This window comes from Peromyscus maniculatus, chromosome 4, assembly GCF_049852395.1.
Source record: "Peromyscus maniculatus bairdii isolate BWxNUB_F1_BW_parent chromosome 4, HU_Pman_BW_mat_3.1, whole genome shotgun sequence".
Classification (NCBI taxonomy): domain Eukaryota; kingdom Metazoa; phylum Chordata; class Mammalia; order Rodentia; family Cricetidae; genus Peromyscus; species Peromyscus maniculatus.
The window spans coordinates 110,886,449-111,014,691 of record NC_134855.1 but is presented as its reverse complement, the minus strand read 5'-3'; the positions used below and the strand labels follow the sequence as shown (position 1 = coordinate 111,014,691).

The following is a 128,243-nucleotide window of genomic DNA, read 5'->3' as shown; positions in this document are numbered from 1 at the left end:
AAAAGTTTTGCATTTTTTTTTTCCAATTTGGGTTTAGAGTCCTAAAAAGTACAGAAATAAATCTTTTCATTTGAAAGTTAGTCCTTTAGTCAGTGGCCTTAGGATCCAAGGTGTCTTGCAATAGTTATTTCCTGAAGCAAAAATCTTTTAACTTGCCCTGAGGATGTATCTCTGTTGATAAGCTTCATGCCTAGCAAGCATGAAGCATAAGTACAAAGTTCATCCATATAATCATAAACCTAAGTGTATATGGTAACTTCTCAGACACCTTTGCAGAGGAAACGCTCTTGCTGAATGAAGACTAGGACCCTAATAATTAAGCCATCCCTGAGCCCAGAGTCACATGGAACCCCGTCTTAAGGCCACCAGATTAGCAGGTATAGAAAAGCCTCTAGGAGGGCCCCCCAACGTTTGCGATCCCATGACATGAAAAAGTGGGCCCCGAGGAGGAGGCAGAGCCCTTTGTGGGGAAGCAGAGGACTTTTGGGAAAGGCTCCAAAGCCTGTGTGGTATGATCCAAACAATGCACCATCAGGAAAGGCCTTGGTGACCCTCCATAGAGACTGTAACAGGGCAGGCACTGCTGGAAGTGGGGCGGCCAGTTTGAGAGCAGTGCCTGGCTGGATCCCAAGGGTGCCATGTGGCTATAGGAGAGAGCAAGGACATGCTCCTGGCAGCACAGCATTGTAACAGTGGGTATTCTGGGAACCGAAGAGGGCTGAGGTCTTTACAAAAGGGACCAGGTCCCTATGGTGTCACTCAATTCTGGCTGTCCTCAAGGAACCTGGACTGGAAGTCAGACCAACCTCTGGCAACCACTGCTACTTTTTTTAAAAAGTAAAACCAGTGTGTCTTTTCCCGAAGGCATACACTTCCAACATGGATTTCCTCATTGCTATTAAAGGCCTGGTACCAAGTATTAAACCTGCAGAGATTTCAAGTTGAGGCCTTGCTACTTAATGGGTAGTCCTCAACCAGCACATCTGTCAGAGACACAAGACCCACACCAGGATCAGCCAGCACATCTGTCAGAGACACAAGACCCGCACCAGGGTGGAGTCAGCACATCTGTCAGAGACACAAGACCCACACCAGGATGGAGTCAGCAAGGCACTCTAAGGCACAGGGAAGGAGGCCTGTGCAAATGCCAAGCCAGCCTTGTCACCGGGGCCAGCTCCTCTGGCTGTGTGATTTACATCTCATGCTAGGAAGACAGGCTGCACTGTTGCCCCCCCCCACCCCCCCACCCCCACCCCCCGTGCCCTGGAGCAGGAGAGATACCAGGAGGTTAAGTAAGCTATGCAACGCTATGCGGCAGTGGATGAAACCAGCTTCTGCCTCCCCAAAGAGCAGTCTCAACCATAGAACTCGTAGGTCATGACAGAGAGAGACTGATTCTGAGAGAGAGGTGGGGTGATGCTGATGTCGTTAGGGCTGTCCCTTGTGCTTCATGCCTCCCACAAACTGTCTCCATTCATCCCCTCAGCCAAGTATGCATGATAAGCACCACTGCACACATTTAGAAATGGTATGCTGGGAGATATTTAGAAATTCCGTGGTCATGGGGTTAGACACTCTGTGGCCATGGGGAATGCTGGGTGGCTAATTCCTATGATGTAAAGACGCATGGCACAACTAATGTGACAGTAGTGGACACACACTCGGAAGGAGATGTGAACATCCGGTGACCCAGCTAAGATAATCCAGCTCTAGCACACAGTGGGATTGTGCACGGAGGTCGGGCAGCTTGTCAAGGTCACAAGCTCTATACAGGAAAAAGGTTTTGAGTCTACATCTTCTGAAGTGTACTCTTCAGCACTGCTCTTGATTTTCGGTGTGAATTTGAGGCTCCTATGCCAGGAATTCCAGGTTGTGTTTATTCATGATAGCATCTTTGTGCGGCAGGGAAAAGGAGAGAATGGGTCAGTTATCTGCCACTCTACTTTTTTGGCAATACACAGAAAGTGAGCGAGAGACAGAGAGAGAGAGAGAGACAGAGACAGAGAGAGAAACAGAGACAGAGATAGAGAAAGGAGGGAGGGAGAGAGAGGGGGGAGGGAGAGGGAGGGGCAGACCTTTTCCAGTAATGCCCTTGGAAGCCTGTTAGCAACCTACAGCCCCAAATCCGTATTGAGCTGCATGCACGGCCTTCTCCACAAAAGCTTCTCCTCCCCTATTGACCAAGTTCTAATCAAATACGCTCCCAGTTATGGCTGGGTGCAGGAGGCAGGGTTCATCCCAGGCTGAACTACTTAGGGGTACATGAGCAGTAAGCAAAACTATGTCCCCAAGTGAATTTTTAAGGAGAATCCCCTTTTTACAATCTTATGCCTAAGTATAGTTGGAGGCATATGATTTATAGCAGATGCATTATGGAAAGAAGAATGCCCAGCATGCAAAGACTTACATAATCCAAATCCATTCATTAAAACAGAACTGCCCACTCTGTGCCCCTTAGTAACCAATTCCTTCTCCTCTTGAACTCCATAAGAGGAAGCCCCAAACAATAGTCAGGGAGCTTTAGTATCTTCACTCATTATGTCTTGCTGTCAACACTGACAGTGGGTTCCTTTCTGCCCTGTCTTCCCTTCATGATGGACCACAACTGTAAGATGAAATAAACTCTTTCCTCCCGAGTTGCTTACAATCATTGTGTTGGCTAGTTTTATGTCCCCTTGACACAAGCTAGAATCATCGGAGAGGAGGGAATCTCAGTTGAGAAAATGCTTCCATAAGACCTGACTGCGGAGCATTTTCTTAATTAGTGATTGATGGGGAAGGTCCCAGTCCACTGTGGGTGGTGCCATCCCTGGGCTGGTGCTCCTGTGTGCTCTAAGAAAGCAGGCTGAGCAAGCCATGAATAACAAGCCAGTAAACAGCACTCCTCCATGGCCTCTGCATCAGCTCCTGCCTCAAGGTTCCTGCCCTGTTTGAGCTCCTGTCCTGATTTCCTTCAGTGATGAACAATGATGTGGATGTATAAGTCAAATAAACCCTTTCTTCTCCAAGTTGCTTTTGGTCATGGTGTTTCATGACATCAGTAGTAACTGTAAGGAAGTCGTGGTCTTTATCACAGCAATAGAAACCCCTAAGTCACCTGAAAACACCTAACTCAGATCCCGACCACCGGTAGGTAATACCTGAGTTGATTTTTTTTTTTTTTCAGAACATATCGAGATGAAATCCATAAAATCCTGGAATTTTCCCCTCCAATTACTTTATATTAGATCTCAAATACCAAGTTTTCTACTAAACAACTCTTCAGATGCCAAGTATCACTGTACTTGTCCAGCATGGCACTCACTTGCAAGTCTGACTCAGGGGTGGGCCCGAGAGGGAAGGAAAGGATACCAAATGCCAGCCAGAGACCTGCAATGAACACTTGGCCCAAACCTTGCTGTTGCTCGTTAATGGTCGATGCCAAATCACACCAGAGAGCAACGACTGTCCCTTGGGAACCAAGCCCCTTTGGAGGAGCAGCGTGAGATGTTGTACTGACCTTTTTCTCCCTTTGTAGCTGACTTTGGAAATCAAGTGCTCACCAGGAGAGCAAACGACCAGCAGATGCTTGGGAAACGGGGCTGCTAAATAACCCCCTCCTGTAACCTGTGAAATAGAGAGTGGACAAACCTAAAATTACTGGGAGGCATGAAGTGGACAGGCATGTGGTCAGTCAGATAGGAGGCCATTTGTGAGCCATATCCTGCCTACTATGGACAGAGGAGACGGGGGCTGGGGGGACACATTTGCATTCTGTCTTAAAGATGCTCTTGTACTACATATCATAAAAAAGAATTGGCTTGCATTACTGTAGCTTAGCACATGCCCACTGTTGATGGTGCACATGTTTGGAGTTGACTGCCACCCCTAGCCCAGATGACTCTGGAAGAGCACAAAGTTGACACCACAGACAATGAATTAACTGGACTCAGCATTTTGAGAAGTGCCCAAATGTCCACGGAAGGAAGGAAGAGGGCAAGGGACAGTAATGAGAGCCAGACATCCTAACTCTCAACAACAGGCCTGACCACCTGACCAGAGGGGCAAGCCTGAGCTCCACGATGACTGACTGCCCTTGTCCCCTTCCCAATCCCTACATATAATCTGCCTTCTGGCACTGAGATGCAGGACAGGTCTGTAGATCTTAATCCACTGTTCTCTCAGATGGCCAGCTCTCTGAGCAAAATTTACCTTTAAAGACTCCATTCCTGGCTCTGTCGTTGGTACCTGCAAGGGACACATAGCAGTGGGTGCTGCTGTTCTTATCTCAATGTTCCCACGTGACACAGCTGGACAGGTGGCTCAGTGGTGAAGGGTGCATATTGCTCTTGCCGAGGACCCAAGTTCTGTTCCCAGCACCTACTCAGGTGTTTGTAACTCACAGCTGTTTGTAACTCCAGCTCCAGGGTAATCGATGCCTCTCACCTCCACGGGCATCTGGGCACACATGCACATACCCTCACAGAGAGACACACATATCCATAATTAAAATTTTTTTTGATTTTTTTAATACCACATGACAAATATATGTCAGAACCTGTAGTTGATATCTGTCCTACCCATGACCTTGAAGTACAGCCCCCTAGAGATGTAACAGGTAACTGTTCTACCTATGACCTTGAAGTATCAGCCCCTGGGGCATGGCCTCGGGGCTACCTTAAGACGGGAGAGGCACATAGAGCACTCTCTTCTCTCCCTGGTGGGCTTGGATGGTGCAGACTGACTCAGGCGGCAGAACAGCATGGGACAGTACCCCAGCTTTCCAGGACCCTGCAACAATTCTCCTGTTCCGTTTAGTGAATTTTCTTTCCTAATAAATTCCTTTTACCCTTTAAGCAGACTCCCATGAATTTCTCGTTAAAAGAACCTAATGTATCCAGCAAGCAATCATTTTCAGCCTGTGGCAGGGCTCAGCTATTGTAATTCAACCAGATCAATTCTTTCCCCTTACGGTGCTGGAGATAGAATCCAGGCTTCGCATGTGGAGGCAAGTTATCACTGAGCTGTATCCCCCATCCTCAGCCTCCCTGCCCTTTTTTGTTTTCAGACTCTTACTATTCAACCCAAGCTGGCCTCAAACTCAAGATCCTCCTGCCTTAGCCTCCCGAGTGCCGGGGTAACGGGCATGCAACACCATGCCTGGTCTAAATCAATTTATTTTAAAGCATACATATATATTTTGTGCTATCAGAAAATTCTCTGTGTTGAATCACTGTAAGGTGGTTTTTGTTTGTTTGTTTGTTTGTTTGTTTGTTTGTTTCTCTTTGGGGGGCCTGCCACCCAGCTCCCAAATAAATACATGGAGACGGAGCCATATTCTTACTTATGAATGCCTGGTCTTAGCTTGGCTTGTTTCTAGCCAACTTTTCTAACTTAAATTTTCCTGTTTCTCTTTAACTACATTTTGTTTCTGGGTTTTTTAACCTCTCCTTATTCTATATATCTTCCTTCTCTTCTTACTCTGTGACTAGCTGTCTGGCTGGGTGGCTGGCCCCTGGAGTCTTCCTCTCCTCCTTTCTTACTCCTTCCTTTTCCTCTCTCAAGCCTAGATTTCTCATCCTATTTATTCTGTCTGGCAGCCCCACCTATCCTTTCTCCAGTCAGGTGTTTTAGGCAGACAAATTAACACAGCTTTACAGAGTTAAATAAATGCAACATAAAAGAATGCAACACATCTTTGCATCATTAAACAAATATTCTACTGCAAACACAAATGTAACACATCTTAAACTAACATTCCACAACAAATCCCCACTTGGGGAAACTTTCTTCCTTTCTCAACCTCCTTAGGTAGGCAAGGCTGGACTACAAATCACTATACAAGCCAGGAGTCCACATACTTGCATCTTTTTACTCCATCATGTCCAGCTTGTAGTCCCAGAGTCATCGCTCGGTCCAGCAAGGCAGCTATGGCTCCAGGCATGTCACATGGCTTTAGCTCTCTTCAAGGGAGCTTGAAGTATTTGCTCTTTATTCAAAGTCGTGGCAGACTCAACTAGAAGTCAAGGTTATTTTACTGATAAAAATGGTGAGAGTGGATATTGGGAGACAAGCAACTGTCTCTTCCACAGGCGTTTACGATGCCCAGGAACTGTGCTAGCTGCTCAGGTTACACACAGTGCAGGAACAAATCAGAGAGAGAGCTGGCAGGGCCAAGCGGCGACGCAGTCTTATCCGCACCAACACAACAAATAAAAAGCACGGGAACCCAAAAAGTAGGGGATAGTTTGGGACAGTAGAGTCAAGGGCCTGTCAGGAAAGTTTCTCAGGGGGAATGTTTAGACTCGGCCTTGAAGGTCAACAAAAGATTTGCCCAGTAGAGAGAGGGGCAGGAATTCAGTCGAGCTTGACAGACATTATCAGTGGAGAAAATCGGACAATGCTCTTCTCCACGATGGCCCATGGTCAGCTTGGCATGCAGAAATGCAAGTGTGGCCACTGACGGTGGAGCCATGGAAGGCAGACCACACTGGAAGGTGTGGGGGCGAGCCAGAGCTAAGCCAGTAGGCGGGGCAGGAGGACACTAACAAGTCATCTCGGAGCCAAACAGACCTTGCATTTGTGGCCAAGACTATTATCTCTGAGCAAAAGCCATTTTCCTTTCTTCCTCTGTAACAGAACTTGCGTTTTGATGGAGTCAGTGTGTCCAGTCCCAGTGGTGGATCTTCACTGCTCTGCACCAACCATGACGACCCTGTTTCCCAACCTCTCATCTGCCTTGGCCGATAAGGGTGGGTGTTCCTATGACCTAGTTCTGACCAGTGAAGCCTGAGTATGCTGTGGAGATCCCGGTGACCTTGATGAAAAGACTGTTTGTACTTCACCTTTCTAGTTCATCCTGTCCAAAATGTGGAAGCAACACTTGGAGGCCCTGCGGCCATCCTGCTCCCGGAAGGCAATAGCACAAAAATGAGCCGAACACACTGAGATAACACACACCTCTCACACAGAAAGCTTCTGTGGCAGCATGGAGCAGCTGAAGGGAAAATGGTAGCTTGCACCTGCTACATCTGTGACACTATTCGTTTCTGTCAGTTTTGACTGACAAGGGACAGAGGATGTTTCTAAGTGTTTCATTATACAGTGATGAATTTCCCCCATTATTAAGTAGTTTTCTTGAACCTACACCTGAACACATTCCTGATCGTTCTAACACTGAACTAGTGAATCTGTACAATGAGGGGAACAGAGTGAAGCTTGAACCCACATTTCTAGCTGAGTAGATGGAAATGCAGTGTCCAGCCGTGAAGTATACCATATACAGTTAGCGGGGCCCCAATGTGTTGCTGGTGTGGAGATAAGAGACCAGACGTGCCAAATGGGATGCAATTCTATGAACCCTGTGAACTTTCACACTGGTCCTGCCCAAAACATTCCTGGAATTCTCTCTTGGAAATCCTCAGCAAGGTCTTATCTACATTAGAATATCCTCACCATCAACAAAACCCCATTATTCTCATGACGACCCTGTCTTTGGAAATATCCAAGACAAAAGTGAGTAATAAGATTATGATAAAGTAATTTTAATGAGTGATTTAAAAAAAAACCTCTGATGATTGTTGTGTATGTGTGTGTGTGTAATTCCAGTTCCAAGAGATCTGACACCCTCTTCTAACCTCCATACACACCAGCCACCCATGTATGGCTGTGGTACGCATACCTACATACAGGCAAAATTCCCATACATATAAAATAAATATAAACAATGTTTAATGATTTTTAATTTTTTAAAATTTTATGCATAGGTGTGTGTGTTTTTGTGTGTGTATGCCACAGGCCAGCCAGTCTGGTGGAGTCAGTTCCTTGGTTTAGGGTCCCTCTTCCCAGGTGACTCTGTGTCACGCTGACAAGCACTAACCAGCACAGCCAGCAGCTCCAGTGATATGGACTCTCTCTCACAGGTTCCATAAAGATTTTAGAAAACTAATAATTAGCAATAAAGTTACAAGATTACTAACACGTTATTGGGGATAAGAAACCACATATTTTCTAATTGATGTTATTTTCAGTAGTGACAGAATGCCAGCCCTATTAAAATCTGCAACAAAAACAAAAACAAAAACAAAAAAAAAACCACCTGCTGCCCCAGCTCTGAAGCTTCCCTGCTGTGCCGCCTTTTCCTCTCAGTTCTCATCAGTCGACCTCACCAGGACGCTGGTGAGCAGTGTTGTATCATCCTGGCGCTGTGTCTGCCCTCTCTGTGACTTTCTTCCTTCCTGTCTCAGTGAGAAGAGTATCCCATCTCCAGCCTTTTGAGCATTCCCTTAAGGACTGTGAAGGATTTCACTCCTGCAATCTCCTCTCCCTTGAGTATGACTGATTTTTCCCAGCTTCCTGGCACATGTCCGGTCCAGCCTGTAAATGTACTCTGCCTTGATAGTGGTGTCAACCATCACTACAAATTATTGAACAGTGTTCTGATGACCTGAGTCTGATTCCCTAAAAGTTGTCCTCTTCTTGAAGAGGTGGGAGCTATATCGTCTCCTACTAGATCTGGGTGGGTCTGTGGTGGGACTGACCGACCATAGAACACAGCAGAAGTCACACTGTGCAACTTCCAGGCATAGGTGACCACAGACCATGTGCCGTGTCCAATTGGCTGAACGTTCTGCTAAGCAGCCCTAGCCAGGTGAACTGGCCCAAAAGAACAGACCTAGCCGTCCTCAGAACAGCACCAGCCATTGAGTGAAATCACCTGAGTTCCGAGCCCATCCCAGTCAAAGCTGATTCTTACCTACGACTTCAGCCAACGCCACCTGAAGCAAATGGGCCACATAGCCAAGCTCTGACCAAATTCTTAACCAGAAAATTGTGGAACAGACTACAAGGACTTGTTTACAGCTACTAAGGTCTGGGGTCTTGTTAGCCAGAACTATCCATAGTAACTTCTATCTCAAATGGTTTCAAAACTGTATGTTGTCCCATCTTCTTTTGTATCTCACAGCAGAACTTGCCCCAGTGGGGTTGGGGAATTGGCTCAGTGGTTAAGAGGACTGGCTGTTCTTTTAAAGGACCTGGGTTCAATTCCAAGCACCCACACTGTAGTTCACAACCATCTATAACTCGAGTCCCAGGGGATCCAACACCCTCTTCTGGCCTTCGGTTTGCTCAAAACCTGACTAGCCTTGCTCTTCTAGGTAAAGTGGTTCTCAGTTTCCGAGGCCAAGTTTCCCTGAGTTTCCTGCCACTTCTCTCCTGGCCCCTTCCCAGCTGCTCTGCTCTGGCTTACTCTGCCTCACCCTTCGATGCTGGCTTGACTTTTCCTCTTCTCTTTGTACACACATTCCTTGGGTGAGCACAACCCATTAATTTTCCTTATGAGTCTTCTATCTGCTGATGCCTCCCAAATGCAACTCCCCAGCACTAGGGAGAATTCCAGAGTTACACAGCCAATTGCCTCCTCAGCATGTCCTTTGAAGGCAGATCAGCCATTTCAAATTTGACATGGCCCAGAATGGAGCCTGCCCCTAATCTGCTGTGTTTATAAATTCCGTTCTAGGTCCATCTAACTCTCAGCCAAACACCAAGGAGTCACCTTGACATCTTCTTTTCCCTCATCATATCAATTAGTTTCCCATGGCAACTGTAACAAATTATACAAATTTGGTTGCTTAAAATAACAAGCAATGCTATCCACTCACAAAAGGGAATGAAATTTTCATGCACAATATAATGTGGGTGGGCCTTGAAAATGTGTGTTTAATGAAATAATTCAGGAACAAAGGACGAGTGTATATGATTCCATTTACATGAGGTACTTTAAATAAGCAAATGAAGAAAGACAATACAGTGGATGTTACCAGGAGCTGGGGAGAAGGGGAAAGGGGGCTATCATTTAATGGATACAGAGTTTGTTGCAATTGATGAAAGTGCTTTAGGTGTTTGTGTGGTTAGTTTTACGTCAACTTAACACAATCTGGAGTCATTTGGGAAGAGGGACTCAGCTAAGAAAATGCCTCTGTAAGATTTGCCAGTAGGTAAGTCTACAGAGCACTTTCTTGATTAGTGATTGACAGGGTGGGCCCCGCTAACTGGGGGTGGTGCCATTCCTGGGCTGGTTGTGCCATGTTCTCTTTGCTAAATAAGGTAACATTTACCCCTTCTGGAAACTAAGCAATGAACATCTCTCAGACTATTTATTATTCAGGCCACCACACTCACTACCAACTTATTAGCAAATCTTGTTAATTCTAATTGCCAAACACTTCAAGATTGTGTTCATCTTTGCTATCATCCCTCTTGGGCCAGCAGCAGCATGTTTACCTAGGACATTCACAGCATGTTTTCAACATAACTTAATTCTACTTTTGCTCTTTCCTTCAATCACCATGGCAACCCTTGGCCTTTGAACACCTGATATGTGTCTTGTCCATCTTACTCACACGTTAGCATCCCTGCCTACTTCTCTCCTTACTCATTATCTGCTAGCCACAAAGACCTGCTCCTGTGACTCAGACGCAGAAGGAGCTTTCTTATCATCCCATAGAACACAATGCTTGTGACCCTGTACATGACGCAGCTCTGTCTCCCCAGGGCTTCGTTCCAAAGAAGCAGTGCCTCCTGATGGCATCTGCACTCTCTTTCCCAATGCCTTTACATCAAATCCCCCTAGTTATTCCCTTCATAATGTTCACAGTAATTGGTAACCACCTTGTTCATTCACTTACTGTCAGTAGAGAAGGGACTGTGTCAGCTCCAGCATTCAGAACAGCTACTGAGTATAGAACAGATATTCAATGTCTTGAATGAATGAGCCCAACACCATGCCTAAGGCCTGCAACTGTCTAAATAATCAGGTTCGTGGTAATTCACTCATTTCTCACACTACATACAGGTGTTCAGTCCATAGGGAGTTCCTAAACATCTGGACAGATGGAGCAGCCAGCATCACAGATAAGGCAGAAGATAGATAGATAGATAGATAGATAGATAGATAGATAGATAGATAGATAGATAGATAGACAGACAGATGACAGATCCACAGTTATACCAAAGGGGAGAAAAACAACCCCCTCCACCACCATGGGTCACACAGCAACAATTGAATATAATATCTGGAAGTGCCACGTGCCATGTTCTACAATTATTGATGAAGCAAAGCTTGGAAACATGTCCTTACCCAATTATGAGGGTTTGGAGATACCATCCTACCACACAGCCAGAAAAAGGAGAATGTGAGATGTGAAAGTGCACCAAAGACTAATACAAAGCCTTTCATAAAATGACTGCATATAACCTTTCCAGACTCTTCTCCCTACACTCCTCCAGCCTCTGCTGTCTCCCGGCCACACTGAATTCCCTTCACACACCATGCCTATCATACATTCAGTCCTCTGCACATACTGGATCCTCTACCACAGAAGCTTTTCAGAGCTAACTACCACTCTAATCATCAATAACTTTTTTTTTTTTTTGATACAGATCCTCACTATGTAACCCTAGCTTACCTGGAGCTCACTTTATAGGCCAGGCTGGCATTGGACTTGGAGACCCACCTGTCTTTGCCTCTAAGTGCTGGGATTAAAGATGTGAACCACTACACACAGCCATCATTATTTTAAACTTCATATATATGGGAACATATATGTACTCTGTGTGCCTAACTTCTGTCAATCAAAGCAATGCCATGGAGGTTTATCTGTGGTTTTGAGTGCAGCATTTTTTTTCTCTTTTGTGGCTCTGCACTAGCTCATTGTATATCTACACTATATTTTACGACTCCATTTTTTTATTTAAAAGCCTTCTGGGTTGTTTCCAGTTGTGGGCATTTATAAATGAAGTTGTTATAAACATCCTTCTCTTGAATATAAAACTAGGGGTATAATTTCTGAATGATAGGGTACATGTATGATATCATATGACATTCCCATGAGCAATTCATAAGGATTCTTTTTGCTCCATATCCTTGTCAATACTTAGTATTAATTTTTATGGGTTTTGCTTCCTTGTTTTCATTTTTGGCCATTGTGGTGGTACATAGTTGTGTCTCATTATGGCATAAATGTGCATTTCCGTGGTGAGTAATGATTTTAAGCATATATTTACCTGCTTACTTGGTAACATGCACTTCCTTATTGTTGGGGGGTAGATGAAGTCCTGAGTGAATGTATATTATTGACATGGGCACAGCCATGTCAAGGACCCCAATGCCCAAGACCCATGGTCATGGCAAAGCCTTCCCCCATCCCAGTACAAATGTTGATGAACAACCTTTAGCCCAAACCAATGTGTGCAAAGAGTATCAACTGCAGCATCCTCATCCTTCTGGAATGTTGACACTGTGTACAGAATCTACCAACCACAGCAGCTTCCTCCTCCTAGATGACTCCAACCTGAGACTGCTCTCCTACAGAGGCCTCCTAAGGAGGCCTTCTACCAGGATTAATTACACCCCCCCCCCACACACACAAGGTTGGTGCTAAACTTGCTGAGTTTCTGAACTGCTGCTGGTGCACCTCCATCAGAGCACACAACCCACCCCATCGCAACTTTTCTGTATGTGTGTCCTTTCATTTCCTGTCACCCCGGTTAGGTCAATCCTTAAATGGTGGGTGTCGCTGAACCTTATTCAACAAAACCCTGCTTAACATGTACACTGCACACGTAAGTTGCTGTAGACAATGGTGACAGACCATATCCACAATCCTTAGGATTACAAATCATCGTCTGGTTTGTGTAACTTGAGCACTTTTATTTTGAAAGGATTTTCCTAAATATATTAGAAATCTAAATATACTCAAACCTGATTGCTCTTCTCTAAAACATTCCAAATAAAGAAATGTAACTAATAAGAAGTAGAAGAGGACGGAATAAAAAACAAACATATTCAGCAAATATCATTTAAGCAAGTGTGCTGTTGAGCTTTCTGTTATTGTAACAAAGCCTGAGATAATCAACCATCTTACAAGGAGGAAAAACTTGCTTTAGCACACAGTTTCAGAGGTTTCAGTCCATGGTAGATTGCCCATTATTTGAGGGGAGCTCTATATGAGGCAGTACATTACGAGGTAGCAGGTAGTGGGACAAACCTTCTCACTTCCAGGTGGCTAGGAAGCAAAGGAAGAGGAAAAGCAAGGTTCCAATATCTCCTTCAAGAGTACATTTATGATAAGACAACTTCCTACCAGTAATCCCTACCCATTAAAGTTTCCAAACACCTCCCAGAAGTGCCAGGGACAAGGGACCAAGCCTTTCGGGTCTTTGGGACCTTTCATGTCCAACCCACAGCACATGTATAATGCATGAGTCCTGCCAGATACAGGAATGAGCAGTAAACAAGCTGTAAACAGTGCATGGCTCAGCTCCTTTGTGATCTGGTAGTGTGCTCACACTGTGTGCGGTGGCTTCTGTCTTCTGCTGGAGGGAAGGTCCAAGTCTTACTCACCTCTGGGACCTCGTTTTATGTGTGAGCACCCAGTACAGATGTTGGCATGTGCATTGAGTTGCTAAGCCAGCTGATCTCTTTGACAACCCCATATGGAATAGGTAGAGTAGAATTTGCATTGTCCTTGGTAAGGCTGGAGGGAGCAGCTTGAAGATGGCAACCCACATCCTCCATCCCACTTCAAGGTTCTTTGCTTTCTAGTGCATCCCTAGCTGTGGAGAACTCCAGAATCAGTTTATAAGATAGCCTATGCCTTTTTCATCTCACTTCCTACGTCTACACACAAAGGAAAGTGATAAATTTGTGCCTGGCTCCTCCGTTCAGTCTGAATCTTTTCAATGATGGATTTTTTTTTAAAGTGGTATGTTTTTACATCCCAAGCAACCCACATATCCCTATGTTGAAGTCTTACTGACACTGAGAGGTAAAAGGCTTTACATCTCAACAGTCACCATCTTATTCCTAAAGACCACTTCCTCTTTGGCAGGTTGTCTGTGAGTCCACACAGATGCCATGAGCTCTGGAAGCCCCTGTGGTACGTACCGTTCTGTGGGAGCAGGCCCTTTCCGGAGACTCGACAACCTGGTACCACGTCCTCCCACAGACACCCTCCCATCCCAGCAGCTCGTTTATCTCAGGTGTCAGAGAAGAATGAAGCTGTACTCGTGCACATTCCAACTCCGGCACCTGGAGGGGAATTCTGCAACAGAGTCCACTGGTATCTGGGAAGCCAGGCTGACTCATTGACTGGCCAGTCACCTAGCCAGGCCCTATCAACCCCCAGGCTGCTAGAGCTGTGAACACAGCCAGATGAGAGGCCCTTGGAAGATCTCTGGGGCAACCTGTATCTGAAGTATATATTTGACACTCCTGGGAATGGGACAGAACAGCACAGGTCAAAAGTCCTAGAGTTCTCCTCAACGCTTGGCATTCAGGAGGTGAGAGCAGGTCAGCCCCCCACTCCTCCACCAGAGCAGGAGAGACCTAGTGAACTGTGAAGAAATGGCCTGGAAGGATTTATGAGAGTGGGGTCACCCTTTTCCTCACTAACCAGAAACCCACAACTCTGTGACCTCAGCCAAACCTTTGCCCTCTCTGGAACTCAGTTTTCTACCTTCAGAATGGACAGGGTCAGGGTAGGGCCAGACAAAATGGTCAAGACCTTTCTAAAAGCGATGATCTTTGGCCCTGATTTTTACACACAACCAGAGAAGACGTATAATTACTGGTTGTTTGTTTCCCTGGGGCCATGTGTTTCTAACACTCCAACCATGTGATCTTTCAGGAGAAATTCCCTACCAAGCCCTAAAATATGTTGGAAACCTGGGATTGCAAAAGCCTTGATGATTTAAATTTCATTAAAAACATTAAATCTATGTGTATGCGTGTGTGCCTGAGTGTATGTATGTGCATCCTGTGCATGTAGAAACCCAAAAAGCTCAGAAGGCGGCACTGGCTCCCTTGGAAGTGGAGTTAGAGTTTTGAGTCATCATATGGGTGCTAGCAGCCAAAACCAGGTCCTCTGCAGGAGCAGTAAGTGCTCTTAACCACTGAGCAAGCTATCCAGCCCCATGGTGACTCAGTTTCCTATTTCTGCTTCAACTCCCTCCCCAGGCTCTACCCTCTCCTTAACAACCTCAGCCCTGGGGCCCACCATGATCCTGCCATGCCTTTCCCCGTTCATTTGTCAAGCATTTCCCCCGAGTGCCAGATTCTGCCCTGTGCTCTGGAGCTAGCAAAACTGCCAATGTGGCTAGTTCTCAGGACATTCATTCTTACAGATGGAGGGACTCTATCAGTCATCTGTGGCACACAGCCCGCACCCCCTGTGGAAGAGCACCCAGGAAGGATATCTAACACAGCTTAGAGCAAGGAGCTAGGGCGGGTGCTCTCAGCACTAACCCACAGCAAGGGGGCCTCCTTGGAGAGGCTCCGTCCATGCTCAGGGAAAGTCAGGTATGTCTGGGAGCTGCAGCAGCAGTGAGAAGACTCCTGGGACCAGCAGGATACAGAAGCTGGGGGTAAATGCTGCACTTCCTCAACAATTGACAGACACATCTCTCGGAGAGTCTCGCAGCTGGAGAGTCTCGCAGCTCGTTACTCAGACTCTCTGGGCTTCCTCAGATCGTCTCTCCAATAAATTCCTTGCCCCTGAGTCCTGAGTTAAAGATCTCCTTCTTTAAGGGATAGAGGAGGTTGTTAAGAGACTGAGTTGATCAAAGGGGAGATACCCCAGGCGGGGGATAGTTCAGGAGGTACCACATGGAGGGAAGGACATGGCAGGGGTTTGAAAAACATATACTTCTTGGTTCCAGGAATTTGTCACGGGACTCTAGCATCCTTCTCTGGTAGAGGAAAACATTTATGCCATCTTTTCCTAGGCTCCCAAAAGTGCTAGAAGAGAAAGGACTGCAAAAGAGTTCTTCGGTGTCCCTGAGAGATGCCCACAGGTGCCATACAGTGGCCGTCTTTGAGCCCACTATACCCAAGAAGTCCACTCGTTGACAAAAGGACATTTTCAACATGGTTTAGCATCTTAAGTGATATGGATTGATCTAAATATCAAAGAAAGGTTGTCTTAAAAAGGAAGATAACAACAGCATCAAATACTGAAATCGACTGAAGGGATCGAAACACAGTGATACACAGACAGCACGCCCATAAGCTGCTCCAGAGCCCAGTCAACCTTGGGAACCACAGTTTCCTTACCACGGGATAGTAGTCAGTGCCTTGGGAAGATTCAATGAGAGCATGCTTGCGGACCTGGGGTCTCGCCATAGAAAGTACTTAACTGTAAAGCAGGGGTTTGGGGGTGGGGTGGGGGTGATGATGGAAAGCAGACAGCACCATACAAGGGCAAGGCTAACCCAATCTATAAAAAATCCTAAACAAACCCATACAGGGACTGACGTCAGTTTCCCCAGCATGGGGACCCAATTGGATAGCCCCAGGAACCTATCTGCTGAAGCAATAGAGCAACCCAGAGTAAATAGCACACCAGCCTAGGCAGGTCAGCTCCGGCAGGCACTGACACAGGGGCAGCAAGCAACACAGCAGGCTAGGTTAGGGTGGTTAAGAGGATCTGAGCTCCAGGAGAGTACCAGGTGATGACTTCAGGGCCAGGGGCTCTCCCTACCCCTCCCCACTATGGCCCAGAGGAGTGTCCCCAACAGGGTTTCTTAACATAGTTTACAGCCCTTGCAGGTATACAAGGTCCTTCCTTCTTGCGGTCTATTTGTACTTACATCTCAGTGGGCTCTGCTCCTTCCCATCTGGTGTCTCCCGCAGAACTCCCCCTGCTGACTTCAAGGGAGCTAACGACTTGACCAGGGTGGACAGAGCATGTTTAATTTTGAGAGAAATCGGAGGCTTTGATTCTTGGGTATACAGCTCTGTGCCAAGCAGAGGTTAAGGAGCTCATGGCTGGGCCGCAGGAGTCAACCTCCAGCCACTTCTCTTTCCCATCTCTCTCTGCTTCCACTTCTTCCCACGGTGCAGTGGTCCCATCACCACCGAGGCCAGGACCCAGACTCCTGGATAGTTCCCCAGAGGCGAGCACAGAGCAGACCTCCCCTGACCTCGCTTAGGCACAGGAGGAATGTTTTGAACAGCAAGGCCCCGCAACACACATCTTTGAAGACGACCTCAAAGGAAACCGCCAGGGACCAGTAATCCCATCAGACCAGTTTGCAAGGTTCCTGGGACTGCTCGGAGCTGTCCAGATAAGCAGTGACAGGAGGAAAAACAGGAAGCTCTGGTCCCAGCATCTGTATACAAAGAATTGGGGATGACGGCCCAGCCTGTTCTCCTGGCCTGGGAGAAGAGGGGAAGGGGTAGGAGCTCTATGGGAGAACAGCACTGTCTGCTCCAAGCAGGTGCTGAAAAAAAAAAAAAAAAAAAAACCTGTGTCACCGTGTCCTCTGGGGGACCTGCAGGTTTTTATAACTGGGATCCATCATGGGGCAGGAGTGTCCTTTCTGCATTTCTGGTCTCTATATTTGTTCTCACTGCTCAGAATTAAACACAGGTTGTCACTGAACGGGGTCTCAGAGCAATCACTTGTCTTGGGGGCTTTTGCACATGGCTTGAGCTAGATCCAGTGTGAAGACTCCTTTGTGCAGGTCTGCGGTCACTTCCCTGTGAATCTCTGCAAGCCACTCTGGGAAAGCAACCCCTCCCTCAGGTTCTTTCTCTCCCGGCTCACCATTCGGTCTCCAATTATCCCAGGAGATTAGGAATCACCTAGAAGAGAGATTAAGATTCCTGGGAGGTGACAGGGCTGCCTCACTGGGCACCAGCCCTTGCTGCTGGCTCCTTTTCTCAAGCTTGGGAAAGTGAAGTAAGGAAAGACAAGGACGGGAAGGATCGGAGGAGGCCTGCAGGTGAGGGTGGGGCGCCAGGTCTGTGCAGGGAAAGGCCTGAGGGTCGGAGGAGGATTGCAGGTGGGGGTGCCAGGTCTACTCAGGGAAAGGCCCGGGGCGGGAAGAAGTGAGATGGAAACAAGCAAAGTCTTGGTGGAGAAGGCGGGACTTCAGGGCCGGAGTGTCTCAGGCTCCTCCTGGACGGGGCTGGAGGAGGGGCTGCGGGGAACAGCAGCCTCCCCTCTGACATTCAGAGTCACATTCAGAAGTCACAGGTTCCTGCAATAGTCAAAAGTTTGAGGGCCGTGAAGGGGTGCCACACACCACAGGGACAGCTTCCAGGTAAGTATGACATACTGCAGATACCTTCACCCCCTGGCCTTAAGTCCCAGCAACTTTCTCATCACTTTATCTTCCTACCAAGAGGGAGGCCTTTCTCTTGGAGCCTTCATGGTGACTCAGAGATGGGTGTTCAGTGGGGAGCCATAGCAGGAAATCTGCAGTAACATGGGCTATCAGGCAGTGACTTCATGCCCAGGGCCGGCTTAGAAGCCACTTTGCCATTCCCAAGTCAGCCCACAGCCACCAGTGCGGGTGGAAGCGCAGCTAGCTAGGCTAGCTCCAGTGCAGGCTTTTGTTAGAACCCATATGGGACCAGGGAATGCTTGATCCAAGAGTCCCGAGTCTTGGAGCTGTCTAGGGGCTCCTGTCTTCTTCTAAAGGCAGCCCTGAGCTCCCTTCCAAGAGAAGGACCCCAGAACTTATTTTACTCAAACTAAGAAGTGGCTGGGCACTTTCAATGAGAAAAAAATTGGCCCAGTCTAGGTATGACTACATTTCTCTTGACTCCCATTTAATCTCAGCTGAAGTTTAACCCGGGAGCATTCACAATTAGGACGCCGCTGCTTAAACGGGGTGGGAAGGGTTACAGACAAAAAGAGATCAAACAGCCTTCTCTCAAAAACTCATAGAAGAGAAAGTATGGGGGACCCTGGAAGAGTCAGGTCAGGCGTGGAAAGATGAGGGAAGCCTCCGGGAGGCTGGAAAAGCGAAGGCATTGCTAGGACAAGCAAGTGTGCATGGGTCCTGCACCAGAGAGGAGGGAAAAGCTGGTCTCCACCTGCTCACGGACAAGTATGAGGTGGAGATGGGGGTGGGGTGGGCCTCTCCTCTCTCTCTTTCTCTCTCTCTCTCTTTCTCTCTCTCTCTCTCTCTCTCTCTCTCTCTCTCTCTCTCTCTCTCTCTCTCTCTCACACACACACACACACACACACACACACACACACACACACACACACACACACTCACACACTACAGGAACATCCAGGGGGACACACTTTTGCCTTCCGTTCAGGGGCTTCTTCTGAAGTCATGGGCGGTCTTTCCCTAGAGACTCGACATGGGTTGGACGCTGCTTCTGCCGCAGCTGCTACTGCTGATGGTGCGGAGCCAGGGTCTGGTGGGACTTTCCCAGGAGACGATCCCCCTCTTCCGACTCACTCGTCAGGGACCCCAGGACATGCACGACAGCCAAGCCACCGACTCGCCCTGCCAGGGGCTCCCCGCTGCAGGAGCCACGACCCTGACCCTGGCAAACCGCAGCCTGGAGCGCTTGCCCAGCTGCCTGCCGCACACGCTGCGCAGCCTCGACGGCAGCCACAACCTGCTGCGCGCCTTCGGGGGCCCTGAGTTCGGTCGCCTGCCCGAGCTACGCGTGCTCACTCTGCACCATAACCGCATCTCCACGCTGCACTGGGGCCGCGGCACGCCGGCCGGGCTGCGCGAGCTCGATCTCAGCCACAACCTGCTGACCGCGCTGCCCGCCTACGCCGGGCCCCCGGAGCACAACCTGCGCTCGCTGGCGCTGGCCGGGAACCCACTGCAGGCGCTGCAGCCGCGGACCTTCGCACGCTTCCCGGCGCTGCAGCTTCTCAACCTCTCCTGCAGTGAGCTGGACCACATCGCCCAGGAGGCGTTCGCCGGGGAGGACGGCGGGCCCCTGGCGGCTCTGGAGGTCTTGGACCTGAGCGGCACGCGCCTGGAGCGAGGTGAGAGCGGGGTAAGGGCTACACATGCGCCTCTGGGGGTGTGGGGGTGGAGATAAGGGCTGCGTTCTTCAAGAGGTGGCCCCAGAAACCAGACGCGTGGACCCAAGTGCCCGAAGTGCCACACAGTCGCAGAACTGCTGACAATCGCCGGATTACATAAGAGGAAACTAAAGCACAGAAGGGTGGAATGACGTTAGACCTAATCTCATAGATCTAGCGCCTAATGCCCCCAAATCACAGCCCAAGCATTCCACCGGCAGTGCTCAACACTTCTGGCTGGATGAAAGCTGTGGGATGGCGAGGTGAAGTTGGCATTGGAGCTCATGAACATATACATGAGCTTTGCCCCAAGCGTGCCAAAGAGGAATTCATTGATTTCCCCTGCAACACGCAATTGTTTCTACAGATGTCGAATTCTTCCAACAAGATGCAGGAGGGAGGTGCCTCTGATTCACGAGCATGGTTCTATTGTTCTTTAAAAACACTTTATGTGTCCATGACCTCTTGTTTACCACGGTGGTGTGAGGAAGGGCGGCAAGGGGCTAGAGAGAACAAGAAATTCAGAAAGGGGAATGTTCTCCATATTTTGGGAGACGACAAAATTGAGTTCCTGGGGCCTCCTCCAGCCATGTGCCCCTCTCCTCCTTTCTTATGTTCCTCGAAAGCTCTCCACTCTTGGAAGGCATCCAAGCCAAGTCTGGCTATTTTGTGTGTGGAGTTTAACCCGAGGCTGTGACAGCAGCAGGCTTGGAGATAATAGTTCCTAGTAAGAGCTTCCAGCTGTGGCCTTGGGTCAGCCATGCTTCTCTATGTCTTTTGTCAACTTGTAAAAAAAAAAAAAAAAAAAAAAAAAAAAACATTAGCATAGCTGATGAAGGGCCTTTCCAGCTGCTGTAGCTGTGACCTCTCCTGTCACTCACTTCTGTGTGGCTCTTCTGGGCCCCTGGGTTGTTGTGCCTTGCTGTAATGGACAATTCCCTTTGATTTCAGTTGAGTCTGGGTGGATCAGAAACCTGCCACAGCTCAAGTCCCTCTACCTGAGAAAGATGCCCAGGCTGAAGACGCTGGAGGGAGACATTTTCAAGATGACTCCCAATCTGCAGCAGCTGGATTGTCAAGAATCCCCGGCACTCAGTTTTGTCCACACAGAGATCTTTCAAGACACACCTTGTCTACAAGTCCTTCTGTTCCAGAAGTAAGTGGTTCTAAGCCCAGCTCAGTCAGGACTGATTTTTGCCCGTTATACTCTATTGAATTTTATATGACATACCAGTCCTTACTGTTTCTACCACTGCCCTTCCAAATCCTGACTGGGCCTCTGTTCTCCCCCATCTTCCCTGTGGTGTCTTCAGCAGGTCCCAGACAGTATCCCCAACTTAATAACTAGCAATGAGGAGACAAGGACACTGACTGGGCCTTCTCTCCACTGGAACCCCCTCCTTTCCCCAGTGATGCCATCGCAGGGTATGAGCGGGCTGGGGGGAAAGAGATGGGGTAGGAAGGTTTACCATGCCCTAGGATCTGGAGATGTCCCTCTTATTCTAGTAGCAGCCATTGGCTTGACTTCTCAGAGTAGTGGAACACTTAAGATGACCCCAGGCCACCTCTTGTCAGTGGGTCCTACACCAGGGACTCGTCTTTTGACATAGAAGCATCCTCTTTTCTCCCTCGTGTTTTGGTAGGGATGGGGATTAGAGGAGCTTCCAAAGCGCTGTCCAGTCTCTTCTCCCCTCTTGATCAAGGCTACAGCTGGGTAATGAGTTAGTAAACTCCTTGTCTTCCCTGGTCTTGAACAGGGTGTGGAGCGATTCTCTTTGGGATCTGGGCGCCTCAGCCAGCCCCTTACTCAGTGCTCTCAGCCTTTATGGTTTCTGTTGAACCTAAGCCCTGTTTGAAATACCCAGTTATTTAACAGTCTATTCTGTGTCATTGGCCATTTGTGAAAGATTTAAAGTAGCAGCATTGAACCTTAGTTCTGCGGTGAGGTTCTGTGTTCCCTGACCCACTGGGGCCTAGCACTTTTCAGAGGATGAATACCTGCCTCTCAGAGTCCAGGAAGATGGTGTCTTAGAGGGGCTACAGGGCTTACCACATCATGGATAAAGATGGTGTTGTGGCTTACAACTCCAGGGGAACCTAAGAGTGGATTTTCTTAATTCTCTTTTGCCCAAAGCAGGTGCCAAAGATGGAGCTATTTTCCCTTGGGAATGAATGCTTCTCCTTCGTTTGGTAACCAGATACTAAGCACACATGGTGTGGAGGGAAAACACTTTGTGGTTCTGACTCCTTTAGGCTTGATAAAAATACAAAAATTCAAAGTAAAAAGAACGAAACACTGGAAAATGATACAGAGTGAAACAGGAATACAACAATGGTTCTCCCTTTGGGGCTTTTCACTTGAGAAAAGCAAATGGGAGCCCTTAAGTCTGTTTCTGGAGTATAAGAGGTATCTATAGAACTGGAGAAGGTGGGGCTAGAGGGGTGGCTCAGGGAGAAAGGTGCTTGCGATGATAGCAAGCATGAACACCTGATTTCCAATCTCCAGCACTCCAGGCATGGTGCTGCACATCTGTAACACCAGCATAGTGATGCAGAGGCAGGTAAAGCCCTGCGGTGTGCTGGTCAGCCAGCCTCAGCTAAACGGCAAGCTTCAGGCTCAGTGCAGAGACCCTGTCTCAAAAATAATAAGGTGGAAGGCCATTGAGGAGGACATCCTGATGTCAATCTCTGACACCCACAAACACATACATGGATACACATTCCCACATGCGCATCAATACGCATATCCTCCCCCACTCACTCTCTCTCACACACAAATGGTAATACTGACTGGTGATGGTAATGATGGTGGTAGTGATGATGACCGTATGTATGATGATAGTGGTGGTGGTGAAGCTGCTGATGCTGAAGTTGGTAGTCATGACCATAATGATGATGCTATGGTCCCACCTTTCAACAAGACCACAGTTTAGTTTAGGAAACAGATGACTGACGGCCAGCACAAGCCATCATGAGCCACAGCTGAGGCACACACTCTATGCTGTGTGATAAAGCAGGTCGTGGTAGTGATCCATCAGGCTGGGTCAGGGAGGCTTCTGTAGGAAGGGCGTGAGTGAGCCGTAGCTCTGTGCAGCTCATGTTGCCCATGATGAATTTGCTAACTGTGAGGGGCAGGGAAGTAAAACCTAAGAGTCAAGGAGCTCAGGAAGTGTGAAGAGTCCAGGTCAAACATTCTGTCAGACTCCAAGGAAGAGACAGGAGAGAGCCAAGAGTGGATCTGCCATTGTTAGGTGTGAGAAACTATAAATATGCCTAGAATAATTCTCCGCTGCCCCATTCCCGTCCCCCATCCCTGTCTATGACTGCTCATCTTCACCCATCAAAAGCTCTAAGCTTGGTGACTTGAAATCGGTGCTGTTTTAGCAAATGTAGACAGGAAGGAGAAAGCTTTGAGAGTTGGAGTTTGTTTTCTCTTGTTCTTGGAGCCCCGACTACCATGTGATGCTCTAGGCTGGCCTCCCAGGTGGTAAAAGGTGCATGGAGAAAGGTCCACACCTAGTTGAGGCTCTCTATAGATGATGTAGTCCTACATCATCTGGCCCAGGTGAGCCTGCCCAGACCAGGAACTGCCAAGCCACCCCAAGAATCATGTGAATGAAAACAAGGCACTTGTAAGCTTCTACGTTTTGGTGCCACCCTCCACTTAACAAGGGCTAACTGGTGCACTGAGCGAGGCATTGTACAAGTACTGGCATTGTGCCAACAGCTGTGGTCCAGTTCTGGCACTCAACTGCTTTTTCATTTCTGGCTACATCCAATTTGCTAATATCCTCCTGGCCTAAGTAAGTCACCAAGTTTGAAAGGGTAGAGAAGTACAGACTCGCTTCGGATGGGGAGAGATGCAATCACTTTGCAAAGGTGTGAGCCTGCAGAGATGAGAAGACCTGTGGCCATTTTTACAAACACTCCATATAGCTGAAGTTTTTCTGGTCCTGCCTGGCCCATGGTCAGGACAAATCTCTCCCACTCGTATTCCCCAAGTAAACACACAGAGACTTATATTACTTACAAACTGTATGGCTGTGGCAGGCTGCTTGCTATCTGTTCTTATATCTTAAATTAACCCATTGTATAAATCTATACCTTGCCACGTGGCTCGTGGCTTACCGGTATCTTACATCATGTTTCTCCTCATGGCGGCTGGCAGCATCTCCTGACTCAGCCTTCTTCCACATAGCATTCTCCTCTCTCCTTGTCCTGCCTACACTACCCTTCCTGCCTGGCTACTGGCCAATCAGTGTTTTATTTATCCATCAATCCTAGCAACATATATTCACAGCATACAGGACATCCCACAGCAACTCCACCATACTCGGCAATGGCAAACTCACTCCAGGCTCCTCCTCTTACTTCCCTGGAGTTCAACATAATCTTTGTCCTAGACTCACTCCACTCTCGGGGTCTCTTGGCTTATCCAGTGGTGAGATAAGAGCTTCACTGAGAGTTTTGGATTAAGGGTAGTAAAACACTTACCTAGCATGTGTGAGGCCCTGGTTTCAATCCCCAGCACTGGTCTATAACAATAGTATTTACTATCCGTTTTTTTGTGTGTGTAGAGATTTGTATTTACTAACACGTTCCTTATCACAGACTTTTAATAAAAACACTTGGCATGGGGGTATTTTCTCTATCCAATATGAGTTAATAATGACTGAGTTTGGTTGGCAAAATAGGAGGTCTAAATTCATTTTGGTTCTACTCAAAGTTCTAACACTAGCAGAATTGTTTTCTCACAATACCACTGTGCCTCTTAGCAACATTTTTTTTTCTTTAAGATTTAATTATCGGGGGCTGGAGAGATGGCTCAGCACTTAAAAGCACTGGCTGCTCTTCCACAAGTCTTGATCTCAGTAACCACACAGTGGCTCACAACCATCTATAGTGGGAACTGATGGCCTCTTCCAATGTAAAGGCGAACATGCAGATAGAGCACTCATATGCATAAAATAATTATTTTATGTGTGTGTTTGCTTTGCTTGTGTGTCTGTCTGTGCACCGTGTGTGCAGTACCCATGGAAGCCAGAAGACGTAAGATCCTCTGGAACTGGAGTCACAGACGGTGCTGAGAACTGAACCCAGATCCTTTAGAAGAGCAACCAATGCTCTTAACCTCTGGGCTATCTCTCCAGCCCTTGTGGGAACATTGTGAACCTAATTGTTCAAATTGAACCTAAAATCACGAGTTAACTGGTGTGTGTGTGTGTGTGTGTGTGTGTGTGTGTGTGTGTACATGTGTGTGTCATTTCAGCTGCAACTTGAGTTCCTTTGGACCTTGGATTGTGAATTCCTCCCAGGTCTTATCTGTCAACCTCTTTGGCAACCCTCTCACTTGCAGCTGTGAGCTGGCTTGGCTTCTCGTGGATGCAAATAAAACTGTCGTACACAGGTAACACATTTACTGAACAGATGGCTGTGGGGTGGGATCAACCTTCCAGAGCTGGAGGCATCCCAGCTTATGTCTTGCCCATATGACCATGTGGGCATTCACCCCAGTGTAGTCAGATGGGGGGGGGCGGGGAGGATGAAGGCTTTGCTTCTATTCTATTCTAGCCAGCCAGAAAGGGTAAAGAATATAGAAAAACTGACTTGGGAGCTTTTAAATGGATGAGGCTGCCAGATGGTGCTCACCATTTCTACTCGTATTCATTGGCCAACAGTTAGTGGACAGACCACATACACCTAACTGCAAGGGAGGCTGGGAAATGTAGTCTGCATGCCCTGTAGGAAAAGCAAGATCAGCCGTGCCATTTCTCCCATTTTATAGACAAGGGAATAGAGTCAAAAGAAGTGAGGGACTTGATAAATTCACGCAGCTGTTGGATGAAGGAGGCAGTATTCATCTTCATCTACATCTGTGCTCTTAACCACTAGGCCCCTTGATCCCTCAGGACAGCCTAGCTTCCTGCTCGTAGCCATTCAGCCTAAGCCCAGCATGCTTACAGAGCCTTCTCATGGGGCAGGAAACAAATTCTGATGATATCTCTTGGCAAGAAGAGCTTGGCTTAGAAGATGCACTAAATCCCTCGACAGTCAGGGTCTCACTATGCTGTTGAAAAAGATGTTGTTGAGAGCACACGCTAAAGCAGAAAGGCTGGCTTCATTCCACTTCCTACTGTAGACATGACTGCGTTACCCTCTCTGGGGCTAATAGTTCCTACCGCACAGGTTTCCCAGGTTTATGCTCCACCATTTGCTAGCTTTGACATCTTGGGCAGTTGGCATCTCTTTCCTGTTTCCTTCTCTGCCCAGAAGGGATGACAGGGACTTCCTTCAAAGGGTTTCCTGGGTCCATAAAGTGATGATGTCACTAGGCGATACTTGGTAGAGATGTGTTAGCAGAGCGGACCCCTACATTGAGGATTTAAAACCCTGAAACCAAGGCTCTCCTAATGATTGGTTTTCCCTCCAGGGCGGCAGATACCATGTGCGAGCCTGCTTTAGGGTCCAAGGACCCCTTCTCTGGCCCCCTCTCCCTCTTCCAGCTGTCTGACGTGTGCAGACCAGACCAAAGCACCACCCTCCAGGCTTCAAATCCGCCTCACTTTGATCATCCGGTTTCTGCGCCACGGACACAGGGGCCTTCCATTGGCCAGAACACAGTCCTGTCTACTCAGCCTGGAGGAGGCCAACAAAGTATCACCAAGGTCCCCTCCCACACTGTGGCTTCTCTTACACAAGGGTCATGGGGGCATGGTGATACTTCAGAGGAAACTGCCCAGTCCGCTCCTGGCTCTCTGACCGCTTACAGTCCCTCCAGGGCTCTGCCTGGTGCAGCCGGCACAGGGGCAGAGCAGATTGCCACACATACCGTCGAGCCCAGTGTCTCCCTTGCCTCCGGCACACTGCTCGGCAAACACCTTGGACCCATGTCTACTTCGCCAACCCCCCGGAGCATATCTCGGACTAGCCAGAGGACACCAGCCACCACCCAGGCTCCCCACACCCATCCTCCACAGGATGAGATTCCAGTCCTGCTGTTGGATGACGACAGCGAGGAGGATGAGACTCAGAATCAGGTGGCAGCACCTCGCGAGGCTGTCTCTTGCGATTACCACCCCTGTCGGCATCTGCAGAGCCCGTGCGCAGAGCTGCAGAGGCGCTTCAGATGCCGCTGCCCTGGTCTTAGCGGGGAAGATACCATCCCAGACGCTCCCAAGCTGCAGGGGGTTTCCGAGCTAACTGACACGTCGATGCTCATCCACTGGTGTGCCCCCAACTCAGTGGTGCGCTGGTACCAGATCAACTACTTGGCGGAAGGAGGATCCGGGAACCAGTCCGTAGCGGACATCTATGCTACAGCCCGACAGCACCCGCTGTATAAGCTGTCTCCAAGCACCACCTACCACGTGTGTGTACTGGCAGCCAACAGGGCCGGCCTGAGCCAGCAGCAGACCTCAGGCTGGAAGAGGTCATGTGCCACCTTCACAACCAAGCCCAGCTCTGTAGTCATCTTCTGGGGACTGTGTATGTCCAGTGCCCTGTTACTGGCCAGCACCCTGGTGCTGTCTGTGTGTCTCTGGAGGCAGCGCTGGAAGCCACACAGGCAGTTCTATGACACAAACCTGGTGGCCTTCAAAAACCCGGCCAGGGCTGAGGAAGTAACTCAGTGGTAGTGACTTCCCCATACGCAAGGCCTTGGGTTTATCCCCAGTATCAAAATCAGATGCATTTGAGGCCTTGGATTGCTCTCTAGCAGCCAATTAAACAACAGACCAGTCTTTGACCATCTGCTGAGGCTCCAGACTTTCAATTATCCCAGCTTCTTTCCTCCAATCAAACTACATCTGCATGCAGAAATTATGATCTAGTGCCTATAAACAATCTTGAATTCCACATTCCCCAAAGCCGGCGTGTGCTGTGGGATGTTCTGTAGGTCCTGTGGGAGCCCATTCTCAGGTTCTTTGTGGCGTTACCCAGCAGGTCCGTATAGAGGATGATTAGGACCATGGGCCTGAGTGCAGGTGTTTGAGATGGTCTGCACTTGGCTGTGCTGGGGGATGGTCTGTATGTCAAGTTGCTCTGATTGGTTAATAAATAAAACCTGATCGGCCGTGGCTAGGCAGGAAAGATAGGTGGGACTAACAGAGAGGAGATATAAAAGGACAGAAAGGCAGAAGGAGACGCTGCAGCCGCCGCAATGACCAGAGACGCTGCAGCCGCCGCCATGACCAGCAGCATGTGAAGACGCTGATAAGCTACCAGCCACGTGGCGAGGTATAGATTTGTAGAAATGGATTACTTTAAGGAATAGATTTATGGAAATGGTTAATTTAAGATAAAAGGAAATGGTTAATTTAAGATAAAGGAATAATTAGCAGGAAGCCTGCCACGGCCATACGGTTTGAAAGCAATATAAGTGTCTGTGTTTACTTGGTTGGGTCTGAGCGGCTGTGGGACTGGCGGGTGACAGAGATTTGTCCTGACTGTGGGCAAGGCGAAAAAATCAAGCTACAAATGGCGCCCAACGTGGGGCTAAAGAAAAAAAGGGCTAAAGAAAAAAAGGGCTAAAGAAAAAAAGGGCTAAAGAAAAAAAAAGGGATTAAAGAAAAAGGACAAATGAACAGGGATAAAGGCCGGTGTTATGAAAAAAAAATACTAAAGACAAAGTCCCTTAACCAAGAGGCACTCCAATAAAGTGTGATCTGAGAAGAATCCTCGAGTGGTGGTAAAGAGGATTCAGAACTCAACACACGGAGCGGTGACGTCGTTAAGTTCTCCAGGAACGGTGACGTTGGTATTAAAGAGAAAGTAAAAGTAATATAAAAAATAAGCCATGTAAAGATGGATATCACACAAAGAGTTTGGATTATATTGTCTTTGGGATTTTTAACTGCAGAAAAACATTTGATCGTAAAAGATGTTGAGTTAAACCAATATGTATATATTAAAGATATCTTGACTTTAAAATTTGGATATAAGGATGTGTTACTTTGGAAAGGAGACTCTGCTTTTATCTCTACAGAAAGCCAGAGGCTATGGATTTTTTCCAGATTGAGATACATCAGGTTTGATCAGCCAAGACCACCTGAAAGGTCTCCGATGACACCATGGCCCAGATGATCCAACATCCAGAATCGTTTCAAGGCAACTGGCTCAGACGATACGGTCTCACGGACTACTCCATGATCCTAAAATTTTCTTTGCATCCCCATAAGATACAGCGCCCCCCTCCAGCAGGAAGTAGTTAAGAGAAGCTACGCCCAAATTCCCAAATATACCAAGCTGGCTTTGGAGATGTGTAAAAGTTAAAACCTTCCTTTTTAAAAAAAAAAAAAAAAGAAAGGGGAAGTGCTGTGGGATGTTCTGTAGGTCCTGTGGGAGCCCATTCTCAGGTTCTTTGTGGCGTTACCCAGCAGGTCCGTATAGAGGATGATTAGGACCATGGGCCTGAGTGCAGGTGTTTGAGATGGTCTGCACTTGGCTGTGCTGGGGGATGGTCTGTATGTCAAGTTGCTCTGATTGGTTAATAAATAAAACCTGATCGGCCGTGGCTAGGCAGGAAAGATAGGTGGGACTAACAGAGAGGAGATATAAAAGGACAGAAAGGCAGAAGGAGACGCTGCAGCCGCCGCAATGACCAGAGACGCTGTAGCCGCTGCCATGACCAGAGACGCTGCAGCCGCCGCCATGACCAGCAGCATGTGAAGACGCTGATAAGCTACCAGCCACGTGGCGAGGTATAGATTTGTAGAAATGGATTACTTTAAGGAATAGATTTATGGAAATGGTTAATTTAAGATAAAAGGAAATGGTTAATTTAAGATAAAGGAACAATTAGCAGGAAGCCTGCCACGGCCATACGGTTTGAAAGCAATATAAGTGTCTGTGTTGACTTGGTTGGGTCTGAGCGGCTGTGGGACTGGCGGGTGACAGAGATTTGTCCTGACTGTGGGCAAGGCAGGAAAACTCTAGCTAAAGGCGTGCCTCAGGCACACACAGCACTCTGCCGTTTCCTTCTCTGTTCCTTCTGTGACTGTTGTCAGTAGCCTGATGGTCACACCCGACAGTCCTGTGGCACCTGTCATTCTGTGTTGTCCCGTTGGGGTTTTCAGCAGTCAGTGTCTCCCTCAGTATCCACTGGGACTGCATGGGAGGAGATGGGAGAAAAGAAAACAATTGTAACAAGGAACACAACTTTTGGAAATGCCTTCCTTAAGTTTCTTGTGTGCAAGTTGCCTTGTGGCCCCTGATTTTCGAGTGAGTTCTGTTAGCCAAGAGTGGGTGGCCAAGGAAGAGGTACGGGTGGTTTCCTAAGGCCTTTTGAAATTTATCAGTTGCATTTCAGGGTGTGTCAAAACATGTATTTCCAGCTTTATAGCTAAAACTGGCCTTCTGGTAACATCTGTGAAACACAAGAAAGGACTATTTCTTCCAGGGCTTCTAACATTTCACTCAACACTCAATAGACAAAAGTAATATGTACTTTAGTGCTCAGACAAGGTCTTACTGTGCAGCACGTACTGACCTCAAACTTGGGACCCTTCTGCCTCTCTCTCCAAATGTTGCGATTACAAGAGTTTGGAGAGGAGGGAACGTTGAACCCCACAAACAACGCTTATTTCTATTGTAAGAAAAAAATTGTTTGAATCCATCTCTCGTCTCCAGAACAGGCTGTAGCACAAATGCCACACTGCAGAAAGAAGGAGGATCCTAGCTGGGCCCCAATATGAATTATACTATACACTTCCGAGGGGCTAAGTATTCAAGCATGTTTTCAACATCCTAAAATATATCCCTAGTTGCATCATATATATCTTTAAAAAGTTACAAAAGCCAAAAATGTGAGTTAGTGTTGTCCTAAGACAAGTAATTAAATGGCCCCAATGTTTTTAGCCTATTCTCAAGAATGAGTCAATTTGCCAATCTGTATACACAAATGCATACTCTAATATTCTCATGCAAATACAACTCCAGTATATTTTAAAAATGAACACAATGCTGGGCAGTGGTGGCGCATGCCTTTAATCCCAGCACTCGGGAGGCAGAGGCAGGTGGATCTCCATGCCAGCCTGGTCTATAGAGTTAATTCTAGGGCAGCCAAGCCTACACAAAGAAACCATGTCTCAAAATACCAGGAAAACAAACAAACCAAGGACAGAATGTATTTTTTTTTTTAAGATTTATTTATTTATTATGTATACATAGGAGGGCACCAGATCTCATTACAGATGGTTGTGAGCCACCATGTGGTTGCTGGGAATTGAACTCAGGACCTCTGGAAGAGCAGTCGGTGCTCTTAACCTCTGAGCCATCTCTGCAGCCCCAGAATGTATTTTTTGACAATTCAGTATACAAAAAAAAAAAAATGTGAGGACATTTGAACTATTTTTAAGAGTAGATATGGAAAAGGTGTTGACCAGAGCTAGATCAAAACCCCTCATACTAAGGATATTATGGTCAACAATAACCACAATTAAGCAAATGTAATAAAGCAGATAAATGTCTAATGTCCTCCATAAGCACTTTTCCACCTTTTTATTTGACATTTCTGAGGGCTCACCATCCTGGGTGCTCCAGTAGTCCCTGTCTCCAGGCTCAGCAGCTCCGTTAGAAACTGTATGGGAGAGTTGAGGCGGGGGCAACCGCCAGCCTTGTCCCACCCTTCTCTTCCCTGTGATGCAGTGGTAGAGTTTAGTATGTGCCAAACCCACGGTGGCAACATTCGCTACTTTTCTATTACTGTGACAAAACTCCATGACCAAGGCAACTTACAGCAGGAAGGATTTATTTAGTGTGTGGTTCCGGAGGGGTCAAGAAGTTGACAGCAGGTAGGCATGGTGGATGGAGCTAGAAGCTGAGAACTTTTTTTCTTTTCTTTCTTTTTTTTTTTTTTTCCGGTCTTAGTAAACTTTTTTTTTTAAACCTTTATTCTTTACAGATTTCACATCATGCATCCCGATTCCACCCACCTCCCCGTCCCTGTCCCCATTCCCCTCCCCACATCCACCCTTGCAACCTCCCTCCCGAAACAAAACAAAATTTAAAAGAAAAACCAAAAACCAAAGCAAGCAAGCAAACAAAAGCAAAACCAACAAAACAAGACAAAAACAAAAACAAACAAAAAACCCAGAAGAACAAAGCATCTGGTTGTGGAAGCGGTAGTGTGTGGCCCACTGAGTCACACAGTCCCCCTGTCCTTTCACCTTCACTTGCAAGCCTTCATTGCCACGAGCCATTGCTCTGGTTCAAGGAGGCCTCTGGCTATTGATCATGGGCTCTCACCGGGGCTCCTCTTGTATATCCTGTTGTCCTCTGTCCTGGGGATCCTACAGTTTTGGATCCATAGGTTCGTCCCCTTCACATGCTCCAACCGTTCATAGATATGGTGGATGTTCTGGTGGGCCAACTCATGGCCCTGGTTCTGGGCCTGGGGGTAACTGGGCTGGTCTCTCCACTGTCCCTCCACTGTCATCACCCAGGTGAGCTCTCCAGCCCTGCCTTGACCAGCCCACCCAACACAGCCTTGTAGCAAGGAGAGGGGCCAGTTTTGTTCTCAAGCCCTTGGGTCCGGCTCACCCATAATCACACCACCAGGGCCAGCTCCACTGTCTTGCCCAGGCAAAAGGTGCAGGGCCCTCTCTTCTGATTGCTGTGGGGGGGGGGACGGGGGGGGGGGGGGGAGGGTGTCATCTCTCCTGCTCTCAGGTCCGGCTCACCTGCACCACCACCAACAGGGTCAGCTCTAGTGCACTGCCCAGGCCGGGTGCAGGGCCTGCTCTCCCCCGTGTGCTGCAGTCAGTGAGGGACAAGGCTAGTTCTCCATCTTTCGTGATCCAGCCCCTCACTGACCACAGGCAGCAAGGGGTGGGGGGGCAAGGGCATCTTTCCCTCCCCCGTGCCACCACATGGCAGACGAGGGGGTGTCAGGGCCAGCTCTGCTGTTCTCACTCTCAGGACTGGTTCACCTGCTTCCTGACAACAGGGTCAGCCCTAGTGTGCTGCCCAGGTGAGGTGCATGCACATGGTGAGGGGTGGGGCCATCTTTCCTGATTGCAGGGGCTAGATCTCCTGTGGCAGTATCCAGTGAGGGACAGGGCCAGCTCAGCACAACCTTCAGATTTCAACACTCTTGGTTCCTACGAACCCCCATGGCGACACAGGCCACGGACATCAACAGAACCCAGCCACAGCAGGACCATGGACCCAGATGTGACCCTCGGCAGCAGCCCTGGCACAACAACAGTCTCATTTGGCTGACCAGACCCCCAGGCATCTCTGTGGCCTTTGGTGATAACATGGGCCATGGACATTAACTCAGACCCTGGCTGCTGTAGAGCCATGGACCCAAACATGGACCTCAGCAGCAGCCCGGGCCCAATGTCACCATGGCCCCAGGTGGCCGCACACACCACTCACATTTACATGGCCCCATGGCAGCACGGCTCTCAGACACCAATCTGGCCCCAAATAGCGGCCTCTGCACTGCCCTCAGTGGCGACAAGAGGCACAGACATCAGCTCAGTTGCTTCTCAGGGCTTTGGACCAAGAATGGCCCTTGGCAATAGCACATGTCCAGACATCACCTTGGACACAGGTGGCAACCAGGCCTTTCACATCAGCCAGTTCCTCACCACCCTCACCTCTTCAGAACTGCCTCTCCCCAGCCCATAAATCGCTCCACCCCTCTTCCAACTCCCCACACTGTATTCGTTCACCATAAAAGCATCTTACTGCCCCTGCCAGCCACATGGCATGGCTTGGATCTGTTGCTGTGGCTATGTCCCAGCCTGACGCTAGAGTCCTTGGGTGGCTCCTGGTTGAGTCCTGCCCCACCAGCCGCATGGAATGACAGGAAGCTGTTGCTGTGTTGCGGGCAGGGGCGAGGGCCCTCAGGCAGCACTTGAGTGAGGCCTACCTGGCATGGCCTGGAGCTGCTGCTTTGCGGTATCTCTGCCAGGGGCTAGAATCCCCAGGTGGCTCCTGCTAGAGTGGAGCTAGTGTGCCACAGGCCTGGGGCTGAGAGTTCGAATGTTGAACCACAGGTAAAAAACAGAAAGTGAACTGGGAATAGCACATGGCTTTGAAACCCCTGTGACATACTTCTTCCAGCAAGGCCACACTCCCTAGATCTCTCCCAAATGGTAATATTCAAACATCTGAGATTTGGGGCATTCTCATTCAAACTACCACAGTGGATAAGCTGGTGCTTGAGAATGTGAGAAGTCAGGACCAGCAACAGAGGGTTGCACCAATGCAAAATGCAAGGAAGCTTGAGTTATCTTGAACGTCTTTTTTTTTTTTTTTTTTTTTTTTTTTTTTACAGAAGTAAGACTAGCTACCTATGGGAGGAGCCAATACAATGGCTAGTCTTTATTAGAGAGAAATTTTCTATCACATTCTGAAAAGTTAACGCAGGGGCTCAGTGGGTCAGCTGGTGAGGCACCAGCTTATAATGGGCTCCACAGCTTGGGCATCGCTGAGCGTCGCCTTTGTGCAGCCCAAACCAGATAACAGTACAGTTGTCCTCTTCACAGATGCAGCCCACTATTCACTTGTTGGTGATGGACGGGACTAAATAAGGGTCTTCCTTGGTGCCTGAAGCTGCCTTTGGAGGTAGCATTTTGTATGGATCCAGTCCCTTCTCAGATGCGATCATGATCTCCCTCTCCAGGTCTGTGGCCTGCTCCTCATCAGTAGGAACACCACCTGCAGAAGCCATGGAGCGTGTTGCAACAGCGCCACCGGGCCCGCGGGCCCTCAGGGCCTGCGCCACCAGAGTGCCCACTCCGCGAAGTAACCTTGAAGCCACCTCGCCCGAGACAAGCAGATGCACTTCCGGGTTAACTTTTTTTTTTTCCCATCACAGGCAATTTATTTTGTTCTATTCATTCACAGTTAATACAGAAAATACTTGGAAACATTTCCATATAATGTTTGACACAGAAATCATCAAATAGAAATATACAATGTTGACAGGAGACAGTACATTTATAATTTATAACTCCAAATGTATTTATAAATTAGAAATGGAAAGATCTACAAATGAAATTATGAAGGTTCACCAAAGTCATTTAATCTGTCACTTTCTCATTCATTTTTGTCTTAATAATATTCTATTGTATGAATAAGCCACATTTTATTTCTCTCCAGTATTTGATAGCTATTTGAGTTGTCTTAACTTTTTTACTATTAGCAACACACTGCTGTAAACCTTCATGTACATGTTTCATAGGTGCACATTTTCAGTAGTTTGAGGATATATTCCTAAGGGTAGAATTGTTGAGTAACAGAGTAACAATGCTTTGCATTTTGACCAACCACCAAACTGTTTTGCCAAAGTGGCATACCATTTTACAATCTCACCAAATCCTTGTTTTTAAGGCTCTGATTTTTGTACAAAAGCATTCAATCATTCTGTCAGACCAAACCAGGAAAAGTAAGCTATAGTTCAGATCTGTTCTAGTCCATTTACTATGCAAAGCCATTCTTGGCGTTTGCAACTCTCAGCCCTTTTGAGTATTCTTGCAGTGTTCACCTTTTCCTCCACTTTTTTTTTCTTCTTTTTTTCTGGTTTATTTCTATCTATTACAAATGTATAAAAAATCCTCCATCAACGCTGCTGATAGCAGCAGAACCTTGAGAAATATACCTTTGGTTTGCCTCAGAAAAGGAACACATATAGAACTGTAAAGTTTATAAAACTGGCACAAAACATTGTGATGTTACAATACCAGTTTTAAGAGTTCAGTGACTAATGGGGAGCCGATGGGATACAAGCAGAACTGTGAAAGCGATCTCACTTAGCCAGCTGTACACGTAGACTGTAAATCTACATTCAGATCATTTCTGAACTAAGACTATCATCTCAGTTTATCTGTTGAGGTCAACCAGAAAACCCTAGAATATACCTTGATTTTTGCAAAAAACAAAATAGGGGGAGGGGTTTCTTCAGCATTTCAGTCCACGAGTTACAGTATCCTAACAGGCAAAGTGTTCTCTCACTGTCAACATAGAATGAACTGCTGCTGGAGGTCAACTTGGGCTTTAATTTGCATTAGCACTTACATGCATAGTAGTCCAAGTTGTTGACCTCATGACTTTAAAAAGTAACTCTAAAAAAGTAAAAATGGCCCTTCTTGGAAGACTAAAGAAAGACATCCAGCCACAGTTGTAAAAAGTCTCATCAAAACAATATACCCTTTTATGAATTATGCCTCAATTTAAAAAAAAAAAAAGTAGCCCCAAATAAGAAGCAGCTCTGAAAAAGAAAATATAACTTAAGATATTTGAAAAAAACAAGGTGAATACAGGTTCAAAAATAATTAAAATACATTTTCTTAAGGCTACCTAGAATTAGGCTTTAAAGAATTCTACCATTTCAAGTTTACCACTAGTTACTAGATACCTATTTACAAACAAGATGTTCACTTTTTTTGTTCCTTTATCAAGAGAAAAATCTACCTTCAGACTATGAGGGTGGTGATGGGGAGGGACTAGAAAACAAGATTCAAACAATCCCATGCAAATACCACATTTTTCAAATGGAAGAACTCCAAACTGCACTAGAAGTTCCAATCACTAAGACACTTTCCATTGAAATGATTTAAGTACAACTACATGGCACCAAGGTTTAGGCCTAATATAGGCCTGACAACCAAGTCCTTGTTTTCTGGAAGAAAGGCCTCAAAAGTCCCACTCAATTCCACATAACAATACTTCAAAGATCAATTAGGTTTTCCTTTCCTTAATATTTTTGTTTTTGACTTCTAATCTTAAATACTAGATTAAAACTTAGCTCATTTCCCAGAAGGCATTGCTTCCCTTTGCTCTATGAAAGAGTCCACCAAGACCTCTTCCTCAAAACCATCTAGCCCCAAGCCTCCAGCCTGTGCTTGTGATGCATCTTTCTCAACATCCTGAAAAGGTAATGTAGGTAAAATATGCTCATAAACATTAAAACTAGTTGTTAGAAAGACGTAACTAGCTTTATAATTTAAGTTTTAAAACATAAATACTTGCAGCTTGATCTGCACTGACAATGATTGTCGGAGCCTAGAATTCAACATTTACAAATTCTCATTCACACACACAAAACACACTATTATCACACAACTTGTGTCTTGAGAGAATCTTCTGCTTTTTAAATCTTTGGCCTCCCAGTCAATCCCAAGTTCAACCAACTTTAACTAAAAGTTCACTCAGAATTTCACCAAGCTTTTCACCCACACATTAATGCTTGTCATATCTTTCATCAGCTGTCAAAATCTGAAGCCTGCTCAGAGATCGCCAGGTAAAAGAAAATAAATGAAATACACAGAGGTTATTTCAAAACAGAACATGACCATCATCAAAAAAAAAATGTCACGATTCCCGATTGGGATCATCCTTTGTTTACTACTAGTAAGAAAAATCCCACGTTGGACTATTTCACACTCCGGCATTGGCCAAAGGACACGAGAGCTGGTTCTGGAGCATACAGTTTCTCACACAGTTGTCCCCAGAGGAACACCAGGGACAAAGTCACGTGAGGCCTCTCCAGTACAGAGGCTGTCTCACAGGGGCAGCGAGGACACCCACTAGTTTGTGGAGATCCCTGAGAGACCGGGTTAACTTCTATTTTTTAACACAGCTCAACAAACTGACTGGAGAGTGTTGTTTGAATCTTAGGTGGTCTTTTAATAAAAAACCCAGAGCCAAATATCAGGGTGAAGCTGAAAGATCAGAGAAACAGAACAGCCAGCCACTAGTTCTTGCCTCTTTGAAATCCTCAGCCTAAAGAAAGTGAGTTCCTATTTCCTCACACCTTATATACCTCTCTCTGCCCTGCCATATTCCTGGGATTAAAGGCACGTGTCCTTCCCAAGCAAAGATATGAGATTTCAAGTGCTGGGATATTAGGTGTGTGCCACCACTGCCTGACCTCTATGTCTCTGATCCTCAGGCAAGTTTATTAGGGTACTCAGTATATCCCCGACAGGAGAGTCTTAATTATGGTTCCACATTACACGTAGGTTAAAGCTAAGGAGAAAGGGCCACCAAAGGCCTCCAGTATGTGAAGGAACCCCAGCTTCCTGACCCTAGCTGCACCCTAAACACAGGGTGTGGCGGGTCTTTAAAGTCAGATGGTCCTGACCAGTTATGTTCACCATGTGAGAGGGAAGTGCTGCATGTAAGTGTACTGCAGAGATTGGGAAACTATGCAGCTGCAAAGACAAACCACGGAACAACCCAAGTGGAAAGAAGGCACGTTTTTCCAAGCTCTTTTATTTTTTTATTGAGTTAACAATAGAAGACTCCCCAAAGCTTTAAAAAAAAAAAAAAGAGACTCTGAAAAATATAAAGTTTTGTATTATTTACATGACATATGAGTACAGGCTGCAATATCATACAAACATCACATTAGAAGTAGTGGGGAGGCATGACGTAATTCTTGGCCTTTTAGATGCAAAGCCTATTACGTATTCTCCTAGTCTGACTCCCATGTTACCTGTTTTCCTAATACATAAACTATTTGGTACCTGAGAGGCTGGAAGACTACTGATAAACTTCAATACCGTCTATTTTATTTGATCTTTTTTATTTTCAAAACTTATGGCATTTTAAGGCTCTTTACACCTTTACCCTACCCCGCAGCTAAGTTTATTCTCACCTTTTCAAACTGTCAGGTATTCACCACATGAAATGTTAATGTGTATATAGATTTAAAATTCAAACATAAAAACTCATAGCCACGCTGTGTAGGGTATATATCTAATCTCAGGAAATCCCTCCTGCTTTCCTGTTTCAATACTATCAACTATGTTTTTTAAAAACATTAAAAAAAAAAAAAAAAGACAATAACTAGAATAATTCATCTCACAAATTAATCAAAAACCTAAGATTAAAAATTCTACATTATAGTTTTATTTGTATTTAAAAATACACTGGAAATTCTGCGTAGGCCCATGATAGAGCTTATCTTCGACGTCCGTTCCTTCGGTTTGAGACATGGTTTGCCTGACAAGTCCTTTCACACGCTGAACACCAAGATGGGGAAAGTCCTGTAGCTTTCGCTGGTGCTGCTGCTGCTGCTGATGCAAGTCGCTTCCTTGCCGCTGGAGCTGGATGCCTCTCATTTGCCCTTTATCACCTGAACAGTTTTCCGACCATAGTGATAATAACTGTATGCTGACGCAGCTGTAGTGAAGGCTGTACAACACCTTGGAGAGAAATGGGACTCAGCTGTCAACTCTAAAAACACTAACAGCAGAAATCATAAAGCACACACGTCAAAGATGGACTAAGAAAACAGAACTGTGTGACAGAACTGTCTAACTACAGAAATCTAAATCCATGACTTCCTTTAATAAAAACTTCATCTGAATTGGTGATGCCAAATGAAAGTCATCTAATTGCCACGGCCTACAGACTAGCAGTGCTAGCAACTGTTTTTCTGACCACAACTCTATGTTCTCATTTTTCTCCACAAAACCAAATTTGTACAGACAACTATAAAAAGACCGGAGAAACACGGCACAAATCTATAGAGCTCTTACTTAGACTGCTTGGGACAGATCTAAAGTCATGCACTACCTTGAAACAAAAACAGGAGAATCTGGTTACATATGGATGCAATTTGAAAGAAAGAAAACTTCCATTGAAGAACCAAAACACCAAGGGGGGAGGACCTTCATTTTATGCAAGAAAATAAAGTTCAAACTGTATCATTTTTAAAAGTCTTTAGTATAATTCACTTTGATTTACCAACCACATTTGTTCAGACTGCTAAAGCATGTTTTAATTATAATTAAAAGTTTATCAAAATGCAAATCAACATGGCAGCCTATTTGGAATGCTTATAAGTTTGATTTTGACACATTTTAAGACATTTACAAATGAGTAATTTGTATGAAGCTTTTTCATAGGACTTTCTTTAGACCACCAGCCCACAAATGATGACAGACTAACTTATTAATTATGAAAGCTTGACCTTAGCTTAGGCTTGATCTCCAACTAGTTCTTATAACTTAAATTAACCCATTTCTATTAATCTACGTTCTGCCATTCTGTATGTCCAACTGTAGCAGTATTGTGTTCCCTGAAATATTGTGCACTCTAATAAACTTATTTGGGGTCAGAGAACAGAACATAACAATATTAAACATAGAGGTTAGGCAGTGGTAGCACACGCCTTTAATCCTAGCATTCCAGAGGCAGAAATCCATGTGTTCAAGGATATAGCCAGGCATGGTGACTCACGCCTTTAACCCCAGAAAGTGAGCCTTTAATCCCAGGGAGTGATGGTAGAAGGCAGAAAGATATATAAGGTGTGAAGACCAGAAACTAGAAACATTTGGCTGGTTAAGTTTTCAGGCTTTTGAGCAGCAGTTCAGCTGAAATTCATTCTGGATGAGGACTCAGGGGCTTCCAGTCTGAGGAAACAGGATCAGCTGAGGAATTGGCGAGGTGAGGTAGCTGTGGCTTGTTCTGCTTCTCTAGTCTTCCAGCTTCACCCCAATACTTAGCGCTAGGTTTGATTTTATTAATAAAACCTGTTAAGATTCCTGCTACATCCAACTCCATGTCAGGCTGGTAAATCCCCCCTCTTTTTCCCAGAGTTCCTCTCTCCTCAGAAGTCCCGCCTATCCTCTCCTAGCTATTGGCCATTCAGCTCTTTATTAAACCAATAACAATGACACATCTTTAGAGTGTGCAAAAAGATTACCCCACAACAGTAATTAGCTCAAGATTCAAAGTGCTAGCTGGGTGGTGGTGGCGCATGCCTTGAATCCCAGCACTCGGGAGGCAGAGGCAGGCGGATCTCTGTGAGTTCGAAGCCAGCCTGGTCTCCAAAGCGAGTTCCAGGAAAGGCACAAAAGCTACACAGCGAAACGCTGTCTCGAAAAACCAAAAAAAAAAAAAAAAAAAAAAGATTCAAAGTGCTTTCACTGTGTGTCCCCCCCACTAGCCTGGATCCTCAACATCACTGTTCAGAATGTCTGCTGAGGGCCCCGTTCACCTGTAGTTATGGCTCAAATGCTACTTCTTATTACTTTTTCTTCCTCTAAAACTCTTAACACATTGGCAATACTTCTCATTCTTCCAAGTTGTGACTGCTAACTTCTATGCTCCAGGCCTGAGAGTAAGGTTAAGAATGACAGCGCACTCTGGCCAGTTATGTTAATTCCCCTCTACTATAAAAAGAGGCTTCTCTGGTGAGGAGCGGGAGATGCACTAACATATGGGTATAAAAATAGGAACCTAGAGGCAACTCATTACTATCTCCGTTTAGCAAAATGATAGTATTAAGTTCTCTCCTAGGATCTATGACTTAGCCAGCCACTGGTTTGGGGTCCTGTTAATGGAAGCAGGCTTTAGTTCTATCTTGTGGAGTAGGTTTTAAATCCAATCAGAAAGTGATTGGTTATTCCCATAACTATTTGTGCCACTACTGCAAACACTTGCTATTGTAGCTTTCAGGGTTCAAGCTGGGCAAAACTTGCTTCTGAGAGACTGTTGAGTGCCCAGCTGCAAATAGAAGAGCTATATCACACTTCCTAACACCATGGCTCAGGGACCATCATGCAAAAAGCAGGGGAAAATTTTAGGAGCCAGAGGTAGTGGGCATTTGCAACAAAATAGTATTTATTGGACATGATGGTGACACTACACACATGAACTTACAGTGGCTATGACTGTACACATGCATAAGACCAGCGCAAGCCAGCTAAAATCTCTGCATGAATACGGTTGGGACTCATGAAGTTCTACCCCTTTTTGAGAAGCTATTGGCAACTAATGGCTGTTGGGGGAAGGAGAATTGGTTTTCTTCAGAGACTTGGCTCCTTAGGGGTTACCCATACCCTAGTACATACAAGCAGCACTAAGTGGACTCATGAGTATTTACAAAGAAAAAAGACAGCAAATAAAATCAGGAGAAGTAGTAGAAGAATAGAAAGAAGGGAACAGGGGATGGTCAGAGCTTTGTCTACCTACTGTTCATTAAACACTTTAAGAACAAAGTCATTCTAGGATTGTCACAGTACAAAGCCACTGTACTGATATTCTCAAAGTAATTCTAAATATAGCTTACCACAGTATCTGAAGATAAATGCTGTCAGCGTAATTGAAAACTGGAGCTGCCAAGGAAGCTGCCACCAAAATTAACTGGACTGCTGTATTTACCTTAAAAATAAAGGCATTATGAATGAACAGTGTCAAATGGGTTCTGTTTTAAGCTTTTGAGGCAAAGGTATACTCATTGTGACACACTCTAAGCATTCTGGATTGAACAGCATTATCCATGCCAAAGTTGGCATTCCTAGGTGAGAATACCTAACAGGTCAGAGTCACCAACTGACCTATCTGCCTACACAGCTTTCTTTACGAGGGTAGTGACAACCATCAGGAAGTACCACATCTTGAATCCCACAGCAGTTCAATGATGCTATACAATTCTTACTAAATTCTTTGCCGTAGTTCCTAGCTATCCATTCAAACAGCTCTGTAAACATGAAACAATGAAGTGGCTTCTCCCTGGGTGAGAGGATCACAGTAAGCACAAGAGCCAAACCCAGAACCCAGACTTCCAAGGCCACTTTACATGCTGCCTGCCACACCCTGTGAGGTCAGAAAACCAAAATGCATTCACTGCCACGATCTCATGATTCCTCTGGGAAATAAGTACTACCTATCCTCAACATCACAAGACAGACCAGAAACAGTCTAAGATGACAGTCTATGAAATAATCTGGGTATGATGCAGTTAAGGAAGGTGTACAGAGACGCAGCTTGGTCCTATTATTCATTCTGCAGTCAAATGACAGTGATCACAGTGTGATTTTTAAAATAAACAACACATTCCATCTGAGAAACTTCCTATAAGAACAAGCGTTTATTGGTGTGTTTGTCCCAGCGCTCCAAGTGATTTTCTATGAAGTTCTATATTCAAATTGTTGCCCTTCACACAAATAAAGTCACATGAAGCTAAAAGCTCCCTGTATGTTGTAATAGTCTGTGCCTGTACAAAGACAATGGTCCCTCTGTCCCAAGGATATCTAATCTGTTACATCTGTCACAAGAAATAGAATGGAAGGATGACTTAAGTGAAGTTATCAATACATTAATATCTTTTTTTCTGTGCAAAGGGTGATGTATATTTATGATCCTGAAAAAGACTTAACAAAACACATTGACAATTTAGAGTAAACTTTTTAGTCCCTTTTCATCTAACACTTAAAAATAAAAGGATTGGGGCTAGAGAAATAGCTCAGCAGGGTAAAGAGACAGGAGATCCCTAGAGCTAAGGCAAGCTCCAGGTTCAGCTGAGAGCTGCCTCAATCATTAATTGTAAAGAGTGAGAGGAAGACTACCTATGCCAGCCTACACATACATACACACACACACACACACACACACACACACACACACACACACACACACATACACACTCACACTCACATACTACATATAGGCACCTGCAATTAAAATGAATGAATGAATGAATGAATGAACAAATGAAAAGGTCTTAGATATGATGTTCTGACTACAGGAAGACAGGAAAAGCACGAGACTCTTCATTGAAATCTTACATCTCAAGAAGCACTTACATCTCACTTTTTACCTACCCTATGATCTCATTCAAGGTTTAATTCTTAGCACATCAACAAAGACAAACTGCATACACTACAGATCTAAGACAATTTAGATGACAGAAGAATTAACTTGAAATTGTCTGTCTGACAATTCTAGCCCTTCTAACCAACACATTTAAATTCGTCTCATTCAAGTTGGTTAAGATGACTAGCAATCAAAAGTGCCTGTAACCAAGCCTGACAACCTGAGTTCAATTCCCAAGACCAACAAGATGGAAAGAGAGAACTGACCCCCACAAGATGCCTCTACCTTCCACACATGTGCGCGTACACACTCCCACACGCATGGTTAAGAATGCTTTCGTTCTAAGCTGATCCTGAGACTTTTACATTCTCTCCAGTCTAATAAAGTTCAGGAAGGACCGACTTCTTTGAAAGGCTGCTGGGAGTCTCTTACCTTGCTGATGAATGTGGGTTTTAACCTAGCGGTAGCATAGCAGGGATTGAAGTACTTAGCTAGAGTTCTCTGCCAAAAGAAAAAAAAGTTTCAATTCATCGTCAGGTTTCAAACAAAAGTTACCAGCGCTTACCCTATGACTATCCCCAATGTATAGGCATCTTCCTTATCATGTTAAATAAGCACTATTTACACACCTTGCTAATCATTCTAGGCTACGGAAAATAAGATTCTTTAAAATATAGATCTGTCAAGTTCTACAACATTGTATACAATTGCTCTAACAAAGTTTGCTCCATCACATATTTTCCCCAAAGAAACTTATGTTATTCTGTTTTACAGGTTAAAACAAAAAATAAATAAAATATATATCTATTTTTCTGAGACAATGCTATACTTATATACTCAAATATTTATAGAACCAGTGAACTAGTATGTAGCAAGTCATTCCATTCTTCTATGACTAATTTAAAAAATAACTTCTAAATCATCCATGGTGAGGCTAAATGAAAATACATAGCTCGAAGCTAGAAACGGCTCTAAGAGTGAGGTGCTTGGGGCCTGGTTAGCTATCCCAGGTTTCATATACCATCAACTGAAAAGCTGAACTTAATAGAAATCACTTTTTGGTTTTTTTTGTTTGTTTGGTTTTGTTTTTTGTTTTTTTTTTTTTTTGAGATTAGGAATCTGATTGTAGTCCTGTAGACCCCAGACTAGTCTCAACCTCATGGAGATCTACTTGCTTCTGCCTCTGGAATAATGAGATAAAAAGCATGTGTCACCATGCCCAGGCAGAAATCCAGCTTTTAAAACACACTACTAGTGTGTTCAAATTAGTCTCAGAAAGTGAGGTTGCACTCAACAGAATATATTTGTAAGTAATGTGAAGGACTGTTTTCTGAAACTTACCGGTGTTGGCAGAGTTCGGTATCTGACATAAAAGACTGCAGCGATCAACATTACATCTCTTGAAATTATCATGTAAGTGAGTGGGACTGAAAATCAAATATAAAGATCAGTAATGAGGAGTCTGAAGATTACAAACAGATACTGTGACTGCAGAAAAGCCCACTCAGCCTCACACTAACTGATGCTTTCCATAAGTAAAAACTTTGTGATAAATACTTATTGATGATTCAGGCCCTACAGTGAAGCCCTGGTCTTTTTATTCCTTCTTGTAAGCAGAATGACCTGCAGACTGTGGCTCTGTGACTAATCTGCCTCCAGAATTCTGATCCACTCACCACTTTTGTTCTCTCGTGTGTCTGCCTATAAACTGCAAGTCTGTACATACTAGTGTGAGCTACACCCAGCCTCTCCACACCCCACTCTTCTCAGCTTTGTCCTGGGAAAATGATATCATGCTCACTGGAATCCAGTGAAAAGTAATGATAAGGAGGTTAAACGGGGGTGTAAGAGAAGTTAAAATATCTTCAAGTCTCAGGATTCCTTGTATCTGAATTTTAGTTTGTTTTCTAAAGAGCATTTACACACACAGTTTACATACAGAAATACAAAAATATTTTTACTCTTGTGCTAGTTCCTACCCACATAACTATTATTCTTCTCTCTGCCCAGCCTGGCAATCAATTCTTATCACAGGCTGAGTCTCCCTTATCCAATGTGCTTGGTCAAGAGATGTTTCAGATTTCAGTTTCTTGGATTTTGGAATATTAGCACATTGCCAGCTGAGCATTACTAATCACCAAACAATCCAATACCCCAAGCTGTTTGTCACTGGGGATACTCAACTCATATTCTTCAGGTTTTCCAGCATGGTCCCAGGGCCATAGCCAACAAGAGGATATTTTAGATGGGAGGACAGGGAACTTACTTCACTTTACAGCCTTCTGTACCATATAAAGTTTAAACCACAATTCTGTATCTTCTACAAAATAAACTTAATGGAAAAAATCCTGAATTCAAATCATATTTCAGATATCCTTTTTGTGGTATTTTCAAACAGCTCAAAGGTAATCTGAGGCTGTGTTTAGGGCCCTCTCCAGTTCTGACATTCTATTGGCTCTGCACCTGCAACTATAAATCAAACTGAATTTGCCTTGCTCTCACCCTCCACGACAGTGCTGTTCAAAGAGAAAATGTGTCTAGCAGAGCATGTGACTCTAGTAGCCAGTCTACTATTAACCACATGAACCATATTTTTAGATGCACTTTCTTAATGATTAAACAAATACTTCTACAGTAAGCATTAGCTGATAAATTAACAATAACCACACTTTAAAATACAGCTAACCTCTGCAAATCAAAATCAGTAACTGTGAAGGAACCGGAGCAGGGATGAGGTCTGTGGAATGCAGACTGGGCAGTGCTCTGGAGTCATTCCAGCACCAGGCCCTGGCAGTACTCTGGAGTCATTTTACTGCCTGCAACCACCTGGTGGGCCACTTCCAAGTAAAATAATACTCTATCTGTCATAAATATACAATTCCACTTATGTGCTCTTAACAGCATGATTTAAAAAAAGAAAAGCAGCAAAATTAGAAGTGGAGGGGAGATGAGTAAACAAGACACAGAAACTTTAACCTCCTCTCTCAGTCACTGACAAGAGGACCAAAGGGAGGGGAGCAGGGAGTGAAGATGTGAACCTTTCAACAAGACTCAAAACTACACTTACTGAGCTTCCACAGAGGACATCACAACACAGGACGGCAGCACATCCATTCACTGAAGAACGTGTTTATAAAATCTGACTGATACAGGTTGGAAGACTAAAGTCACAGAGCATAGTCTCTGAACACGCAGTAAAGCTTTCAACCATTAACAAAAGACACCTACAGAATCCATACAAACTGACAACTAAAACACATTGCTATCTTGGTTGTAGTGGGGATTGAACACAGGGCCTTGTGCACACTAGAGAAATGTTTTGACCCTGAGCCACACCCCAACCTAAGAAATAGTTATTAGACAGACAAGACAGACAAAGAACTATCAGGAAAATATTCTGTCTCGGACAGTGACAAACCCCTAACAAACACAGAAACTGCTGTGAAAGTGATACATGCGGAAAGTGCAGTCGCATGGGAACTTCACAAGAGCCAGGAAGCAATGAGCAATGTGCCCATCTCCAGGCTGTGCTGCGCTGTCCACACAGCCAGGAGCACTATCAAGAACCTAAGGGTGACTTATCAAATAGAAAGGTACAGCAAATGGAGAGAAACACTCGATTTTGAAGCTTTATACTTTGATTTGGTCATTTCTTATTGATTATATGCTAGAATCATTCTCTGAATTTCATTGAAAAGACTTATCTAGTGTGTGAGCACGTGGGTGGGGGACACACGTGCTGGCAGAGGAGGTCAGAGAGCTGACTGTGGGGTCCAGAGGATGGAACTCAGGTCCCTTCCTCAGCACCTTACTCGCAGAGCCATCTCACTGGCCCAGCAGAACGGCATTAATCTACTGGGTTAAATAAAGGATCTCATCAAAATTTTAATCTACTTATGTTTTAATATAGCTACTAAAAATGTTTCATTACATATGGCACCTTTTTTATTTCTACTAGAAGAACTGATAAATAAAAAGGGGTCAAGGAAAGCCCAGAGAGGCAGAGAGAGAAAAAGGGAGGAGATGACATATTTAATGACATAAATAATCAGTGAGTCTTTTCAAACCCAGATTTGGTTCATTAGGAGTCACAGAACTGGCAACACGTGACTAATCAAGAGAAAAACAGAAGGAAGTACGACTCGAGATGAAAATGAGGACGTTACTGTGTACCACATATCTACAGTACCAACAAAAAGGTGCTACGAAAGAAGTCACTTCTTTTTGAGTTTTCTTTTGGGGGGGTGGGCGGTTCAAGGCAGGGTTTCTCTGTGTAGTTTTGGTGCCTGTCCTGGATCTCTCTCTGTAGACCAGGCTGGCCTCGAACTCACAGAGATCTGCCTGGCTCTGCCTCCCAAGTGCTGGGATTAAAGGCCTGTGCCACCGCTGCCTGGTGCAACTTCTTTTTTTTTTTTTATTCTTCAGAGCTGAGGACCGAACCCAGGGCAAGCGCTCTACCACTGAGCTAAATCCCCAATCCCAAACTTCTTAATAATATAAATAAAATAGATAAGTTCCTAGGTAAAAAAAAAAAAAATCACAACTTGCAAAAATGCACAAAAGATAAATTATTAAACTGAATTACCCTAGAACAATTAAAGAAACAATTAAAAAATTAATCACTTTTCAAAACTCTCAACAGCTTCAACAAATTCTATCAAACACTCAAGATGAAAAACTGTAATGTCACATGAATACCACTCAAGCACTGAAGAAAAAAAGTCAGTGACCTGTTTGATAAGGCAAGTTACAACACTGGTATTAAAAAGAGGGACCCAGTGAGAATGCTGACACCAAGAAAAAAGGACAGCAAATGCTGATGAGAGTGTGGGGAAGAGGAACGAATCCTTATTCACGGATGATGGGCATGCAACCACTACAGAGACCTGTATGGAGCTTCCTCAAGAGACAAAACAGCTACCATATAAGCCAGCTACGGCACTAGAGTACACGGCAGAAGGACTCCAGGAACTGCCTGTTTACTGCTGCACTATTCAAAACGTCAGGAAACTCAAACAGCCTCGATGCTCATAAGTGAATGGATGAAAAAATTTCACACAGTTAAAAGAAAAAGGAAGTCAGGACATTTGCAGCAAATGGGTTGGAAATCGTTATTCGGCTAAAAAGTCAGACTCAAAAACACACATTTTCTCTCATGTAGAACTTAAATTTAGAAATGTACATGTATGAATGTACACGTGTGTGCATGTATGCGAGTACTTATGTTTTTGTAGGTCATAAAGCTGGAAAGAGGATCCTTAAGAATAAGATCTTAAACAAGGTGGGTGCCGAGCAGGTCATGGCATACATGTCTAACAGGAAGCAGAGGGAACTAGAGGATGAAAAGGGTCCACTGGAGGCAAAGAGGGGAATGACTGAGAACAATGTGTATGACACCTATGTATGAAGATGCCATGATGAAACCCATTACTTTATATTATAACTTGTAAAGCTAATTTAAAAACCAACAAAGATTTTTCAAGAAACAAATTCCAGGCTATAGCTTGGGGATTTAGCTCAGTGGTATAATAATGCCTAGCAAGTATAAGGCCAGTGGTGGGGGCAAAAATCACAAAGAACACCCCCCACAAAAAAAGTAGGCCAAGCTAATCTCATGAATCTGAGTGAGAAATATTCAACAAAATACTATCAAACCAAGCCCAACAACATCTCCAGAATGTATCCTGGCCAAGCTGGATTTTCACCAGGACTACAGGTTGTTTTAACACTAGAAAAACAGTAATGCAACTCACCTCGTAATAGCAGCTTAAAGGGGGAAAAATGCTAGACCAGTAATATGGCAAGAAAGAGTTCTCAGTGCTCCATCAAAATAAACACTTGGAAGAAATTTCCAAGAAAAACTACTTAACTTGTAAAGAGGATCTACAAATCCCTACAGGAATCACCCCACAAAGTGGTTGTAAAAGCTTTGTCTGAGCTGGGGTGAGTCAGGCTTGCTCCTGCTCAGCATGAGACACACAGTACGGTGAGGAAGTCAGAGAGATAAAAGAAATAGTCATTAACCAGAGACCGTGCATACTGGGCCTGAAGATGAGCCAGCAGAACTGAACAGAGTCAGAGGGAGAAAGCTTTATTAGACAGGTAGGTTAACATCGGGAAAAAAACAATTGTCGTCACATCAATAACAGCGATCATCACACAACACTTCAACCTTCCACTGGTAAGAACATTAAGAACTATCAAATACCTGAGAATAAATCTGTCAAAAATTTATCACTGTCTTGGAGAAAATTAAAAACTCTGAAAGACATCAGACAAGGCCTAAATACATAGATACATGGCATTTGTGACCAATAAAAAATGTCAAATTTTCCAAAGAGATCTATACATTCCATGTACCCAAATCAATTAAATCCCCAACAGATTTTTATTTTCCCTTTGGAAAAAGCTAATTCTAATATCATACACACTGGAAACAGCTAAGAATATCTAATAACCAACAATGTGTTATTACTTATTAATAGAAATAACTAATGTCTTGAGCATTTAGAAAACCGGCATCAAGCTGGATGAGCATCATACTTCATCTACCAGACACCAACAATGGACACTAATGGAAAACAATACAAGACCAGAATGAGACACCACTACACTTCCACCAGACACCAACAATGGACCAGCTTCCATTCTCAAATCCCACTTCTAACTCTCAGGGGGATGAGGAAGAAAAACTACTTGAGAAATACAGCCTAAGCACAAAATGAAGAACCAGAGTGGCATGACAACACATAACGAAAGAGACCATGAAGTTTCAGAGTATTCAGATAATGCATATGTGTATATGATCTGAAACTGAACAATAATGAATAATGTGGGGGCTGGAGAGATGGCTCAGTAGTTAAGATCACTGGTTGTTCTTCCAGAGGTCCTCAGTTCAATTTCCAGCAACCATATGGTGGCTCATAACCATCTATAATGGGATCTGATGCTCTCTTCTATCATGTAGGCACACATGCAAATTGAGCACTCACATAAATAAATAAATCTTTTTAAAAAAATGAATGAAGCAAAATTTACAGATATCTTCATAGTATCAGAGTTCCCATTATGAATAAACTGTACTTAATAAAGATAACCCTGGGGGCTGGAGAGATGGCTAAGCGGTTAAGAGCACCGGCTACTCTTCCAGAAGACCTGAGTTTGATTCCAGGACCCACACTGATGGCTCACAACTGTCTCTATCTTCAGTCCCAGAGGATCTGACACCCTCTTCTGCCTTCCGTGGGCACCAGGCACCAAGTGGTGTACAGATATACATGCAGGCAAAATATACATACCATATACATAAAATAAAAATTGAAAAAAAATCAGCAACTTATGAAGATTTTAAATTACTTCTAAATATCTGTGTGCTAAAAACACATAATGTATCACCAAAAAATTCTGGGGTATTATGAATAGGTACTGAACTATTACCTCAATTAATTTTAGACAAAGTCATAAACAAACTGTTTCTCCTAGTGTAACAAGGACACAAATTCTACAATAAACAGTGTGACAAGCAAAACAGTTTATTTGAAATTGAGGAAACAGTTTAAAGTTGAAAATATATTTTGGAAAAAAAACTATTTCTCTTAAGAGAAGGCCTGAGCTCACTACCATTGTTCTTCCCTATTATTGAAAGTACACATGAGTGTTCTTACCTGGAATAAGATCTGCATAGGTCAAGCTAACATATAAGATGCTGATAAGAACTTTATCAGCAAGTGGATCAAGAGCACTTCCCAAAGCTGATTTTTGATTGGCCCAGTTTCGAGCAATAAATCCATCCAACTGAAAATAGAAGTGTTTTTTAAATAAACATCATAATAGGAACAGAATAGATAATTTGAAGCTTAAGAAACACCAGAAAAACAACTATGCTTTCAGATAATGCCAGCCAAATCTCATTTCTTATCCCCAAACATTCTTTCTCACTCCTTTTAGCTTTTAAAACAGTAATTACCTAAATGATAGATCTCCTTCTCCTCCAAGGGGTCCTACTGACTTCTCACTATTTTCACAACATGCCCATGTGGGATGAACCCAAACATAAATGTAGAAATATAGAGCCCCACAAAACTCACAGAAGGCATGACTGACAGAGCTGGGAGTAGGAGCCTACTGTTTTGAGCCGTAACGGCTGCTATTGCATCTAAGAACTACTTTTTAATTGTGAGACACTCAGCTTTTACATCCCTATCTATTTTACTGTATTACCTGACTCTTGTGGTTTTTGTTTTTAAATTTATGTGTATGTGTAACTGTAAGCCATGTATCTGTGTGTGTATGTGTGTGTCTGCAGAGGCCAGAGGAGACTGTCAGATCCTCTGGAACTGGAGTTACAAGCAGCTGGGAGCTGTCTGATGTGGGTACTGAGATTCAAACTCAGGTCCTATAGTAGAGCAGGAAGCACTCTATAGCTGAGCCATCTCTCTTTAACTTTAAAATGTATTTTGTTCAGAGAGCTAGAGTGTATTTAGTGAAAAGAGCACTTGACTAGCTTCTGTGAGGCCCTGGGTTTGATGACCTGCATATTTCTTTCTCTTTCTCTCTCTCTCTCTCTCTCTCTCTCTCTCTCTCTCTCTCTCTCTCTCTCTCTCTCTCTCTCTCTCTCACACACACACACACACACACACTATTAATTCAATGTTCTATGTATTACCTATATTTGAAAGAAAAACATAATCCTCTGTACCTACCCTAACTAAAATGCTAATACTTAAACTACTTTTTTTTTTTTTTCATTTTTCAAGACAGAGTTTCACTATGTAGCCCTGGCTGACCCGAACCCACAGAGGTCTGCCTGCCTCTGACTCATGAATGCTGGGATTAAAGGAGTGCACCAACATACCCAGCACATTACTTCTTTAATTACTTACTTTGATTAGAAACAATATTTTAACCTAGATCACACTCGATTGCCAAGCTTTTTACCATAAAAACTGAATCTCTAGCCTAACTCAAGAAGGGCCAGACTCGCATCATCAGGGACACAAAAAGGGTTAAAAGAGATGCTGTGACATGACACAAGGCAGAAATATCTGCCTTGTTCATCCTAGGCTCAATGTATAGCACTTATTTTATTTAACTCTATACTTCAACAAATGTTTGAAATCTCCACTTTTATTTCTAAGAAAACAATAAAACTAACTTATGTGCAATGAGGCATGATGCCTTTTAAAGATACTAAGTCCTCCATGTTGCAAGTATTCCAATAAGTTAACGGAGAAACACATACCCAGAAGTGGCTGAGGAGTTGGTCTAAGCCTGACACACAGAAGGCCAGAGGATGAACCCAGGCACAACAAAACAAAACCCACAGCAACAACACAGACACAGCAGCAGAACAGACTGCAATGCCGGCTCTGTACTCCCTTCCTGCATGACTTTGAACAAGGCATTTGACCTGGCTTTCTTTCTGCTTGAAACAGGCAACACCATCTACCTCAAAGCCTTGGCTGCCTTCAGCACAGTATGATTAATACTTGTTCAGTCTCTTAGCAAGTCCTCAAAAAAGCAGTTACTAGGGGCTGGGGATTTAGCTCAGTGGTAGAGCGTTTGCCTAGCAAGCACAAGGCCCTGGGTTCAGTCCTCAGCTCCGACAAAAAATAAAAAAAATAAAATAAAAAAAAAAATAAAAAAGGCAGTTACTAACTACTCCAGTCACAACTAGAACAATCAGCTGTCTTCTTCCCTGCCCCCTTCCCCTGTAATTTTTAGTTATTTATTGTTTATTTTGAGACAGGTTCTCTTAACTCTGAAGCCTGGAACCTACCATGTAGACCTGATTGGTCCAGAACCTGCAGCTATCAGCCTGCCTTTGGTGCTGGGATTAGAGATCTGCACCACCATGCCCAGCTACTTTCTTAAGTGGTTAGAGGTAATGCTGATTAACCAAGTGTCTATAATGGGGAGTTACGGCCTTGAAGAGCCACTTTTGGTACTGTTTCTGTTCTTCACTTCCCGCTGTGGCCATTATTACTCTCCTGTCCTCACTGTTCCTCTAGCCCACCTCACTCCTTGGCAAACAAGAACAACTCCTTTCACTGCACTTCATCCCTCCCACAATACCACTACCATGCACTTCAGGCCTGCATGCAAGTGGCTAAACACCGCTCCAAAAAATACATAGATGGGCTGACGATCTCATGAATTCAGGACATAAGCCTTCTGCGGACACTCAACGCCTAGCTATATCTATTGACAGTATTATCTTCTCTTCTGCTTTTACCCCTGACCTACTTCGTTCCCACTAAATGCTCTCATTCTGGCCACGGCTATGTCTGCACTTTCCCAGAAGAAAAGGGTTAAAAAGACAACTGGTACTTCCCTATGTTGCACCTAGTACACTGCTCAGCTACACTCATCCTGTGTTCCCTACTCAAATCCCACCCTTCACTTTACTACTCAGCTAACGGAAAATATTCCTCAGCACACCTGTCTTTAAAACAACCCTCTCGCCGGGCGTTTGTGGCGCACGCCTTTAATCCCAGCACTCGGGAGGCAGAACCAGGCGGATCTCTGTGAGTTTGAGGCCAGCCTGGGCTACCAAGTGAGCTCCAGGAAAGGCGCAAAGCTACACAGAGAAACCCTGTCTCGAAAAACCAAAAAAAAAAAAAAAACCCTCCCATGGCCCTCTTCCTCTATTCTCCTACAAAGCAAAATCTTCTTAAAAGCAGTGCCAGCCATTACCATTCCTCATGTGCTTATCAACTTAGGCCCATCATCCTCACACCTCTAGAAAGTTCTCATGCAGACCACCAATGTGTTCTGCATTTCCAGATCATGTGACCTGCACACAAAAGCAGCACTTCTGTCACTTACTCCCTGGGACATGCACTGCCCAATCTTCCTTTCTCACTATCCCTAACACCCTCGCCAGGCTTCTGGTCCTTTACTAATTGTCCACTTCTCCCTTTCACTTACTGGACTGACCTCACTTAGATCTGATTAGTCAGCTCCCAATCTGTCCTCTTCTGCTCTACACTGCCACATTCAACCTGAAGCAAGAGGTATCAGGAGCTCAGTTGTTTTCCCCTAAACCCTGTCCTGTCTCAAGGGTTCTCCATCCCCCAGTGTTACCACCAAGTATCTGATTTTGAAGATGGGGGTGGTTTGTGGGAAGGGGTGCCTTGGTGATACTATTTTACTCCCATTCAACCTGTCCAGTATATTGACTTATCAATACTTTATTCAGAACATTATCCAAACCCATCCACTTCTAACTCCAAACTCCAACTCAGTCTAAGCTACTTCCTCCTCACCAGCTGCTTGGCTTCCAACTCTTGCTGGCCTAGAGCCTACTTCCCACACCATCAGATCTTGCCATTCCCCTGCTTAAAACCAGTGAGTGCGGAGGCATCCAAATCTCCATGGAAAAAGTGCACAATATGGTACCAGTTAATTCTGATTCCCATACACGTCATACTTATTAACGGGGTGTCTCACTTATGAAAGCCATTTCATGTGACAGTTGATCCCCTACCCCACAAATTAACAAATATAAAAGGTGATTCCAATGTCTGGGGGGGGGGGGGAGAAAACAAAAACAAAGCCAACTTTACTATCTAAACTATTTCATTATCAGTCTAATGTTCTAGGACAGACTTTCAGACCACACCAGTAACTAATGGAGAGACCTTAGGCTTCAGGGGGACGAAGAGGCACCGCAGAAAGGGGGAGAGACGAGGAGAATGGGGACAGATGGGGACAAAGGAGAACTGCCATCTGTGAAGGAAAGGCAGGAGCTCATGGGAAAGGCTGTATCTGATGCACAGTCAGAAACCGTAAGACAATGCAAATGCTCCCCATCCACCTTCAAGACCTCCAGTTGGTTCTCCACTGATCACTAGCACTACAGTTACTAGGCAAGTATTGTGGCTATGAACCACAGAAGAAAAACAAACATTTTTAAAATGCTGTACAACCTTTACTTTGGGGAAATCAGTTTTCTACTCTCATTAAATAATTATTGAGCAAAAATATTAAAAGCAAATAGGGTTGAAGACATAAATTTATCTCCTATCCAGGTACAAACACATCTCCCAGCATTCCCCTGAGAAAAAATTGCTTCCATTTTCACATGCTCAAAAGCTCTGATCTCAGGTTTTTCCTCTGTCCTTCTCCCCACTGTGTTTGTGGGCATGGAATTTTATAAGCCATTTCAAATCCTCTGTGAAAAGGTCATACACGATGGCAGTGGCTACTCAGCAAACGCAGTAGCGTCTTCTATCATAAAATTGTTTCCCCGATTCTAACTTGGTAGCACACTCCCTAAACTGACAGTGTGCTGTCAAAGAGCCCCCTCCTTGTCCATGTGCTGAGGAAGTTGCTGAGGAAGGAGGAAAAAGGACGGATGCCCATCTCAGACCAAGGCCTAAATGCACAGCAGACCTAGGTATTCCTGAATGACAGCCAGCCTCTAAGCAAACCCGGCCTTCGCCAGCTCCCGGCCACATCCTCTTCCACCTCCCTGCAGACCAGACTATTTCCTTCAGAGTAGACACAAAAGAGTCCCAGACCTTCTCTTTATTCTACCACTACAGCAAGCACTCGGCTCTGGAACATTCCTATGGGTGTTTCTTTCTTGAAGAAGTTAAAAACAAAGGGTAAAGACTGCCCTCTCCTGGGGCTCTCCACGACCTTTACACTTTAGATCTTTATAATCTTTTCTAGATCTTCTGGATCTTATAAAAGCAGCTCCACATGAACGCTAAAGACAAGTCCTTACACAAAGTACTAGATCACTCATGCTGAGGACGCCCTTCCAGGAAAGCTGAGTCTGTGCTCCAGGGGAGTTATAGAAAATGTAGGATTTGGAAGGGAGCAAAAAGCAAACAAATTCATAACTTACCAAATCCGTTAGCCCAGCTAGAGCAAAAACACCTAGTGCAACATTAAAATCTTCTTCAAGGATCAGATAGCCCAACACGGGGGCCAAGCCAATTCTTGTCATTGACAGCATATTTGGGATTGTCCATGGATTTTCATACTGAAAGACAAAGACGGCACAATTGGAATAAAATGCTACAAACTCATACTTTAACATACATGGAAATGGAGAGTTCTGTACATCTTTCCATGGAGATGTTGAGACACTTTCTCCTCCCTCGAGTAAAGAACTGGGGGTGTTCACAGCTCCCACTTGGGAGTTTTGGTTCCTTGAAACTTCACTTGGAGCCCAGCTGTTAGAAACTGGCACTGACAAGAGGCTCCTTGGCAGCTGCCCTGAAGGACAACCCTTCTTTGCCAAACAGAAAATCATGAGGGCACTTCAACTTTCAAACTCTTCAGCCCAGCAAAGCTGAAAACACCAAGAAGATGTCTTTCCCTGGAGCCTGAACTGCTTCTCAGTAGTCCAGACAGCTGATTCCACCCCACTGGACTTTGTCTTCAAAGAACCATTTTAACATCTTTTTAAATCAGTAACCAATTCGCCTGAACCTTAACCTTTTTAGAAAAAAAAAAAAAGGAGGCAGGCTGGTGAGCTCAGTAGGTGTGGATACTTGCCGCCAACTCTGACAACCTGAGAGCAGACACTCCATGTGTCCACTTGCATGTGTTTTAGCAAGTATGCATACTCGCACCAAAGGGAAAAGGGGGCAATGTTCATTTCTCAAGATATCTTAAAATCTCATGAGCCACCCAGCTCCTAAGAAAAGGTATTTATTTTATAAATAGAACCCAACAGAAAGCATACCAGTATAGGGGGATAATGGGATGGTTGTTGGAGTCAGGTGAGAATACGGTCACTGAAAATTACAGAACTTCAAATTCTACTACACCAAATCAGAAGCAATACAGCCCTCTGCTCTGGAATCTTCTATTCAAAGGAGGACCACATTATAAAGTTGTAAGAAAACAGGCTCATTTACACGCAGGTTCAAAAGATTAGAACGTTTCTGAAACTTAAGAAAAGTGTCAGGCTGGTGAAACAGATCGGGGACGCCGTCCCGACCTTTGTGCATGTAAGGAGGACAAGCCTGTTGACCACACTGTGGTACAAAGTCAAACACTGATCCAATACCACAGCAACTCACAAAGGCTGGGAAGGGGGAAAGGCAGCCGGTGGCTGAGGGGATGAGATACAAAGCAAAAGCCAGGAATGGAGAACTTCAAAGTCAGTCTGATGTGCCCACCGGGGCAAGACTAAGCCGAGAGCTGCAAGCACCGTCACGTGGCAAACACACAATTACAACTGGATAGTAAGTTACTGGGCCAGTGAAGGGGGCCGGAGCCCTACACAAAAGTTCACTCATATCTAGTTATTACATCTGTAAAAGTCAACACTGGGAACTTAATCTCAGATTACCCAACCAGATAACCTGTGGCATACTCGGCCAACTGTGCTGGGAAGGGCTTCAGCCAGGTTGAGGGCAACTTCAAAGTATCCAGCGTTCAAGCTCCAACAGGCTTTAAAGCTATTCCTGAAGTTGAGACCCCTGCCGGGGTGTGGCCACCTCAGCCCATGCTGGGTAACTGAGGAAAGCAGAGCAGTTCAGGGGGCCTCTGAAGACCTAACAATTGAAGATGTAATAATTGCATGAGCTTTGCCAACATGACATCAAAAGCTGTGCCACACTCATGCTCTGGCGTCTCCTGCCTGGGAAGTCATTTTAGCAGCTAAGGTGGACAAATACCTCCTCTGTTACCTCGAGAGTAGTCTTAAGTTTCTATAATACAAAGTTGAAAGATCTTCTCATTACAACCTAAGCTAAATAACTGTCCTCCGTGTTATTGTAAACGATGACCAGAGGCCAAAGGATGACGAACCACATCTGCACAAGCGAACAGACGGACCGCTCTTCAGATGCCTCCGAACTCACCCTATACACTGAAGATTCACTTCGAAAACTTAAAAACAGATTTATAACTAGACGAGCGACAGCTATTTTGACCAATGCAACGTGCAGACAGACACCCCTTCCAACAACGGATGTGGACGGAAGAGAATTAGAGTGGATTCTAATTTGGCCAGAGACCGTACCCGGCTGGGGCTCCCCGAACTTCACGGCGACCGAACGCCCCGCCTGCCCGTAACTTCCCAGAACACCGGCTGAGTGTCGCGACAGAGCGCCGGGCCCGTCCCCTGCCTCCCGGCGCCCCGCCGACCCTCGTACGTACCGGGCTGGCGGCGCTCGCCGGGACCCACCGGGCGCCCGGGGCCTGCGCGGTGGCGCCTCCTCCGGCCGCGGACTCCGGGGCCGCCTTCCCCGCGCCCGAGCAGTGGTTCCGCGGGCCGGCGCCGCCGGGCAGCCGCAGGGCGAACGCGGCCGGGCGCAGCCGCCAGCGCTCGGCCAGGCAGCCCAGGCAGCAGGCCGCGGGCGGCAGCAGGGCCCTGCGGGAGCCGCCCCTGCCGAGCCGCGCCCCCGGCGGCCGGCCGGCCACGCGGAGGGGCCCCCACGCGCCGCGCGCCACGCGCCACGCCAGCATGGCCTTGCGGCCGCCGCGGACTCCGAGTGTCGAGAGCTCAGCACCCGGCCGCCGGCTTCTCCGCAGATGTCCGGCAACGCCGAGGCCGCAAGGATGTCTCCATACTGATTTCCACACTCCGGCACGTCCCCCTTATACGGGTGGCCCGGAACCGTCAAGGAAGGCCGCTCTCACGACACTTTCACGACACCCAGCAGCTCGGCTCTCCAGCGCCCTCGGGCGGCAGCGGCAAACACGGGTGGCCAAGGCCGGCGGGCTCCTGCCCGGTGCAGCTCGTTCGCCCCGCAGGCTAAGCAGAAATGACAGGCAGGGTAGACCGTGAGAGAGTGCCACGTGGCCGCAGGAATCCAGTCATCTCAGGCTCCCGCCCGAGACCGTCTGCTGACAAGTGGCTCGCCAGGTGTGCGTGTCACTCTGTGTCCACCGGAGGAGATTTAAAGCACTAGTGATGGAATGAAAGTATTAACTACCCACCCTGGTTTTTGAGCACTAAGTGCATTATGAATAGGTCCAAAGAAGCAATGAAGAATGTCAATACCAATCACTCTTTACTTGGAAAAAGTGTTTACTGTATAAGCTATTGTGCATTTAATCCTATCAACAACGCTAACAAAGGTTTTCTTATTGCCTTTACTTTTATAGGTATGGAAATGGATGCACAGAAGGAATTTTATTCTTTTTTATAAAGTTTTTAAAAATTTATTTTTATTTTATGTACATTGGTGTTTTGCCTGCATGTATGTCTGCTCATATATGTCGGATCCCCTGGAACTGGAGTTACAGGATGTTTGAGGTGCCATGTGGGTGCTGGGAATTGAACCTGAGTCCTCTGGAAGAGCAGTCAGTGCTATTAACCACTGAACCATCTCTCCAGCCCGCAGAAACTTGTTTATTCTTAAGAAATCCAAACTAGGAACAAATCTAACAATGAACCTGTTGTTTAAGTTACACATTAGTGGTACATTGGCTTTCTAACCTAACAAACATGTGCCTACCTTTTGTTACAGTGTTGGGCTTGAACCCAGGGCCTTCCCAGGCAAGGTACCAGTGGAAGGCACCAAGTCCTGTTAAACTGGGGGACGGACTGTGTGCAGTCTTTCCACTATCCTCCTTAAGTCCAGTCTGTGAAAGCATATAATCACCTGAGGATGTTCTTAAGGCTCAAATTAAATTTGACGATTATAGACTTGAGGAGCATTTTATCAAGATCACTTTTAATTAATTTTATTTTATTTTTTATTTATTTAAACAGCATCTCTTTGTGTGACCCTGAATGGCCTGGAACTTGCTTTGTAGACCAGGTTGGGCTTGCACTCAGAGATCTGCCTGGCTCTGGTATTAAAGTGCTGGGATTAACGGCCTGCACTACCTTGCCCAGCTATCTTTAATAATTTCTTGTACACCCACTGGAACACTGCCATTAAGAGAAAAATCTAGCCGGGCGGTGGTGGCGCACGCCTTTAATCCCAGCACTCGGGAGGCAGAGCCAGGCGGATCGCTGTGAGTTCGAGGCCAGCCTGGGCTACCAAGTGAGCTCCAGGAAAGGCGCAAAGCTACACAGAGAAACCCTGTCTCGAAAAACAAAACAAAACAAAACAAAACAAAACAAAAAAAAAAAAAAAGAGAAAAATCTAGGGATCACAGAAATGGCTCAGTGGTTAAGAGCACTGGCTGCTCTTCAGAAGATCCAGGTTAGATTCCTAGCACTCACATGGTGGTTCTCAACCTAACTCTAGTTCCAGGGCATCTGATTCCCTCTTTGTCCTTCGTGGGAACCAGGCACACACATAGTGCAGACATATATTCAGACAAAACATTAAACATTAAGAAAATCTTTAAAAATCCATACATGTTAAGAAGAAACAAGTCCATTCAAAGAAAAATCTTTTTTTTTTTTTTTTTTTTTTAAGATTTATTTATTTATTATGTATACAGAAGAGGGCGCCAGATCTCATTACAGATGGTTGTGAGCCACCATGTGGTTGCTGGGAATTGAACTCAGGACCTCTGGAAGAGCAGTCAGTGCTCTTAACCTCTGAGCCATCTCTCCAGCCCCTCATCATTCAAAGAAAAATCTAAAAGTATTATTTTAACAACGTTGACTTTATTTTTTAAACCACCATTAGAACCACTCATCTGTTTGTCAGGAACTTTGGGTAACACGGGTGAGAAGTGGGCAGAAGGTAGAAAAAGCAGAGACCAGAGCCTCTGCAGCGAGGCGCTGATAGGTGGCCAGCAGATGAAACACATGGGGTTTGGGCTGGGAGGGCTTGGAATTATTTCTTTGGAGTTACAAAAGCTGGCCGGCCAGAAGATGTAAACAGCTTTAGCTATTTGTTCATTTATTCAGTTTTTCGAGACAGGATTTCTCTGTGTGGCCCAGGCTGTCCTGGAACTCACTACATAAACCTGGCTAGCCTCAAACTCTGCCTCCTAAGTGCTGGGATTAAAGGTGTGCACCACACCCACCTGACTTTTAGCTGTTAGTTTGGTCCTGTGACAACAGGTACCAAAACCATACAGAATATAAGAAAACATTCAGCAGCTTCTCATAATTAGGCTTACAACCCTTATTTAATAGTCTTAACCTTAGATATAATGGTCTGATGGCCCATCTTCTTTGATTACGCATTTCATCTTTCTTTCATGAAAAGCTACTATGCACTGACTTTTCTGAAACAGACTTGTAGCTCTAGTAACAGATTATCAGCTCTTCTTGCCCTTGAACTCTCTAGGCTGGGCAAGGTGTAGTACATGCCTTTAATCCCAGCACTTGGGAGGCTGAGGCAGGCAGCTCTCTGAGTTCCAGGACAGCCAGGGCTGTTACACACAAAAATCCTGTCTTGAAAGACAGACACACAAACAGAGCAGCAACTGATGAGATGGCTCCACGGATGAAGGTGTTTGCAACTAAATCCCATCAACTGACTTCAATTCCCAGGACTACACAAGAACACTGTGGCCACCCACTGACGCCCTCCCCCAATAAACAGAAAAATCCTTTAAAGGCAGACATCACCGTATTGAGCTGCAGATACAATTCAGTGTCCCAGGTTCAATTCACTACCTTATTATATTTATACTAACAGCTACCATTTGCTTCCTTCAAGTCAGGCTTTAATATTTTTATTATCCCACATTTCTTTTCCATTTTGGATGTACTATTGGTTAAATGGCCATTGTAAAATATGAATGTTCTATTTTGGCTACTCAATATACACTGCCATTTTTGTGTATGTATGTAGGTGTTCGGGGGTGGGGGAGAAGCTGATGCTGAGTGACCTCACCTTACTTTTTTGAGACGGGCTGTATTTATGAACTGGAGCTCCCCAGTTCAGGCTGGCTGGTGGGCTTCAGGGATCTGCCTCCGTCCTACCCCACCGGTGTCAGGGTTACCAATCCTCTTGGTTTACAAGAGGATCGGCTCTCAGGCTTGCACGTCACGCTTCACCAACTAAGCCATTCCTCCAAGCCGATTCCTGGGAATGTTTGGTTGCTGTGGGATATCCCTTTACACTGGGTGAAGATATTAACTGTGATTGGTTTCATACAAAGCTGAACAGGCAATAGCTAGGCAGGATGTTCAGGGCAGAGAGAACACTGGGAAGAAGGCGGGAGTCATGAGGAGATGTAGAGCAAGCAGGATGGGTACTACAGAGATGAGGTAATAAACCCATGAGGCAGAAAGTAAATGAATAGAAATGGGTTAATTTAAGTTATAAGAGCTAGTTAGAAGCAAGACTAAACTACTGGTCGAGCTTTCATAATTAATAAGAAGTCTCCATGTCGTCTATTTGGGGACAGGCTGGCAGGACAGAAAGATCTACCTACATTTTGTTTTTCAATTTTTCATCCATCCAGTTTCCCGGAAGTTGAGTTTATTTCCAATCAGTGGCTCACAATGCCTGAGTGCTTATATGCTAAAGTGTTTGTTGGTTATAGAAATAAAGGATGTTTTAGCTAGAGGTCCAGTTCCACTTGAAGCCTCTCACAAAATATGGTGAATTCTGACTTTATGGGCCCTGCCCCCTTGAAGCAGACCTCAGGAAACTCCCCAGAATGGAATCCAGCTTTTCAAACCAACCTTTCTTGCTGTGCTTTCTCTTAGGAGGCCGGAGGAAGAGCCTCCTTTGCCGCTGACACCTTCTGCAGAAGCAGTTCTCAGCGCAGGAAGGGCAGCCATGAGGCGCAGAGGCAGGAGCGCTGTAGACACTGTGGCAGCAGGCTAGTTTTACAAACTACTCCTGGAAGATCTTCTTCTTTGTTTTAGTCATCAGCCTTCATACGATTCTGTAAATAAGTGTTTTCCAGAAAGGACTTCTGCTTAAGTCAACAAATTTCTACTACTTCCAATGAGAAGTCAAGTCAGACCCACTACCCATAACCATAAAGTTAGAAGCAAATAGTTTTTATTTGTGACTTAAACATTTCAAAGTTTAATGTAAATAAACTTTCACCAGAACACATACTCATTTGTTTATGTATTACCTGAATGTCTGATAGACACCTGATATACAAAACTATGAAATAGTAATAAAAATATAACAAGAAAAAGTATAAATAATGTTTATGTTATTTAGATAAAATAATATAACTAAATTACTTTTAGCCTTCTGGATAAATTGTGGATTATTAATGGACAACTTCACCACTTCTTAGCTGATCATAACTAACACTTTCTTCTGTTACAAGAGTTGTGTGTCATTTTTCAGACCTTTCATTTTCAGTTTTTGTAATTAAGATCATTTTGAGCTATTAATAAACCACAGGTGGCTCTGACTTGGTAAGTCTGTTACATAGTTTGAAGTTGGTAAATCTTTGGACCTTTTTTTAAGAGGTAACCCTGGTCATTCAGTGATCCAATGAAGTTTTCAAAATCGGCAACCTAGAAGCAAACATCCAGAGTCAGTCCATTCAGTAACACGCCAAATATGACTTTTACATCAATCTCTAAACAGACATACACCCAACAAGTTTCCTAAACACTCGAAAGAGTAAAGAATCCTTCGTCTTAACCAAAACCCAACTTAGACTAGCTTTTGAAATTGCATGACCTTACATCTAAGCTTCCATTAGAACTCTGAAGTAGGAGCAGGTGGGATCACAATAATTCAACAGATGAGAAATCAGAGTCAACCCTCTGACTAGCACAGGACAGTCAGGGAAAGACAGAGCCCAAGTCTTCCTAGAAAAGTCCCTCTATCAAAAGGCCAAAAACCTTTGAGAAGTAACAACAACAACAACAAATCTTAAAATTAAAAAGTGGTTTTGTTTGCTGGGTATGGTTCCGCTGACCATTAATCCCAGCACTTGGGAGGCAGAGGCAGGTGGATCTCTTGAGTTCAAGGCCAGCCTGGTCTACAGAGTTCCATAGAACTCCAGTTTCCAAGAGAAACTGTCTTGAAAAACAGGTTTTGTTCTATTAATAAGGGCCCTCTGAAATTATTACAAAAAACTAGTAAGTATTTAGGTTATCGTACCTGAATGTTTAGTTCTTTGGAAATCTGACGAAGCTGATGAAATTGAAATATATTATTGTAAGTTCTCTCAGCAATGCTGTTGAGAGCAGAAATAAATCTTTTTGCTGTTGACCTGTTGCTCATTCCAGAGCCGTGCTGGGATCGCTCAAAATCCAGGTTCCCAAACTCATCTGAGTAAGTTCCTAGCATGCTTAAGGATGGAGAAGAAAGGATTATCTCATGTGGCATGGCCACAGATATTTTTGGAATGGGTTCCAAGTCATAATAGAAGTTTGGGAATAACTGTGAGATTTACTTAGCTACTTTGAAATTCAATATTATATACATTGACATAAATATATTTTGAACACAATTATTGCCTTAAAAAAACAAAACTTTGAGGTAGGAGTGGCGGTACATTCTGGCAATCGCAGTGCTCGGGAGCTAAGGCACAAAACTTCTTTGAGTTTAAAAACCGCCTGAAATACATAACAAGTATCAGCCCAGGTAGGGCAAAGGAAGGAGATCATCTCTCAAAACACCAAAACAAATTTGCAAACAAGAAATGCAAAAACGTAGAGTTGAAAAACAATGTTACCAATATCAAAAACATTCTTACTGATTAATAAAACTAAAATTTCTGAACAGAATATTTTTTGCTTTCCCAGGTAAACATGTATTATTAACTACCACAGCATCTACAAAGAAAAGATGTTTAAAAATACTCTAGGAGAGCTAGAGAAATGGTTAAGATCCCAAGCTGCTCTTGCAGAGGACCCAGGTTTAAGAGCACCCACATGGCAGTTCACAAGCACCTGTAACTCCATGGGATTCCATTCTCTCCTCTGGCCTCTGAAGGCACTGTATTCATGGTACAGAGATATGTGCAGGTAAATCTTTGTACACTGCAAATATGTATTACTCTCATTGGATAATTGTATAACTCTCTTTGGCTGACTGGCCAATAGCTGGACAGGTAGAGGACAGGTGGGACTTACAGACGAAAACAGAGCACAAAGAAGAAAAAGAGAGGAGTCTCAGGAGTTGCAAGTAGACACAGAGAGAAACAAGATGAAACTGTCATGTTGAAAAAAGGTACTGTCGCCAGGTGGTGGTGGCACATGCCTTTAATCCCAGCACTCGGGAGGCAAAGCCAGGTGAATCTTTATGAGTTTGAGTCCAGCCTGGTCTACAAAGTAAGATCCAGGACAGCCTCCAAAGCTATACAGAGAAACCCTATCTAAAAAAAAAAAAAAAAAAAAAAGGTAGTCATGTGGCAGAGCATAGATAAAAAATATGGTTTAATTTAAGTTTTAAGAACTAGTTAGTAACAAGCCTGAGCTATCAGCTGAGCATTTAATAATAAGTCTCTGTGTGGTTACTTGGGAACTGACCGGTAGGACAGAAAAGTCTGTCTACATATACCTATAAAAAAAATCTTAAAAATAAATACTCTAGGAATGAACTCAGCTCAGTTGACTTGCAGGGATGGCAGTCAGACACTAGTCCCACTTCTCTTCTGTTTTCTCTTATTTTTACAGTATCATCAAAAGAGGGAAATAGGCCGGGCGATGGTGGCGTACGCCTTTAATCCCAGCACTCAGGAGGCTGAGCCAGGTGAATCTCTGTGAGTTTGAGGCCAGCCTGGGCTACCAAGTGAGTTCCAGGAAAGGTGCAAAGCTATACAGAGAAACCCTGTCTCAAAAAACCAAAAAGATGGAAATAGGCATCTGACCTGAGTTTGGCTAGAGTCTGCAAACACCCATTACAAATGGAATCAACCACCCTATAATCCAGCTCTACTGCTGATTCCATCTGTACAATAGGACACATAAAATCCCATAGCCAGTTTAACAGGTGAAGTTTTTTACTCAGCAATTATCAGATAAGTATTGGTGACCTGTGGAAGTGGGCTGCTCAGGGAGGCAAACAAATCTAACTAATCACTCTTCATTCTTAAGGAGTCCTTAGGAATGATCTTGAAAGGTCACAATCTGTTCCTTAAATAGGTAAGAAACTGTGCAAACAGAAATGTGCATCACTTAAGTAAGACAGGAGCACATGACAGAATAGTGCACATTATTTACTACCTTCAAGCTTAATCCACCTGAATGGTATAGTAAATTAATGTTCCTTTATTGTCAGAAATGCCTTGAGTTACTGACATGGTAATTATACTTATTTAACACAGGCATCCTCCTAGTAACCCAAGCCTTGGGAATTATCCTTATTCCATTTTACAGATGACGGTTTTAGCAAGTAAGGATAAATGACTTTCCAAATGTTATACTACTAATGAATGATACCTGAATTTTAATCCATGCTTCCTTGCTTCCATTTGAAAAAGAGATAGGTAAAATATGTGACATACTCCCCTGAAGTGGAAAAATCTCACAGCAACCTAGTCTCTCTACTCTTTGTAGAATATTTTTAATTGTGTAAGACTACTCACATAAATTGTTTACTAAATAAAAACATTTACTTTTCAAAAAATGTCCAACTATGTACTATGCTAACTTAGATGAATTATGTCATGGTTCAGATTTTTCTTGCTCAGGTTTCTGCTTCCCAGTTAAAAATGTAATTTCACAGGATAACACATTAATGGTGGTTTCAATGAAGCAGAACAGATAGGAACTATAAAAGGGCAAACTTTTTTAAAGAGTGTACTTTAATTAATGAATTAATAAAGTATGTTTAATATCACATGCTAGCCATGATTGTGGGCCCTGGAAAGATGCTGGTAAACACGATAAGGTCCTTGCTCTCATAGACCAAGAAAGCATGTTAGTCTAACAGATCTGAACTTGATGTGTCTAGCCAGCTCTCAATCTCTGATAATGCTAGGTAATCCTAACCACTTGATCAAACTATTCTCTCTCATTGTTGCTGACACACTGAATTAAAGAGAAGGTTCTCTTCCACAGACTGCCTATAAAAGCAGGTAACAAGCTGCAGGTTATTGCTCAACTTTAGGGGGCAGCAGGGTGCCCTTCTACCCATAAGCAGAGGGAAGAAACCACAGGTAGAGCAGAACCATAGCGAACATAAGCAAAACAAGGTGAAGCCTCCCTACTGGGACAGAGAGAGTAATCATTGGCACCACACTCCTGAACAATTAATTACAAGAACAGTATAACTGCTAGACCCTAAAACGTCTTTGTGACTTCTGTTCTGTGTAGTAGTATTTCTCATCGGGACCACCAGCTCACAAATATCAACATGGAGACTTCTTATTATGAAAGCTTAGCCATTAGCTTAGGCTTCTCCCACTAGCTCATATAACTTAAATTAAGCTACTTTTATTAATCTATGTTCTTCCCTGTGACTCGGTTACCTCTACTCTGTACCGTATGTCTGACCTCCTCAGTGTCTCCCTGGTGTCTCTCTAGCATCATCTGTGTGCATAGATTTCTCCTCCCCTTCCTCTCTCTTCCCAGAAATGCTGCCCATCCTTCCCTGCCTAGCTATTGGCCATTCAGCTCTTTATTACACCAATCACAGCAATACATCTTCACGCAGTGTACAAATATCCCACAACAGATCTGATCTCAGTTTATGGCATGAGTCAGAGAAAGAGCAGCCTTTAACATCATCAAATCTGGCAGACAGTAGTGTCCACCAACATGCACTAAATTAGCACTAACAGAACACTATTATTGTGTGTACACATGCCACAGCACAAGTGTGGAAGTCAACTCTGTGGAGTTGGTTCTCCTTCCACATTTATATTGTCTCCAGGAGTCAAATCATCCGATTTGCATGCCAAGTACTTTCACGGCACTGAGCCACCTTGCGGCCTGTGGTATAACTTGTCGGGCAGCCTGAAGTTGGACTATAAAACCCTTGTTCTTCAACTGTATAGAACTGTTATTCAGGGTCAGAGAGGAACTGGCAAAGCACCCTGATTCTAACATGAAGCAAATTCAATAGCTATATAATTTACCCTGAAGAAATAGAAATTACCTATCAAAAACACCAAAAGGAAGGAAGGAAAGACAGAGAGGGGAGGGGATAGGGAGAAAGGAGAAGGGAAGGAGGGAGTGAGGATGGGAGTAGAGAGGTGAGAAAGAAAAAGAGAAAGGGAAGAGACAGCTCCTACAAAAATTAAGGGGCCAGCAAGATGACTGAGCAGGTGAAGGCGTTTGCCAGGGCTGACAAGGTCGGTTCAATCCCTGGGACACACACGGAGGAAGGAAAACACTGACTTCGGCTGTCCTCTGATGTCCACACGTGTGTGCGTGTGTGCACTGCCCCCCATATATGTAAAATCAGTGTCAATCTTACCTATGTTTCATAATTTCAATTATATCTTCAGCATCTTCTTTAGTTGCTTCCTCTCTCAACTCTAACCTTGCTCGTGCCTATGAAAGAAAACAACTATTTTACAATAAATGATAAACACTGTCACCATTATCTGTGTAAGTGTGTTGTATCTAAGCTTAATTATTCACTGCATGGGGAGGGCTGGGAGTGAATATGATCAAAATACGTTGTATGCATGTGTGCAATTCTCAAAGAATAAAAATGTCTTTAAAAATTATAGAAGTGAGCCGGGCGGTGGTGGCGCACGCCTTTAATCCCAGCACTTGGAAGGCAGAGCCAGGCGGATCTCTGTGAGTTCGAGGCCAGCCTGGTCTCCAAAGCGAGTTCCAGGAAAGGCGCAAAGCTACACAGAGAAACCCTGTCTCGAAAAAGCAAAAAAAAAAAAAAAAAAAAAAAAATTATAGAAGTGTACAAATAGCTTAAAATACAGCCAAAATTCATTTTTACCTATTAACACTTTTTCCTGAGTGTTCATTTCATGAGGTTTGGCTATGAAAATGTGTTTCTGTCCTTGCCTTTTATTTTCAGGAAATCAGTTTATTTGAATTAAAATACCGGAGGAGTCAATCATATTTCAGGATCAAAAGAACCTTAGCATTCGTTGCGGCTAATTTTAACTGCAGCAGTACTGGGAGCACCACACACTGTGACAAACAGTGCTGCTCTTAGAAAGGCTGCCTACGCCTCCAGACCTGTCACACAATCAAATCACAGAGTCAAAACACTCAACATAGTCCATGTTCCCATATGCTCAACTTGGAAGCCCAGGATTCTAGGTAATCCAACCATTTTTCAGACACTCCAGGAATCTACGGTGTCATTAAAAAAATTGACATTGTTTGGCATAACTGGTCCTATACTTAGAAAGAAATCTGTAGCTTTGATATGTTACAAAAGTGACTTAACCTTCCAAAAACCCTTTTATTTTATTTTTTTTTTTTGAGACAGGGTTTCTCTTGTGTAGCTTTGCGCCTTTCCTGGAACTCACTTGGTAGCCCAGGCTGGCCTCGAACTCACAGAGATCCGCCTGGCTCTGCCTCCTGAATGCTGGGAATAAAGGCATGCGCCACCACCGCCCGGCCTTTTTTTTTTTTTTTTTTTTTTTCCAAAAACCCTTTTATTCATCCTTTTTTAAAAAAAATTTTAATGTCTCCTAGACAAAACTGATCGAAGGAGATCATAACACGCACGCACGCACTCACTCACACACAAAACCTCTTTTACAGTACTGGAGACTGAACCTAGGGCTTGCACATGCTAAGCAAGCACTCAAGACCACTGAACTCCTCTGTTGATTTTTGAGACATGTCTCATATTAAGTAACCTAGTCTGGCCTTGGACTCACTCTGTAGTCCAGGCAGGCCTTCAATTTGCAATCCTCCTGCCTCAGCATCCTGAGTAACTGAGCTTACAGGTTTGTGTCATCAGGCTACGCTCCTCCCCTCTACCTCCAGCCACAAAAAGCATGAATTTTGGAAATGCAAACCTCTGTCAGACGGATCAAAGACTCCAGCTGCCTGGTGGTGATGGGTGAGCTGCTCATGCGCTGGCTCTGCTTGCGGAGCTCCAGGTAGAAGTCCTGAAGAGCCTGAGCAGCTTCTGTGGACAGTCTCGGGTGGACGTAGCGCCGTGCATAACCAACGTACTTCCTCAACAGCTGATGTGGAATCGGATCTGTCTCCTCTCCAGGAGCCACCTAGAGTAGGATTAAAAAAAAAAAAAAAAAAAAAAAAGCTAATAAAGTTACCTTGTTTAGGTTAATAAAAAAGTTCCAAAAGTCTCCCCAAATAAACCCAACACTATGGTCACAGCTCTCAAGCCAATTGCCTTAGCACTGATTCTCCACCTTCCTGATACTGCGACCCTTCAATACAGTTCCTCATGTTGTGGAGACAACTATAAAATTATTTTATTGCTACTTCATAACTAATTTTGCTACTGTTAAGAACTGTAATGTAAATTTCTGATATGCAGGACATCTGATAGCCAATCCCCAAGGGGTCGGGACTCACAGTTTGAGAACCACTGGTTTAGATGATTCCAAAGCATCACGGAATGAACTAACTGATTAAGAAGCGGGTGTACCTTTAATCTTTCGGACAGTGGCTTCTCAGAAACCACTTCAAGTACAGAAGTGTTGGAATCCTGACTGAGCGCACGAGCCACTGTGGCACCGCTAACGGCTCTCTGCTTCCCAGCTCTTATTGCGATCACGTGTTCAGAAAGCAAGTGGTCCTGCTGCTCATTTGGCGTATCTAACAAGATAAAGACCAAATCGAATCTGGACAGTAGGGCACTCCCCATCCTAGGAAGCAGGGAAGAAAGAAGCAGCAATGTTTGGAACGGAAACAGAAAAACCTAAGGAACTGTTCAGAAGTAAACAACAGTCAAGCTTTAAGTTAAGGAAATAAGCTTTCAGTATAGCTACACGTTCCACCTCCCCACCACACAGCGAAGCCACTGAGATCTGCATGCGATTGGCAATGCTCAGGTACACACAGGCTATCAGTGCCTTCAGAGCCCTTTTCTACGACGGTTTTCTTTTTTGCCTGACTGTGTGTCTATGCACCAGAGGCGTGCCTGGTGCCTGTGGAAGTCAGAAGAGAATGTTGGATGCCCTGGACCTGGAATTAAGGATGGTTGTGAGCTGCTATGTGAGTGCTGGGAACCAAGCCCAGGTCCTCTGCAGGAGCAACAAGTGTCCTTAATTGCTGCGCCATCACTCCAGCCCTGCTTCTATAGCTTGTCTCATCAAAACACTGTCTCTCAAGTACTCATGTCCCACTTAAACGCAAAATCTTACTTTTGTAAAAAGAGCATCTATACGCCCCTAAGAATAACAGAGTAAAGATTTAGGCATCATACCGAACCCATCAATCAGGAGCAGTTTCTATTTGTAAAAAAAAAAAAAGCAATCTAAAGTGTTTAAAGATTTTGATGAAACCACCAAAGAAGGCTTGTGCTAAAAACAACCAAGTCCACTGTAGGTTTTGTTCAACAAGATTATACAGACTTTATAATATAGAATTTCATTATTTTACTAAGGAAAATCCAAGAATAGAAGAGTGACTTTGTTGGAGGCAGGGATAAAGACACCCCAAATCTCCAAGCACAACTGTGTTTTATTTTTTACTTTCAAATTTTTTCTTTGTGTGCATATGCACGCACACCATGAAGCACATGTGGAACTTACAGGAGTTGGTTATGAACTAAAGTTTTACCCATTGATCTTGCTGGCCTGACAATTTCTATTTTAGATGCATAAATTTCTTAAATTTATTATTACAAATTATTTATGGTTTTCCGAGACAGGGTGTCTCTGTATAGCCCTAGCTGTCCTGGATCTCGCTCTATAGACCAGGCTGGCCTTGAACTCATAGAGATCCATCTGCCTCTGCCTCCAGAGTGCTGGGATTAAAGGTGCACCACTACCACCTGGCAGCAATTTTTATTATTTTTATCTATCTATCTATCTATCTATCTATCTATCTATCTATCTATCTATCTATCTATTTATTTATTTTTGACACAGGGTCCCACTATGCCAAGTGAGGCTGGCCTTGAACTCATGGAAAATCCACTTGTCTCTGCCGTGAAAGTGCTGGGATTAAGTGCATGTGCCACCACACCTGGCTCAAGATGTATAAATTGTTAACATTTGCTGTATCGAATGCCTGTAGCATGTAAAGACTAGAGAAGATAGAAAAGATAGCAAAGATAGCCCATGAATTTAGGACCAGCACTGCGCAACACAGTGAGATTCCTCATCTCAAAACAAGGGGGATGGGGAGGGGCTAGAGAGGCGGCTCAGCATCCACAGGCAGATCACAACCAGCTGTGACTCCATCTCCATGGGGATCCAATGCTCTCTTCTGACACACAGGCAAAACACCAATACACATAAAATAAAAATAAAATTTTAAGAAAAAGTAAATTTAAAAAGAAGAGAGAAAGAAACAAGCTGCCCCCAACTACACATAAGGCCCTAGTCTTTCCTGAGGTACTCTCTTCTCACTTGTATCAGTTAAGTCTGTTTTTCTTTTATACACATTGTGTTCCCCTGCACAAAATGAATTAGAAAAGGAAGCACAAGCCAGGCATGGTGGTTCATACTTTTAATCCTAGCACTTGGGAGGCAAAGGCAGGCTGATATCTGTGAGTTCAAGGCTAGCCTGGTCCTCAGAGCAAGTTCCAGGCCAAGGCTACACAGAGAAACCCTGTCTCAGGAGAAAAAAAAAAAAAAAAGGAAGCACAAACTCAAAGCAAACCTTGTTCTTGAAAAGGCCTTCTTCCTCAGCTAAGCAGACAGGGTCCTTATCAGGGTCTGCAAAGCCACTTGCTTCTCACTGCTGCTCCCACTGTTCAGTCTTACTGAGGTTTAAACCATTTCTGATTTTTGATGGTGATAAAGCTGCATTACACGTCCTACAAACACGTCTATGGAGTTGTTAACTACGATCAGGATTTCCTAAGCATAGAGTGGCTAGAATAAACACAATGTACATAATCATACAAGGTCTCAACATGTGGAGCACATGAGGATTCTTTCTCACTCCTTAACACTGATTACTGCATCTAAAACCTTTGCCAGTCTGGTAGGCTCTCTGTGGTACCTCAGTTTTTCAGGACTTAAGCACATTTCTGCAAATTTACTGGAGACCTGTAATTTCCATGGCTACACACTGACATTCTCAATTATCTTTTCCTTACTGACTCACAGCACACAGAGACTTACTTTAAATTCTCAGAAACTGTTTTGGCTTTATTGTAGTGTCCTCCAACTGGATTTGCAGCAGCAATAATGGAAGTTCTTGCAGGGAGGCTGCAAACCACACCAGCTTTAGCAAGGCTAATACTCTGCTGTTCCATGGCTTCTAACAAGGCTTGATGTTGGTTCCCCATCTTATCAAACTCGTCTATTCCACAAATGCCTACACACACAGGAGGAAAACAGACAAAAACATCTTTTTGTAAGGCAGAAGTTACTGCACAGGGATTATTTCCACCTGTTTCTAGAATGTAAAATTATCGAATGTTAGCCTGGCAGCCTGACAGCTAAGTGCCCTTATTTGCATTATTTCCTTCACCTGAGACCTTCGGAAAGGCTCTGCCACTTCCGATGAGCACCAGACGAACGTCTGCTGCAGTAGATATTTGCTGACTATCAGTTGTACACGGACGCCATGTTCCAGGCATGCAGAACAGCACCAGAAAGATAAAATCCCCTTGCCTTTGGGAAGCTAACATTTTATCTGGCCAGCAAGAGGCAGTCAAGTGAAAACATGGTGATAACTGCTGGGAAGAAAGGTGGTCATGTTAATGAACAGATTCTGCCGCAGAAGAAGGCCAAGATGGAATGAAATAAAGAAAACTAAGTCACAGCTCTAAATTCACGGGGCAATCCTTCTAGAGCACAAGATGGCATCCACTTTCTTTCCTGTTTCAAGGTAACTAGAATGATTTTGAGCTAAGTAGCAGTAATGCTCAACAGGTGGGTACTCACTGTACACTTACACACTAAGCAATGGGAACGAGGTAGCCCACAGGACAGTCCACTCCTACTCCACAAGAACTTACCATAAAACTCCAAAACAAATGACCACAGATGTGACAGAGTCATCAAGTGGGAGGTGTAGAAACCAACCATATTTTATGATTATTTAACTTTGACATCTATTTGCTGTAAGATTGTGAAAACAAACCAGCTTCAATTGCATAACAGAAATAAAAATGATAGCACTGTGTGTTCAATTACTATTTGACACTCACTGTCAATCCACTGGTTAGGGCAGTGCTGTCTAAATGGCTCTCAAACTAATTCACTGAAACGAAGAAATTAAGCTGAGGTGGGGTCACGTGCCTCTAACTCCAGCACTTAGGTGGCAGAGGCTGGAGGATTACCTCATGAGGGAACCTGACTTACACAGCAAGCCCACTGCTTCAACAAGAAAAGGGGGGTTTGGCTTTGTTTTGTTTTGTTTTTAGGGTTTTTCGAGACGGAGTTTATCTGTGTAACAGTCCTGACTGTCCTGGAACTTGCTTTATAGACCAGGCTGGCCTCGAACTCACAGAGATCTACCTGCCTCTGCCTCCCAAGTGTTGGGATCAAAGGCGTGTGCCACCACTGCCCTGCTGAAGTTTTTTAAGTTTTTAAGCCCCAGAATTATTAATCCCTTTTGTCTCTCACCTTGGTCACCAAGTACCAGTGCACCAGCTTCCAAAGCAAAATCTCCAGAGGAACTGTCTTTTGAAAGAGTTACAGTCAGCCCAGAGCTGGTGGTGGTATTTCCACAGACATACACACCACGAGGTGCCACATTGCATGCTGCCTATTAAAAACAAAAGGTTTAACAGGATCATTCAGGTTTGCTGCCATGAAGCATGAGAACCTAAGTTCAGATGCCCAGCTCCCTTGTAAAGCTGGACAAAGCGGTGCAACATTCATAATCCCAGAGCTTCAGGAGTGGAAACAGACAGACTTGCTGGCCAGACAGTCTACTCACGTCAACAAGCTCCCAAGTTCAGAGAGAGACCCCGGCTCAAAGAGGAGGGTGCAGAGTAATAGAGGAAGACACCTCACATCAACTGACTGCCTCCACACAACACACACCACACACACACACACACACACACACACACACACACACACACACACACACACACCAGTAAAAAGGAAGCACTGACCACAGTCAACGGCTCAAATCTGTGGGTGATGCATATGTTAAGTCAGTGCTCTATCCCTGAAGTCTCTTTTGTTTTTGATGGATATTTGTGGTGTGTACCACAAATGTGTTGGTTCCCATAGGAACCAGAATCGGTACTGGATCTCCTGGAGATGGAATCACAGGTGATTCAGAGTCACCTGACAAGGGTGCTGAGAACCAAACTTGGGTCCTCTGAAAGAGCAGCAAATGTCCTCAACTGCTGAGCCACTCTCCCATAACCCCCACACCCCCAGTCAGGGTCTCATGACAGCTGAGGCTGCCATCCTCAAATTCACTATGTGGTCCAGAGGATGACCCTCAAGTGCTGGTTTTATAAGGGTACACTACCAAGGGTTCTGTGTGTGACAAGCAAGCAGTCTATCAACTGAGCTACATTCTTTGACCTCCCTGTTAGTCTTTTCTGAGAAGTTTCACAATGCTCTAAGAGTGGGGTGGATTACTAAGTGCTCAGAGGGAAGTAAGAATATAAATGTTAAGTGGTTCCTGACAGTGCTGGTCTAATTTAAAAAAACAAAACAAAACAAAACAAAAAAAAAAACAGCATGGACTTTAATATTACAGCTTTTTAAAAATTGTTTGTATTGTTTTGGGAGTGAGTGAGTGTGTGTGTGTGTGTGTGTGTGTATGTGTGTGTGTGATGTCCTTCTCTATCACCCTCCACTTTCGTTGGTGGTGGCATATGTGTGTGTTGTGGGTATGTGCATGTGGTCACTGTCTTCCTCCATCACTCTCTACTGTTTTGAGACAGAGTTGCTCACTGAACCAGAAATTTACCATTATCAGCGAGGCTGTGATCAGTGAGCTCTTGGGGTTGACCCCACCAGTCCTAGGGTTACAGGCATGTGCAGCCATGCCCAGCTTTTTACATGGGTGCTGCTCTTAGCCACTGAGTCAACTCCCCAGCCTAACCAAGGATTTTAAAAGCATCATTCTAGGTTTAAAATAGAATTAACAATGTCATTGCTTGGTATTAAATTTTTCTCAGGACCAATAAATATATTCTGGAACTGTTTATTTACCAAGAGGAACTTCCAAGTTAAAAAAAAAAGTTCTAGACAAAAACTGTTTCACACTGTGAACAACACATATAAATAAAATTTTCAGATATATACAATCAGACACCATGAAGGTTAAAGCAGGCTTCTACCTATTAACACCAATTCAAAAGTTACAAACACAGAATGCCACCAACTACAGTTCAACAGTTCAGATCCCTGGATGTACCATTTCCTTTTTAAAAATATTTATTTATGCCTTTAATCCCAGTATTCAAGAGGCAGAGGCAGGTGGATCTTTGTGAGTTCGAGGCCAGCATGGTCTACAAAGAGAGTTCCAGGACAGCCAGGGCTACACACACACACACACACACACACACACACACACACACACACACACACAAAAAAAAAATGCTGTTTCAAAAAATAATATATAATGTGTGTATGTGTGTATATGTGTGTGTGTTGCATGAATGTATTACTACATGTGTGTAGTGCTTGTGGAGGCCAGAAGAGGGCGTCATATCCACTAGAACCAGAGACACAGATAGTTGTGATCTACTATGTGGGTACTGGAAACCAAATCCAGGTCCTCTACAAGAGTACCAAGTGCTTTTAACCACTGAGCCAAATCTTCAGCCTCTGCTTTCACTTTTACTATAAACTTTGTTAATTTATAACTAGGTAATTCTTGCCTCAGATATCAGGCTGTTGCAAGGGCTCAGAACAGATTAAAGTAGAATCTTCTGGCCATAGACCCAAACAAAGATGCAATGTTTTAAAGGAATTAAAAAGCCTGGTTTAATATTCAACAACAGGGAATAAAGATGACACATGGCAAAATCAAAGCAGTCCTGTCTCACATCAGGACCACCTCTAGGAGCACTACATATATACAAGCACTAGCTTCAGGCTGCCTAAACTATCTTCAAAGAGTTTCAAAGACAACTGTGATATACATCCAGAGTGCTCAACTGCTAGACAAAGATTCATCAGCATGGGACTGACTGCAAGAAGGAGGGAGTTTGGGGGGCATCCTTAAGAAGGACACTGCTGGGTATCACTCAGAAAACCACAGCTTTCTAACAAACAGTACCTTCTAGAGCAATCATGAACCCAAGAGGGACACACCATCAGGCTCTGGCTGAGAGAGACAGAATCTTCTTTGGTGGCTAGTAACTGATTCGTCAGAAAAGTTGTTTTGCTTTAGATTCAGAGAAATGGTGGCGATATACAGAGATCCCTTACCTTTACCAGAATATTCTGAAGCCCTAACAAGATGCTTAAGTACTTGTATGGAAGGAATACACAACCTAGCTTTACTTCCTTCACTATTCTGTTCATTGTTGTAGTCACATCACAATAGACTAGCAAAGCATTACTAGGTGTAATAATGGCATAAGGAAAATAGCATTTCATCAGTTCATATCGCCACAGACCAGGATGCCTATGTGGTTCGTGTGGCAGGAAGCTAGCTTGATGTGAAAATAGGGCCAGATACACAACGTATTACTCACACAAACTCCAACCTCTGCAACCCAAACATGCTATGCGCTGAGACAAGCCACCTGCCAATTATGCATTTATTATATAAGCAAAAGGCAAAATACTAAGTAACCGGTTTTCTACCTGCAGCATCTGACTCTTTCCCAAGCCTGGATCTCCAACAATCAGGATGTGTGGGTCTCCTCGAATGGGAATCCTGTTTTTGTCATCTGCGTACTTCTGGCTACCGCCAAAGAGTGCTAACATCAAACCTGCTTTAACGAGCTTGTGTGGAAGAAGGGAACAAAGAAGGACAATATCAAGATGACTAGCAAGAGGCGTTCCTGCATGGTTAGAGCATGACTTGTCTGTCTGGAGATGAGTTCCCCTTCGCAGTGCTGATGCAGCCCAAGGCTTGGTGCCTAATTAGTCAGATGCTCTATCCCTAAGCTATACCGCCAGCTAGGATACTTTTAAACATAACTGGACTTTATTATTACTATTTTTACAATGATGTCAAGAAACAAAGCCAGGCATGTCTCAAAAAACAAAAACATCTAGAAACAAACTTCTATAACATAAATGATTAAAAACGAAGACTAAAAGTAAATAAATCAGTGTGGTCTCTTAGAAATTGCTAAGAGCAACTTTGCATGGCAACAATCCATTCCCAAGTGAGAAGCACCTATTGGAGCCTACTTTAACTTGGTGTCTGTCTAATTACTTTGTCTATTTGTCATAGGTGTCCATTCCCAGGAACTGTCGACAGGTCCAGGGGGCCATTATTTGCCTCCCACATAATCAACTTATAGAGAGTGATGATTCATATTAAAATATTAATAACTGGTAAGAGACTCTCATTACTTTTTCATATTAGTATTGCCAACATGATGTGCTTTTTGAATGAAGGTCAAGTAATATACTTACTTCATGACCAAAAATGACAGGACAAAGTGAGCTGAAAAATAGAATACAATTTATAAATTCTAACTTAAATTTCATAGGTTCATTAGAAGATCTACTTTACAATTTGCTTAATTTCCTTTACTTAGTGTCCAAAAGGGGACACTAAGTAAACCCCTCAAGTTTTATTCTTACTGTAAACTTTATTAAAGTCTTATTTAATCTATAAAGGGAAGAATAATTTAAAATCCATGTCTCTGAGGGGGTGCTTGCAAAACATCTTAAAGTAACTCAATATACAGCTGATCTTACAGAATTAACACTTAAAATGCACTATTTTCAGGTTTCCCACATTCCTGAACTCCTTGTTTTATTTGAACATATCTTTAGACCTGTGTAGTCAAGTCACCAAAAGGACACTAATGAGTGAGCTCAGCACAAAGGTTAGTATTTTACGGTGGTATAAAACTTCATTTCTTTTCAGTTCAATTCAAAGGGGTCAGATGAAAATGTGAGCACAAGGAAATAGCTCTACAAGGGCTGGAGAGATGACTCGGCCTGTACAGCTTTGGCTGCCAAAGATTAAGGATTTCAGACTCCTGAACCATGTTAAAAACCAAGTATAAGCTGGGTGCTGGGGGCACACGCCTTTAATCCCAGCACTCTGGAGGCAGAGGCAGGCAAATCTCTGAGTTCGAGGCCAGCCTGGTCTACAGAATGAGTTCCAGGACAGCCAGGGCTACACAGAGAAACCCTGTCTCAAAAGAAACAAACAAACAATGCCCACACACACACAAAAACAACAAAACAAACAAACAAACAACAACCACAACCTACCACAGGTATAGTGGAAAGCTGCAATCCTAGCACTGTGGAGGCGGAGGCAGAAGGGTCCCTGGTGCTCACTGCCCAGCCTAGCCAACCTCTAAGCTCCAGGTTCACTGAGACTGGCTCAAAATGTAAAATGCTTAGCAATAGAGAAACACAAGGAACATATCTGATGTCCACATAACGCATGTGTGCGCATGTGCGCGCGCGCGCACACACACACATACACACACACACACACACAGTATTTGCATGTGTCCATTTTGTAAGTAAGGAACAAATCAAAATGGACAGGGTAGTAGCCAGGAGTCAAGTGTGAATCTTCCTCCTGTTTAAATAAATGTAAACAGAACCTGGAGCCCCTTGAACTAATCTTTACCATGTGCTGGTCTAACTGCCACCTGCTTCCTCCCGAGCACCTGTGCCTGCCTGCCTATCGCAGACTTTTCTATGGCCACAGAAGCATCCTCAGTAGACACAGGGCAGGACAGAAGCACTGGGCTGCTCCTCCAATCTAGGTCCCCAGGAGGCCTTCTCATCAGGGCACCACAGACCGGCTGCCATCCCTTGTCCGTGTTTCTCCTGCCTTCCTGCTACTTCTGAGCTCTTCTCCCAGATAAATGGCACTTAACCAAACTGTTGCTTCCAAAGGACTCTAAACCAAAACATAACTTGCTGTATATTGACAATTCTAATACTATCTTCTCTGTTTGTGCTCCTCCATTTGTTATCTAGTACTGGTCAATAAACTAAAGGTCCAGGATGTAGACTGTACTGCCTCAGTCTCTAGCACTCAACTTGAAGTGGGGAAAGCAACCACTAACAACATGCCAATCAAGCCGGTGGGGTGTGTTTCACTAAAAACTTCCTAAAAACTAGCCTGCCTACTTTGCCAATCTGCTAGATTAATAAAGTGAAAGAGAATTCCTTGAAGAGCTTTAGTTTGGATGATGAAATCACCAACACGAAGACAGAAGGAAAGGAAGCAAGCTGGTGAGTAGTGCGGAAGGGCCACTAAGCGGCTGCCTCACTTACAGCCCTAAGAGGAATGGCAGGTGTCTGAGCCCAACCCGGCTGCTCCCGGGCACTGCCTGCCTGCTCAGACAGCTCCTGGGTGGCTCACACATGCCGACCCTATCACAGCACTAGCTTCCCGAGTAGGTCAGGGTGGCTATTAGGTGGGAAACTCCGAGAGTTTAAGGACAAGAACTCAAGTAACTCAAAACTTCCCTCAGTTGGCAAACTGACATACAAAAAGCAGAAAGAAAGACTCAACTCTGGAGCCCAACGCCTTGATCAATTTCTTCATGGAACACATTCCAAGTCTCCTTCCTTCACCTCTCCTAGGTAACCTTTTATGCAGTCTCCTGATTTTCCTCATTTCTTCAAAATTACCCCCAAATTGCCAGAATGCCAAAAGCATACTACATCAAGTATGGTGAGTATATTACAAACTGATAACGACACGGCAAACTTCTGCGTGAGTCATCCTTTACGCTAGGTATCATTTTTCCTAAAAAGGCCTCAGTATAAACACCCCTTGCCATGTCACATCTTTTGTTGCTACTATTCACTTCTGTCACACAGTGCAAAGGCAGCTAGGATATCATGTAAGTGACTGACTGTGGCTCTGTTCCAATAAAGCTTTATTTATGGACACTGAAACCTGAATTTCATACAATTTTATGTAATGAAGTACTCTTCAGTCTATGGCCATACCACCCTGAACACGCCTGATCTCGTCTGAAGTACTCTTCACTTTTTTTTTTTTTTTTTTAACCATTCAAAAATACAAAAGCCCTCACAAGTCCTGGAACAAAGACAGCGAGCTACATGCGGCCTATGGACTCAAGGTTGCTGACCGTTTTGACTATTTTGGCAATAACCAAGAGCTCGCTGACATGCACATCCACACAAAGCCTGGGGCCACTGAGACGTACTTGACTAGGAGCTTCAGCAGGTTCTCTTCAGCCTGAATCTCTTGGATGGCATACAGGTCTTTAAGTGAGAACTCCATCAACGTCCCATGCTGAGAACCGTCCTCTGCAGTCTGCGCTGTCTGTCCTTTGCTATTGCTAACAGAATTTGCTTCAATGTACAAAAGGAACATGCACTTATCATTCTTATTCCGAGAACCTGAAAATCCAAAATATTAAATGTATTGTTTTCATTTTCTATACAACAACTTGACTATTAAACAAGATTTATGACTCAGTGACTTTATTTACCCATTCACTTGAGACTTGTTAGAGACAAGGCCTCAAGACTAACTTCAAACTGTGACAATCCTTCTACCTCAGCTTCCTGAGGACTAGGACACTTCACCTTACATAGAAACAAGGAATTCCTAAATTATTTGAGATGCAGAAGTATCTTACACAGAGAAAAAAGCTAACATCTAACATACCACTGGTGAGAAACAGTCATGAAGAAAGTTACAACATACCTTCTTCGGTATTTGAGACTTTGACAATTCCAGTGATAGTCACTGTATCTCCTGGGACACAACTATCTACAAGATCGTGAACAAGTTCACACTCTATTGTTCGAGGGATCCGGCCCGCTTCTCTCTGGGCGTCAGACATCAGCTCCTGTATCCTAAGGCATTCAACAGTTTTCAGTTAGGACACATCTTACGTTCAGTTGTCTCTTCAACACAGTGACTTTCCAGGATCTGTACACTGCTGTTCTATACAAAGGCAGGCTGGTTTTTAAGGAGTTCAATGGCATTTCAAAAATTACTTCAGCAGTTCCGATTCAGGAGGGCAGAAGGAACATACACATTCATTTCCCTAGCATCCCTCAAGAATCCAACAAGTAAGACTCACCACAGAAGTGAAGACAAGTGTGGAGCATGTAAAAGTGGCGTCAACAAGTGAGACATTGGTGAAAGTTCTGAAGAGAGCAAACCGTACAGTAGTGATGGATGAAGCATGGTGACGTCCAGACCGCACCGACAAAGCTCACAAGAGGACAGAGAAGTGGCAACCTAGGTTCCCGGCAGAGCCCCAAGAGCTTCTCAAAGTTGGGGGTGGGCAGCAAGAGACAGTACAGAAGTAAGTGGTTAGAATTTCTTTGGAAGGAGTGGGCAATCAGGCAGGGAAAGAATGAGAATTTACCATCAGGCAGCAGAGCACTAGCCTACAGAAATGGGCAAATTCCTTCTAAGAGGGGAGCTCAGATGTCCCGACGCTATCTCAACTCCAGAATAAAGCCTCCTCAGTTCAGCATTAAGACACTCGAACCAATTCAAGAACACTCAGAATAACCAGAACTCCCATCTTACTCAGGAAGAAGGCCCAAGGTGGAAGAAATCCAACCCACAGAGAGCAGCAGAGACAATCCCACCTCTCCAAACAATTTCTCACCTGATCTCTGAAATGGCAATAATTCAAGGAAGAGAAAATAAAAACAGAAGTCTAAGAGTATGTCATAAAATAAAAATAAAAAGTGTTCTGAGATGGGAACAGAGGGAGGACAAGCATGAGATCACAAAGTTAAAATCACCAGGGTAAGTCAGGGTGGTGTGTGTCTATAACCCCAGTACTCAAGAGGCTAAGACAGAATTGTGGGTACAAGGTTACATAAGGGTTACAAAATTGGTCTCAACACAATAACAACCACGCACATAAAAAGCAAACATTTCTAGAAATGATACAACAAAGAGCCAACTCAATTTGGAAAGCACGCAGAGAACTGGAAGGGTAAGGCAAACACAAGGCGATGGGTAATGGAAAGGACGCATCTGACTGGAAGTCCAGAAGGTAGTGGATGGTACACTGGACAGCTGAAGACAACTTGGGACAAAAAGTGTCAGGGGGTATGAAGACAAAATGTCTTCCTAACCGCACAAATGAAGAGATGACAAAAGGGGCGGGGAGTCCAGCACCCTAAGGGGAATGAGAGCCGGAACGGCATCGGACCTCCCACTCACAGTAGGAAAGTAACCCGAGACTTGAGAGCTGTCAGACTGTGTGTGTGGGGGGGGGGGGGGGGGCGGGGAGTGTAACGGACATATGATCAAAAACCCTGGAATGACTAGATGAAAAATACATAAATGAGGAGCCTAGAGAGACAGCTCAGTGGTTAAGAGCACTTACTGCTCTACCTGGGGAACCCGGGTTCAGTTCCCAACACTCATGAACCGCCTGTAACTACAGCCCCAGGGGGTTCAATCTTCTGGCTTCTGATGTCCCTCCTCTGACCTCCTCGGGCACTCACACAGTCGTGACATAAATTCATGTAGACATATTACACATAAATAAAAATAAATCTTCTTTGAAAATATAGAAATAATGTCTTACTTGCAAAACAAACAAAGCAAAATAAGCTAACAGCAAATGGTATAAAATGCTGAAAAGAAAATGAGAACATATCATAAAACAGCCCACTTTCAAGTGATTATCTAAAACTTCAATATTAATCAGTCCATCATGGAATATGAAATGAGTCACAACATTTAAACACAAAATGAACCACTTCTCAGTAGCTATGGGATATAATAGCTGCATCCTTTCTAGAACCGAGTAACCAATCAATTTCAAAGAGATAATTATCATTTTAAAACACAGGCTCATCAAATAAGCACTGTTTGCAGATCAGATGCCACGATACATATGATAAAACCACAGATTTTCTCAGCAGAATGAGAACTCCTCTTTACTTCCTGTTCTGAGTGCTTACTTGATCAACTGCCAGTCCGTTGTGACTGTGAGGGGCGAGCTGCGCAAAGGAGCAAATGACTTCCCTCGACATGCGGGCACAGGACACTGCAACACAAGATTGACACCCAGCTTCTGTAAGCCGTGACCACATCTTAGGTACTAAGTTACAATCTCACCCACTTCTTGTTATAATCTTCAGATGTCATTCTTGGTCCTCTAGCTGACCCTTCTCATTTTCTGTACTTACTCTTTGCTGTGAGTAGCCAAAGCTCCCCATTAGCTCCATATCATGTACCTATTCCTTCCTCTATGCCCAGGAACTCTCCCAGGCCTGGGCTCCCTGACTGCCCCTTCTCCTTCAGTCTACATGCTTTGACCCAGTCTTCTCCTTTTGAAAAGTCTTTGTTAAGGACCTTCATGAACCTCAGCTCTTCTCCAGCCCCCTTTGCATTGCAGGGTTATAGTCACCTAACTAGTAATTCTCATTGTATATGCAGACTGTGTTCAAGTCTTCTGAAGTCACTTTTTGGGTGTTTGAAGCTGAAGATGCATTTATAAACTTAAGGCATTGTAGCAGTTACGCAACAGTATTAACTCCCTTATGGGGAGCAGGAGTCAGTTTCCTCCCCTGGAATCGGGGCAGTCTGTGACTGACTCCACTGACTGTGACAGAGTGACAGAGCATGATTTGCAAGGCTGGCTTACGAAAGGCAGTATTCTGCCTACCAACTGATCTCTTTCCACAACAGCCATCAGCAGCGATGAGCAGATGACAAGCTCTGAACTGCCCTCATATGTGTGAAAAGCCAAAACCAGCCCATAAGAAAGGTGCTCAGCCAGGATACCTCACTTTACCAGCTCTTGCCATCAAATGATGGCAACTCCAGAGACACAGAGGCAGAATTACCCAGATGAGGGTTCTTCCCAGCCTTTAAACCAAGAAATCATGAGAAATAATAAAGTCCTGTGGGTCTGAGCTCTAAATGTAAGGCCATGTGCTCTGTGACAGCTCTGTTCAAAGACACAGGAAATGTTCTGTAAACTGATGTGCCTTCTTAAAGAAGATCGAAGGTAAAGCCAGTTAAAGGACATATCACCTTTGTAGGAAGATTGTATTTCCCATCTGGAAGAGGGAAACTCTGAATCTCTCCACATGCAGCACAACGAAAAGCCATCTTGGTGCAAAGAGGCTTTATGTTCCCGACACGGACCACGGTCCCTCTTATGGAGATGTACTTTCCATAGCAGTTTGCCCGGATGTTCTTGAGGTGTGTTAAGGGCTCGTAGTTGTACACTCTAAAAATAAAACAAGAATGTGCCTATCTAAACTTACAATGAACAGAAAGAGTTGTTTTCACAAGTTTCTTTGGGAGCAGCCACAGAATTCGTCCCAGAAATCTCACAAGTTAAATGTTATTAAAAATGAAAAATGCTAAATCCCATATGTTGCCATCTAGGGAAAAAGTGAGAGGGAGATAATTAAAGAAGAAAAGGGAAGCCGCTGTAGAGGCTCTCGATTTTAATACCAGAACCCAGGAGTCAGTGGCAGGTGGATCTCTGAGCTCGAGGCCAGCCTGGTCTACAGAGTGAGTACCAGAACAGCCAGGGCTAACAGAGAAACTCTGTTTTGAAAAACCAAAACCAAACCAAACCAAAACACATAAACAAACAAACAAACAAAACAAAACAAAAAACCAAACAAACAAAAAAAGAAGGAAAAATAATTCCAAAAGGAAAACTCTATAGATAAACTGACTTTGGGGTTTCTAACTTTTTTCATTTTTTTTCCATTTCTCTCTCTTTTTATTTTTTTGCTTTGTTTTGTTGTGGTTTTGTACACTGTGAAGAAGTGTCACTCTGGCTGGTTTAATAAAGAGCTGAATGGCCAATAGCTAGGCAGGATTTCCAGACACAGAGGATGCTGGGAAGAAGGGCAGAGTCCCAAGGAAGCAGCAGGAAAGCAGGATGGACAGTATGTAAATGAGGCAAATGAGCCTTGGGGCAGCCCACAGATGAATAGAAATGGGTTAATTTAAGTTATAAGAGCTAGCTAAAAACAAGCCTAAGCGATCAGCCAAGCTTTCATGATTAATAACAAGTCTCCGTGTGGTTATCAGGGAGCCAGCTGGTGGGACATAAAACGACTCTGTACAGAGACAAGCCTGCCTCGGTTTCACAGGTGGGGACTACTTAAGGGGAGGAAGGGGTCCTGGCAAAGGCTGAGAGGGGAAATAAGTGAGGCCAGTGGGGGATGGGAAGAAAGTAAAAACAAAATAATGATATATGTATGTATAAATATTTCACAATGAAACCCATTTGTTTGTAAAATAATCAAAAAAATTAAGAAAAAAAATAGCATCAAGTTTCTCACCTTGCAAAAATATGTGGCACATTTACCATTGTTTCTCCATCATTAGACAATCCCTCTTGAGCTTGTAATTCTGCGGCATGCCGTTCAAGGTCCTTGGTTAATACCTTAGTCGACAATTGAAAAGTAAATATTCTTTAAGCAGAATTCTCATAGATAGCCCAAAGTTCATGAACAACTCAGAAAAAAATAAACAGTAGTGTGATGGTAGGTTAAAAGACCGATAATTCGTTATTCTGCAGCAGATTGTTTTATCTGGGATCTTCTTGCACCTGTACTGGAAAACTTCAGCATCCCTACCTTCTGTCCCAAATAAACTTAACATTAAAGTCCTTACAGCAGGGGCTGGAGAGATGGCTTAGCAGTTAAAAAACAGTTGCTGTTCTTGCAAAGGACTGAGGTTCAGTTCCCAGCACCCACATGGTGGCTCGGAACCATCCATAAGTCCAGTTCTAGAGGAACTAATGCCCTTTTCTGACCTCTTTGGGCACTAATCACACACAATATACACATATATGTGGGGAAAACACTCATACACATAAGATAACAGCCCTCAAAGCCATTACCCACTGGGTTCCACTAAAAAAGTTTCTGTAGGCCATGCCTCAGCCCAAGCCAGAGCAGGAAGGATGGAAAGGAATTGTGATTAAGAGCATGTTAGAGATAAAGAGGTGCCGTGGTTGCCTGGCTAGAGAAATAACAGACTGGATGAGTCTGAGGTCAGAGACAAGGTTACCGTGCAGGGCTCCCAGCAGTGCGCACAACTGTGATGATGTGTCCACTGCAGCTGCATGTCCTGACCTCCCCCGCCGTGTCCAGGTTCTACGTACCCCTCTAAGAGCCCTCATAAGCCCACACCCTCCCCTGAGCTTGCCCATTCTGCCCCGCCTCTGAAGGCACCCAGCACTTATCTGTGCCTGTCCCGGGTCTGCTCCCTGACCCTGAAGCACTTCTGTGGGTGCTTTCAGGTGCTGTGTCCTGTCCCTGAGAAAAACTGATCCAAGCACAGAACAACCATTACTTCCGGTTTACCCATGGGACCCGCAGGGAAATAAGTGATTTCCCTGATGCCAAAGAAACTCCACCTTAGGGCAGTCCTTTCGCTCCAAGTTCCGGACACCATGCTTGTTTGGTATTTCATATTAAATCAGAGGCCTCCTCACAAAGGAAGTATGACTTCTGTATCTTTAGTAAGATTAAGTGATTCGAGTAAACTGTATGTGGGCTGGCCTTGTTATCTCTTGGGGAAGTCTGCAATCCTTAAGTTCTACCCTGTTCTTCTGTTAGTAAAACCTAAGAACCTTTTAAAAAGGACTGGCACTATGGTATCTCCATTTAAAACGTTGGCCAAACTTACCTGATGTATTGCCAGGCCCATACACGCCAAGGTTTTCTCAGGGGTATCTCTTAGTGCATTTTCTATATCTGGTATCAAGTTAGTTAGTTCATCATCTTTTGTCAGTTCTTTAAAATCCACCAAAATGCTCCCCTTCCTTTCTATTTCATCCTATAAAAGATTAAAATCTAAATATAACAATTGCTTTTCTGAGTCAATGACCATAGCTGACCATTTAGTATGCACTTTGAGAAAGCATAAAATAATCAAACAGTAATAATTCTAAGTTTTATTACATAGCTGTAATACTGTAAATATTTTTACATACATACTTAACAAACTTTTGAAATTGGTATTTATAGTAATATCTCCAAGGACGAGAAAGCTAAAATGGAGAGAATGTAATTCACTTGGGTCCACACTGCTGGTAAGTGGTAGAGCCAGGCTCTAAGCGACACCCATCCAACTCCCGTGCTCATGCTCACTAGCACCTCAAACATCCTGTCCAGTTAGCTGTCACATAGAGATAGACTGTCCGTGTTGTTGTAGACAGCACTCACCTTATCATAAAAGTCGATATGCCTTGTGAAAAATTTCTCAAATGCTTGAATCTTCTCAATACAAGGAGAGCTATTACTGTAAACTAAGCCAACAAACACAGCATCAGCACCAATAATCACACATGGAAGCATTTGTATTTCTTGAGACACACCCCTAGAAACACCATACACTTTCTCCCCTTACTTAGATCGCACTGTACATTTGGATAAATACTGGTATGAATGAATACTTGAGATTCTTAAAAAAATAAAAAAAAATAAAAACCTGATGTCTGAATAACCTAAAATATCTATAAAAGTCCAAATATCTGAGAAACTTTCTACTGAGTCTTAGACTCCTCAAAGGGTATAACAATTCAAATAACTTATACAATACACTTAAATTAAACATTATAATAAATGCAAAGCCATATACATGAATGGAGCTAAACATATCACTATCTTTGCAAAGTAAATTCTACTTGTTCATACAGCCACTTGTCAAATTATTTCCGAAGATCTGGAGACAGACCAATGCTTAATTGTAATCTCAAAACTGTAATGCCACTTCAGTCTAGTGAAATGTAGCTGTTCAGTTTTAAGGAAGGTATCCCTTAAATTCCATCTTTAGTAAGCTAAAGGTCACTCTGTGCTCTGGGCTAATCGTTAGGACAATAATGAAAATGTTGGTGGTCAATGTATCCTAAAGGAATAAAGGATCTCCTGTGAAACACATCTATCAAGTTAATAGGGAGGGGAAGAAAGAATTCATTCACAGAATGAATACTGAAAGTTGACAGCAAGCAATATAGTATACTAGAGGGGAAAAACATAGCCATAAATAAAAACAAGAACAAAACCCACACTTCATAAGAGATATAATGAACATGTAGATACCATAAGAGCAACATCTCAATAGTTCACAAACATGTCTGATAGTAGATGGTATTCTTTTCTACACAAACCTCAAGTGACATCTAACTCTTGGTTGGAGCCTATTACTCTGTTTCCTGCTGTGACACTGACTGACATTTGTGCCGAAGTTCCCAGACAACCTTTAGGTTCAGCCAACTGGACACACTGTAAGGACTGGAAGGTGGCAAGAAGTCTGAAAGAAACTATTCTTATTTTTATTCATTTTTTTTTAAAAGACTGACTTTTATGTGTATGTTTGTGTTAAGTGTATGTCTGTGTATGTCACATGTACAGGTGTCTCAGAGGCCAAGAGAGGGTTTCAGAGCAAGCTTCCTTCTGAGAACCAAGCTCAGGCCCTCTAGAAGAACAGCAAGCATACTTAACTTCTGAGCCACCTCTCCAGCCTTGTTCCAGTTCTTTTCAGCATCTCTGCTGCTGCACAGGACAGTTATAGTTCCAAGCAACGTCTAATGAGTCCTCAGTTACTAGGAACAACCAGCTTCATGCATCTGTGTTCTGAGCACAAAGTAGGATGCCTTCCAAAACCCTAACGCACAGCTTGGGAGGGTGCCCTGAGATTAAAGCGGCACCTCTGCCGTGTCTCCACCTTTGAAAGCCCAACTCCTGACAACCTTGGAATGTCTTTGATTTTTGCTCTCCCCTAGCCATAGGGATCAGACTGCTGTGTCTGGAACTCACCACTTTCTGGGAGGTCACCTCAGTGTTCCCTTTCTGCTTTGAGTCTTCCATATACATAGCTAATTCTTTGTACTAAATCCTTTTTTGAAACACTCACAAGTTTCTGCTTTCCTGATACATGTATAAAAATAATGCTCTGAACAAATGTTTGGGAGAGCAAAAGGCACATATCAGATATTCAACCGAATCATGGTAACATGAATTGTAGTATGCAGAGATGAATATATAATTCATGGTACTTTTCAACTCTTTAACTCTACCTTCAGAGAAGTAAAGCTTCCAGCCCTTATACGGTATAAACTGGTCCAACGTTGACTGTAGAAGAAAAGGTTGTGAAGTTTGTTCTGAAAAAGTAGAATATTATGTTAGTAAAAAGCAAAGCACTGTTTCCCCCACTTCTACAGTGTCTCCTTCTACAAGTCTATTAATAGATTCTAAATTGGATATTTCAATAAGAACTATATCCTGCTGTCTACAAGGCATGAATTTTTTTTTTTAACATTTGTTATGTGTGTGTAGTCTGTGTCCATGCGTGGGCTCACACATGCCATTGTGTACATGGGGAGGTCATATGACAGCTTGAAGGGGTCAGTTCTCTCCTTCCATCATGTGGATTCCTTGGGATCTAACTGAGGGTCATCAGGCTTGGTGGCAGGCACCCTTATCTACTCAGCCATCTACTGGCCCTTGAGCTGTTTCTTTCATGAGAGACAACAAACTGATCATTCAATGCACTTACCAGAAGTGTGCTTCCCTGCAGCTTTACTGGGGTCAGCTCTGTGTTCTCTTTCTCTCCAGCTTCCTGAGAAGTTTCCACCACCTCTTCCTCTTTTCCAGTTTTGGAATCTTCCCCGTCCAAAACCTCTCCCTCTGTATGCACCACTCATGTCTTCTAAAAGTAAATAGCACCCCTAAAATGGATTAACGTAGTAAAAAGGGGGAAATTAATATACTGTGTTTGAGACTAGCACATAAGCTTACAAAGTTCCATGCTACAGTATAAACCTTATGTACTGTGTAGTTATTCTTTTAATCCCCATCACAATTTAAGGTACACTACAGGAGTTATTCAGCATCAGTTTTCAAAGAACCCAAGAAATAAATAAAGACAGTAACTTGAACCTGTCTGCAATGTCGGAGGCTATTATTAGGCCATACTAGGTGAACATAATCCTTACCTGTATGATACTAGGGAAATATCATAACTCGATCTTCATTGTATTATTTTCTGTGGCAAACTGTTCTAAAACCGTTCTAAAAGAAAACAATTCCACCTAAAAATTCCTATCCCATTGATACAAACTACTAATGATATATTCATACACTGCAGTGAAATTCATTAGGAGAGCTTACGATAATCTTAAAAGGATTTAGTTAATAAATCGTTCGCAAATAAGCAAACTCATAAAATTAAACTTGTTTGTAATAGCACTGAGATTAAAAACTCAAGTCTTCAAGACCCTCAAGATGAGACATTCCATCGCAACACTACGTTCCACATCGACCCAACAGGACAACATACTGAGAAAGGTGGCAATTCCGACAAGTATTTAGGGACGTAAGCTTGAGGAAGCAGCACCCACAATCCCTGACTTCATTCTCGTCCCGTCGTCCTAACTGCGGGAGTCCTCGGGTCCTCCCAGATCGCGCCCGGGGCGCCGCGACGCCGCGGAACGCGAGAAGGAGGGCGGGGAAAACCGAGCGCGACTCCGCAAGCTAAACTCCGAGTTCCTCCGGAGTTCTTTTTTGGCGCGTCTATGACGCTCCAGGAAGCCACGCAACGGGCGGGCGGGACGACGTGTAGCCAATCAAAGAGTTCAGATCGACGGAAGTTGCGAGGCTCCCGGAAGCCGCCCTGAGGCCGGGACCGGAAAGCGGAAGCGGCGCGCAGCACGTGGGGGCGGTGCCGGCGCAGGGGCCGGTTCTTCTTGGTTGTGTGTGGTGCTGCTGGCGGCCGGAGCGGGGCCGGAGCTTGGATACGGCCTGGCGTCCATGGAGGCATCAGCGGAGCAGCCGCCCCCACAGCCCCCGCATCCGCATCCCGGGGACCACTGCATCCATGACGGCGACTTCGTGGTGCTGAAGCGGGAAGATGTGTTCAAAGCCGTGCAAGTCCAGCGGAGAAAGTGAGTCAAGTTACTGGCCTTGGGTGGCGCGCACCACCACCTAGATAATCATCCCTTCCAGAGTCCCATTCTTGGTTCTGTGAATCCGGCTCCCCCACCCCCACCCCCCAGCCGTTGTTGCCACCACTCAGGTCTTCTGTCACAGAGGTCTTTTCCCACTGGGACCCTTTCCCATCCTTGGCCTATAGGATCTCCTTTGCCCCTTTCTCATCCTACAGCACTCGCCTCTACATTTCTATCCCCCAATCTTCTACCTTCAGCGCCGGATTTCCTTCCCAGGAATTCCATTCATGGTATTCCCGCCTCCTTAGTTTCTTAGGGTCTTTTCTATTACAGAACTTCTCCAACCTTTCACGTTGAGATCTCTTCATTATGTCTCACTCTCATCCCCACCTTCCCCATAAATTCGACTTCCTCCATAACAGAGAGGAGGAAGGGAAAAAAGAAAAAAGATCCCCTACACCTAGTCTGGCTTTCGGGTAGGCAGGCCTCTTCTCTCGACCCCAGTGGGAAAATCTGTCTACTAGGAGTAAGAAAAGGCAAATTCCTACTGAGTGCAATTACTGTGGGCCCTTCATTTTACATCAAGGTATTAAGAGTCCAGGAAAATCGAATTGTTCCCAAGCAGTTCACTCAAGAGCTCAGAGCTCATAATTGGGCTAGTTGCCTTTCTGACAGCTGGTTAACTTACTGAATCCTGATAGCTTATTGGTGGTTAGAATTTATTGGGCTGTTTAGATTACTTTGGTACAGTGAAGTTTTCTTTTGAACTTATAATACTGCTTTGTTATTTGCTGGATTGTTGCCGTGCTGAGGCTCTGGGCATACTAGACAAGGGCTCTGCCACTGAGTCACACTGCCATTCCTGTAAAACTCCTTGAAAAGAAGTAAATCATGCAAGGTCAGGAGAACAACTTTCTGTGGGTCAGAAAACTGGGTTTCGTGAGGTTTGGAACCCCTTCTAATGCTCACTTCACGTGGATTATTTTTGCCACTGTTTGATTCAAACCATAGACTGGTGTTTGAAATGAAGCCGGAAACAGTAACGATGCTAAGGGCTGGGGATGTAGCTCTGTTGCTAGGGTGCTGTCTGTCGTGCTCCAAGCCCTAGGTGTGGTTCCCAGCACTACATAAATGAACCATGTTGGTGCAGGCCTGTAATCCCAGTAGTTGGGAGGTGGAGGAAAGGAGGATCAGAAGTTCAGGGTCATGTTTGGAGAGTCTGAGGCTAGCCTGGCCAACAAATGAGACCCTGTCTCAAGAAAATAAAACCAGTTAGACAGGCCGCAGTGTCCAATGCATCAAGCCAGTTGGTAGCCAACCTTTCTTGGCACAAGCACACTTTGATAAAGAACAAAAAAATCAGAGGGATGGGGTGTTCATTCTAGTCCAGAATCAATATCTGCACCCTCTTTTGAGCATTTTAAAATTCTCCACTGATGAGATTTTATCTTGGTGATTGAAATGAGAGAAATCTCACAACCATCCTCATTGCTGCCGTATATTTGTGTTCTTGAAGGCAGTGTTTCATTTTTCCTTTTCAGAATTTTAAATTTGAAATTCTTTGCCTGCTTCCAAGTACATAGGTTTTAGAAACTGGCAATTTAGAATTCAAACTTTTTAGCTGCAGTATAACTTAGTGCAGCAAAGCTCTTAGGTTGCAGGCACATATTTTGATGAGCACGCCCCCTGTGCACATCTGTGCTGATAGCCGCCAGCTGAACCATATTTTTCTTCCAACACTTTTCTGCCTCCCACGGGGTGGGATTACAGGTCTGCTACACTATGCTCAGTTTGCTTCATGTTCAGATACAGCTATTTGAATGTCCCTGTACAGTTCTTTCCATTACCAGTGAGACAGACAGTATCTTTTGTGTGTGTGTGTGTGTGTGTGTGTGTGTGTGTGTGTGTGTGTGTACATAAAAACAGGTTATAATTCAAAAGTCCAGGGTTATTTTAAACAGTAAAATATTTTCTCTTTAGAAAATAGTAAAAATGATAACATTTCCCAAAAGGCCCTTTTGAGCCAAATGATAACTGAATTATACATATAAATATTGATTAGATTCTGAAGACAGACAGTATCTTTAGGGTGTTTGTTTGTTTGTTGGAGACAGGGTTTCTCTGTGAAACAGTCCTGGCTGTCCTGGAACTCACTCTGTAGACCAGGGTGGGCTTGAACTCACAGAGATCCACCTGCCTCTGCAGGCAAGCACCATTATCACCTGACATTTAGTTCCTAAAAAGTACTCTTTAGCACTATTTTTTTTGGCCAGTGGTGGCGCACATCTTTAATCCCAGCACCCAAGAGGCAGAGGCAGCGGATCTCTGTGAGTTCGAGGCCAGTGTGATCTACAGAGCAAGTTCTGGGATAGCCAGGGATACACAGAGAAATTTCTCTCTCTCTCTCTCTCTCTCTCTCTCTCTCTCTCTCTCTCTCTCTCTCTCTGACATCAGGTGCCCTCAGAGGCCAGAAACTTTGGATTTCCTGGAATTGGCATTAGAGCTGATTGTAGAAACCTTGTCTCCTGTTTGTGTGTGTGTGTGTGTGTGTGTGTGTGTGTGTGTGTGTGTGTGTGTGTGTATGAATGAATGAATGAATGAATGAATGAATTCGGGTGCCCTCAGAAGCCAGAAACTTCGGATTTTCTGGAATTGGAGTTATAGCTGATTGTGGTTTACCCAGCGTGGGTGCTGGGAACCAAAGTCAGGTCCTCTGGAAGAGCAGTAACTGCTCTCAACTGCTTACTGATTTCTCCAGTCCCCTAAAAAGTGCTCTTCAGAAGTTATTTGGAAGCTCTTTTTATCTACCCCTCTTCTTGACAGAGTCATGGTGGTCATTTGTATTTGGTTTAGGAAATGAGCTGCTGAATTCAGCTGCGTTCCAACCAGACTCCCTGTCACTACAGCATTCCCAGCTTTCTTCACATCTTAGTCCTTCCCAGGAAACACAGCTCACTTATGTACCGCATTGCCTCCCACAGTTTCCCCACTGAGCTTCCAGGCCAGGAAGTTTGAGTACATACCTTCCTGCCTTTGCACAGAAGATAGGCTGGCAGAGGCATAAATTAGCCCAGCGACAATGTCTCATTAGCACCAAGGTGCTTAAGAGGGTACTCGGCTCTGGCCTGAGCTGAGCAAATGTTTTGAGTGTTACACATTGGTTATTGGAAATCCAGCAAAAAGAATAAGAATTGTCTCTGTCGGAAGCACTTCGAGAGTCATATGGTTCAAGTGACATTTGATGAATGAGGCTGGGAGATGGCCCAGTGGGCAAAGCTGTCACCACATAAGCATGACAGGTGGTGGTACATATCTGTAATTCCAGCTTTCCTACAGCAAGATGGAGGCAGAGACAGGAGAAGCCCTAGAGGTCTGAGAGCCAGCTGGCCTGACCTGTGCACCAGTGAACAAAGAGAGAACATGCCTCAAAAAAAGATAGAGGGAGAGAACTAGCACCTGAGTTCATCTTCTGACTTCCACATGCACGCTATGGTCCCCAAACACACATACGTGTACACCCCCCCTCCCGCCCCCACCCCCCCTACACACAATAAAGGTAGATACAGTTTTTTTAAAGGGTGTGATACACAAAGATGTGGCAGGATAGAGAGCCCAAAAGAAGACACATGTAGGAACTATCAGTAGTGGGATGTGCATTCTGTGAACCTCTAGGAACAAAGAGAAAATGAGAGAGGTGTGAGCTGGGGCACAAACAGAATTCACCAGGACAGGACAAGTCCTGGAACTCAGAATTCTGTGTGTGCACCTGGACTGCGAAGCTTCCTTAGGTACAAAGCTTTTGTTAGGGTCAACAGTGCTGGGTGATATAGAAAAAAACTGCAGACCTGTACGGATCCCCCAGCTTTAGCTCCTCGCACAAGCACACACAACAGGTGTAGCATGAATCTTAACAGGTCTTATTAGTGAAACAAACCAGGTATTGGGGTGAATGCTGGAAGATCAGAGAAGCAGAACAAGCCACAGCTTCCTCACCTCAACAGTTCCTCAGCTCATCCTGTTTCCTCAGACTGGATGCCTCTCAGCTGAACTGTGCTGCTCAAAAACCTAAAAACTTAACCAGCCCTAGTTCCTGGTTTTCACACCTTATATACCTTTCTGGTTTCTGCCATCACTTCCTGGGATCAAAGGCTCTTGTACCATGCCTGGCTGTTTCCAGTGTGTCCTTGAACTTACAGAAATCCAGACAGATCTCTACCTTTGGAATGCTAGGATTAACGGCGTGTGTGTCACCATTTTCTGGCCTTTATATATAGTGGCTGTTCTGTTTTCTGACCCCAGATAAGTTTATTAGGGTGCACAATATTTTGGGGAACACAAACAGGTGTCATTGTGTGTTATGTGACATACTTCTGAGGAGTCGCTGCACACACACATTAGTTCATCCCAGAAAGGGAACCCACAACAGACCAAATTAATGACTGCATCAGTGTCCAGTTTGGTGAGCCAGTGAGTTTTTATTGGAGTTACTAGCAGGAGTATGGGTAGGGGGTTATTTACAAGGACACAGAGATAGTTCAAAAGCAGCTGCATCACCAGAAAGGCCACTCAACACTGATTGGTGACTACTCCCAGAACCCTGCAACCCTGAAGCTGTAGAACAGCTCCAAAGTTGAACTTCTCTCAGCAACCTGACTGGTGAGCATTGTCGTCCCCCACACACCCTACCCAGCAACTGTGTACTCCTTTGTATGTTGTTGGGCAGCAGACCCTCAAGAATCTTCCAAGATTTTGTTCTCAAGATATGTGACCTTTTGCTTGCCCCCTGAGGCTGGTGTCTCCTTCCCTCCTAGAGGGAATATTTGAATTTGGAGGGAATGTAGCAATTCAGAGAAGCATGCTCCAGCACTAGCTAAGGCCACTGTGGCCTGAAATTTAGAGCGTCTTTCTACCTCTGTCTCCTACATGTTGGAAAACTGTGTACGATTATACCAGGTAACTGAATCTTGAACAGTCTAGTTTCCTAGGGCCTCTGATTTCTGGAAGGCCTGGAAAAAGGCATCCCAGGTTACTGTGAGATGAAAAGGGTACACATACTACTCAACATCTAGTGATTACTCACCAGGTGTTCGTTTTCTTTCTTTGAAGGGAAGGGGATTTTGTTGTGTACTCTCCTTTGAAGTTCAGTAAGTACAGATCTGAGTGGTAGGAAAGCCTAATGCCCAGCCCTCAGCAGTACATCATCAGTGTTCAGTCCATTCAAATGTGGAGATTGTCAATAATGGTTATTTCTAATACAGGGTTTTTTTTCTAATACAGGCAAATTTGGATTTGCCACTTTTCTAGTACAATAGCCAGTTAGAGGCCAAGGAGTTTTAAAAATTGTTGTCATCTCAGTGATTATTTTGTTGGGGATTTTCTAGTGTAAGTGGTGTGAGGTGTCACAATGCATCCTCGTGGCCTGGGAATCTTGGCAGTCATACCCATGTTGAGATCTGCAGAATCTGTGAAGTTAAGCAAAACGCAGTCAGATCTGTGCCCTGTAAAAGAGATCTCTTTTTTCTTCTGAAAGCCAGTGTTCTCCTAGCTTCTTTATGAATGTTTGTGTCTCTGCCCATCCTGGTTCTCTGTAGTTCATTTGTCAGGTTTGTACACAGAAGTAGTGTCGTTCACTCTTTATCATGAGAACTTTCTACAGTAAACTAGAATGAGTACACCTGGTTTAGCATGGATGCAAAAGAAGCCAATTGATTGGTTGCTTTTTCTTCCTCAGAAAAGTAACTTTTGAAAAACAGTGGTTCTACCTGGATAATGCCATTGGCCATAGTTATGGGTCAACATTTGAAGTGAGCAATGGAGGAAGTCTTCAGCTCAAGAAGAAGAAGGAAGAGCCTGCTTCAGGTACCCCACTTTGGATGTATGAGATGGACAGTCTACAGTTAGCTAGGCAGACTTCCATTCAATTCGGATGCTCTCTAGGAAACTTAGCAAAAAACGAGGTGATCCTAAAAAACTAAGGCCAGACTTGAGGAGCTGATGGGCTGGGTGTGGATAGGAACTTAGGAAAAGAAAAATTGCAGGTGCAGGCATGTAGCACAGTTGGTAGTGCATTTACCTAGTGTACACAAGGCCCAGGCTCATCTGCAGCACTCCGTGAGCAAGCAGTTGAAGTACCTGAGAGATGGAGGTCGGAGGATCAGAGTTCAAGTTCATATTTAGCTATATAGTTAGTTTGAGGCCAGCCTATGCTACACGAGAACTTACCTCAAAAAGAAACTTTGAGGAGCTAGCGAGATGGCTCAGCAGGTATAAGCATTTGCTCTTTTAGAGGACCCAACACTATACACATAAAACATTTTCTTTTTTCTTTTTTTTTTTTTTTTTTAAGTTTTTGAGACAGAGTCTCTCTACATAGCCCTGGCTGTCCCTGAGATGTAGACCAGGCTGGCCTTGAACTCACAGAGATCCTCCTACCTCTGCTTCCCTAGTATTGGGAATAAAGGTCTGTGCTACCATGCCCAGCTCTTTAAAAAATTATTTTATTTTATTTTTTTAGAAAGCACTACAAAATAGTTTTAAATCAGGGCAAGCAAGATGGCCTAGTAGGTAAAGTACCTGTTACCACGTCTGACACCCTGAGTTCAGTTTGACTCCTGAGACCTACATGGTGGAAGGGGAGAACCATGTCCTCAGCCAACATGCACCATGCCATGTGTGAGCCCACACACACATACACAAATAGACATAAAATTAAGAGATTAAAATGTCATTTTAATAATAGTTTTATATCAAAATTATCATAGAGCAATTTCTTTCCTTAGAGACTAAAGAAGCGGGCACTGATAATCGAAATATAGTTGATGATGGAAAGTCCCAGAAACTTACTCAAGATGATATAAAAGCTCTGAAAGACAAGGGCATTAAAGGAGAGGTAAAAAGGATTCCTTCCCTTTGTGTGTGTGTCACAGGTTTGTTTTTAATGAGGGAAACTGGAGTGTCGGTTAAAGTGTGTGTGCAGTCTAGCACGTGAGGGTTTTGTTTCTTGTGCACGGGATAATAGACTGAGTGGCGGCAGCACAGGAGTTAGGGGGAGAGAAGTTAACAGCTCGTTTGTTTCAGTTTTGGCTGATCTTCATCTCTCATCTCCCTTTCTTGGATCTCTCTCTTCCTTTGGCTTGGTTTAAAGGAGTTGTGTGAACGAGGCCCTGGGTTCCATCCCCAACACCAGAAAAAAACTAATCTAAATAGAGTTTGTAATGTGTTTATTGCAATCCTAAATAGAGTGTAGAAATGCAGTTGACCCGCTCAGACTTCGTGGAGGAGGGACTGGAGATGAGACCTTTGAGTGCTTGGTAAGATGGGGAATCTTCAGGAAATCTGCTTGTTCCTTTTCTTACAGGAAATAGTTCAGCAGCTAATTGAAAATAGTACAACATTCCGAGACAAAACAGAATTTGCCCAAGATAAATATATTAAAAAGAAGAAGAAAAAGTAAGTTGTCTTGTTTGAAATGGTTAAAAATAGTACATCTTTTCTATTTCCTATGTAAATATTACTAAAAATAAGATGTTTTAAATTGCTATTCTGCTTTTAATTCCCCTAGATATGAAGCCATTGTTACTATTCTGAAGCCATCTACCCGTATTCTTTCAATTATGTATTATGCAAGAGAACCTGGAAAAATTAAGTACGCTTTGTTTCCTTTCAAAAGTATAATTGGGGGAAATATGTCTTTAAGAGAGTCATGATTTTAAGTAAAATGAAAAGCTTGCTCACCTGCATAAAGTGTCCTCCTTCCTCATAAATTGTAAGTCCTTTACTGTCGCCTCAAGCAAACAATAATCTTATCAACATAATTTTTATTAAACACCTAGAAAAACTGTTATTAAATGTCAGGCTTTACTTAACTGAAAGTAAGTGGCTCATCCCTTTTTTCCTTAGCCACATGAGATATGATACACTAGCCCAGATGTTGACATTGGGAAATATCCGTGCTGGCAATAAGATGATTGTCATGGAAACTTGTTCAGGCTTGGTGCTAGGTGCCATGATGGAGCGAATGGGAGGTAAGTCTTGGTGTTTTCAAACTCAGTAAACTACCCTGATGTGAGAGGAAAAGTCCAAAAATTGAAAGTTAGAAAACCAGATTGAGTTTCTTTAAGAATAGTGAAGTGACCTCAGTAGACCTCTGTGGCTCCTGTCCCAGAACCTTCCTGTGTGGTCCATTTCTCTCCACTAAGGTTGTGTTGGTGTCCTGTGATGACGACCTTTTCCGCTTTGGTGTCTATGGGGATGATTCTGGAACTGCATCTAGCTAATGATTGACTGTGTTGTCAGGCACTGAGGGGCTGTAGGGAAGCTTCTCAGAAGGTATTCTGTCTTGGAATACACAAGCTGACCTGTGGTTTCCCTGACTCTGTAGAAGATTAGCTTGCATCCACTCTCTCTGAATGATGAACAAGGAGAAAGCAAATAGTCCCAAATGATGTCACCTCTGAACGACTCCCATAGTGTCCTGAGGAGATAGGCTTCTTCACGACTCCCTGTGTGCTCGGGAATTATATTCTCTCTGTGGGGAATGGAATATTCATAGTGTTCAGGGAACCTTCACATGGGCTGTAGCATTCTTCACCCTCTAGACGGGAAAAGACTCAGGAGTTAATGATATCTCAGGAGTTAATTATGTAAGGACTTGGGCTTTGCAGTCTAGATTCCTTCCATTTTTTTGTCTGTTCAGGTTTTGGCTCCATTATTCAGCTGTACCCTGGAGATGGACCTGTACGGGCAGCAACAGCTTGTTTTGGATTTCCCAAGTCTTTCCTCCATGGTCTTTATGAATTCCCCCTCAACAAAGTAAACAGTCTTCTAAATGGAACATTTTCTGCTGAGATGCTGTCCTCAGAGCCTAAGGCCAGCACTCCGGTCGAAGAAAGTAATGGTGAACATGGGGAAAAACAGATATCTGAACAAGCCGATGAGGACTGCATGGCAGAAGGCCCAGAAAACAACCCAGAGGAACAGAGAGCAATGGAAATTGTTCCCCAGGACCCAGAGAATAAGGAGCCTAAAGACAAAGGAAGCAAAAGAGATTATGTAAGAATGGCAACAGTCATTATCCTTGTGATAGCCTCAGAGCCTCAGTGAGTCATTTAGGTTGTGAGGTTTGGGTTAGCCTGGGAACGTTAGGTCCCCAGATGATAGCTGTGAAAAACAACTGGGGGAACGGGTGTTTGTACACATCTGGGTGACTTGAGCAGCAGCTTCAGCAGTGCCCGGGTAACTTGAGGATTGACATTTGAGTATAGGCTTCCTTGGGTATCCTCACCTTCCTTATAAACCACCCCATCTCTGTTTTCTGCTAAATACCACTGCTCTGCTCTGATAGGACAGCATTTTTGTAAGCCTGGCTGAGTGACCTCAGTGCGTTGGTTTCTTGCTGTTCAGATTCAGGAAAAGCAAAGACGACAAGAGGAGCAGAAGAAAAGACATTTAGAGGCGGCTGCTCTGCTGGGAGAAAGAAATGCAGATGGGTATGTTGATGAAGGCTGTGGAGCACTTCTTGGTGCTGCTGCATTCTGCTTAGAATGCATCAGCAGTTTCTTCCCACGGCCTGCCCTGATTCTAGTGGGAAATGAGGTGGAGATTTTCTTTAGGTTGTTTTGTCTTTTGTTGTTGTTGTTGTTGTTGTTGTTGTTGTTACTGAGAAAGACTGGGTCTCAGCTGGGGAGATGGTTCAAGGCTTAAGAGCACACACTGCTCTTACAAAGAACCAGAGTTAGGCTCCCAGCACCTGCCCAGTGACTCCTAGCTGCCTGTAATTCCAGTTTGGGGGAGATCCAACACCGATGGCCTCCTTGGACACCTGCACACTCATATACATACCTACATGTAGGCAAACACATTCATAATTTTAAAAAACAATTTGGTAACTTATCAAAACTTTTATTTTAAGGCTGATAGAAATAAGTGGTTGGTTGTTTTTAGAGAAAGGCCAAGTCTAGCAGAGGGGGAGTTGGTGGTACTAATGTGATAGTTTCAAAGAAACCTGGACATTGAGCAATGACTGTCAGACAGGGCTGAATGGTCCTGTTAGGTGCAGGGTGGGACATTAAGATGACTATAACACTGGCTACAAACAAGCTAATGAAATAAAAAAAGAGTGCCTGTGCTCTTACAGAGAACTGGTGTTCAGTAACCAGCACCCGTGTCGGCAGCTCACAGTGTATATAACTAGTTCTGGGGATCTGACACTCCTCTGCAGACACACACACACTAAAAAATACGTCTTTAAAGAAAAAGAATACCTCTGTCGGTGGGAGGTGGATTCAGAAGTATAGTGTTGGATTTGCTTCCAGATAATATAAAAGCAAAAGCACAAGAGTCTCCTACATAGAGCTGCCAGGCAGCCCAAACACTAATAACCCGGTTTCCTAGGAATCAGTAGCTCAGGATCTCATTCTGCTCTGAGTTTCTAGAGTGTTGCGCTTGTATAGTCATGCTGGCCTACTCCCTGTGTAGTTCAATCCCGCCTGGGCCTGAGTGTTAGGATTTTAGCCATGCACCACCGTTCCTAGTAGTATGGGATCATTTTAAATACACTTAAAACTCATGCTCCATTTGGAGAGTGCAGAGGACCATTCTCTCTGTTTTCCTTGCAGTTTGATCGTGGCCAGTCGTTTCCACCCCACTCCACTGCTGCTGTCTTTGCTAGACTTTGTGGCCCCATCAAGGCCGTTTGTGGTCTACTGTCAGTATAAAGAGGTAATGCTGAGACAAAATAGACAGAATTCCTACATCTGAATTTTGATCCCCCATTGTAGTTCAGGAAATGTCTAACAGGATTCTGTTTTTGCCCTAGCCTTTGTTGGAATGCTACACAAAACTTCGGGAGAGGGGAGGGGTCATCAACCTGAGACTGTCTGAAACCTGGCTTAGGAATTACCAGGTAAGCATCCTCACTCACCCCAGGTTCCAGAGTTGCTGCTTCCCTGCACAGTACTACAGGATGTTCAAAAGAGCCACTGTTCACAGTGGCAATGATGGAAATGTCTGCCTGTCACTCAGAGAAAGTACCCTGGTTTCCTGGCCTTCTTTTCCTGTCCAGGTGCACTATTCTGTAGCCCTAGTCCAGAGGGAGGTGGGGGGTTGGATTTGTTGTTGTTGTTGGGGTTTTGTTTTTTTCGAGACAGGGTTTCTCTGTGTAGCCCCAGATGTCCTGGAACTCCCGTTGTAGACCAGACTGGCCTGGAACTCACAGAGATCCACCTGTCTCTGCCTCCCAAAAAGCATTCTCCACCATGCCCAGCTAGTCCAGAAGTATTTAAAATGCAAATAACTAGTTATACTACCCTCAAGACCTTGCTATCTATAGAGGTGGGTAACTAAAATTAGAGATAAGTGACCTTGTCCTCTGTTGCAACATCTTCCTAGCCAGTTCGTGATTTACTGGTGGGGGGTATGTTATTCCAGACACATCCTCTAAGATATATTTATGTTCATTCCCTCCCTCAGCTACCCCCTCTCTGGCAGCGTTAGATATCAGAACCAGGATCTTGGGCATGCTGGGCAAGTATTCTGCCACTGAGCCACATCCTCAAGCAGATATATGCCAAGGTAGAAGTTCCATTGTAGCTAGAGTTTTCCTGCCTTGCCCACAGTCAGGACAAATCTCTATCACCCACCGGTCCCACAGCCACTCAGACCTGACCAAGTAAACACAGAGACTTATATTGCTTACAAACTGTATGGCTGTGGCAGGCTTCTTGCTAACTGTTCTTATTATCTTAAATTAATCCATTCCCATAAATCTATACCTTGCCATGTGGCTCGTGGCTTACCGGCGTCTTCACATGCTTCTTATCATGGCGGCGGCTGGCAGTGTCTCCCTCTGTCTTCCTGTTCCCTCCTTTCTCCTCTCTGTTAGTCCCGCCTATACTTCCTGCCTGGCCACTGGCCAATCAGTGTTTTGTTTATTGACCAGTCAGAGCATTTGACATACAGACCATCCCACAGCATTCCATAACAGATTTATTAGGGCAAAGGGGCCTTTAAAAACATAGAGAAAGAGAGGAAATGGAATTATGTGGGTTATAACTTACAAAAGAAGAAGGGGACAGCCTGCATAAATACTCTGAGAAAGTCTCAGTGGGGAGCTGGGAGTAAAGACTACCCATGCAAGGGCCTGCTGGACTGAGCAGAGTGGTCTGCTCTTGTGCCTGGGCTCAGTTTGGTCTCAGTATGGTCCCTGCAGCAGATCCCAAAGTCACAGCAACTGGAGAGCTTTTGCTGCCTGAATGCCTCATAGCCAGTTCCTTCAGGAAGGGAGGTCGGAGGGGGACACTTCTGTGTTACTGTGTGCCCATCCTGCTGGTTGGCATTCATTCCTACCACAGTAAGGATGCTGCTGAGTCCAAAGGAACATTGCCTTTTCATGTTGCAAAGGTAACAAGTGAGAAGAGCCCATGTTGGGTTAACTGCAGGGAAGTGTCCATCCAGTGTTGCTTCTCCACATACCCCACACCCTGTTGTTGGCCATGAGCTTCCTGGAGCCAGAGTTACTACAGAAACCATTTGTCTTTCCCTCTCAAACTAGCATTCAGTTTGAGAGAAGCAGGCCTTCAGTTATGTTCTGTTTAAGTAATTGGATTGCTTTGTTTTTATACTTTTTTTCTGCATTATGCTATGAAGAAGTGGTCTTCTTTTTTTTTTTTGGTTTTTCGAGACAGGGTTTCTCTGTGTAGCTTTGCGCCTTTCCTGGAACTCACTTGGTAGCCCAGGCTGGCCTCGAACTCACAGAGATCCGCCTGCCTCTGCCTCCCGAGTGCTGGGATTAAAGGCGTGCGCCACCACCGCCCGGCAAGAAGTGGTCTTCTTAAAAGTTAGTTTTAAATTGAGAATTTTTCATTTAAATTCTGATTTTTGTTATATTGTTGATATAGTTTGTAAGAATGCAGAAAGGCAAGATTGTCCATTTTTTTTTTTTCTGTTTTGGTTAGGTTTTGCCAGATCGGAGTCATCCCAAATTGCTGATGAGTGGAGGTGGAGGATACCTTCTCTCAGGCTTCACTGTTGTCTCGGACAGCCTGCGAGCAGACCCCAGCCTCAAGTCTTGTGCAAGCACTTTTGACTCAAACGAGGCTGAGGAGCCAGCAGCTAAAAAACAGAAATGCGTGGGATCTGGTTCTTAAGAGAATACTGTTTGTTCCAAGGCGTTCTGCAGCTGTTAATTACACTTGAAATGACATCACTAAACTGTTTTTCCTATCCTAAGAATGTGTGGACACCCATGCCTGGGAAGAAATAAGCCTCTCCTTTGCTTCTGATGCAGATGGGGTTCGTCAGCAGTGCAGCTCCGACGTGTGGTAATGGGTGATGCAGCAGTCCTGTTTCTATAACAGACTCCGAGTACTTCAGAGTACTCTACAGATACCTTGGGAAGGTCAACGTCTTGAGAGTGTTGATATGTAAGACTTTGTTTCTATTTCAAGCAAAGATGAATAATACAAGCTAGCTAAAACAAGATGAGCAGTGAAAAGAAATCCCCTCTCATCCGTTCTCTTCAACCTAAGCAATATGGATGTGTGAGCCTATGAGATTTATAGTACCAAAAATGTCTACCCTGTGCCCTGCAGTGGAATAAGCCTTTTGAAATACTGGATTTTATTATTTTAGTAGTTGACAGCCTGAGGAAGATCCAGGTACTTCTTTTGCTGCCTCTCCCTTTTTTGGTGCATAGAAAGGTGTAGTAAGTGCTTTTTTGCGGTGGTTCACCCATCTTCTTTGTTCTAAATAAAGTGATTAGAACTTTTGTGTACTATTAAACAGTTGGTTTTTCCCTCTCTAGAAATGTGTATCGCCGTAGGTATCTATACATACACATAGATGTGTCTGTTTATGTCAACACAGACAGAATGTACTACCTATAGAGGGGGAGAGAGCGAGATAATACACTGTCGATTCGAACTGTGGTAAAGACCTGTGCAAGACAGACCAGCTCTCAGTGCGTTGGTATCACTCCTTGTCAATTGTCTCAAGTGCCTTTTTCTGGGATTACTCACACTGGTCTCTGAGGGTCTGCTGGAGTGAGGTGGGTGGCCTTTATCAGCTCAGAAAAGGTATAATCAAATTACTTTACCATCTCCATTATAAGAAATAAAAATGTCTAACTCAAGACTCTTGTCTGCTTGAGAATCTTGAACTGCTCACTAGAATGTGCCTGTGGTGTTCATGTCACCATAGAAGCCTATCCAGCCAGGAGCATCTCGGATGAAAAAAAGTGTTTTCCTAATAGCATGTGCTATGGTTTTTATCCTTTTTCCTCTAATAATTTCTTTTAAAGAATAAAAGTTTCCTACTCTGAGCCATGTGTCATTAATGATAATGATACCACACATATCACATTGAGCTAACACTGACATGGTAGAGAACACACCGGAATGTACCGCATGCAAGTCACATTTAAGGAGAGTGTAAGATTGCACAGAGGAGACTCGGTAGGTGCTGGTCACTGATAAAATGACCTCAGTTGGTGTCCAGGTTCTGTTCCATTCTCTGAATTGTTGAGTCTGCCCTCTGAGGTAAGGTCTAAGGTCTGAGCTACCAGAGCCCTGCATGCCTCAGAGAGCACTAGCAAATACTTCAAAGGGGATCTGTTGGGGGTAGTACCTCTAGGGTTTGAACCTGGGTGATGTGCCTTTAGCTGCCAGCCATCTCACTAGCCCTGACACAGTTTTGATACATATGAAAATATGAGAGTATTTGCATGTTATTTGAAAGTTGGTTGTAAAAACTGCAACAATATAAATACTAGAGATCAGCAGCATTCAGATACTTTATCCTGTGATTCGTGGTGTGCAGTGCCAGTGAGGAGAGTGGACCTAACCACCTGACTTGAAGTAGCTCTAGAATAATACTTAAAGTATCCCATGCAGTGGTGGTGCACACCTTTAATCCTAGCACAGAGGCAGGGAATTCTCTGAGTTCAAGGCCAGCCTAGTCTACAGTGAGTTCCAGGACAGCCAGGGCTACAGAGAACCCCCCCCCCCAAAAAAAAAAAAAGCAGAAAAAATTGCATGGGCCGGCAGTGTGGCTTAGTGGATAAAGGTGCTTGCTACGTAAACCTGGCAATCTCCAGAACCCACATAAAGTGGAAGGACAGAACCAACTCCATAAGACCATCTTTTGATCACACACATTGTGGCTGGTGTGTGCTCACACCAACACATCATACACAAATTAGTTCTTCTTAGATTATGTATTTTATTTGGACTTAACTATGAGCACAGGTCGGATTCTAAGACTGAACAGCTACTTAAAGAACAGGGAATAAACAGTTATCCTGCTGACATAAGTTACAGCTTTTTGAGTCTTTATCCTTTATTCATTGGAATAAAGATTTTAATCATGGGTTTTTTAATGAGAGTTTTAAAAAGCTATATTAACTCCAGAGGTCAAAATCTAGTGTTTTCATACCATATACTTAAAGCAATTTCTAAACATATTGTATGTGTATTCTGTATCTGATTTATGTCAATAATGGCATATGCATGCCATGGTGTACATGTAGAGATTAGAGGACAGCTTCTGAGAGTCAGTTCTCTTCCTTCCTCCATGTGGATAGTCAGTCTTGGACAGCAAGTGCTTTTATCCCGAGCCATCTTGCCGGCCCTGAAGTACCTTTTAAAAAAAAGCAGAAACAAAAACACAGTAAGTACTGTGTTGGTGGGCTCAGTGGATAAAGTGATTGTCACCCATATATGATGCTTGAAGTTCCAGAACCAATGTAAAGCTGGATGCAGTAATCAGTGTTCCTATAGTAAAGTGGGAGGCAGAGACAGGGGTGTTGGGATAATCTTTTTGTACACCATGATAATGTGTCTCTGCCAAGGCACCTTCTGATTGGCTTAATAAAGAGCTGAACAGCCAATAGCTAGGCAAGAGAGGATAGGTGGGTATGGTGGTATTTTATTTGTACTGAATAAAATGTGATTTTATTTGTATGTTAATAAATAAAGTTGCCCGGGGGTCAGAGCTATTAGAGCCATAGCAAGAGTGTGGCAGTGGTGGCGCCACATGCCTTTAATCCCAGCACTTGGTAGAAGAGCTAGGCAGATCTCTGTGTGTTCAGGGATACAGCCAGCATTGGAGACACATGCCTTTAAGACCTGGGGGGCTGTACATACAGGCAGTGACGAGGCAGTCACGTGTTTGGGTTTACAACCAATGAGAAGGCAGAACAGAAAGACTATGTAAAGACATACACACAGGAAGTAGGTCTCTTTCAGAGAGGTAGGAGCACCACAGGAGGAAGGGTAAGGTTTTAGCTCTGAGTTCTGACCTCTTGGCTTTCTCTTTTACATTGGTTCTGTGTTTCTTATTTAATAAGACAGTTGGTTACATCTACAGGTGGAAGTGATAGGAACTCTAGGAAGAAGAGGTGAGATTTGCCAACCAGACATGGAGGAAGTGGGAAGTACAGTATGGAGGAGAGGTAGTGAGCCACAAGGCAGAACGTAGATAAATATAAACAGGTTAAGTTTTAAGAACTAGTTGGGAATAAGCCTAAGCTAAGGCCAAGCTTTCATGCTTAATAATAAGGCTCCATGTCATTATTTGGGAGCTGGTGGTCCAAAGAAAGCCTGGCTACACAGGAATCCTTCAGAAGCTCAAGGGCCAACTATCCTAGAGTACACAGTGGCAAACAACAAAGTCCCTGTCTCAAAATGGAAGTCAAGGAACAGCAACATCTGAGGTTGTCCTCTGACAACCACATGTTGGCCATAGCACATACACACCCACACTCACATGATGTACACAAAATCTATCTTTAAAAATCACAGTTACGTTCTGTCTTAGGGTTTCTAAGACACCTAAGAAAACACCATGACAAAAGCATCCTGGGGAGGAAAGAGTTTATTTGGCTTACACTTCTACATCACCACTCATCATCAAAGGAAGTCAGGGCAGGAACTCTTAAACAGGGCAGGAACCTGGGAACAGGAGCTGATGCAGAGGCCATAGAGGGATGTCCCTTGCTGGCTTGCTCCTCATGGCTTGCTCAGCCTGCTTCTTATAGAACCCAGGACCACCAGCCCAGGAGGTGCACCACCCACAATGGACTGAGCCCTCCCCCATCAATCACTAATTAAGAAAATGCCCTGAAGGCTTCTTATGGAGTCATTTTTTTCTATTTGAAGTTCCCTCCTCTCTAATGACTATAGTTTGTGTCAACCTGACATAAAACCAGCTAGCACGCATTCCAACAAATGCAGTCTTGAGTGTTTATCAAGTTAACTGTCTATGGCTAGCAGGATAGCAGATCAGAGGCCAGGAGTTAGACTGTATCATAAGGGAATATTTACTGAGTGGTCTCACTTACACCACAAACCAAATGACTTCCAGCATTTACCTCCATGTACTTGTCCTAATCATCTGGTTTATCATGGGCTACTGTGATGCAGCCAGTAATTGAATGGTCATCTTTGAATACACTCAGAATCAACAGATATTTGGTCATATCATGTTTGCTAGGATTTGCTAGGAAAAAAAAGGTATTTTTCTTGGTGGTGGTTTGGTTTGATTTTGCTTTTGTAAGTTGATTGGTATATTGATTATTAATACTGCTGAGACAAAAATATCTGATCAAAGCAACTTAAGGGTTTATTTGGCTAACAGTTTGAGGGAAAGGCAAATGTGGCAGGGAAGGAGTGAAAACAAGCCTCCTGAGTGCTAGGGTTAAAGGGTGGCACTATTCTCTGGGCTTGGGTCCTGGACTATATAAAAAGAAGAAAATTAGCAGAGTACGGACAATCCATTTCTCTCTTTTTTTCCTGACTGCCAATGCAATTAACCAGACTCTTGCAGGCCACCAACCACCCGCTCCTGCCACCATGCCTTCCCCACCATGGTGTGTCCTCTTGCACTGTATCCAGAATAAATCATTCCTTTCTTGCCTTGCTTTTGGTCAGGTATTTTGTCCTACAATGAGGAAAACAACTAATACAGAAAATTAGAACCAAGAAATGGGGTTGTTGCTGTCATAAACCTAACCATGTGGTTCTTAGGTCTTTGAGACTGTTTTGCAGAAGGAATGTGGATAGTGGCAAAATAACTAAATACAGTCAAGCTTTGGATCCAAGCAATCCATATGTGCATCCTGTAATTTCTTTTCTCTCAGCCTCAGCTGATAATTTTCTTGAACTATTTACGTCCTTATCACCTTGTAGGGTTTGAAATAAATTACTTAGTTCTTGAGTAGTTAATCCAATTGTGGGCTGTAACCAGTTAACATCTCGCAGCAATTTTTGAAAATCATTAAGAGTTTGTAATTGATCTCTCCTGCTTTGTACCTTCTGTGGTCAAAATTTTTGTAAACCTATCTTATATCCTAGATAATTGATAGAATCTTCTCTTTGTACTCTTTCAGGAGCAAAATTCTCTTTACTTCATCAAACACTTTTTCTAGGGTATCTGCATCTGAATCAGTCAGTAAGATATCATCCATATAATGGTAAATTTTAGATTGAGGAAACTGTTTACAAATTATTTCTAATGACTGTTGTACAAAACATTGACACAAGGTGGGGCTGTTTAACATTCCTTGTGGAAGAATTTTCCACTGATACCTTTTAACAGGTTAAGTATTATAAGTAGGCGATGTGAAGGCAAATTTTTCTTTATCCTTTTCTTGTAAAGGAATAGTAGAAAAGCAGTCTTTTAAATGAATCATTATACTAGACCATCCCTTAGGTAATAATGAAGGCAAGGAAATTCCAGGCTGTAAAGAGCCCATTAGCTGAATCACTTTATTTGTGGCTTTTAAATATGTTAACATTCTCCATTTCTAGACTTCGTTTATGACAAATATAGGAAAAATCTGAGGACTGGTCGATTCTTCAGTATGTTGAGCATTTAGCTGCTCCGGTACCAACTGCTATAGTGCCTGTAAATTTTCTGATGTCAAAGGCCATTGTTACACCCACACATGTTTGTCAGTTAACCATTTTAAAGGTAAGGAAGTAGAGACTTTTGAAAGACCAACAGCTGTTATGTCCTATTTGTGTACAACCTGAACAGTCTGTGACTGTTCTTGAAAATACCTTTCAATATTTTTCTCAGAGGCATTCCTTATTTTATGGTTTGTTTCTGAGATTAGAGGAATATTAATCTGTTTTCTATTGCTGCAACAAATCACATCCCCATAAATTCATTGCTATATTATCTACTTTAATTTTCCTCTCTATCCTTCTGGCCCTATACACTTGACCATTTTGCACTTTTTTTTTTAACCTGAGATAAAGTTCCAATCCCTAGAAGCTGAATACTTACCTCCTGAAGAGGCCAATTTGGATACCAAGATTTGGGTGAAATTATTATTACATCTGCCCCTATATCAAGTAAACCTACAATTTCAATGCCATTTATTTGTATTTTTGCTTTGGTCTCTGATCATTTATAGCAGTTTGCCAAAAATACTTGTTTTTTGGGTCTCTCCTGAATTTTTTGTTCTATCTATTGAAGCTGTTTTGTCCTTGATTATATCCAAAGCAGTGCTGTTTTTAACAGCAGGCATTAATCTTTTAATTGCTCTGTGGATGAGTTTCTCCAACACTGACAGGGAATGACTGTCAAAATTGATATGGGGCCTGTGGGAGGCCCCTCAGGGTGTTTTCTGGTGGCAAAAGTTTGCCTTGACTGTCCCTTGCTGATATGCATTCATTAGTCCAATGCCAGCCTTTTCCACACCTTCTGTATATTCCAGAAGTCTGAGGCCTTCTTTTTGGTTTATCTCTAGAAAAAACATTGTTTCTATGAATGCTTTGCCTACAATCCCTTTCAGATGACCTTGCTTCCCACAATTAAAACATCTGACATTTTGATTTTTTTCTTAAAGCTTTTAGAAATTACTTCTCCTATCTTAGTGTCATAAACATGAGAACCAATATCAGCTGAATTTCTAATCCATTCATCTATTGGTACTGATGTTGCCTTTAAAGACCTAATTACCCCTTTGCATTCTGAATTAACAATTTCAAAAGCCAAAGATTCAATCAATATTTTTTGACTTCTGATACTATTCTATTTATGACTAAAGTCAATCTTTGCAAAAAAAAATCAGTGAAGGCTTCTTTTGAGTCTTGCATAATTTTAGTAAATGACTCAGACCTCTTTCCTGATCTTCAACATTGTCCCAAGCATTTAAAGCTGCTAAACAACATAGCACCAAGGTGTGATCATCAAATTCAAGCTGCCTTTGTAACTCAGCATATTAACCTTCACCTAGAAACTGATCTTGGGAAATATTAATAACCTTTAGCCCTATTTTGTTTTTCTATGTCCTTAGCTTCCTCTTTCCATCATGTTCACCATTGTAACTGAGGACCAGCTTCCAATATTGCTAATGCCAAATCTTTCCAGTCTTGAGGAATATTTCTGCTCTGAGTTGTCCATGAATTTAATATCTGCTTCACATCAGGTAACTTAAGAGAATGACCAGTTCCTTAAATCTTCCCAGATCTAATATTTCTATAGGATTCCCTTTAGCTTCTTGATAACCTTGGAGATGCCTGTCATCTGCTAGAAGCTCTTGCATAGTAACTGGATAAACTAAGGTTGATTTTCTAACAACCTTGGGCCACCACTCTTCTGTTTTATCATGCAGTGGTGTGGTAGGTTCTTTTCTAAATGCCTCTGTCTGTGTCTCAGCATTTTTCTTATTTTCATTTATAAGTCTTTCTAAGGCTTGTATCTGATCAATCTACTTTTCATATTTAACACAAGAAAGACATTATGGCTATTAAGGATAAAATATGAATTACCAGACTGATAGTAATTATATTTGATGTTAAGTAATTTATCTTCTCATTTTCTGCTTGTGTTTTCAAGCCATCTAAAGAAGCATTATACAGAGTCCTAATGCCCTATATAATGATATTTCCCATCCTTAACACAGGAAAAAATTTCTTTTTAATATTAGTTAACTCTCTCCTTGAGGACTTTCTAGGTATCTTTTCAAATCTGATGGCTTCTGAGTTTGTTCACAGCTGGTGTGATTTCTGTGTGGTTGTACCCCATATTGGGTGCCAAATGTTGTTTTTTAATAAAATCTAAATCATTAGATTTTACCAATAAACACTTGGGAGCCAGATGCTGTGGTGAAAGTCTGCTTGCTCAGAGAGGCAGAGAAAGCACCCATCTGACCTTTCTCCTCTGTCAATGTCCCAGAGAGTTTTCTTCTACACTGTCTCAAACTGAATGTCTATCACTTCTTCTTCCTGTGCATCTCTCTATCTGTCTTCTTGACTCCCTCTTACTCTCTATGGCTTTTTCCTATCAACTGGTTGCTTGCTCTACTTTTTAACATGTGGTTGACTTTATTTAATTCTGTTTACAATAGTCAAGCAGAAAGCTTTTGGATTAAAAGTGTGGTGTGTGCTTGGGCTGAGCCACACTATAACTAGAAACAGGTTTTTCCAGTAAATAATGCAATATTGGGGTTCACAGTGTGATCAAATATCCTGCAACATTACTAGGACAATTGATGCTGGTTGGCTGGAGCTGAGAAATTAGCACTGATTAAGAAGAGATTGGCATAATTGGGGGTCATATATCTGGGAGTATTTCCTCGGGTCAGCACACAGAGGCTATGGTTCAGAGAGGGTCAAGTCTGCATCTTATGCTGGCAGCCAAACTTGGTAAAAAGTAGGAGTCAGCTTGATGGTATTTGTTTTGAAGGCTTGAAGGGGTTGTAGAGACTGAGGCTTGGTACTATATGGTGGGACTGGAGTGCCTGAACAGAGCCCAGGAGAGGCCATTGGTGAAAGTGTAGTCAAAGTTTTAGGACTGAAGTGATCATGAAAGAATCTGAGGCTTGGTACCATGTGATGGTGTTAGAGTCCTTGAAGAGAGCCCAGAACAGGGTATTGGTAAAGGTGTAGCCCAGTTGCAAAGACCTCAGCATTTTGGAGATGCCAGTACCATGGGACAACCACCAAGGATAACAGCAGCTGTGGAGTTGAGCCAGCCTGAGCCTAGGAGACAAGCTGTGTTTGCTAACAAAGGCAGAACTGGAGAAATGGAGCCCTTTGGAGCATAGAAGATTGTGAGTGAATCCCAGATGTCTGATACTGAGCTTTTGACACTGGTGGAGTTTGGTTTGCTTTGATTTGATTGTGACTGTGCCCTGGTTATCTCCTTTTGAAAAATGACAATATTTAACTTATTTTATTTTACAGGAGCCCACAGTTAGAGACTTTGGAATTTTAGAGAGACTTCAGAATTTTTAAGAGTCTTTGGATATTTTAAGAGACTGACGTTTTAACGTGTTTGACTTTTAAATGCTGTGGGATTTTTAAAAGTTGGAATGTTTTATATCATGATGTTGATATTCATAGGTGAATCTTGGAGATTCCATGGTTGATGGGCTAGAAGCTGTAAGCTGAAATAAACCCTTTCCTCCTCAAGTTGCTTTTGGTCATGATGTTTTATCACAACAATAGAAACCCTACCTAAGGCAGTGGGTAAAATGGCTTCACATAGTCCTTTTTCTATCCCCTTTGAGTGACACAAAGTAAGACATACTTATATATAATATGAAAAGAATATGACGGATATGAATCAATTGTCAGCAAACTAAAGCCCACAAGCCAAATGTGGAACACTGCTAGTTTTTTCGTATGGTGATTTGAATTAGATGCCCCATATTCTCATATATTTCAATGCTTGGTCCTCAGTTAGTGTTGCTATTTGGGGAAGCTTAGCATTGCTGGAGGAAGTGTGTCAATGGGGTGGGCTTTTAGACTTCAGCTTGTCCGATCCTGTCATCCCCAGCCTGCCCTCACGGTTTCCTGATTGTGGTTCGAGATGTGAACTCTCAGCTCTCAGCTCTACTCACCGTGCCTGCCTGCTGCCATGCTCCCCACCGTGATGGTGATGGAACCACAAACTCAGGTAACCCTTCCCTTCTGTAAGTTGCCTTGGTCGTGGTGTTTTCCACAGCAATGGAGAAGTTGTAACTAATGCAGCCTGTGAGCTAAAAATGGCTTTTACATTTGTAAGTGTTTAGAGGAAGAAAGTAAACACACACACACACACACACACACACACACACACACACACACACATCTGGCGAAGTAATTTCTGTTGTTTAATTCTGCTCGGCTTGTAGTGTCTTGTTAAGGAAGCCCTGGAAATCTAATACAACAAGAAAGAAACGGCTTCAGCACCACCTCCTTTCTCCCAAATACTTCTGCAGCTATGGCTGCCTGTAGCTATTGCTCTACATTTGTATGTATTTGTATAAGTATTGTATGTGTGTGTGTGCGTGTGTGTAGGTGGGTCTACTTGTCTATTGTTATGTGAAAGACTTTTCTTGGAGAGACACAACACACACACACACACACACACACACACACACACACACACACACACACACACACATGTCTACTCACCCCAGAAAGAGAACCCATGATAGACAAAGGTAACAATAGCATAAATGTTATTATCAACAGTATTTTTTCCCGCTTCATCAAAATCTGTAGGACCACTGTCATATACATAGTCTACTGTTGATAGCAATGTTGTTAAGCACCTAAGGGTTGTATTTGTTCATGATAGAAACAAACAATCTTGAAAGAGCCTGTGGATGGGACCTGCTTGGAAATGCAACTAAGTTTAAGTGAGTTACTGGGGCAGGCTCACACCCACAGTTGGATACAGGTATTGGATAGTGCGGCCATCATCCAGGATACCACGGAATGCCTGTCCTTTTAAGTAGGGAGGAGTTTGAGCCAGGCCTTGTGGTACATGTCTGTGATCCCAGTATTCTGGAGGCTGAGGCAGGGGAATAGTAAGTTCAAGACCAGTCTGGGTTTCATAGTAAGACTGTTCCAAAAAGAGGGGCAGAAAGTGTTTGGAGTGATGTCTCAGTGGTTCTTCCAGCAGACTCAAATTCAGTTCCCAGCACCCATATTGTGCTGCTCATGACTACCTGTAACTCCAGCTCCAGGGGATCTGACTTTCTCTTCTGGCCTCCTCAGCCACCTATATACATATATGCATACATGCCCAGACACAAATATGCATACCCATAGTTAAAAACAAAATAAATATTCCTGTAAAGGAGAGAGAGAGAGAGAGAGAGAGAGAGAGAGAGAGAGAGAGAGAGAGAACAGTCACGTCACAGTAGTCCCGAAAGAAGAAAGGAGCACTGAGCCAGCTCCTCCTTTTTGTCACAGTTCATTTCATCTAAGCTCCTCCTTGCAGCCTGTCAGGGACCAGGTCACCCACATTTAGGGTAGGTCTTCCCCTCTCAGCTAATCCTCTGGAAACACTAACAGACTGCCCAGAGGTGTGCCTGAAACATCTAGTCTTACCAACTCCGGTCAAGTAGACAGCAAGGACGATGCAGCACAGTCTGTGTGCTCAGTCTTTCCTAGGCTATTACACTGGGCTGCATGACACATATCTGATCTATTACAACTTATTTTTTTTTATGATATGATCCCTGACTGTGGATTGTTTCTTAGGTCATAGATCACCAGAGGCAAATTCTAACATTAGAATGTAAGGATAGACAGTTAATATGGAAAATGACTCCAGGAAATACCTCCAAGTTTACCAGTAGGCGCTGGACCGGAGTGGGAAAGGCAGCCAACAAAGGATGCATTGCCAAGCAGGTTGCTGCTGAGACATTCTAGAAGGCAGAATAGAATGTGCCATAGAGTGAACTACTCCAGGAAGGTGAGAACTGACCGGTCTTGTTTTGTTTTTCTGACGTGTCTTATCATGGTTTGAATTGTGTGCTCAGAAAGAGATATGCTGGTGCCCCAACCCCCAGGACCTCAAAATGGGATGTTATTTGGCCAGAAGGTTCTTATGGTTAAGATGAGGTCATTTTGAAGTCAAACAGGCCTTCGATACACAGTGACCAATGTCCTTTTTGTCAATTGTGCCATGTGAAGAGATGGAAAGTTGGAAGGAGAAGGTGGCATGTAAGAGGAGGCAGAATTCATGTGATACTGTCAATAGCCAAGAAACATCGGGGGCCACCGGAGCTAAAGGCAAGAAGGAGTTATCGCTGGAGACTTAGGAAGCAGAACCTGCCAACCCCTTGATTTAGGACTTCTGGCTTGAAGGAGAGTGAGGGAATAAGGATGGCCTTCAGTATTCATGATCTCTGCACATGTTCTATTTGTCCTTGCATGCAGGTAGTCATGATTGCACAGCCAGGAAGGAAAACCCCAGAAAAGAGACGGTAAGAGACCTTCCTGAAATGTGAGCCTGTGTTTGGAACTATTTGACCAGCACCAGATAGTTTGGGCCCGGTGTAATAAAGTCTCAATTCACTCGGTGTTTATCTGGAAAGAATCTGGCTTAATTAGGACAGGCCTTCCTGCATTCATAAAAATCACCCATAACCCTCAGACATTTTTACCACCTTCCAGAAAACAGATCTTTACCTGAACAGAAAGCAATAAAAATAACCTAGCCAAAGCTACTGTTGGTAAGAAATGAGATAATTGGTCAAAGAGGGTGAAAGTGATTGTCTGGTTATCTTGGAACAAGAAGCTACAAGGATAACAACAGCAGCGACCAACATTAACTGCTGTGGATATCACTCTATATTAATAAAACACTGACTGGCCAATAGCCAGACAGGAAGTATAGGTGAGACTAACAGAGAGGAGGATGGAGGAAACAGGAAGGGAGAGACTGCCTGGAGCGGCCTCCAGGACAAGGAAGATGTAAGGTACCAACAAGCCACGAGCCATGTGGCAAAGTATAGATTAATAGAAATGGGCTAAATATAAGAGTAAGAGCTAGACAATGATAAGCCTGAGCTAATGGCCAAGAAGTTTAAATAATGTAAGAGTCTGTGTGTTTATTTTATAAGTGGGCTCCAGGACTGCCGGGACTGGCTCGACTTGGCGGGACCTGGAGAGAAATTCTTCAGCTACAATTAACTATGCCATTGATCCATGGCAGGCACCATGCTGTTTTGCAGGAACTCTTGTTAGAAATAACATATGAAAAGATACTTTTATTGTATCAAACCTGAGAACTACAGGTGGAAAACAACTCGCCAGAAACCACACAGCTGCTCAGATCCAATAACAGAGTCAGGGCTCTGCATATGTGGCAGAAATCAGGCAAGTCCTGAGGGAGGAGCTTACACCAGTGTTCATATTCCCAGCCCAGAGTTCTGTTCATTATCAAGGCTTTCTTTTCAGTCTAGTCCTTGACTATCTCCCCCTAAAGCTCTCCAGTTGGTTGGAGTCTAATTATTTGTAATTCTCTTGAGATGGGTTTTCAATATATTGCTTAGGCTGGCCTTGAGCTCTGGGATTATTCTCTTCCCTCAGCCTCACAAGTAGCTTTCTGTAGACACAGGCTGCACAGAGAGCTAATAAGGGGATTCGGCTGCATTTCTCTTTTGCACTGCCTCGCTTCATGCTCTTTGCCAGTCTTTTTCAGTCCTGATTATGGAACCCAGAGCCTCAGATGTGCTAGACAAGCCCTCTACACTGAACTGTCTCCTCTTTTCTGCTTTGCAGAATTTTAAAAGTGGTGTTTTGGGTGGATAAAATGGCTCTGTGGATAAGGTGCTTACTACCAAGCTGGTCGACCTGGTTTTGATCTCAGAGAACCAACTCATGAAGGTTGTCTTCTGACCACAACCCTCCTTCACACAATGAATAAATCAAACGCAATTTTAAAAATTAAATATTTTCTTTTAAAATGGGTTCTTCAAGCCTGCCTGATCTCTACCAGGATAGAAATCAGATGTTTTATTTTCAATATTTTTCTTTATATCTTGCTATATTTTACTTCAAAAATTTTGCTTTTTTTCCCTGTTATACATTTAAAGGCCTACAAATCCTAATGTTATCTTTGAGAATATACTTAGAAGAATGGATTTCAAAATCGCACTCTTCCTAACTAACCCAAAGAGAGCTAAAAAACAAAAAAAACAAAAAAAACAAAAAAACAAGAAGGATTTAGTTTCAGGTAAATCTTTTATTGTTTATGTTTCAAAGACAGTAACACGGTCATTGTCACAGGCATGTGAACGTCTATTTTGCAGGAAGAATATGCTACAAGTCACTCTAGTCACATAGCATTAGCATTCTGGCAAAGATAAATGGTATTTCCAACTGCATCAAACATTTAATAAATAGGAAATTCTGCTTTCTGCCTTTGGATGAGTCAATGGCATTGTTCAGTGAACGGCCTGCCTCTCCGACTGTCAGCCTCGCTGGCTGAACTTTTCCGCTATCTTCTGCAGCTCCAGATCCATGGCAGCCAAGTTCTCCAGTTCCTTTTTCTGAGAAACAGAAAAGTGGAGTGCTGAAGTCAATTCATATGCTCCAGTTCAGGGAGCTCTAAGGAGAAAGGGGAATTTTAGGTATAGTAGAGGCTGCCTGAGCCAGCCAACATCAGGGGTCTTCAAAGTGTGTTTCTCCTCATCAGTAGATTGGCCACCCTAAGCAATTGCCCAGGAATGAAGATTCCTGGGTCCCATCCAAAACTACTGAATGAGAAACTCTGGGGAGTCAGGAATCCCTGTGACTTTGATATACTTTCAAGCTTGGGAAACACCATCTGACAAGATCAAATTAGGTAAAGGCGCTGCTTGGGTGGTCAGCATGAGCATGGGAATCACCTGGTCAGCACCAGGTGCATAAGCACTAAGGTATACTGCACACCCAGGCAGCACCTGGTACTCATCAGACAGAATCTCCAGGGATAGATCCCAGACAGTAGTTTTCCAAGTTCTCCAAGCAAGACATGAAACACTGGGTGGTGGCTGGAAATCAACCCTGCTGTGGCCAGGGGACTCACATCCCCACAGTGAAATTTCCCACCCGTCTCTCCCATTATCAGGCATGTCGATGCTAACATCAACCTTGATCACCAGCATCTAATTTTAAGCAAAAGCCTCATACTGTACCTCTTCCTCGGTCAGAACTCTCTGATCAGCCCTGCCCTTTGCAGCTTCTGCCTCCTGGTGAGGCCCCGTCTGCTCCTCGGAGTCATAGAAGTCAGGAAATTCAGCCGCCTTCTTCCGGTAGTGAAGGAGCTGGTCCAGCTCGGCCACTCCATCATACTGCCTTTTCAAGTCCAGCTGAGGGGCCCTGGCAAAGCTTCTCTTCTCGTATCCCCAATTGACATCCTCGGAGAAGGGCCTTTTCTCCCACCAGTCGTAGTTGTACTCGGGGAAGAAATTCTTCTCAGTCAAGGTCAACTCATTTCCATCTTCACCTTCTCCCTCGAGAAAATTGCCTTCTGGGTTGTCTCTTTTCTCAAAACCGCTGTTCTTCCACTGGAGAGGGTCAAAGTAGGGGTTGAAGAGCACCCCTAACCTCTTCCTCTTCTCGGTGGTGGGGTAGGGTGCATACTGTCTGTCGGGAAACCTCACTTCCTCCCTGCCTTCTTCTGGGTCTAGCAGCTCTTCCTGTTGCCACCATTTGCCTTGGTCCCCTTCCTCGTCATAGGTGAGGTAGTTTTTCTCCCGTTCTTGCCATTTGCTTTGTGGATACCTTTTTGCCGTATCCATCGGGCCTTCTTGAACAGGGTAATGCCCTTTACCCAGGAGCCTTTTCTCTTCTCTGGTGTCAAGAGCAGGATAGGCACCTGGCTCACCTCCCCTGCCTCTGTGTTGCTGTCCCTTTGCCTCCTCATAGACCCTCTCTTCCTCTGTTTCTTCACTGTGTCCGTTGGCCATGCTTTCAAGTTCAGAGTTGGGGTGGCTTCTCTTGTACTCCTTCTCCTGGCTCTCCTCACTCTCAGGCCTTGGAGCTCTGTCCTCTTCACTTCCCCTGCCCCCATACTGTGGTCCCTGAAGGCGCTCGGGTGCCTGGAACCCTGGATAGCTTCTCATTTCTTCCCCATATTCGGGTTCTTCCTCTGAAGCCCTGTAGTGGGTTGGATGGTGGCCCCTCTTTTCCCCTAAACTGGCTGTGGCCACATCTGCCTCCTCCGACTCCTCCTCAGGGGCACGTCTCCTCCCCTCTGATACAGGATGCCCTTCTTGAGGGGACTTGTTGTTGGGGCGGCTTCTTCCGTGGTGGTGCCTGGGCCGTCGTTTGGCGACTTCAGAGGCCGTGTCCTCCTCCTCCTCTTCCTCGGATTCTTCTTCGCTCCGGTCGTGGTTGCTGAGCTCCTGGGGTTGTTTCTCCTGCCTCCCTGCCTCCTCTCCACTCTCCTGGCTGCCTTGCTCCCTGCTGTGCGTCTTCGCATGGAGCCCCATTGAGTGAGCATCTGCTCTGGCCGCGGGCTCCTCCTTTTTCTGAGCCACAGTGTCGCTTCTTTTGTTGGAGAAGGTGCTCTGTGTCTCCCCCAGAGCGTCAAGGTGTTTCTCTTCGCCAGCATCTTCCCTGTGCTCCCCTTCTGGGTAATTCTTGCCGCCTTCTTCCTCCCTTTCGTCTCCCTCACTCTCTTCCGAATGGCGTCTCTTTGCTTCTTTGGACGGTTGTTGGTTGGAGGGATGGACGCTCTCCTGGGGTTTGTCCACTCCCTCTCGGCTGTGTTCTTCTCCTTCTGTCCACTTCTCATTGTCTACCTTTGTCCGGCCTTGAGAGTCTTCTACTGGAGCTCCTGTTTCCTCCCTGCTGGGAGACCAGTGGGCTACGGAGGCATCAGCTGGGTCTCTTAGCAACCGTACTTCAAACTTTGTGTTCTCATTTTCACCCTTTTCTTCACCTTTGACCTCTTTCCCACCTATAATGAAAATATAGGAGTAAGCACAAGTGTAGAAATGCTTGAGGTTCAAGTACCAGCCTCAGTGATCACTAAAAATCCCATGGACACTGGGAAATTGTTACATGACAGAGGATATATTCAATTCTTTGAGAAGCTGATGCTAATGGAAGCTCTTTGGATGTGTTTAAATCCAAGAGCTCTGCACGTTTAACTTTTCACTGACCCAGCATCTCTATTTGTGACTGTCAATGGTCAAATTGAAATCGAGATGTAACTTTATGAAAGACTGGAATTTAGAACTCTTACAATTCGTCTGGTTCAGCCTCCTTGTTTTGCAGGTATAGAAGCTATGGAGACTCGGGATGATAAGATTCAGGACCATTCTTTCATATTTGAGTAAGGAGGAGAAGTTAGCATTGTGTAAATGAATGTCCCTAACTACAATCCAACTAAATAACATCAAGTTGCCAAAATAGGGAATGCTAAGATTCAAAGGAGGATTCAAAATTTATTTCTCAGACTTTGTTACTGAGTCAATTGTGTGCACCCTACCCAGCAGGAAATGACAGCTTCACCCAGTTCAGTCATGTGTTGTATATTTCAACCCACAATGGACTGTGAATTTCTCAGTGGTCCCACACCATCATATCATATGATATCATCATATCATGTGAGTCATAGCCCTCTTGGTTTCTATAAATGCAATCAATGATGTTTATACAGCAACAAAATGGCCTAGTGATGCCCTTCTCAGCATCATTAAATAATTCATGGCTGTAACAGGTAATAAGAATGGAAAGGGCCTCTCTATTTCTTCACTCAAGACCCGCCCAGTCCACATGTTCTTTGACGTTGAGGAGAAGTTACAGTACACTGGGCTGTCTTCACATTTCATGAGTCAGCAGCAGAAGACATAACTGACATTTTGCTGCTCTCTCCCATCTTTTCCACATGTCAGGAAGCCTTTACTACGTTCTCCCCAAGGACACCCTATGCAAAGAGGTGTGGAGATCACACTGTCTTTGTTGTTAGTTGGGAGGGCTTAGGCTTCAACCTGTCTCACCAAGTTCAGATAGAAGACCCAAAGCCAAGGCCACTGGCAGCTAAGGGTCAACACCACACCACCCGTCATGGGACCCACTAGCTCTCTGTGGCTGTGGAACCCTTGAGGTGTGGCTCGAGCAAACTGAGACCTGAGACCTCAGACTTCATACAAAATCAGCGAATGTGTTACAATAACAGTTTTGATAGATAAGGCAATATTAAATATTATTTGGGTAATATTAAATGAATAAAATACATTAGATAAAATTAGATATACTGTTGGCATTGATTTCACTTGTGTTTTTTAAATTTTTTAATGTGTCCACTAGAAAATTTGAAATTATATTTGTAGTTCATACTGTATTTCTTTTGAACCGCACTGTTGGGCCTTTCTGTTTGTTTTTAGACAGGAGCTTACTGGGTTAATTGGGTTAATAGGTAGGAGCTTAAGAGACAGCAAACAAGCACAGCAGGAGCAGACCTCAGGGGTCATTTTGAACTGATAAGTACAAAGGACAAAATGTATCTATTTTACAAATCCAAGAAACTCTAGCTCGTTCGTACCTCTCTATTACAGCACAGCCTGGCATGATAATAATGTTCTCATGTTTACAAAGCTGCAGGCATGTCTCTGGCCTTCTGTAGACAGACATTTGAGTTCCAGTTCATTTGTCACAGTCCTGCACCATGAAAAAGCCCATGATGATGCCCGGAGGATTGTGAGTTCTAGGCCAGCTTGGGCTACAAAGTGAATTTAAGACAGCCTAAATAACAAATCAAAGAGCCCTGTATTATATACAGTGCCGGGGTTAATGAGGCAGGCACAAGTAAGCAGGGAGGCTTTGAGTGGTAGCCTTGACTTCCTGTGCCCCCTTTCCAAACTCCTGTGTGGAAATCCTAATCAATGCTATGATAGTTTGGGGAGATAAGGCCTTGGAAGGTTCTTAGGTCCTGAGGGGGGAGCCCTCATGATGGGAGCAGGGCCCTAATAAAAGGACACACGAGAAACATAACCTCCCTTCACACAGTAGGCCATGCAGCCAAGAAGTGGGACCTTATCAGGCACCCTGATCTTGTGCACTAGCTGCTACAACTATGAGAAGTTAATTTGTATTGTTTAAGCTGATGGGTCTATGATATTGTCTGCAGCACTCACAGCTGACTCAGACAGATGCTGATGTTATTCTCGGAGTCTGCTGGAGGACAACAGAAGCCACCCACTCCTCTTCCTACCTGATTTAGGGGGTGGGGTGCCTTAGGTGCCAAGAACAGAAGTATTTTTACCTTTTTTGAGTTAAATGCGTACTGCCTATAGCAGCTTGTGCCTGGAGCTGAGCACTTCGCCCTAAATTTAGCCCTAAGGCCAGCAGGTGAGATTGGAGAAGGGCTGATTAGCCGATGAAGTCTTCCTCACTCTGTAACACCGAAGTGTGACGCTCACCCTTGCTTCTAGGTTAAAAAGGGAGCATGTCTCATCCATCCTGTTGCAAAGTTGACCAGATCAACCTTGGTCAACCCTGGCCAGAGAAATCTTGTACTTGGTAAGAAACTGGACTTCTCTAAAGTCTCTTTAAGCCAAAAACAAACAAACAACAGCAACAAAAAACCCAACCCACAATTCTTCCTTTCTCCCCAAATACTTATTCATTCACTGAGTGCAGGAGAGCGGGGGTAGAGACGGGGCTTGGGGTGGAACACAGGCCAACAGGGCATTTCCTGCACTCAGCTGCACATGTGAGTCTGCCCGTTGGCTTAGGAGAAAGAAGAGCAGGGCAGGAAAGAGAAAGCGACAACAGCACAGGATGGGATGACTCAGAGCTGGGTTCCCTTTGACCTACACTTCAGAGGCAGTATTTAAGTATCAGATGTCGCCCGGCGGTGGTGGCGCACGCCTTTAATCCCAGCACTCGGAGGCAGAGGCAGGCGGATCTCTGTGAGTTCGAGGCCAGCCTGGGCTACCAAGTGAGTCCCAGGAAAAGCGCAAAGCTACACAGAGAAACAAAAAACAAACAAACAAACAAAAAATCAGATGTCCCTTTAAGCAGGATGTGGTGGTGCACACACCTTTAATCCCAGGACTTGAGAGACAGAGGCAGGTGGATCTCCGTGAGTTCGAAGCCAACCTCCTGTTTACATAGTGACTTCCAGGCTGGCAAGAGCTACAGAGTAAGACATAGTGAGATTCTGTCTCAAATTTTACTGTAAGTAAATAGAGAGACAGACAGACAGACAGATAACTAGCTTGGGATTTAACTCCGTGGTAAAATGCTTACGCAGCCTGAGTGAGACCCTGGGCTCCGCTTCACCACCACAAACAAAAAGAAAAGTGTGGTGATATTTTATTTGTACTGAAATGTTATTTTAATTTTATGTTAATAAATAAAGTTGCCCTGGGGTCAGAGCTATTAGAGCCATAGCAAGAGTGTGATGGTTAGAAGAGCTAGGTAGATTTCTGTGTGTTCAGGGATACAGCCAGTATTGGAGACATACGCCTTTAAGACCTGGAGGGCGGTACTTACAGGCAGTGATGAGGCAGTCATGTGGTTGGGTTTACAACCAATGAGAAGGCAGAACAGAAAGATTATTTAAACAGGGACACAGGAAGTACCTCCCTCTCTCGGGGAAGTTAGGAGCACTGCAGGAGGTAAGATTTTATCTCTGAGCTCTGACCTCTCGGCTTTTCTCTTTTACCTTGGCTCTGTGTTTCTTATTTTAAAAAGACGATTGGTTACATCTACATCTGGCGCCCAACGTGACAAGAATCCATTAAAAACTAGTTTTAAATACTTTACATTATTACCAACTATTAAGATATAAAAAAATAAAAGTTAATAGTTAGACATTACAATAAAAATTGTAGTCATATTAGATATGTTTTAAAAATTGAACAGATATATTTTAGACAGGTCATCTTCAAACCCTTCAGAGATCTACAAAATATGACATTTAAAATGTTTTAATAACTTAAAAATTTTTCTTTTTTGAGACATGTCGGCTCCTGGCAGTACCAATCTACTTCAGAAAAAATATGGACATTAAAAAAACTACATATAGAGTTAATTTTCATTGTGGCAAAAGTTAGCCACTGGACAACAAAGTATCCTCAAATCAACAGGACAAAATGGACAGACAAAACACAAAACAAAGGACTACCAATTCCTGCCAAAACAAGTGTGGTTATGGCTTTATCAAAAGGCATCTTCTGAGGCCAGAACAATATGGCACCATCCCTAAAGTCGCCTTCACAATCTGGAAAAGGTACAGTGTCCTTTTCTTCAAAGACAACTAAATAGACAGTGGGCCGATGGCTTCTGTTGTACAATGGAACAGCAACTGAAAGCTCACGCCTCTCAATAGTAGACTGACATTTAATAGAGGGATGTAGAGAAGGGGATGCTTAGATGAAGCCATATATACACAGTCAAGAAGAATAGACAGCTGAATTCAAAAACCATCAACAATTTCCAGATTTTAAAATCCTAAATCATGACATGACACTAGTGAAATTCAGGTTTTTCTGGTACATGGACTGCTCTCACCCAGTGTGAGGTTGAACTGTTGACCTTGTGTACAACCTACTTCACAAATGAGTCTGTCAGATACGCTAAGCCTATAGGCTAAAGATGATGCCCCAACACTACAGAGAAACCTCAGGTGACTGTCCAGACAGCTGGCTGTTTCTGTCGACTCACAAAATTTTTGGAAGTTGCTTTTGTGCACTTCCTGTTTTTATTTTTGTTAGCTAATATTATTTCCTTCTTGGGTCTCTGAGGGAGTTGAAGATTAGTTAGTTATAGTTAAAGATTAATTAAGATAAAAAGTAAATTAGATACATTTTGGACTTACTAAAATAGGATAGATAAGGGAATTATTTTCTCTGATTTGTCAAATACAAATGGACTAGACATCGTTTAGGTATTTGTTACTTGTATATATTATATATAGTTATTGTACTTTTGTATATAGTTTTTCTTTTGTTAGTTATAACCTTTTGCCTTTTTTCTTTTTATTAAAATAAAAAAGGGGAAATGTGGTGATATTTTATTTGTACTGAAATGTTATTTTAATTTTATGTTAATAAATAAAGTTGCCCTGGGGTCAGAGCTATTAGAGCCATAGCAAGAGTGTGATGGTTAGAAGAGCTAGGTAGATTTCTGTGTGTTCAGGGATACAGCCAGTATTGGAGACATACGCCTTTAAGACCTGGAGGGCGGTACTTACAGGCAGTGATGAGGCAGTCATGTGGTTGGGTTTACAACCAATGAGAAGGCAGAACAGAAAGATTATTTAAACAGGGACACAGGAAGTACCTCCCTCTCTCGGGGAAGTTAGGAGCACTGCAGGAGGTAAGATTTTATCTCTGAGCTCTGACCTCTCGGCTTTTCTCTTTTACCTTGGCTCTGTGTTTCTTATTTTAAAAAGACGATTGGTTACATCTACAGAAAAGTTCAAACTTTTAACTTCCTTTGAAATTTACAGGGTCTAAGTAGCAAAATCTAGTAACAGAGTGTGTACTTCTTCCCCAGAGGCTGAAAGCTGAGCAGCACACGCTCCCGAGAAAGGCTGTGACGTTGCACTGTGCTGCCACCCCTAAGAAGGGGACCACGCTGCTGCACTACTGATCCCCTGAAGGGCCCATGCTGTGCTGCTTCTTCTCTGCTCCGAGTCTTTCCTGCTCCTTCCTAACTTGTGTCTAGCCTGAGTGATGCCTGACACCGTAACCCTGAAGGAGCACTTCCGTCTCCCCAGCCTTTATGTCTCTACCTATTCCATGTCTTTGTTAGGGATCGGAACCAGGTGTTTTGTTCTCCGGAGCAGTATCGACAGATACACAATTGGCAAGCCGGAATTACTCTGACTACAGCCCGAGAGCTAAGTACTTGATTTTTGGAGGCAAGGAGAGTCTGGCATTCAGTAACACCCCCCAGTAATCATGGCTATCTGGTGACCTTTTTTGAAAGACCTTTCCCTTTTCATTTGGTAAAGGAAGATGGGGAAGGCTAGCATTAAAATGGGTTGGCCCAAAGAAGCAGCATTTGAACTGCTGGCGATACCAGCAGAAGAAAAAAAAAAAAGTTTGAGAAAGACATAAGTATCTTGTCCGGAGTGATTGGGAAGCTTCCATTCACTGTTTAATGGGGGTTCTCATGTTTCAGGAACACCCCCCCCCATAACTTTGATGATTCTGAGGCAAAGTGAGTTAACCCAGATTCTGTGAGCCAATTGTCCATGGTTATTGTTTATCACTTTATGCATAACCCCCACGTGCAACAACCACAAGAGTATTTGTCTTAGAATGAGAGATCTTAGAGGTACAAAGAAGAACTCACTGGTTCCAGCTTGA

General features: G+C 44.0%; 5 protein-coding genes, 1 long non-coding RNA gene, 1 other non-coding gene and 1 pseudogene across 16 annotated transcripts in view; 4 read left to right on the top strand and 4 right to left on the bottom strand.

Moving 5' to 3' along the window:
- Positions 1-17,611: 17,611 nt before the first annotated feature.
- Lrrn4 (leucine rich repeat neuronal 4) lies at positions 17,612-30,292 on the top strand. 5 transcript variants are annotated; one of them, XR_013050779.1, is made up of 6 exons: positions 17,612-17,766; positions 19,136-19,793; positions 20,784-20,988; positions 25,102-25,239; positions 26,263-27,701; positions 29,772-30,292. XR_013050779.1 is itself a non-coding variant. In XM_006983972.4 (5 exons), exons 2-5 carry the CDS (start codon positions 19,145-19,147, stop codon positions 27,464-27,466), a joined length of 2,196 nt encoding a protein of 731 aa, XP_006984034.1. In that variant the 5' UTR covers positions 17,963-18,087; positions 19,136-19,144; the 3' UTR covers positions 27,467-29,136. The 5 variants fall into 5 exon arrangements, 1 of the variants encoding a protein (XP_006984034.1); XR_013050780.1 differs by lacking the exon at positions 17,612-17,766 and adding an exon at positions 17,962-18,087 and having other exon boundaries at positions 19,100-19,793; XR_013050778.1 differs by lacking the exon at positions 17,612-17,766 and adding an exon at positions 17,963-18,087.
- Positions 30,293-34,135: 3,843 nt separating this feature from the next.
- On the bottom strand, positions 34,136-38,782 carry LOC102904875 (cytochrome c oxidase subunit 5B, mitochondrial-like; annotated as a pseudogene).
- Positions 38,674-58,961, bottom strand: Crls1 (cardiolipin synthase 1). Of its 3 annotated transcripts, none has more exons than XM_076570704.1 (7): positions 58,518-58,961; positions 56,248-56,385; positions 51,056-51,185; positions 44,733-44,818; positions 43,824-43,892; positions 41,866-41,957; positions 38,674-38,992 (listed from the first exon to the last, which is right to left on the bottom strand). In XM_076570704.1, exons 1-7 carry the CDS (start codon positions 58,824-58,826, stop codon positions 38,905-38,907), a joined length of 912 nt encoding a protein of 303 aa, XP_076426819.1. In that variant the 5' UTR covers positions 58,827-58,961; the 3' UTR covers positions 38,674-38,904. The 3 variants fall into 3 exon arrangements, with proteins under 3 accessions (XP_076426819.1, XP_042132230.1, XP_042132229.1); XM_042276296.2 differs by lacking the exon at positions 58,518-58,961 and adding an exon at positions 57,730-57,875; XM_042276295.2 differs by lacking the exon at positions 58,518-58,961 and adding an exon at positions 57,719-57,846.
- Positions 52,924-52,998, top strand: Trnaa-agc (transfer RNA alanine (anticodon AGC)). Its single transcript has one exon. It is a non-coding gene; the product is annotated as a tRNA-Ala (tRNA).
- A 4,257-nt stretch (positions 58,962-63,218) lies between the features above and the next one.
- On the bottom strand, positions 63,219-91,834 carry Mcm8 (minichromosome maintenance 8 homologous recombination repair factor). 2 transcript variants are annotated; one of them, XM_006983974.4, is made up of 19 exons: positions 91,591-91,834; positions 90,808-90,979; positions 90,329-90,412; positions 88,476-88,558; positions 87,937-88,086; positions 86,583-86,686; positions 85,309-85,507; positions 84,231-84,316; positions 81,994-82,145; positions 81,488-81,683; positions 78,744-78,774; positions 77,961-78,101; positions 74,799-74,940; positions 73,347-73,542; positions 70,697-70,916; positions 70,098-70,307; positions 68,573-68,649; positions 64,307-64,496; positions 63,219-63,711 (listed from the first exon to the last, which is right to left on the bottom strand). In XM_006983974.4, the coding sequence occupies exons 2-19, from the start codon at positions 90,953-90,955 to the stop codon at positions 63,619-63,621; spliced, it is 2,502 nt and encodes an 833-aa protein (XP_006984036.1). In that variant the 5' UTR covers positions 90,956-90,979; positions 91,591-91,834; the 3' UTR covers positions 63,219-63,618. The 2 variants fall into 2 exon arrangements, with proteins under 2 accessions (XP_006984036.1, XP_076426817.1); XM_076570702.1 differs by lacking the exons at positions 84,231-84,316; positions 85,309-85,507 and having other exon boundaries at positions 91,591-91,803.
- Positions 91,835-91,931: 97 nt separating this feature from the next.
- Trmt6 (tRNA methyltransferase 6 non-catalytic subunit) lies at positions 91,932-106,514 on the top strand. 3 transcript variants are annotated; one of them, XM_006983975.4, is made up of 11 exons: positions 91,932-92,194; positions 97,929-98,056; positions 98,977-99,086; positions 99,555-99,646; positions 99,759-99,842; positions 100,097-100,221; positions 100,893-101,248; positions 101,600-101,685; positions 102,814-102,916; positions 103,014-103,100; positions 105,151-106,514. In XM_006983975.4, the coding sequence occupies exons 1-11, from the start codon at positions 92,061-92,063 to the stop codon at positions 105,340-105,342; spliced, it is 1,497 nt and encodes a 498-aa protein (XP_006984037.1). In that variant the 5' UTR covers positions 91,932-92,060; the 3' UTR covers positions 105,343-106,514. The 3 variants fall into 3 exon arrangements, with proteins under 3 accessions (XP_006984037.1, XP_042132226.1, XP_042132224.1); XM_042276292.2 differs by having other exon boundaries at positions 91,977-92,194; positions 99,759-99,962; XM_042276290.1 differs by lacking the exon at positions 98,977-99,086 and having other exon boundaries at positions 92,056-92,194.
- A 10,251-nt stretch (positions 106,515-116,765) lies between these two features.
- Positions 116,766-124,440, top strand: LOC143272998 (uncharacterized). Its single transcript, XR_013050777.1, has 3 exons — positions 116,766-116,893; positions 117,361-117,407; positions 124,353-124,440. It is a non-coding gene; the product is annotated as an uncharacterized LOC143272998 (long non-coding RNA).
- Positions 119,151-128,243, bottom strand: part of Chgb (chromogranin B) — a 14,440-nt gene continuing 5,347 nt past the window's right edge. Inside the window, exons 4-5 of the mRNA XM_006983976.4 lie at positions 120,105-121,873; positions 119,151-119,477 (exon numbers count right to left, since the gene is read on the bottom strand). Of these exons, the coding sequence (XP_006984038.1) occupies positions 119,400-119,477; positions 120,105-121,873 (1,847 nt within the window). The 3' untranslated portion in view covers positions 119,151-119,399. The remainder of the gene's footprint in view (positions 119,478-120,104; positions 121,874-128,243) is intronic.

Bases quoted from the DNA above. Each gene is read 5' to 3' on its own strand.
- Mcm8 (XM_006983974.4), bottom strand. From the start codon at position 90,955: ATGAGTGGTGCATACAGAGGGAGAGGTTTTGGACGGGGAAGATTCCAA. The intron at 82,146-84,230 runs GTAAGCACTCAG...TGAATGCCTTAG, and splicing joins ACGGACTGGCAGTTGATCAA to GATACAGGAGCTGATGTCTG. The intron at 78,775-81,487 runs GTACGTCTCAGT...TCTATTTTTCAG, and splicing joins CTGCTGAAGCTCCTAGTCAA to CTCACTTTGTCCTGTCATTT.
- Trmt6 (XM_006983975.4), top strand. From the start codon at position 92,061: ATGGAGGCATCAGCGGAGCAGCCGCCCCCACAGCCCCCGCATCCGCAT. The intron at 99,087-99,554 runs GTAAAAAGGATT...CTTTTCTTACAG, and splicing joins ACAAGGGCATTAAAGGAGAG to GAAATAGTTCAGCAGCTAAT. The intron at 100,222-100,892 runs GTAAGTCTTGGT...TTGTCTGTTCAG, and splicing joins CATGATGGAGCGAATGGGAG to GTTTTGGCTCCATTATTCAG.
- Lrrn4 (XM_006983972.4), top strand. From the start codon at position 19,145: ATGGGTTGGACGCTGCTTCTGCCGCAGCTGCTACTGCTGATGGTGCGG. The intron at 19,794-20,783 runs GTGAGAGCGGGG...CTTTGATTTCAG, and splicing joins CGGCACGCGCCTGGAGCGAG to TTGAGTCTGGGTGGATCAGA. The intron at 25,240-26,262 runs GTAACACATTTA...TTTTCCCTCCAG, and splicing joins AATAAAACTGTCGTACACAG to GGCGGCAGATACCATGTGCG.
- Crls1 (XM_076570704.1), bottom strand. From the start codon at position 58,826: ATGCTGGCGTGGCGCGTGGCGCGCGGCGCGTGGGGGCCCCTCCGCGTG. The intron at 51,186-56,247 runs GTAAGTTATGAA...TTCTATTTTCAG, and splicing joins TAGCTGGGCTAACGGATTTG to TTGGATGGATTTATTGCTCG. The intron at 38,993-41,865 runs GTAAGCTATATT...TTTCTCTCCAAG, and splicing joins ATTTATCTTCAGATACTGTG to GTGTTGTACAGCCTTCACTA.